Below are 144,179 nucleotides of genomic sequence, written 5' to 3' on the forward strand. Positions count from 1 at the left end.
CCCAAATACTGAAACAGTCCATATCCATATGCAGCAAGACCTGGACAACATTCAGGCTTGGGTTGGTAAATGGCAAGTAACATTCGTGCCACAGAAGTACCAGGCAATTACCATCTCCAACAAGAGAGAATCTAACAATCTCCCCTTAACATTCCGTCACCATTAACATTGCTGAATCTTTCAGTATTAAATTCTGGGGGTTACCATTGACCAGAAACTGAACTGGACTAGTCAAATAAATACTATGATTACAATAGCAGGTCATAATTCTGTGGAGGGTAACTCACATCCTGACTCCCCAAAGCCTGTCCACCATCTACAAGGTCCAAGTCAGGAGTGTGATGCAATGCTCTCCACTTGCCTGGATGAGTGCAGCTCCAATAACACTCAAGAAGCTCAACACTATCCAGGTCAAAGCAGCCCATTTGATTGGTATTTCATTGTGTGGTTGAGGTCTAAACAGGGGTTTTGGGGATTGTCTATTCTCCCAAAGTATGCTTCCCGAATCTGTAGCTTCTCAAAACCATTACTCTTTACTTACAGCAAGTATTTACACATTTGGACCTCTACATGAGGTTTGATGATCTTCTTCTTCCAGAATTTGCTTACTTCCTGGTCACGTGATCTGACAGCATTTTTCTATCAGCATCATTTATGATTCCGATGTTAACCCTTTACTCTACAATTGGAACTCCAATTCACTCTCTCCACCACCAATGCACAGTGGCAGCAGTGTACCATCTACAAGGTGCACTGAAGAAACTCACCAAGGCTCCTTTGTTAGCACCTTCCAAACCCGCAACCTCTACCACCTAGAACGACAACATCAGCAGATGTATAGGAACACCACCACCTACAAGTTTCCCTCTGAGCCACACTATTGTGGCTTGGAGCTATATCAACGTTCCTTCACTGTCGTTGGATCAAAATCATGGAACTCACTTCTTAACAGCACCGTGCATCACCTGCACTACATGGACTGCAGCGATTCAAGAAGGCAGCTCACCACCAGTTCCCAAGGGCAATTAGGGATGGGTAATAAATGCTAGCCTAGCCAGCAATTCTCACATCTCATGAACAAATAAATAAAATAAAAATAGGGCCTCAATTTCTATGGATACCTAAGGCTCCCATTTTATTCAGGAAATGCCTGGGCTGTTCTGCACCAGGCGGCAAGACACAAAATTGACCACCTCAATTTTCACTCCTAGTTTTCTTGGGCAAAGTAAGTTAAAAAAAACATTTTATTTCTTCCATTTGCCTAAAATTCTAAAGTAAATGCAATAATTGTTATTTGGCATTTTTGTGTATGTCTAGTCACAAAGAGTATCACCATTAAATTATTCCAATATTAGAAAGGAAACAGAGAGAGAGAGAGAGAGAACTTGCATTTATATGCTGCCATTCACAACCTCACAACCAATGAAGTACTTTAGCTTATAGTCACTGTTGTTATTTTGACTTTTAGAAAGGTCTGAGAGGTGCAAGGAGGGAATTCTAGACCTTAAGGCCTAGATGGCTGAAGGCAAAGCTGCCAATGGCAGGGTGCAGGGAGTAGGGGAGGATTCGTAAGTGGCTAGAATTCAAAACACACAGGGGTTTCAGAGGGCTATAGGACAGGTGGAGGTTACAGAGATAGGGTAGGTGAGGCCATGAGGGATATAAATACAAGGATGAGAATTGAAGTTTAAGGCACTGGTAATCAGGAGCCAATGCAGGTCAAGGGGTGATACATACGAGGGCTAATCCCTTAAATTTATGAGCAAGAAGCGCAATATAGACAATTGGCAGTGGAATCTTATGTCAATGTTTTTCAGAGCAGTAGTTCACCTTCGATTATTGAGTTGAAATCCTTGGACCTATTTTTCTGCATGAACCTCTTCAAGGCTCTAGGTTTCAATTAAAATAATTAAATGAACATCACTCATGATTCCCCAATATTTGTGTTGACTGACCACTTCCCCCACTAACCACCCGACCCTCCAACTGACTACCCCACCCCACCAACCATCCCCCACTGACCACGTGACCTCCCCCATGACCAGCTGACCTACCACACTGACCCCCTGACCACTGTCCAACCCCCCCTTCCACTGACCACCCTCACACCTCTAACACTGACCACCACATCCCTCCTCCACTGGCCAACCAACATCCCTCCCAACACATCCTAACCTGTTCCCCCCCACCATCCCCCAATGCTGCCTCTTACCTTATAAACTTACCTTCACCCTGACTGCTCAAAATGGCTGGACCTTTAAGCTTACCTGCTTTATGGCAGCTATCGCCATAAGAAAGGGGGCGTGTCCTCCTTCCCTCCGACACTGCAGACCTGGACAGAAGGCCATGGGAACCTGCTGCGCTACACGGATTATCACCTGGCCTGACTCAGAAGGTTGGGCGAGGTAGGAGCACCTGGATTTCCAGATAAGGAACTACGAGTGGAGTGGCATCCCACTCAATTACCACTCCACCGGAAGTTACAGCGCATGATCTTTGGTTGAAGAATGTGTGCCACAATCAGATCCAGACAGGAGTGGGGCCCACAATTACTTCAAATGCTGGTTTCCCAATCAATCGCAAAGCAGTCATTTGCTGTTGAGAAACAACAACTTAAATTGTTGACATTTTAAAAAATAATTCTGAGCATCTTTGGCCAGAAGGGCCAGTCCTCTTAATGCTGCAACATCAAAATTCCTAATATTCCCATTCCTCCTCTGCTTAAGCAAGCACTCCAAACGGAAATGCTACAGGTAACCACCCTCTCTCCAGATGACCATGACTGCAGGATTTAGGATGGGTTGAGGATTGTGGTAAATTGCCATTCTGAAATCTGAGCCACTGCACTTCCAGCAGAATATCTGGCCTCTTGGAAACACAAACTCAATAAAAGTTCCTAAATTAGCTCAAAATACAGCCTGTTAACAACACATCAAATGATTTATGATGTGGTTTTCAACCAAAAAATTATTTTTGACAAAACAATGGAGCAACCAATTATTGCACCACGAGAGAATATTAAAATGGGCGGAAGAAAGGGAACATGTAACATTCTCCTTGTTAGAACATGGCTCTGATAGCTCTCTCTCCAAGTGATTCTGTTCTATTACTTCATTGTCCAAATTGGTAGGGTTAAGCATTATATAAAATGCACAGCAATAATAAATACAAAAGTCATTTCAACCATTTGTAAGTGTTCTTGTTCATCGATCAATTTCTTCTGCATAACTCCTGTACAGTCATTGTTATCATGCTCAATTTTCTTGTAAAAAATATTGTAATGTTCTCAGTTTTTGTGTTGACTAAAATCAGAGAAATAAAACAAAACTAAAGTCTTTACATTTGACAGACCATTTTTCTATTTTAAAGTATTCACAGTCAGGACAACAGTGAATTGCAAAGAGTAATGTAGTGAAGAGGAGAGGTAGGTGTTTACTGCGCTAGGTAAGGTAGTGAGGAAGAGTTAAGTGTGTTGTCAGGAAAATATAATAATTTTCATAATGTTATTGGAATTTATTGTAAGGATAGAAATAATGTGTGCGTGACTTAGTTGAATTAAAGACAGTTGGTCTGAAGGCTCTGATGTATCAGAAGACAAGCTAGGTTTGAAATGTTAAATAGGTAAGCATGGTTGAAGTTGTAGAATGTGAGGTGTAAAAGGAAAATTTGCATTTTTAGATAGACCTCAGTGAATTTCAAAGAGGTGGTAAGGTGTTACACCTAGCCAACAGAGGCTAAGCCAAACAGTGTGTTTATTTTTCCCAGAGCTTACTGATAAAATTGGTATTATGAAAGAGTTTTATTATTAGAAAAATTGAGTTGAAAAGACATACTGGGATAATGGGATTCACATTAAAAAGGGAGAAATCTGTATATAGGAGATGGGGTTGTGTGTAGGAAAGAAGGCATTTTAAGATCTAGCATAAATGTGAAAAGCCACCAGCATCTAAGCCTGAAGCTGCTGTCTACAAGGAACTGAAGTTGAGAAAAACTCATTTTGAATTCAACTGTTTAGGGTATCGTGTTACTTTGCCTGGGTCTTTTAAAATCTGTGTGTTTCTACTGTTGCCTTAACAAAGGTGTAACTGGGAGTTAGATTAACTAGGTGAGCTAGGAGTTATCATAGTAGTAATTTGTAAACCTATGTATGTGCTTAAAATCAGTTTTTATTTAATAAATGTTTAATTTAGTTTTGCAAGAAACCTATAAGACTCGGTGGTCTTATTATTACTGAATACAAGGCACGCATCTCAAAATATATACAAATTGCAAAACAGTTGTGGCAGTTGTTTCAAGTTTCCCTTTGGGTTTTGAGCAGTTCAGCATTTACCATCGGCTGTGCCATAAAAGTGTATTGTACTGGGTAAGGTAGTGAGGGAAAGATAGATGTGTACTGCACTGAGTAAGATAGTGAGGCAGAGGTAGATGTGTATTGCACTGGATAAGATAGTGAGGGAGAGGTATTTTATCACATTTAAAGTTTCAGCTGACCTCCTTGGATTGTCCATATTCTAGCCTCAGTTAAAACCAGAAGTGGGGAGGTTAGAGTCGAGGTTAGATCAAGAAATAGATATTTCATGCTTTAATCCTACATTCATCCCAAACCCTTCCGTTTCTGAAAGTTAAAAGATCCTCTGCCTCTGATGATAAATTTCAGTAACTGGTTAAAATGTGGAATTTGGTACCAAAGGGGTTCGATGAGGCAAATTAAAGGTTTTCAAAAGGATGTTAGACAATAAAATGAGCAAAAACAAAGAAAGGTGTGCTGAAAGACTAAAATGAGATAGATGGAATCGAAGGGGATGTATGTGAACTATAAACACAAGCACACGCTTGTTGGACCTAATGGCTTGTTCCTATACTGTATATTCCACTTATATTCTGCGTATTCTATGTAATTTTCTGTAATTCAATTGTTGTTAGACTGATAGATCTGTAGTTATCTGGCTTCTCTCCCTTTTCTTTTTAAATAGTTGAGTGACATTTGCAATTTTCCAATCAAAAGACAAAATTGTTGCATTTAGAGAGCTTTAGAAATGATGGCTAATTCTTCTATAATTTCCTCATTTATTTCTTTTATACCCTGAGGCGAAAGCCAGCAGGTCCTGGAAATGTGTCTATTTTAAGCCCCATTAATTTCTCTATTATTTTGATTTTTATTTGTATTAAATTCATTAGCTTTCGCCCCTGAGTTTTTAGGTTCCCTTGTACCTCTGTTATTTTATGCTCCTACTTCATAGTAAAAATGGATACAAAGTACTCAGTTAATATTTACCTTTTAAATGGTCCACTATGCCAAACCTGCATTAATAGAGTCATTCATAATAGAGCAAAATTCTACTTTTCCACTTTCTCTTTCTTATTATATTTATAAAAACTTTGGCTGTTAGCTTTGTAAATTTTTTACAATTTCCTTTTTTGTACATCATACTTTTGATAGTGGTCCCAGGCCATTGGATATCCACTTTCCCTTGCATTTGTGTTAGCTTGATACTGTTTCTTGCCTTATTTGTTGAACCGCTCAGTGGATATGTCTTGGTTTTATATCATATCAACTACTTCCTTAAATTTGACTGTAGGCTTACCCATTAACAGTTCAGCTTAGTTCCCTTTGGCCAATTTAAGACATAAGAATAGGAGCAGGAGTAGGCCATTCGACCCATCAAGCCTGCTCAACCATTCGATAAGGTCACTGCTGACTTGACTGTGGCCTCAACTCCACTTTCCTGTCTGTCTCCCATAACCCTTAACACCATTGTCAATCAAAAATCTGTCTAACGCAGCCTTGAACATATTCAAGAACCCAGCCTGCACAAGAAATTCCTCCTTAACTCTGTCTTAAATAAGAGACTCCTTATTTTTGAGCTGTACCCCCTAATTCTAGATTCCCTCACGAGAGGAAACATCCTCCCAACATTTACTCTGTCAAGTCACCTCAGGATCGCATATGTTTCAACAAGAACAGCTCTCATTCTTCTAAGCCACAATGAGCAAACTCCCAACCTGCTCAACCTTTCCTCATAAGACTTCATCCCAAGAATCAGCCTAGTGAACCTTCTCTGAACTTTTTCCAATGCAAGTATTCCCTCCTTAAGTAAGACGACCAAAACTGTACACAGTACTCCAGATGCAGTCTCTCCAATGCCTTGAACAAGGAAATAGCAGAGACGTACATCTCCCTAATACGGATTTAAACTTCTGCCCATATTTTAGAGGAATAAAATCTTAAAAATCTCACCAGTCATCTACCTGCTTATCTAATTAAAGCCTTGAACACTCACTAGTTTCTGGAGGCTGAATAAAAGATATAAAAAGCAGCACCCCGATCCCCCTCTGCACCAAATTCCCACCTGCACCAAATTCCCAAGTTTGCACTTGTACCCTGTCGCACTCAGGCCTCATCACACTCTGTGCTCCCGCACTCTCAACCCTTATATTTATCCCAACCCTTCAAAGTCTACCTTACTTAAATTTAAAGCTTTGCTTTGTGATACTCCCTCTCAATCCGAATACCCAATTTAATCATGTTTTGGTCACCATTTGCAAGATGCTCCTTTGCTGTCAGGATATGTCACTTTGAGTTGGTAGTCATTGGTAAACCCAGCAAAAAGGAAAATACTGTTGATCCTAAAGAATCACCAAGTTGGAAATAAGGCTGTACGTCTTCATCTAATGAAAACTTGCTTTGAACACAGTCCATATTATTATTAGATGGAAAATTCCCTCTGCTAGTTGGAAGTGAACTATATGAAATGAATTTGGGTAGACAGCCTCGCGCACAACTAAAACTGGTCATTGGTTGGCAATCTTACTCAAAGAGCCTGAGAGTAGGTTGTTCTTAGGGGTAAAAATGTCATGCTGCTGCAGGAGAATGTAATTTCTGAGGTACAGCCAAGATATAACATCGGAGCAGGTTAAAGTGAAGGGTCTAGTCAAACTTGATCATTGGTGCTATTCTTTACTTCTTCATGAGGTTTAAAAAATTGTATTTTCAAACTTACTTTTATTGACTGTTTAAGTTATTTAACAAGGCCTCTTTTTTAAATTCATTTTTTTGTACCAGTCTGGATCAAAGGAAAGAATGTTATATTGGCAAGGCTGGGCCCTTTGTTAACAACTTCACCTCAAACTGGGCCACTGTATGGGCCTTATGCAAACATGGGATTCTGTTGGTTGTCAATCTCACGTAAAAAAGGATTCTATATAGACATATGGACCAGAATTGAAATATCACCATATTTTCTGTGCTTTTCTTGTTTTAACAGAGATAAAGATCAATTGGTCTTAATATATGGTGATATTTCAATTCTGGTAAATCTGCTAAGCCTTAACATGCCCACTCCTTGTGCTCTTGCTTCAGTTTATAATTATAACTTTCTAATAAATTGACTTATAGTTTTCAACCTGAATCATACTGTTTGTCAATACAGAGTTTACCATTACTTGTGTGTTAATATTCATTCAATGTCCACTACATCGATTATTGGTAAAAGGTGCTTTATTCACTCTGCAGCCCAATATTTTTTTTTATTCATTCATTTGATGTGGGCTTCACTGGCTGGGCCAGCTTTTATTGCCCATCCCTAGTTGCCCTTGAGAAGGTGGTGGTGAGCTGCCTCTTGAACTGCTGCAGTCCATGTGATGTCGGTATACCCACAGTGCTGTTAGGGAGGGAGCTCCAGGATTTTGACCCAGCGACAGTGAAGGAACGGAAATATATTTCTAAGTCAGGATGGTGAGTGACTTGGGGACCTTACAGATGGTGGTATTCCCATCTATCTGCTGCCCTTCTCCTTCTAGATGGTGGTGGTCATGGGTTTGGAAGGTGCTGTCAAAGAAGCCTTGGTGAATTCCCGCAGTGCATCTTGTAGATGGTACACACTGCTGCTACTGTGCGTCGGTGGTGGGGGGAATGAATGTTTGTGGATGGGGTGCCATCAAGCGGGCTACTTTGTCCTGGATGGTGTCAAGCTTCCTGAGTGTTGAGGGAGTTGCACTCATCCAAGTAAGTGAGGAGTATTCCATCACACTCCTGACTTGTGCCTTGTAGATGGCGGACAGGCGTTGGGGAGTCAGGGGGTGAGTTACTCGCCATGGGATTCCGAGCCTCTGACCTGCTCTTGTAGCCACAGTATTTATATGGCTAGTCCAGTTCAGTTTCTGGTCAATGGTAACCTCCAGGATGTTGATAGTGGGGGATTCAGTGATGGTAATGCCATTGAACATCAACTACCCAGAGATCAAGCTTCAGTTGACAGGGAATGGGGGCTTGATTAGGAAACAGAATTTTCAGTCAGGCACTGAACAAAAGTATCTGGAATGAGCTTCTAATTCAGGATCAGCCTATGTAATTACATTGTTACTCACTTCAATAGGTGCCTGCACACAGCAATTAGATATTGTACAATAGTGCAGTCACATAGTTATCCACCATAAAAGTAAAATAAGATATTATACATAACGCTCCTGTCCTTCCAAAAACACGGCCCAGACTTTGCAGTCAGTGCAGTTCTTTAAGCATCCTAATGGTCTGCGCAATTCCATTCCATGTGGTAGTATGGGTTTTGTTAAACGCATGCTGTCCATATGTGCATGGGTTGCGTTCCAGTGCCAAGAGCCGGGTGGTCAGTGGATAACCCTTGTAACCCTCGTTTTGGTGGCTTAAATGCTGGCGACAAAGCAGGATGCCACAGAATGAAGGCATCATAATTACTGCCAGGATACTTGGCATTGACCTGCATGAAGGGCTGAGTATGGTCACATGCCGGCTGGACATTGAAGGAATGGAATCCCTTCCATTTGTGGTACATTCCAAAATTGACATGTGATGTGTCAACATTTAGCAGCAGCAGCCTGGAAGGAGCTAGACGATCACCTCCAGTGACAATGCCATCCTGGCCCTGCTCTGAGAATACAGTTGATGCTGCAACAGGGGACAGATTTCAGTGAGCGCCTTCTCAGTGAAAGAGATGTCTGACATCTGTTCCTCACTGAGATTGAGGTACAAGAATTGATCTCTGAAGACCTTGGGAGGATATGGTCTCTCACTGAGACCCCTCCTCCCCTTCCAGCCATGTGTCCTCCTCTGTTGAGTCTTCCACTTATTCTCCCTGTCCTGCTGTAGGCCCAGATGATGCAAAATACTGCCCCCATATTAGGGGACAACTGGTCTGAACAGAATCCTTGAAGTCAGGACTAAGTCTTTCAGCACTTGCCACAGATTCTCTGTAGATTTCAGCAACCTTAAATAACAGTGCAAACAATAGCCTATAGAAATCAATCAGCAACTTATCTGAAAGTAGTTGATGATATCTTTAAATAGCATAGGTGGGTGATCCTTCAACTGCACGAGATTAAGAAAGCACATTAGCTGGAGTGTTGAGCTCCAAAATGGCAGCCCTGGTATCAAATTGGTGTTACATGCAGACTGAGGTCACAGTAATCTAATCAGCATAGGTTTTGGCTCACATTCCCAAACCTGTGCTAACCCTGTGCTAAGATGGTATCTGGCACATTTCACACCAGAAGTGAGCATGTGAGCCATGGATGCCATTTTGGAACCAAGATGGCATCTGCAGCATTAAAAGTGTAGACAATAGGCAACCAAATTTTGCAGCCGCAGAATGTAAACCATTGTGTGTAAGTTAAAACGGTTAATTTGATTCCAAACCTGAAAACAAAGTAGAGAAAAAGAAAAATGGGATTAAGAGAGAGCGAGAGAGAGCTAAAGGAGCCAAAAAGAAAAAGGAAAAATAAATTGATTTTTTAATTGTTTAAAATAATAATTCAAATCTGAAGGAATCAGAACTCCACAATTTTAAAAGTAAATTTTCAGTTCCAAAGAGGTTGTTTGGCAATAATTAAGACTTATCACACAATTAAAAAATCAATTATCATTGAATGGACCAGTATAAACTATTTTTTGGTATGTTTCGTGGTCATCAATTGGGTAAGTGTTACAACTTTGCACCCTTTGTCTGTTTGAATGTAAGGCTAGAATCTTTCGGTTGGAGTGCGGGGCCCGCCCCTGCACGCGATGCGTGGTGACATCAGGTGTGCATCCTGATGTCACCACGTGTCAATTCTATCTTCAGTTCGGTGGGTGTGCACCGGAATCGGCTATGCGCCCGCCGAACTGTCAAAGGCCTGTTAAGGCCATTAATTACCTAATTGAAGTGATTGTCAAGGCTGCCTGACCAACCTTAAGGTTGGTGGGCAGGCGAAGAGCCCAGGCGGCCTTAGCATTTCTCATGAAACCTCATCCACAGGCGGGATGAGGTTTCTTGAAGGGTTTATAAATTAAATAATTTTTTTAATTACAATTCATAAACATGTCCCAGCTCATGTGACACTGTCACATGAGGGGACATGTCTGAATAATTTTATTTTTTATTTTAAAAATCTTTTGAACTGAACTTAGTCTCCCTGAGGCAGCTCTGTGCCTTGGAGATTTCTGTGCTCTTTCGCGCGCATGCGCAGGCCCCGACTCTCCCTCCTCCCCCCATCCACACAGGTAGCGCTGAGCACTTCCGGGTGCGCGTCACTCTAGGCGGGCCTTAATTGGCCCGCCCATGTAAAATGGCGGTGCGCAGCCAATCGCGGGCGGTGATTGGCTCCGCACCTTCTCCCAACTGGCCGACCCAATGGGGAGAAAACTCTCCCCTAAGTGTCTTGCCGAGATATTGTTAGAGTAAAGCTACTGAAGGAGCAAGGCAACTCTGACAGAAGCTTTTCAATTTCCAATTTTAACTGCGCATGTGCTGACACCAGAAATTGTTGCCCAATTTACCCAAGTGACAGTGTGTGCTGTGAGCCTCAGTGTTAATCTCACGTAAAATCCAGGCCAATATCTTTACTTATCCATCATGATACCAAACCCACAAGAAATCAGCGAATGACATTGCTGGCTACAGATTTCAACTGTAATTGAAACTCAAGTTTTACACAGGAATGGCAACATGGAAACAGGTAATTTGGCCCAATAAGTCCACGTTGCTGTTTATTCTCAGTATAAGTATCAGACATAATCCTCCTGCCTGCTGCCATAATTCTTTATTTCCCTCTCCTTCCACCACGCATCTGACCTATTTTTAAATGCCATGGTCTAAGCTCCATTCATTAACTCTGGTAATGTACCCACAGCCACTCAAGTCTCTGTGTGAAAAATGCTTCTCCTGCTCTCTGTCCTAAAACTCTCCCTACCAGTGAGAGATGTGATAGCATGAATAAAGGACAGTCTAGGTTTGCAAGTGGTGGTGGCATTCAGAATCCCGTTGTTTTATGTAGCAGAGTTGGAATTGCTTGATTATGTTTTATGAAGGACTCAATTTTTGAACCACAAAGCTCTAAAATTAATCACCATAAATGACTGAAATTGTTGCAGGGAAGAAATTAAAATGATCCATTCCACAATGCTCAAGAAGAATTCAAGCTGCAATGTCTAATACATAAAAGCTCAGCAATTATTTCATGTTTAATTAAGAGGAAAGAGAAACATAAATTATGGGCTTACTTGATGACTTTAACTTGAGCTTTGTAAAGATGTTGATTGAGATTTTAGTGCTACTTGGCTTTATTTGTTTTGCACTCACACTGCGGCACTGGAAAATATAAACCAGCACAGTGGCAGTGTGAGACTCCCTTCAAATCCATGAAATCTTCAGCATCTAATAGTTAGATAAGTTAACAATTAAAAATTTAGTGGGAGATGGATTTAAATAACAATCTTCTTTGAGAAACATATTAAGCTGTAGTTGTTTCAAGAGGTCTTCCACTTGGAGTGTAGTTATCTATGTCAGCTGTGCCATTTTATGTTTATTTAGTTTTTGAAACATTGCCAATGAAACAGCTTTTGAAATCTGTCTGATTACTGCTTCAATTATTAACACCAATTATAAATAACTGCCTTATATCTTTCATCTTTATTTCAGCTCCTTTTCCCAGTGATTGTTGAAACAGCGCGCGCTGGCTTGAGTGTAGCTTCGTAAAATTTTAATCTGTTCAAGTTATTTTTAAATGGCAGGCAAGGTGCCCCATAAACATGCCATTATAAGAAGGAAACAAAATGGTTCCAGTTGTGATGTACTGTAACTGTATAAGAATAGGAGGAAAACAGATAATGATAATGATACACGGTAAGTTTTGGAGAAAGAAATATTGGAACTGGATGGCACAGTGAATTGACACACGGTGTAAAGAAAGGGTTACAAATGTACAAACAATGGACAGTTTCAGGATGAAGTAATAAGTGAACTAATAAAAGATCACATCCCTCCCTCACTGTATAAAAAAATTTCGCCTGCTCTTTTTCCATTAGAGACTGGTTTCTAAAATTTTCGAAGAAATTTAAGCATTTGATAAAATGAGAAAATGCTGGCAGTACTCAATAGGTCAGATGGCATCTGTGGGGAGAGAAATATACCCAACCTGTTATCAAGGGAAGGTAGTGGTGTAGTGGTATTGTCACTGGACTAGTAATCCAGAGACCCAGGGTAATGCTCGAGGAACTCGGGTTCGAATCTCACCATGGCAGGTGGTGGAATCTGAATTCAATCGAAGTCTAATGATGCCCATGAAACTATTGTCGACTGCTGTAAAAATCTGCCATCCTTACCCGATCTGGCCTACATGTGACTGTGGTTGACTTGCAAATGACCTAGCAAGCCACTCAGTCTAGAAATTCAATAGAAAGTTAAATTGCATAAGCAACAAGCAAGAGACAGAACTTGCCACACTCCCAGCCAAGCTCTTCAAGTACCTGGCAGTGTGGGAAATTGCTCAGGTATGTATTGTCCACAAAAGGTAGGGCATTTCCAATCTGGCCAATTATTGTCCCATCAGTCTACTCTCGATCATCATCAAAATGATGGAAGGGGCCATTGACAATGCTATCAAGCAGAACTTGTTCAGTTTGGGTTCCACCAGGGCCACTCAGTTCCTGACCCCTTTGTCCAAATATGGACAAAAATGAAATTAAGTTACTGACCTTGACATCAAGGCAGCATTTAACCAAGTGTGGCATCAAGGAACACTAGCAAATTTGAAGCCAATGGGAATCAGAGGAATAACTCTAACATAACATAAAGGAAGATGGTTGTGGCTGTTGGATGCCAATCATCTCAGGCAATGCTTCAGGAGTTCCTCAGGGTAGTGTTCTAGGCTTCAGCTGCTTCATCAATGACCTTCCTTCTGTCAGAAGTGGAGATGTTCGCTGATGAATGCACAATGTTGAGGTGTTCAGATACTGAAACAGTCCATGTCCAAATGCAGCATGACCTGGACAATATCCAGGCTTGGGCTGACAAGTGGCAAGAAACATTCGTATCACACAAGTGCCAGGCAATGACCATCTCTAACAAGGGAGAATCTAACCATCACCCCTTGACATTCAATAGCATTACCAGCAATGAATCCCCCACCATCAACATCCTGGGGGTTACCATTGACCAGGAAATGAACTGGACTAGCCATATAAATACTGTGGCGACAAGAACAGGTCAGAGGCAAGTAACTCACCTCCAACTTCCCAAAGCTTGTCCACCATCTACAAGGCACAAGTCAAGAGTGTGATGGAATACTCCCCACTTGCCTGGATGAGTGCAGCTCTAACAACACTCAAGAAGCTTGACGCCATCCAGGACAAAGCAGCCTGCTTGATTGACACCCCATCCACAAATATTCGCTCCCTCCACCACCAACGCACATTGGCAGCAGTGCGTACCATCTACAAGGTGCACTGCAGGAACTCAGCAAGCCTATTTAGACATCACCTTCCAAAACATGATCACTACCATCTAGAAGGACAACGGCAGCAGGCACACGGGAACACCATCACCTGGAAGTTCCCCTCCAAGTCACTCACCATCCTGACTTGGAAATGTATCGCCGTTCCTTCACTGTCACTGAGTCAAAATCCTGGAACTCCCTTCCTAATAGCACTGTGGGCGTACCTACACCACATGGACTGCTGCGGTTCAAGGCGGCAGCTCACCACCACCTCCTTAAGGGCAATTAAGGGTGGGCAATAAATACCGGCCTAGCCAGTAATGCCCACATCCCATGAACGAATTTTTTTAAAACTAGAAAAAGCTAGTAATGTAATAGATTTTAAGCAAGTGAAAGATGGACAGTTTTTTTCTCATTTATTTTTTCACAGGATGTGGGTGTCGCTGGATTGCCCAACATTTATTGCAAATTCCTAATTGCCTTTGAGAAGGTGGTGGCAAGCTACCTTCTTGAACTGCTGCAGTCCATCTGGTGTTGGTACATTCAGTGCTGTTAGGTAGGGAATACCTGCGACAGTGAAGGAATGATGATATAGTTCCAAGTCAGGATGGTGTGTGGCTTGGAGGGGAACTTGCAGGTGGTGATCTTCCCATGCATCTGCTGCCCTTGTCCTGCTAGGTGGTAGAGGTCATGGGTTTGGGAGATGTTGTCAATGGAACATTGGGTGTTGCTGCAGTGCATCTTGTATATAGTACACGCTGTTGCCATTAGTGGCGGAAGGAGTGAATTTTTAAAGTGGTGGATTGGGTGTCAATCAAGCAGGCTACTTTGTCCTGGATAGTGTTGAGCATCTTGAGTGTTGTTGGAGCTGCACTCACCCAGGCAAGAATATTCCATCACACTCCTGACTTGTGCCTTGCAGACAGTGAACAGGCTTTGGGGAGTCAGGAGGTGAGTTACTAACCGCAGAATTCCCTGCTTCTGACCTGCTCTTGTAGCCACAGTATTTATATGGCTAGTCCAGTTCAGTTTCTGGTCAATGGTAATCCGCAGGGCATTGATAGTGGGGGATTTACCACTGGTAATGCCATTGAATGACAAGGGTGATGGTTAGATTCTCTCTTAGATTTCATGGAGATGGTCATTGCCTGGCAGTTGTGTGGCGTTAATATTACTTGCCACTTATCAGTCCAAGCCTGGATGTTGTCCAGGTCTTGCTGCATTTGGACATGGACGTGAGGAGTCGCGAATAGTGCTGAACATTGTGTACTCATCAGCGAACATCCCCACTTCTGACCTTATGATGGAGGGAAGGTCATTGATGAAGCAGCTGAAGATGGTTGGGCCGAGGACACTACCCTGAAAAACTCCTGCAGTGATATCCTGGGATTGAGATGATTGACCTCCAACAACCACAACCATCTTCCTTTATGCTCGGTTTATTTCCAACCAGCTGAGAGTTTTCCCCCGATTCCCACTGACTCCAGTTTTGTTAGGGTTTCTTGATGCCACACTCAGACAAATACTGCCTTGATGTCAGGGGCAGTCACTCTCACCGCACCTCTGGTGTTCAGCTCTTTTGCCATGTTTGAACCAAGAATGTAATAAGGTCAGGAGCTGAGTGGCCCTGGCAGAACCCAAGCTGTGTGTCAGTGAGCAGATTATTGCTAAGCAAGTGCTAACATACTGGAAAGAAGCCCCTAACACAGCCATAACACACTGTCAGCAGGCTAAACAGGCTAAGAGTGATACCTGTGCCCCTCAATCAGGTGACTGGTGATAAGGTCAGATTGGCCGGCAGCTCTAGTAGTCGCTGCGGTACCAGACTGAGTAGTAGGTGCTTCTGGAACTGCAAGCAGGCCATGAAGAAGGCAGCCACGGCGTCCGGACCCAGGTAAGTTGGGATCTTAGACAGGGAGGGATCAGGCAGCCTAAGGAGAGGGGGGCAAAGGGGGTATTTTGGAGATCACGCAGAAGTGAACAAAGGGAAGGGCGTAACATATTGGGCGGGTGACCTCGATGTGCAAAGGACACCCCCAAACACTGTGCCTCCTTCCTTCCTGCCTATTTAATTTTCTTTTAAAAAACAGCCTGCACACTCCCACCCGCCAGCCCACACCAACTGTTTTATGGCATGGGCGTGTATTATCTGTGTCAATTGGCTTATCAACAAGCTCAGTTGACCCTTAATTATTTATTTTGGCAGGCTTCCAAATTTGGCATCCCCCCCACCCACTGTATTATGGGGGACAGCTCGGGGGCTAGAGGGCAGGTGGTGGACATGCCATTCATCATATTTTACATACCTTCCCTCACCACCCACTGCTGAAAACATGCCCGGCAGGGCAGGGGAGTCATAAAATCCAGCCCAAAATCACATTGCCAGGTCATCAGACAGCGACTTTTGAGCGAACCTCAGAAGATGTGTAAGAATGTGAAGGTACAGTATCACTGGGCAAGAATGAGTGGCCTCATTCCCCTCAGGTGACTTAGTCTAATCTTAACATTCCCACAGAACGATAGAAAAGTTACGGCACAGAAAGAGGCCATTCAGCCCATCCTGTCTGCGCTGGACAGAAAAAGAGGAAAAAGGAGCTAGCCGCTCATTTTTAGTCCCACTTTCCAGTACCTGGGGAGCCATGTTGGATTAGCTCCCTGACCATGTCCTGTCTTCAGGGAATTTTACCGATGGTGGGGCTGGAATCAGGCAGGCTGCCCACCCCAAGGAGATGGCTAGCCAATTTAAATATGCGGAAGCCCTATTAAGGGGCATTTTACTAGGCCGTCGGCATTTATCCAGTGGTTGATCGACCCCCTGCCATGTGGGGAAGACCCAGGGAGGGAAGGATCTTTTAATCAAATAGGAGACTGGAACAGGGGAGGCATTCCCCGTGATTTCCCTGTAGATGTTTCCCCTCCAGCAACCAGCCTCTCAAATTTTTAATTTTTTTTTTTACTTACCTGCTGAATGCAGATGGTCTCCAGTCTACCCTGAGCAGTGGCTATGGCTCATGGTGGTGCTGCTGAGCTGCCTGTCCTCTAATTGAGCCAGCAGATCTCGGGGGCTGTTGTCATCCTGAATACAGCAGCAAACCCGGCAACAGCCACTTAATTAGCTGCAGCCTGCAGATCAGGAAGGAAGGCCACCCACTCAATCATAAAATTCAGTCCTTAGTCACACTCAGAGAAACCAAATGGATATGGGAGGGGTCAAGGTTGGTGGTGGGCTCAGGGGGTGAGGTCAGTTAAGCCTATGGTTAAGAGTAGACTGCAGAAAAACTGAATAATGTAATTTGCTCTATTAGCCATACTGACACCCTTCATTCTCAGCATTGAAAACTCCCAAGCTAAGTGCTTGAACAAACTAGATTATTCTAACAAAGTACATTTAATACAAGTGCACAATTACATAGAATTTACAGCACTGAAACAGGCTACTCAGCCCTGTCTGTTTCGGTATTTATGCTCCACATGCTTGTCCCATTCTACTTCACCTTCTGACCCTATCAATATATCCTGCTGTTCCTTTCTCCCTCACGTACGTGCCTAACTTCCCCTTAATTGTATCTATACTATTTGCCTCAAGTACTACCTGTGGTAGCGAGTTCCAACTTCCACTGTATAAGCAAGTTTCTCCTGAATTCCTTATTGGATTTATAATTAGCCAGTGATGCACTGAGCCATACAGTCCACAATTCCCGGGTTTGATCCCTGGTTTATTAGCAATGGTCTGGACAGCTGGCCCTGTGTTAGTGTTGCTGATTGAAAAGAACCTTCTCCATACAATTGTTAGTAATGCTGTAGAGGATTGGGTAATGCTGCAGGAAGGGGGGTTGAGGCCAAGATGTCCAGTGACTTCTGCTGGGCATGTGGACATCACTGAGAATCAGATTCAACGCTGAATGTCTGATGGTCCAAGATGCTTATTAGCATCAATTTGAGTATAATTCAGTCTCTGAGTCAAAATGCATTGCTTTTTAATTTACTTAAAGTATTTAAAAATGTGAGCAATTGAAAAGGCTTTCCTTGGCAAAGTTTATATCAATTAATTATTTTATGCATGATGTAACACTCCAATAGAATGCAGTATCATGCATTGAGAAGACTGCAGTACAATTATGACGTGCGCTGCTCTAATTCACACTCCAATTATTGGGGCTCCCTGCAAACTCAGTCAAGCGATTCCAGTAATGGCCTGATGGAAATCTTGTGCACTAACGAGTTCACACGAATATGCTCTAACAAAGCAATTTTAACAGTTTACTCATTCACCTGTAAATGTTGCCAACATTGCTATAGTGTCATGAAGAGTCATACAGACTCGAAACGTTAACTCTTGTCTTTCTCTCCACAGATGCTGTCAGACCTGCTGAGTTTCTCCAGCTATTTTTGTTTTTGTTTCAGATTTCCAGCATCCACAGTATTTTGCTTTTATTTTATTGCTAGTGTTGCTCAGTAAGTAACACACAGAGAACTGCTGGCAGCTACTCCCAGGTATCATGGCAATTGCCTGCTCTGTTTGCTGCCTGGCTCTGCTCAATTCTACTGAGCCTTAAGTGTATAACATGATCAGTATGTTTCTCAAATTCTTTTTCCCTCTTTATAACATAACGCTTCCCTTTACTCTTCACCTTTTTTTTTTCAAAATCTCAGGCCGGAATTTTCCAGCTGCCACCCCACCCCCACCGCCCCCCCGCACACCCCCCGCACCCACCCCTCGCACCCCCCATCACCCCCCGCACCACCCCACGGGGTTGGCGAGCCATTGAAATCTCCCTTCACACCGGCGAGACCAAATGATCCTTGCCGGCGTAAGGGGCTGGAAAATTCCGGCCACTGTGTCCTGTGTCAGGATTTTATGGCCCCTCCTAACCGGTGGGATATTATGGCCCTGAATGGGTATTTAAACGGCTCGTCCCATCCGCCGGTTGGGGGGGGTGCGGAGACATGCTGTGGGTGAGGCAGTAAAATCCTGGCCACAGTCTCTTATTTTGTTTAACTTTGTTTTACAATTTTCAATCGACCAAGGTATAGAGATAACAAAGAGGGATGAAAGCAAGGAAAACTGAGAGAGGGAGAGAGGGAATAAAAGAGGGTTCAGAACAAAAAAAGATTGAGCTGTTGTCAAGAATGAAGATGACCATAGATCAGAGAGATTAGAAAATGAGGTAGAAGTTCCAAGATTAAAGAGCAGGAGATAGCGAGGAAGGATGCGGTAGCAAATAAGTGCAGGAAAGAGATAATGTCCCATAAACAGAGCTGAGTGGGAGGCAAGAAGAATACATATATTGAGCTTTCAGGGTGGAATTGATAGAGAACAGGGCACCCACCTAACTTCTTACCAAGACATGAGTTTAGAGTTGGGAGAAGAAAAATAGATAGCATCTGAAAGTAGCTATTTTAAGGAATACATTTGTGTGAAAATACCATGGGGAGGATAGAGGATCATCAGTGTGGCCTGTTCCTGTCAGGCTGTACAGAATGGGTCAGAGCAGAGGCCAGGTATTCCCTTGCAAGCAAAAGGAAACCGATCACATTTCTTCACTTGCCTCCTGGCAGTCCGTTTGAAGTTGGAATCAGGCCACCACCTGTCCTGCCGGCAGTGGGAACAGGTAGTGTGGAATGAGTGATGAAAGGAAGGGTAGAAGCAACACATGTACATGCTAGTCATTACTCTGACTCAGACTGAGGGTTCGGGGGTTGGGGGGACCAGCAGGGAGATCGGGAAGGAGTTGAATGCTGCAGATCTCAGTTTATTATGAGTGAAAACATTCTTCAGTGCCACTGAGCATCAAAGGGGAAGTAACTTATCCCTGCCACTTTAGAAAAACCATTCAGAATTTTACATTTCTTTGTAACATCTCTTCTTAGTCATTTTGCTTCAGAGGAAATAGCTCCAGTATGTCAAGCTTCTCCTTTTAACAACAGTTTTGCAACATCCTGGTTAATCTATTCTTTCTATAGTTTTAAGGTGCTTTTTATTGTGGGCTGCCTAAAATTGAAGAGAGTGCTGACGGTGTAGAGAAGTAAGGGACGTTGGAGTGAATGTCCACAGATCCCTGCAAGTAGTAGGCCACTTTGATAAAGGTGGTTAAGAAGGCAGATGGAGTTATTTTACTTACTTGCCAAGGCATAGAATGTAAGAGTAGGGAGGGCCAAGTGCAAGTGGCCTGTTTCTGTGCTGTAAACTTCCTATGATTCTATGAGTGCACCAAATGTAGCTTAACCATAGTTATGTATAAATTCATTACATATTTATTCTTGTACTCTATGGCATATTTATAAAATATTGGCCAGTTTACACCTGCATGTATACTTTCATGGAATTTATTGTTTGAACACTAATGACTATTTGTCCACTCTTTTACAGCATCTTTCCAGCCCTTTTTCTCATTCTCACATCTGATATCCCTTAACATGTTAAGCTTGTACCATGTAAAGAAATATATTTACTCTTCTACATTTCAAAGTGCTTTTCTGTTAAAGAACAAGGGGCAGAGGTTGGAAATCTCTCCTCTATAGTTGAAGCTGCTGGTAATGCTGAGTCTAATGGACCTTGAGATAACTGTTATTAATTGATCTTACACTCTGGTTCTGCTGCCAGCTTTAAATGCTGGCATTACATTCTTTTAAAATTATTTTAAGTATATTCATCTCCATTTTGTGCATGTGAAGATAACAAGGAATCTAAAATTAATATTGAGCATGGGATGACACCAAGTTGTCTTTCTTTTTGCCTGAAGTCCTGTTGAATTTTAAATTATATGGAATTTAAGAGTATTTAATGAAAGAGACTTAAAAGCTGGATTTTTTTTTTGCGAGAAATCTTTGAAGGGTTTACAGAAAAATGAAACATGGTGTGCGTGTAATCGGTGAAACAGTGGGAATATAAAGTTGAAGTTGTTGCTGGATGGAGATAACGTTGTATAAATAATAGGAGTGGAAGGGAAATTTGAAGGATCTGACTGATAATTCTCAAAGGAATAGTGTTAGTCAGCCTTTTCTCGTTAGTGTATGAGATTTCACACATGAACTGTTCAGTACAAGGTAGTGCCATTCTTCAGGTCTTTTACTTATTTTTGTTGATGATCTTGTCCATTTAAATTATTTGGTTGGTCAATCAGGAAAAGGAATGTTTCTCAGTAATGAAACTCTTAAGAGGAAGTAAACTGACATTGTGAGTCAAAAACTAACTTTCAAAGTAAAGATTTCTGCCCCGGAAAACCTCATTAGCCAAAACTCTCATATTTTTGAAACAAGGAAACATTTCAGTTCAATTGTTTATAATTCCAAATGCAGCTATAATTAGTAGATCAAAGAAATCAAGCTGAGAAAAGACCAGAATTATCTCAGAACAGCCAAGAGCCTGCAGGGACAAGGGATTAAAATGCTTTCTTAATACCTCCATCTGAAAATAAAATTGTCAAACTTCATAATTTTCAATGTGTAATTGACCAGATTTGTACCAATTCTATTTGTTTCTGGATTAAAATTGTAACCAGGTCCCATTCCAAATCTACAGAAAATAGTTTTGAATATTACGCATATACAAAAGAGCTTGATTCTTTTGGCAGGCATTAAATTGAGCCCCATCTGATCTCTCAAGTGGATACATAAGATCATTTTGCACATTTTGCAGAATACGGGAGACATCTTAATGTCCTGACTGATATTTATCCCTTAACCAACATCACAAGAACAGATTATTTGGCTATTTATCCCATTGTCATTTGTGGGACTTTGCTGTGTGAAAATTGCCTGCTGTGTTTCCCTACAATAGAATAATGTCTATGCTTGGACAAAGTGTTTGACTGTAAAGCATAATGGTATGTCCCTGGCTCATGAAAGGAGCTATTTAAATGCAAAAGCAAAATATTATAGATGTTGCAAATCTAAACTAAAACCAGGAAATGCTGGAAATACTCAGCAGGTCAGGCTGCATTTGTGGAGAGAAAAACAGAGTTAACATTTCAGGTCTGTGACATTTCATCAGATGAAAATGTTTTCTCTTCTTTCTTGAAAATTACACAATTAAAAATTTAAGACAAGAGTGCTACCTGCTAAAACCCATCTACCAGGCTATTCATATTCACTGAAGCAACAGGTTCCATCTTGCCAATGGGGAATACCAAAACACTGAAGAAATAATGTGTTCCAGAAATACAGGTCAATTGAGAACAAAACCTGCACTAAAACCACTTCAGGATAAATACATAGTTTCATCAAATTTCACCTTGCCCCGCTCATCATTTACACAAATGTAAGCTGGAGGAAAAGAGTTACAATTTGGACAGCTAGGAAGAGGATAAAGTCAGTCTCAGGAGACAGAATTAGGATGATTATTTACTCCAGACAGAATAAAATGGCTCAACTTTATAGGTCAGCCAGTAAAAGCATTACTTTGATTCTTGTTCATGAGAATTTTTAAATCAAAGCTTTGCCAGACTGAGTGGTAGGTCAGGGAGTATGGCAGTGATAGCTGAATGTGACTTAGTTTGCAAACAGCAGAGTCTGGATGAGTTCAGAGGATGAAAGGCAAATGCTGGTTCAGAGAGCTTTGGAACAGTCAAATCTGGAAATAACAAAGGCATGGATGAGGATTGCAGTAGCAGGTGAACTGAGGTAGGCTAGCGTGATCGGATCTATGGGCAAAACTTGTATTTTCTTAGGCAGATGCCGATTGAAAAAGGAAACTGACCCTCCCAGTTGCTAAGGAAACATACTGAAACTGAGATTGGAAACCAGAACTTCTGATTGAAACTATATAGGATACAGAACCACCAGAGCTCAGTAGATGATGAGTCCAGAGGTGCAGTACAGGCAGGTTAAAGAAGACAGAAGCTAGATCCAGAAGATGAGAACAAGCAAATTGTAATAACTGAAGGTATAGCCTCTCCTGCTGTCTATTAGGGGTCATGTGATCTTCTGGGAGGCTCCGACCAATGAGCCCTAAGCACGGGCAATCTGGGGTGTGGGACTTCCTGACAAGAGTCCTGATTGAGCATGTAAGCACCTGTAAAGCTCTCTATAATAAAGTTCATTTGTCTCTTGTTGAAGCCTGCCCGCTCCATCGAGTCATTACATTTAGTGAGAAGGGTAAAATAGCTCCGACGCTGCACCTTGCCTTCTTACCGTGAGTACATTGAATCTTAAGAAAAAGAAAAGAATACTCACCAGTCATGTCATTTTTCAGCAGAATCGATCCTTATGATGCGACTATGGAGTTAGTAGCAAACAAAATTACTGCGGAGGAAAATCAGAAAGCCATCCTTTTGAGTGCATGTGGCAGTAAGTCATACAATCTCATTACGGCCTCGAGTGTGCCCAATTCTAAGTCCTATAATGAATTAGTGGACCTTATGAAAACGCACTTCCAGCCGAGGCCATCTACAATAATGAAGCATTTTAAAGTTAACTCCAGAGTTAGGCCCCAGGAGAGTCCATGTAGCAAACCATAAGCAGTTGACAGAGCACTTTGACTTCGGGGACACGTTAAATTATTTGTTGCTGGACTGATTAGTTTATGGAGTTCAAGACGATGCCGTAAGCACCGTTGATCCGCTGGGGTCAACATTGACTTTAAGCGCACCCTTGAAATCTCCCTTGCCATGGAAAGTACTGCGAGAGACTCGCAGGCTTTGCAACACATACAACATGGTGCCGTTCTTCATGGGGGGCAGGAACCTTCCGCCAAGTGTGGCATTGAAAAAATGGTCAAGCACTGTCTCCATTGTCAGCGACAACAGAAATTGCCTGTTTCAGCTCCACTGCATCCGAGGGAGTGGCCTAGTTGACCTTGGGTTAGACTACATATCGATTATGTAGGACCATTCTTAGGTACTATATTTTTGTTGATTGTAGATGCACATTCCAAATGGGTGGATGTATAGGAAGTAAAATCTCCAACATTGAGTGCAATTATTGAGAAGCTGCATCATTGTTTTAGCACACATGGCTTACCTGAAATTGTCATTTCTGATAACAGTACAACCCTTACCAGCGCAGGGTTTCAGAAATTCATGAATCTGAATGGAATCAGACATATTAAAATGGCCCCTTTATGATCCCTTATTGAATGGTTTAGCGGAGAGAGCTGTACAAACTTTCAAGTCTGGTATGAAAAGTTTATCAGGAGGTACGCTCGACTTTCCCACTTTCTTCTCAGTTATTGTACAACCCTACATTCGACTACAGGTTCAACACTGTCTGAATTACTGATGAAATGCCCCGACATACATGGTTAAGCCTGGTGTTTCCAAATTTAGAGGGGAAGGTACAGCGTAATCAGAATAATCAAAAATTGAACCACGATATACACAGCAAAGCTCGCACGGTGTAGGTGACATGATTTTCATGCAAAATTTTGAAGTGAATCTTGTTGGGTTCCTGGAACCATTGTCTCAGAGACTAGTCCATTATCTTTCCAAGTACAAGTTGAAGATATAATGGCTCATAAACAAGTAGATCATATTCATGCTAGAGAGAATATCTCTCTACTCCAACAACCAACTATTTTGCCTGTGATTAATGTCGAATCATCAAGTCCTGAGGTGACAGATCGACCAAGAATAGACATTCCCCTTGTCTCTGCAGAGTTGCCAAGCCCAGAACTGCCACTTTCTAATTATGTGTCTCATGCTGCAGTTCCAGATCCTGTCGATCCTGTTGAGGAACCTCAAGTGGCAGAGCTATGCCGCTCTAGCCATGTAAGAAGGGTACCTCAGAGACTTGATCTTTCATCACCTGAAGTTGTATTTATGTATATGGTGTTGGATATTCAAATGTTTCCCTGTAAATAGATATTGTAAAGAACTAAAGGGGGAGGAAATGTAGTAACTGAAGGTATAGCCTCTCCTGCTGCCTATCAGCGGTCATGGGGTGGGGTGGGGGCTTCCTGACGAGTGTCCTGATTGAGCATGTAGCACCTGTAAAGGTCTCTGTAACAAAGTTTATCTGTTTCTTGTTGAAACCTGTCTGCCCCGTCGAGTCATTATGCAGCCTTTTCAGTTACTTGAAGGTAACATTGGTGGATCTACACCATCCAGATAATAGTAAGCAGAGTTGAGGTGGTCCTGCAGATGTGTGCCTTTATTGGTGAAGACCATGCCCATGGAATTAGGGTTGGTTATGTGATGCAGTTGGCTAAGAATCAAGTTAAATCCTAGAAGAGGAGCTGAAATTTTCTCTGAGGAACACAGAGCTGTGAAGGATGTTGTGACTGAGATTGATGACCTATATGCTAAGTGGGCTGCGGAGCCAGTTTGTAAGATCTGCCTTAGTTGTATCTGCAAATAATGTGCGTCCCGACGTCATCGCACATGAGCAATATTGAGGTGGGCGGGTGCGCGCGGGTGTCAGAGCTGCGCCTGCCAACAATTATAGGGGCAATTAAGGCGATTAAAAAGCCAATTGTACCCTATTTTACATTGCTCGTGTGGTTTTATGCTCATCACATGGGCAAAACGGGCAGACAGACAGCCCGTTTTTAATGAATCGTCATCCAAGAGCAGGATAAAAAAGGCCTGGAATATTGCCTTTGTGAGTAGTGAGGAGTTTAGGGGATAGTTTGCTGCGGGCTGCTTAGTGAAACTTGACAGCTTCATCTCTGTTTTGAGCTTCAGTCTTTGCATTGCTCGCCTTCATTTCAGGACTTATTGGTGTTTCCAAGGCCCCTGGAGGCTTTATACCGTGTGGAGCCTTCCAGTCACCAGGCAGCCTTCTGTTTCTCTGGTAATGGGGATTGTGTACCCCACTGGTGGCACCTTCTCGGAGGAGAAAGAGAGGGACAGAAGGGAGAGGAAGCCAGGTTCCGTAGGCAGCATTCAAGGGAGCAATTTGTGGGAGGACAGGTGTAGGCACATGCGGCACAGGGCCAGCAGGGAGTCAAAGGCGGAAGGGGCAGCAGAAGATGCCACTATCCTGCTGCCAGAGTTTACAGGCAGCGATGCAGCTATATCAACATGTCAGAGGTGCAGTGCCGAAGGAGGCTCCGCCTCTCCATGGAGACTGTGACCTCCATATATCAGATGATTGGGCTGGAGATCACATCCAAAGGTGTTGGTGGCCACCCTTGCCTGTGGCTCCAAAGGTCATAGTGGCCCTCAGCTTCTATGCCTCTGGCTCTTTCAAGGGATCAGTGGGGGGTCTGTGTGGAGTGTCCCAATCAGCTGTCCACAGTTGGGTGAAGCTGGTGACTGAAGCTCTGTTCAGGCAGCTCATGACATTTACTCATTTCTGGATGGACGAGATCAGCCAAGCTGAGCGAGCCAGAGGTTTCACTGCAATTGCTGTGTGCCCCCACTTCCAGAATGCCATCAACTGCACACATGGCCATCAAGAGGCCAGTGGGTGAGCCAGGTGCCTTCGTCAACAGGAAGGGATTCCACCCCATGAATATCTAGATAGTTTGTGACCACAAGATGCAGATTCTGCAAGTCTGTGCAAGTTACCCTGGCAGCTCCCATGATGCATACATGCTCTGACACTCACAGATGCCAAGGCTGTTAATGGTTCCAGCTCGACTGGATGGATGGCTGCTGGATGACAAGGGCTATCCATTAAAAAGGTGGTTTGTAACGCCTCTCTGGCACCCAAGAACCAGAGCAGAGGTATAATAGGAGTCATGCCTCCACAAGGGCAGTGATTGAGAGGACCGTAGGTCTGCTGAAGATGAGATTCAGGTGCCTAAACCATTCAGAGGGAGCACGACAATATCCTCCAGAGTGTATCTCTCTGATAGTCATTGCATGCTGCGCTCTCCATAATCTAGCTCTGGCAAGGGGATTGCAACTGGAGGAAGAGGATCTTGAGGCAGCTCCACAGGCCACAGGTGATGACTCTAGTGGTGGATTAGAAGAGGAGCCCAGGGAGGAACACGATGAAAGCATGGAAGCAGACCTCTAGAACGTTCAGGAAGGCAGGGACACGAGGGAGGTCTTGATTCAATGCTCCTTCAGCTAGGCTGCCAACGCACTGCTTCCAACTCAAGCCAGGGGTGCCACCTCCTTACCAGATATTTGAAATGACTCATTCCATTGAACCCAAAGTCTACTCAGTACCTGTGCAAGAAAGTTTAGAGCCACTCACGTCCAGTATGATATACTGGCGTGCCTGGCACCTACAAAACAAGTGAAGCATACTCAGGCCATTAACACAAAAACAAAATTTATATAATGATGACATTCACTGAAAATGAACATAATATAAGGTGTTAACCATCACACCAATAAACAAATTAACATAACATGGCAGAACAGAAGGTCACCCGCGAAAAGTCCCTCTTGTGCTCACCGTGCCTTAAACTTATGGTTGCAAGTGTTGAGTCTTGATTCCCCCGGTTGCTGGCAGCGGCATTGGAGGCAGCCTACTAACTGTGCTGTCCTGTTGGTCTTGACCTTGGTGGTCGTCCTCTGGCTAGTGGAGCCTTTGCAGGTCCCGCCTGGGAGGGAGAGTCCTGTGCCACAGCTGGGCAATCCTCAGTCATCGTGGCCTCATCAGATGCCACAGTCACTGGCAGAGGCGTGGAGGAGCTGCTGCTGTTATCCAGACCGCCCTGAGAGGAGCCCCCAGAGACGACAAGCAGCTCGTACACCAAAGTGAGGTCAGTCTGGGCCTCCCTGCTCGCCAATGATGGAATGGCACCTAGCATCATACGAGGTGCCTCATCCATCTCTCATACTGGCAGAGACCTTCTGAGATCATTACCTGTGTCAGGGCTTGCAGGTCCAAATGCAACCCCAGAAACCACTGATTCTATTCTTGGAGCTGCCTCTCCATGCGAATTGTCACTCTCTCAATGGAGGAGGCAGTGCTCTTGGTGCTGAGGGTCAACTCAGTACTCATGCTCCGCATGGACTCCTCCATGACATAGACCATGGCATACAGACCCTCAGGAATCTCTGCAGGTCCTCCTGCGCATCCCGTTGAACATCCAGCGTGTGCCGTCTAATGGACGACTCCAAAGGCTTGTCATCTGCCTTGGACTCAACATGGTCCTGGTCTCTAATAGTCCTCTAACTGCCAGCGCCCTGGGCGCACTCTGTCTCTACCTGCTACTCATGCGAGTGTGTCGTGCTCTCACCACTGTGCACTGACATTGTAGCCGATGATCTAATGCCCACCAAGGTGCTGGTATCTGCACTGGTGACTGGCATAGAGAGGGGGTGTGATGTAGGTGCATCTGATGGCCACTGGTCCTCAGGTGTCAAGGGTGGCTCATCGGGGTCCTGCATTTGCTGGCTGGCTGGAGATTCTAGGGAGAAAAATTATGGCTTTAGTATTAGTCATCACACTGCCATTGTGCATGCAGGCTGGTGAGACAATGGAGATCTACATCAGATCAGATCTTTCATTGAACAATGGGGGCTCCAGGTTGAGGTTTCCATTATAGATGAGACAACACAACAATGTTTACACACTCCAACACTCCGCACTCTTATCTTGGTCAGAGACCTCTGGCTTTCTACGGCCGGTGGACCGAGCTGGGTGCTGGCACTCCATCTCCATCTCGTACCTTGTCAATATGTGGTGGTTTGGGGGACCTCTGCCTGTCCTTGACCTCTCCATGTTTTTATGGCTTCTCTTCTGAAAGGACAGGGGAGCATTGATTAGTCCACTCTCTACCTGTAGAGCCATTGCAGCCTGGCCACCCTACCCAAGGAACACCTTGCAGGGCACATCAGAGTCATGGTCCTCAACCTGTAATCAGGCCAAACAGTCAGAGCTCACTGCCTTGGCCGGCACCGATGCCATTTACAATTGGCACTCAGACTGTTACATCCCTGAGCACCATGGGGGGACAGTGAGCTATTAACGCTTACCCACACAGATCCACGTCAACTCAATACTCACCCTTGCTGAGCACAGCAGATTGTTGAACCTTTTGCGGCACTGCACCCATGTACGCCGCACAACATCGTGGCTGCTGACCTGGGCTGCTGCCTCTGCCTATGCTGTCTTGGTCAGGTGCAGTGGCCTCCTCTTGCTATACCAGCCCACGGGACTTCCCCACCAGCCAGGCGTGCCCAGGTGCAGATGCCATTGCAGATCAAAAAAATGTTTTGTCAAACAACTCCAAAGCTACAACGTGTCCCCTGGCAGCCTTCAGGGAGCTGCCTCTGCTGCTTTTAAATCCCCCATTGGGTCACCATTGGACCCGGCACCTGAAAGCCTCCCGTCCCAGACCGGCCCTTCCAACCATTGAGCAGACGCGTTTCATGCTGGGCAGCCCTTACTTGGCCACTCAGCATGAAATCGTGTTGGAAACGCGATCTCGCCCAGGAGCGGGTTATACATCCGCTTCTGGGCCCACCCACTTGTTGCGCATGCCAAGCGTGAAGTTCAGGCCATGGTCTCAGCTGGGATTGTGACAGTGGAGTTAGGCAATATTACTGAGTGGGTGGCCTTAGTGACTGGAATAGATACAGGGTCAGAAGCTCAGCTAGGGGTCACATAGGGCACCAGGCATTGAACAATCCAGTTCAACCATACAGTGTGGCCAGGGAGAGGGGGTGAAGTCAGTGGCTAAGGAATCAGGGAATGTGGAGGGAAACAATGGCAATAGCTCAAGTCTCTCCAATATTTAATTGGAGGAAATTTCTGCTCATCCAATACTGGATGTCAGACAAATCAGATTCAATGTAGGGGATAAGAGAGGTGGTGGTGAGGTAGAGATTGGTGGTGTCTTCTTACATGTAGAATTTGATGTTGTTTTCGAATGGAAGGCCAAAATCATGAGAAATAGACTGGTGCGGAGGTTAGATCCTTGGAGGACTTCAGAGGTAACAATGTTTGGGAAAGGTACTGTTTACAGAACATCCTGCGTTTTTTATTAATATAGGGCCGATGGGGGTAGTGTGGTTGATGTATATATGGACTTCCAAATGCATTTGATAAAGTACCACATAATAGACTTGTTAGCAAAATTAAAGCTCAGGGAATTAAAGGGACAGTGACAACGTGGATCAAATTGACTAAGGGACAGAAAGAAGAGAGCAGTGGTGAATGGTGTTTTTTTGATTGGGAGGAGGTATACAGTGGTCTTCCCCTTGGTGTTCGCATTCGGATCACTTTTTATTATAGATTAATCACATGGACTAATGTATATAGGGTATAATTTAAAATTTTTAGCTGAAATAAAACAAACTTCAGGAAGTCATAGACAAGCTGGTGAAAGAGGCAGATACATTGCAAATGAAATTTGACACAAAGTGTGAAGTGAAACAATTGGAAGGAAGAATGAAAGGCAACATAAACTAAATGGAACAATTGTAAATGGAATAGGGAGACCAGTGCACATAAACAAACGTGTGAAGACAGCAGGGAAAGTTGAGAAGTCTGTTTAGAAAGGCCTAATATTGGCTTTATTAATAGAGGTACAGAGCACAAAAGTAAGAAGTTATGCTAAACCTTTATAAAGCACTTTAGACCTCAACTTGAGTATTGTGTCCCAATTCTGGGCACCACATTTTAGGATAGATGTCAACTCCTTGGAATGCATAGATTTACTAGCGTGGTTCAAGGGAGGAGGGACTTCATTACGTGGAGAGATTCGAGAAGTGGGGACTTATTACAGCAGAAGTGGTTAGGGAGAGTTTTAATAGAGGTGTTCAAAATCATGAGTTTTGATGGAATAAGCAAAAATAATAATAAAACTGTTTTCACTGGCAGAAGGGTCAGTAATCAGATTCAGAGATGAGATTAGGAGTTTTTTTTTACACAAATTACAATAATTTGGAATGCACTGCTGAGAAGGGTAGTGGAAGCAAATTCAATAGGAAATTTTCAAAATGGAAAAGGCTATGGGGAGAGAACAGCGGAGTGGAACTAATTGGAACATAGGAACTGGAGTACACCATTCAGTCCTTCTTCCACCAACGCGGTCACAGCTGATCTGTATCTCAATTCCTTCCATCTGCTTTGATGTCATAACCTTTACAACCCTTAGCTAGAGAAGAAAAAATCAGTCTCAGATTTATTATTAATTGATCTAGCATTTTCTGCTATTTGTGGGAGAGATCCACACTTCTACCACCTTGCGTGAAGTGTTTTCTAACTTCTCTCCTGAATATCGATTCCTTTCAACTCCAAAATATTACAAATCAACCCTTAACTTTCTATATTCCAGGGAATACAAATCTAGTTTATGCAAGTTCTCCTCATAATGCTCCTTGGGGCTCTGGTAACATTCTTGAGAATCTGCAGTGCGCTCCTTCCCAGGTCAATATATCTTTTCTTGTGGTCCCCAGACTGTACACAGTGGTCTAGGTGTGGTCTAACTAGGGCTTACTATAGTTGTGGCAAGGTTTTCTTCCCTTTATATTCTACCCCTCTAGTTGTAAAGGGTAATATTCCATTCGTCTTTTTGGTAATTTTTCTCTACGGCATTAGATTTACGTCTACATTGACTCTGGATTTCCACCGATCTTAGCTTTTCATCATTACAAAAATACTCAGATCTATCCATTTTTGCTACAATATGTATGTCCTTACACTTTATTGCATTGAAATCTACCTGCTACAGTTTTGCTCACTCCTTTAAGCCATCAATGTGCCTTTGTAACTTAATGCTCTCGTCTACATTACTTTCTATTCCTCCAATCATTGTGCCATCGGCAAATATGGTCTCTTTGTACTAAGCTATTAATAAATATGATGAATAATTCAGGCCGCACCACAGATGCATGTAGCATACTACTAGTCACTTCCTTCCAATTCGAGTATACACCCATTATCCCTACTTTCAACTTCTACCACTTAGCCAATTTCTTAGCCAGGTCAATAATTTGCCTTCAATTCCATGAGCTTTAATTTTAGTTAACTATCTCTTATGTGTAAGCCTTATTGGATACCTTATGGAAGCCCATATAAACTATATCCATAGCTGTTCCCACCTACTACTTTAGTTATTTCCTCAAAAATTCAATTAGACATGATCTACCCTTCTACAAATTTTTTAGTTGTTTAGTCACTCCCTAATTACAGATTCCAATAACATTCCCACAACAGATGTTAGACCCTGGTCTATAATTTCTTAGTTTTTCTCAGTAATCTTTCTTAAATTTGTAACTTTCCAATGTAAAGGAACAATTCCTGAATTGAAAGTGCTTTGGAAGATGGCTAAAGCGTCGGTAACTTCCTCACTGACATCCTTCAAAATCCTGGCATAAAAACCATCAGGTCCTGGGCATTGTGAATTTTTAGTGCCATTTTTTTTTCCTAATGCTGTTTTCTTTAGGTGAGTTCTAATCCTTGATTCATTAATTTTCCTGGTATGTCAGACGCATTATCCTTTTCCTCTGCTGGGAATACTGTAAGTAATTAGTAGTTTTTCAAAGAGCTGGCATTGGCACAATGGGCAGAATGGGCATGTGCTGTAAACTTCTATGGGCAGAGATACCAATAAACACAAATGCAGTCTGAAGTACTTAGTTCAATTTTAATTAGCATAAAAAGACAACAAATTTCAATTTGCACATTTATTATACATAAAAATCACAACGTGACAGTCACTTAGAATAAGACAAACCAATGGACTATTCAGTAGTTCCCTGAGGAAGCTGTAACAAACTTACACCATGAATTGCAGATCACAAATAATCCCCAGAATATACAAGCACATTTTAACCCTTAAATAATTAGTTTAAGTAATCAATTCATCTAATAGACTGGCAATGAAGGAGGGGATGAAGTGGGGGGGGGGTAGGATATTGATGAGGAAGGAGGAATGAAAGAATTCCCTACATTTTGCTGTACAGCAGTCTTCCTTCTCCCCTCCATCACAATTCGTGCAGTTATAAAAACAGGTTGATATTTGAATTCTAAAATAAATTCACTGGCATAAATACAATTATAAAGTAATGTTAATACTTTAATATTGTGCAAACCTGACCAGCAACTCTGTTCTGTCAAGGTATACATTCAGTATTGGCAGAAATAGTTATTCAACCGATGTAATCTGTACAGCACACAAATACACTGTACATATTTATACACATACACAGAAGGCTAGTATGCAGTAAGCTGCGGCTAAAACCATGATCTCTAGTAATGTACTTAGAACATGAAGCTATATAACTTTTGCATTATGCAATTGTAACAGTCCAGCAGGTAACTTCCTATAAAATCTACCACAGTATTTTAAAAACAAAGTTTGCACATATTAATGACAAACTAACTACAAAAGAAGATTGAACAGAACTATGCTGGTTGTACATAAAGGACACTTTTAGTGTGTGTAAAAATATATCCCAAAAAATCATAAGGGATACCCATGAATGACACCAAAGCCTTCAAGACCATTCTCTAAAGGCTAATCTTTAATCACTAATTGGCCTCAAGATCTGATCCCTTAAATGCAAACAGTTGGTGATTCACTTTTCTGGGAAACTAGTCAGACTGTTCGAAACACTAATTGCTGGGAGCACAAGGCTACGTTCACTTCTGCACGAACCAAAAAGAGGTGGATTTGGACCATTTGTAAGCTGCTCATCGCTCCTTGAACATTGGTGGTTATATCACTTTAATCTCCCCAAAGCCTCACAAGCCTTGTGCAGATCAAAATCTCCAACAATATAACTGAACTGTTTCTTTAAATCTAACTCTTTGACCAAATTTTTGGTGACCAGCTCCAATATCTCCTTGTTGTCAAATGTTGTCTGATAACACTCTTTGTAAAGTACTTTGGAACAATTTACATTAAAAAGGTGCTTTATAAATGTAAGTTATTGTTGCTCAGCTGTAACAATTGCTTTTGAAAAGGTTAACTTTAATGAAGTGTGAAAGTCATAAAATCCCAATACAGTATGTTTAAAAGTAGCCTGCGCCTCTCTCAACTGTCAGTCTGTCAGGGGAAACACCTTTCCAAGTGCAGGTAACATCCATTTATTTTCCCAATCTTCCCATTACTTTGGAAAAAAAAGGTTCCCCCAACTTTCTAAACATTGATATAGCACTAGTTACTCTAAAACAGTTAGAATTTTAGTGTTAGCTTAAAGCAAATTCCCATTTTATTTTAGTCCTCGCTCCAAATTATGTAACAAACGACTCTATATAACAAAACTGATCATGTTCAATGCATTATTTTATCTAGGCAGTCACTATCCAACATGGAGCTAAATGTAAATCATGCGCTCAATCTAAAACAGTTATATTACCCAATGGGCCCAGTCTTAACCAGAAAGAAGCCATCTGCAAAAGGAAGCACTGTAGCGTAATCCGTTCTAGATTAAATATGGCTATCCTGGATTTAAAGCCAGGTTTTGAAATGCTGAAAACTAACCATATTAATGAATTTTGGATATGACTTGTTCTGATATTGCTAAAACCCAATGTTTAACCTTATTCCTCAATATGATCCTTTTCTCAACTGTCCTTTTTGCTCCTCTTGCAGTTAAAATATTTTAGTTAAGTTTACAGTGCAAATAAAAAATTGCAGTACTATATGTACTATACATAGTTTACACTCATTTCCATAAACATTTATAGCATTGGTTAATGTAAAAGCCCTCCTACTGTACAATGGTGCTCAAGCATATATTGCAGTACACCAACTTTTGAGCCTCATGAGTAAAAATTACATATTAATGCTAGATTTGCTAAGAAGCACAAGAACTAGGAACTGAGTTGAATGTACTCAATATATCTCAAGCAACCTTACAACCAATAAACTGGCACACACATCAGTATGGTATAGATGTGCAGGACTCAGAAGGTTAACAACACGAGATCCTGATATTTTTAATCAAAAATTTTCCCTCTAAATTCTATATATCTAATTTCTCAAAAATAAAAAAACAAAATGAACATTACTCATTTTGATTACTATGTGGGAAAAGGGATGGATTCATGAGCTTCCTATAAATACATCACTACTCATCAAATTCAAAGAAAGCTTTTTATCAAAGCTTTCTATTTGCCATGATCTCTGTCAGCAGGAGGCGGGGGAAGGGGAAGGGCACAAATCATCTTGGATCTAATTTGGTATTGTGAATACAGTAACAAGATTTGGTCTGAATCAGTGAATGGGAAAACATTCCCATTATGGTCCGAATCTGATTCACCTCTGATCTAAAACAAAGCCAACAGGTACTTGAGCTCAACCATAAGTGCAAAGCAAGACAAAAGTGCCACATAAGCTAAGGAATAGCTACCTTCTGCACCCAATTTAGTTGACAAGCTCTATATACATCTCACCACATGGCACTTGATATTAATTAGATAAAAAAAAGGTTGCATTGGATATAAAACATCATTAAGGAAAAAAAGACTAACTCTTTACACCAAAAATGCAAAGTCACCACTGATAAGAGAATGTTGAGATATGTTGAAAGTAAATTTCTAGATTAAATCCAAGCATGCAATTAAATAGTTCTTTAAAAAAAAATCCTCCCACACAGCTGCCCCACAAAAACAGAAACTTAAGTACATAGGCATTTATAAATCAGAACTTGGGTACACCTTCATTGACTAGCACCAGTGATTTAACTCCCTGCTCTGTTGTGAACTTTAAAACACCACAGGTTCCACCCAGAATTCAATAACCATCATAGAAATTTCCCAATATAAAGCCATCCACAAAACAAAGTAGGAAAATAAAACTACATGCATTTCACCCGAAACAACCTCTGTCCCTGCAATGAAAACAATGTTTTGTGCAGACTGTTACTTATTAATCTGTACAGAACTCAAGACAGTAAAGTGCCTTGAGAAAAAGACAAAAATGGCAAACAAATCCAAATCACTTTGGACACTATACAACAGAAGCAAACCAAACTAACTGTCATTACTGACAGTAATATTGGTTACAGAGACTGTTTGAGAAACCAGTTCTTCAATGGACACATAGGTCCCAGCCACAAAACCCACAAAGCCCACCACGCTGATCGCGACGTTTTTGGCAATCCGCAATCGGCTCATCCCCTCACCATAGTAGGTAGTAATTTCTAGAAGCGGGGGGATAATTAACGCAAGAGTGCTGCTACTTATTGACCCAACTAGTGTGATCACAATTCCCAGACGTGGGATCAGGATAGCCAAGGCACCTGTAAAAACAAAAAAAAATAGCAATGAGAGAAAAAGGAAACAAAATGAATAAACATCATATAAAACTTCATTGTATTTAAATATTTATATTTAAAGTAATAGTTATGTGGGCAAATGAAGAGTGCAGGAGGGCATGCCAGAAGCAGGACCAAGCACACCTAAAAATGAGGTGTCAACCTGGTGAAGCTACAACAAAGGATTACTTGCAGGCAAATAAAATAAGCAGCAAGTGATAGACAGAGCTAAGTGATTCCACAACCAATGGATCAGATCTAAGATCTGCAGTCCTTCCACATCCAGTTGTGAATGGTAGTGGACAATTAAACAACTCACTGGAGAAGGCAGCTCCACAAATATCCCCATCCTCAATGATGGGGGATCCCAGCACATCAGTGCAAAACATAAAGCTGAAGCATTCGCAACAATCTTCAGCCAGAAGTGCTGAGATGGATGATCCGTCTTGGCCTGCTCTGGAGGTCCCCAGCATCACAGATTCAGCCAATTCGATTCATTTCACATGATGTCAAGAAATGGCTGAAGGTACTGGATACTGCAAAGGCTATGGGCCCTGAAAACATTCCATCAACAGCGTAGGATTGGAATCCACTCCAGCTGGGATATTTATGGAACATAATTTCAAATCCACAGACATGTTTTGACCTTATGATTGGAACTATAAATTACAAAAGCCAAATTGCAGTTAGCAGTTCAGGGCTGGGCAGCAAATGGTTAATTCAGACATTTAGTAAAAAAAAGTGACTCATCAAAAGGGCTTGGACGTTGACTGATTGCTGTCAAGGAACAATGGTACTAGGGAAATGTCATTACCTGCCATCAACTAATGCAATCAAGAAGTCTGGATGCCCAATACAATGGCACAAAGGACATATCATCAATACAGCACATTCAAGTAATTATGCAACTAAGGTCTGCACCACAGATAATAGTACTGGAAGAGGGTTATTCAAACCCTTATTAACTTTGGAGCCAGGTGCTGTTACTGTACCACCTCTAAAAGGAGAATCGCTCAGGCAATGAGAACTGTTAATATTCATCTGGATAAATCTTCCATGGAAAATCCCGTATTGTTTCAACCAGCAGGAGCTGATGACATTTGTCTGGACTTTGCGTGGAATCAATTTAATGGACAATGGAACAACAGGAAATATGTTTTGATGTGTCTGAGTTAAAGTATTATAAAAGAAGAGCAGATCCAAGTATCTGGGCTGCAGTTGGAAGGAGGTTTAGGGCTGATCACCTTGACTCAGGCCTACATTCTACACCAGACAGACCAGCCATGTTGGGGATTATAGGTGTTTTCAGTCATATCATGGTGATATTGGCCTGAAGGTTTCAGGCTGCAGTCGCAAAAAGGGTCAAGTTTGGTCACCTTGACTCAGGCCTACAGTCAACACTGGACAGACCAGCCATGTTGGGGATTGTATATTTCAGCCATATCTTGGTGATATTAGTCTGAGGGTTTTTTCATAAGGTTTCAGGACAAGAAGTGGTGTTTTGCCTGTGTTTTTGTAAGTTTAAACTGAGTCTTGGGGAGTTCATGCGGAGTTAGCATTTTTATAAGTTTAAGCCCGATTCGTAGTGACTTCGTGTCGGATACTGAGAACGGGTAGTTTTAAATTTTGGGCTTTTCTATTGTGGGGTTGTAGGTAATTCAATAATGTGATTATGAATTATCAGAAGAAACTTGTCTCGCTGGTTAGTCTGTTCAAGCCATACACTTGTGTATCTGGTGTCATGAACTTGAGTGCAGGGAGCATCTGAGGGAAAAGGGGAACCCCAAAAATAGTACTGAAGGCTTGTACTTCTGAACTTGCCGCACCCCTAGCCAAACTGATCCAGTACAGCTTCAAAGTTGCATCTACCTGGCAATATGGAAAATAGTCCAGGTACATAGAAAGCATGACTAATCTAACATGGGCAATTACTGCCCATTCAGTCTACTTTCCATCATCAGTCAAATGATGAAAGGGATAATCACCAATGCTATCAAGTGGCACTTGACAGTTTACTTTCCGCCAGGGCCACTTGGCTCCTAACCTCATTACAGCCTTGGTTCAAGCATGGACAAAAGAGCTGAACTTCAGCGGTGAAGTGGGAGTGACTGCCCTTGACATCAACTCAGCATTTGACCGAGTGTGACATCAAGGAGCACTAGCAGAACTGAAATCAATGGGAGTCAGGGGGAAAACTCTCCGCTGGTTGGAGTCATACTGGCACAAAGGAGGATGGTTGCTGTTGCTGGAGGTCAATCATCTCATTTCCAGGACATCCCTGCAGGAGTTCTTCAGGGTAGTGTCCTAGGCCCAACCATCTTCAGCTGCTTCATCAATGACCTTCCTTCCATCATAAGGTCAGAAGTGGGTATGTTCACTGATGATTGCATAATGTTAAGCACCATTTGTGGCTCCTCAGATACTGAAGCAGTCCACGTCCAAATGCAGCAAGACCTGGACAATATCCAGACTTGGGCTGACAAATGGCAAGTAACATTCGCACCACACAAGTGCCAGGCAATGACCATCTCCAACAAGAGAGAATCTGATCATCGCCCCTTGACATCCAATGGCATTTCCATTGCTGAATCCCCACTATCAACATCCTGGGGATTACCACTGACCAGAAACTGAACTGGGCTAGCCATATAAATACTGTGGTTACAAGAGCAGGTCAGAGGCTAGGAATCCTGCGCCAAGTAACTCAACTCCTGACTCCCCAATGCCTGTCCACCACCTACAAGGCACAAGTCAGGAGTCTGTTGGAATACTCCCCACTTGCCTGGGTGAGTGCAGCTCCAACAACACTCAAGAAGCTCGACACCATCAAGCTCAACACCAGGACAAAGCAGCCCGCTTGATGGCACTCCATCCACAAACATTCACTCCCTCCACCACTGATGCACAGTTGCAACAGTGTGTACCATCTACAAGATGCACTGCAGGAACTCACCAAGTCTCGTTACACAGCACCTTCCAAACCCACGACCACTACCATCTAGAAGGACAAGGGTTCCCCTCCAAGCCATTCATCTTCCTGACTTGGAAATATATCACCGTACTTTTGCTGGGTCAAAAACCTGGAACTCCCTCCCCAACAGCACTGTGGGTATACCTACATCACATGGACTGCAGCGGTTCAAAAAGGCTGCCTTCTTCTTCACCACCACCTTCTCAAGGGCAACTAGGGATGGGCAATAAATGCTGTCTTAGCCAGCGAAGTCCACATCCTGTAAATGAATAAAGAAAAACGTACCAGCCAATTTGGACACAGTGTGGTCCCACCTGAATAAATAACTAGTTAATCTGTTGGGAGTTAAATTGTGGCTAGGACACCAGGAGAACAATTCTGCTCTTCAGGCAGTTACAGAATTGTTTTTACAGGGAGATATGGCCTCAGTTTAACATCTCATCTGTAAGACTGAATCTCCAATAGTGCAGCTCTCCTTCAATACTGATTACCACCTAAGTTATGTCTCAAGTCTTAAGAATGGGGTTTGAGCTCATGACCAAAGACAAAAAGATTATAACTGCGCCAAGCTAACACCAGGTCCATAACATTTAGTAAAGAAACACAATTGAAACCATCAACTTAAATGACGACATTTAATTTAGAGACGCTACCGGGGTTTGCGTGACACGTTCGCCGACATAAATGACTACACTTTAAAAAATAATTAATTGGCTGTGAAGTGCTTTAAAATGTCCTGTGGATATAATGAGTCTAAATGTTTTATGTAACAAATAGTTGCATGGGAAACATGATGAAACATCTTCTGGGGGATGAAATGTTGCTTTTGGAAACCAAAAGCTTTTTTGTTGGCGGGTGCGGGGAGGAGGTACACTATCATGCTTTACATCTTCCACAACAAGGTAACTTAGTATCACCCTACTGAAATACTTTGACAATGTAAAGTATTAGTCCATAGCACAATGTGAATATACAGGCTCGAATGAGGTTCAAGACCATTGACTAAGTATCAAATAACCACAAGCATAGTCCAGTCTCAACTTGAAATTTTGAAGACTCAAGCTCACGCAAAAGCTCTGTGAGGTTTAATAATTGCTTAATGTTTTAATTATCAGACCTTACTAATGTTGAGCAGGATTGTGATAGCAGCTGGTGGGTAAGTCTCAATCTTAAGCACACAGTTGGAATAATTCCTCAACTAACAATTTAATCTATATTGCACTTCACACGAGGCAGAAATATGATTGAGGATTTTGATCAATGGAAGACATTAATTAGTGCTTCAATTATCATTGTTTGGAACTATAATGCATCACAGTACAAATTCTATTGTGTCCACATACATAACATCTTGTTGAAAACTTAATTTGGGAGCAATTAAAAAGACTGAAGAAAAGGTCTACATTATAGAAGTCATGAATAGATTTTTTAGGTAGATCTATGGTTGGCAGAATCCTGCTCAAGGAAATACTCAGCCCAAGTCTCTCCTTTGTCCATTTCCCAATAAACAGATCTGACGACCCATGCTATATTTAAAGTAGGGATGCTTCTTCGCATTTCCCATCACTTCGCATTAGCAAAGCTGAATCCCAGGGCTGCCCATTAACCACTAGTGTCTAATGAAGCCAGCAGCTGTGTTATGGCTCTCCAAGAGCTGCTAAACATGCCTGAGAATGCGGGAATATATTTAGCTTTTAAAACTAGCAGCCACACACACATCGCTTTCAACTTCTGCCCCAAAACTGGAAAGCTCTCTGTACTCTCATTAACAACTCCCCTTGGCTGAGATCACAGGGTTGCAGGGTCTATCTCTAGGGTTGGGAGCTCTGCTGGAGATGTCCAGTGTCAAAATCTAGACTCATATTAAGCAGCTTAGATATCACAAAATCATTTTGTATTCAGCTACTCAGGTGGACTCCAAGTACCTTGGTCTATTTATTTTACAGCAGCTTAGGTCTTGAGGTAGCTGATAGAGGTCTATAAAATAATCGAAGTGATGGAGAGAGTCCTTATTAATGTATCTCTAGGTCCCCATTCAATCCAAGTTTAAACTATGTAAGAGTAGGAACAGACTGGATGCTAGGTGTTTCATCCTTATCTAGGGAGTAATGAGCCTCTGAAATATATTGCCAGCTGGAGTAGTGGATGTTGCTTCTCTGTACAGCTTCAAAAGGAAGCTGGATCAGTTCTTGACTGGGGCGGAGATCATAGCACATCAAAGATATGTCTTTTCAGATAGTAGTTGATCCATGTGGTCTTCTGGTTAATCGTGTGAGGTGGTTGCAGAGGTTCTAAGCTTTTCTTTTTTTTGCAACCCTGTGAAGATGGATGTGATTGTCTTTAATATTTTGGGAATATGGTGGTAATCTGTAAAGACTGTGTGCACGTCCATGATTAATTAAACTGGGGGGAAGGTTAGTAAAGACAGCTTGTCTGTGGGAACCGAGAGATGAAAGGTAAAGGTGTTAGGTTTATGCATTCGTAATGAGGTTGGATTTACAAGTAAATAGGTTGGATACCAGCAGGACAGACCCATCAAAGTTGGCGTGGCACAGAGGTACATATCACAGAGGGGCTTTGGGAGCCTTTTTTTTTTTATTCATTCATGGGACGTGGGCATCACTGGCTAGGCTAGCATTTATAGTCCATCCCTAAGATGGTGGTGTGCTGCCTTCTTGAACCGTTGCAGTCCTTGTAGTGTAGGTACACCAACAATGTGGTTAGGGGAGTTTCAGGGTTTTGACCCAGCAACTGTGAAGGAATGGTGATATATTTCCAAGTCAAGATGGCGAGTGGTTTGGCGAGAAACTTCCAGGTGGTGGTGCACCCACATGTCAGTCTTCTAGGTGGTAGCAGGCATGGGCTTGGAAGGTGCTGTTTAAGGAGCGTTGGTGAGTGCTCAACATAGGGGTCAGAGTCAATGAAGTCTCATGGTATCAGGTCAAAAATGGGCAAGGAAACCTCCTGCTGCTTACCACCTACTTCCCTCACTCAGCTGAGGAATCAGTACTCCTTCATGTTGATCATCATTTGGAAGAAGCAATAATAGTGGCATGGGCACACATTGAAGTCCCCTACACAGAGTACAATGTCCATCACCAAGAGCGGCTTGGTAGCACTACTATTGACCGAGCTGGCTGAGCCCTGAAGGAAATAACTGCCAGTCTGGACTTGTAGCAGCTGGTAAGAGAACCAAAAGGGAAAAACTGACTTGACTACATTCTCACCAATCTTCCTGTCAGAGGTGCATCTGTCCACAACAGTTTTGGTAAGAGTGACCACTGGAGAGTCCTTGTGGAGACAAAAGGCTCATTTAAGGTTACCCTCCATCGTGTACCATTGTGCAAAATGGGACAGATTCAGAATAGATCTAGCAGTTCAAAACTGGGCATCCATGGAGGTGCTGTGGGCCATATGCAGCAGAAATGTATTCAACCAAAATTCGTACCTTCATGGCCCTGTAACATTACCATCAAGCCAGGGGACTAACCCTGTTTCAATAAGGGCTGTTGGACAGCATGCAAGGAGCAGCACCAGGCATACTTAAAAATGAGCTGCCAACCCAGTGAAGGTACTACACAGGACTATATGCATGAGAAACAGCAGAAGGAGCATGTTATAGACAAAGCTAAGCGATTCCAAAACCAACTGGAAGAAGTTCCACAAACATCTTCATCCTCAAATGAAAGCAAAATGCTGCTGGAGATCTGAAATAAAATCAGAGCGCTAGAAAAGTCAGCAGGTCTGGCTGCATCTGTTGGGAGAGAAACAGAACCTGAAGAGGAGCCATATTGGACTCAAAACATTAACTCTGTTCCTCTCTCCACAGATGGTGCCAGACCTGCTGAATTTTTCCAACAATTTGTTTTTATTTCTCCATCCTCCATGATAGGGGAGCCTAGCACCTCAGTATAAAAGACAAGGGTGAAGCATTTACATGCATTTTCAGCCAGAAGTGTCGAATAGATGATCCATCCGAGATGCCAGCTTTGAAATAATTCGATTCACAGCATACGGTATCAAAAAACAGCTGAAGGCACTGGATACAGGGGAATATGGGAACTGATAAAATCCCGACAGTGGTGCTGAAGAATTGTGGTATAAAACTGGCCACGCCCCTAACCAACCTGTTCCAGTACAGCTGCAACACTGACATTAACCTGGAAACAGAAAATTAACCAGTTAGTTTTGTCCACAAAAGCAGGACAAATCCAATTCAGCAGTTACCACCCCATCACCATCAGCAAAGTGATGGAAGGTGTCGCCAACAGTGCTACCAAGCAGCACGTATTCAGCAATAGCCTGCTCACTGATCCTCAGATTGGGTTCAGCCAAGGCCATTCAGCTCCAGCCTTTATAACAGCCTTAGTCCAAACATGGACAAAAGAGCCGAATTACAGAGGTGAGGAGAGAGAAAGACTGCACTTGACACACAGCATGTGACTGAGGAGCTCTAACAAAATTGAAGTCAATGCGAATCAAGGGAATACTCTCCACAGGCCGAATTCATATGTAGCACAAAGGAAGGTGGAGGTTAATCATCTCAGCCCCAGGACATTGATATGCAGGAGTTCCTCAGGTTAGTGTCCTAGGCCCAATCATTTTCAACTGCTTCACCAATGACCTTCTCTCCATCAAAAGGTCACAAGTGGGTATGTTCACTGATGATTGCACAATGTTGAGTACCATTCGAGGCTCCTCAGATACTGAAGCTGTCCATGTATGCTTGCAGCAAGGCCTGGGCAACATTCAGGCTTGTGCTGATAAGTGGCAAGTAAAATCTGCACCACACAAGTATCAGACAATGACCGTCTCCCTTGCCATTCAATGGTATTACCATCATTGAAACACCCACCAACAATATTCTCAGGGTTACCACTGACCAGACACCAAATGGGCAGGTTGTCTTATGAGGAAAGGTTGGACAGGCTAGGCTTGTATCTGGAGGTCAGAAGAGTAAGAGGTGACTTGATTGAAACATAAGGTCCTGAGTGGTCTTGACAGGGCGGATGTGGAAAGGATGCTTCCTCTTGTGGGAGAATCTAGAACTAGAAGTCACTGTTTAAAAATAAGGGATTGCCTATTTAAGATAGAGATGATGAGAATTTTTTTCTTTCAGTGGGTCATTGAGTCTTTGGAACTCTCTTCCTCAAAAGGTGGTGGAAGTAGAGTCTTTGAATATTTTTAAGGCAGAGCTAGATAGATTCTTGATAAGCAAGGTGGTGAAAGATTATTAGGGGTAGAGAGAAATGTGGGGTTGAGGTTACAATCAGATCAGCAATGATCTTATCGAACAGCAGAGAAGGCTCGAGGGGCCAAGTGGCTTATTCCTGCTCTTAATTTGTATGTTCGTATGTATGTTAACTGGACCAGGCATGTAAATACTGTGGTTGTAAGAGCAGGTCAGAGGCTGCAAATTCTCCGGTGAATAACCCACCCCCAACTTCCCAAAGCCTGTCCACCATCTACAAGGCACAAGTCAGGAATGTGATGGAATACTTTCCAATTGACTGGGTGAGTGCGGATCCAACAAGATTCAAGCATACCATCCTGGGCAAAGCAGCCTGCTTGATCAGCACCCACCCACCTTAAACATTCATTCCCTCTGGTGCAGAGTGGCAAGTGTGTATCCTCTGCACCAACGCTCCTTCAAAAGCACCTCACACCTTCCTCTCCCTCCCAGAACCATGATAGGGTCCCCCTTGTCCTCACTTATCACCCCACCAGCCTCCACATTCAAAGGATCATCCTCCGCCATTTCTGCCAACTCCAGCATGATGCCACCAACAAACACATCTTCCCTTCACCACCCCCCGGTGGCATTCCGCAGGGATCGTTTCCTCCGGGACACCCTGGTCTACTCCTCCATCACTCCCTACACCTCAACCCCCTCTCACGGCACCTTACCATGCAACCACAGAAGGTGCAACACCTGCCCCTTTACTTCCCCCCTCTTCACCGTCCAAGGGCCCAAACACTCCTTTCAAGTGAAGCAGCATTTCACTTGCACTTCCCTCAATTTAGTCTATTGCATTCGCTGCTCCCGATGCAGTTTCCTCTACATTGGAGAGACCAAAGGCAGACTGGGTGACCGCTTTGCAGAACACCTTCAATCTGTCCGCAAGCATGACCCAGACCTCCCTGTCACTTGCCATTTCAACACTCCACCCTGCTCTCATGCCCACATGTCCATCTTTGGCCTTCTGCAATGTTCCAGCGAAGCTCAACTCAAACTGGAGGAACAGCACCTCATCTTCTGACTAGGTACTTTACAGCCTTCCAGACTGAATATTGAGTTCAACAACTTTAGATCATGAACTCTCTCCCCCATCCCCACCCCCTTTCCGATCCCCCTTTTTTCCAATAATTTATACAGATTTTTCTTTTCCCACCTATTTCCATTATTTTTAAATGTATTTCCATCCATTGTTTTATCTCTACCTTTTAGCCTATTTCGATCCCTTCCCCCACCCCACCAGGGCTATCTGCACCTTGCTCGTCCTGCTTTCTACCCTTAATGTCACTTCTTAGCACATTTCTTAGCTAATATCACCACTGTCAACACCTCTTTATCCTTTTGTCTATGACATCTTTTGGCAAACTCCACCCATCACTGGCCCTCTATCCAGCTCTACCTGTCCCGCCCCGCTTTAAACCAGCTTATATTTCACCTCTCTTCTATTTTTCCTTAGTTCCGTTGAAGAGTCATACAGACTCGAAACTTTAACTGTGTTCCTCTCTGCAGATGCTGTCAGACCTGGTGAGTTTTTCCAGGTATTTTTATTTTTGTTTTGGATTTCCAACATCCGCAGTTTTTTGCTTTTATCTTAGCAACCTTCAATTCACTTAACTTAATCAGTTGCCAATTGTCTCTACTGCAGGGCTTTGACTTATTTGACTTAAACACGATAACTATAATCCAGCATATTCGCTTCATCTTTCTTCACCTCAACTTGCCCTCAACAAACCTGGCTGTCAATGTGTGACTTTGTTCAACTGAAAATCAAGTTTTGCTCCTCAGCCCTTCCCCTGTCCAGAGGTCGGTCAGAGATCTAACAATCAAACTAGGTTTTGCATCCTCCCTTCAACCTGAAGTAGAATTTGGAATGAAACATTTGAGATTGCCGGTGAAATGTGGTTTGGCTGCTGGGCAAAACCGACTGGCCTTTGTGCACATTATGCAACTGTCTGAAAATCCATCATATTAAAATCCAATTTAAAAGTAGATTACCAAATAATTTATTGGGCAAATGTGTGCTCAAAATTCCAAAACATGGGTTCATGTTTTCCTTCCTTGTAAGGCCATAAGACGTAGGAGCAGAAGTAGGCCATTCGGCCCATCGAGTCTGCTCCACCATTCAATGCGATCATGGCTGATCTCATGATCCTGAATTTCAATTTCCTGTCTTTTCCCCATAATCTTTGATTCCCTTACTGATTAAAAATCTCTCAGCCTTGGATATGCTTAACGATCCAGCCTCTACAGCCCTCTGTGGTAAAGAATTGCACAGTTTGACTAACCTGAGAGAAGAAATTCCTCCCCAACTCTGTCTTAAATGGGCAACCCCTTACTGTGAGATTATGCCCTCTGGTCCTAGACTCTCCCACAGGGGAAAACAAGCTCTCAGCATCTACCCTGTCAAACCCCCTAAAATTCTTATATGTTTAAATAAGGTCACCTCTCATTCTTCTATGCTCCAATGAGTACAGGCCCAACCTACTCAACCTCTCCTCATAAGAAAATCCCTCCATACCCGGGATCAACCTAGTGAGCCTTCTCTGGACTGCCTCCAATGCCAGTATATCTTTCCTTAGATAAGGGGACCAAAACTGTTCACAGTATTCTAGGTGTGGTCTAACTAGTGCCTTGTATAGTTTTAGCAAGACTTCCCTATGTTTATATTTCATTCCCTTTGAAATAAAGGCTAACATTCCATTTGCCTTCCTTATTACCACCTGAACCTGTATGCTAGCTTTTTGGGATTCATGCGAGGGCCCCCAAATCCCTGTGCTGCAGCTTTCTGCAATCTTTCTCCATTTAGATAATATTCAGCTCTTCTATTCTTCCTGCCAAAGTGCATAACCTCACATTTTCCCACATTATATTCCATCTGACAAGTTTTTGCCCACTCAATTAACCTGTCCAAATCCCTCTGTAGACTACTTGTGTCATCCTCACCACTTGCCTTCCCATCTATTTTTGTGTCATCTGCAAACTTGGCGATTCATTTCCCTCATCCAAGTCATTAATATATATTGTAAATAATTGTGGCCCCAGCACTGATCCCTGTGGCACTCCACTATTTACAGGTTGCCATCCTGAAAATGCCCCCCTTATCCCAACTCTGTCTTCTATTAGTTAGCCAATCCTCTATCCATGCCAATATACTACCCCCAACACCATGGGCTCTTAATGAGATAAGTCGCCTGATGTGTGGTATCTTATCGAACACCTTTTGGAGTCCAAATATATTACATCTGCTGGTTCCCTTTTATCTATCGTGCTCGTTACCTCCTCAAAGAATTCTCATGAATTTGTCAGCTAGATTTCACCTTCATGAAGCCATGCTGACTCTGCTTGATTATATTATGCATTTCTAAATGTTCTGCTATTACATCCTTTATAATAAGCTCCAACATTTTCCCAATGACAGATGTTAAGCTAACTGGCCTATAGTTACCTGTTTTTTGTTTCCCTTTTTGAATAAGGGTGTTACAATGGCAGTTTTCCAATCCTCTGGGGCTTTTCCAGAGTCTAAGGATTTTTGGAAGATTACTACCAGTGTATCGACTACCCCTGCAGCCGTTTCCTTCAATATCCTAGGATGCAACCCATCAGGTCCAGTGGACTTATTAGCCTTTAGCCCCGTTAGTTTCCCTAGTGCTTTTTCTCTAGTGATAGTTATTGTATTTATTTCCTCTCCCATTTTTGCCCCTTGATTTAGTATTTTTTGTACGTTATTACTGTCTTCTACAAATGATGTAAAGTATTTATTCAACTCCTCTGCCATTTCCTGGTTCCCCATTATTATTTCCCCAGTCTCATTCTCTAAGGGGCTTACGTTCACTTTGGCCTCTCTTTCTTTTCATATATTTAAAGAAGCTCTTCCTGCCCGTTTTATATTACTTGCTAGTTTACCTTCAAAATTTATTTTCTCCCTCATTATTTTTTTGGTTATCTTCTGTTGGCTTTTAAAACTTTCCCAATCTTCTGGCTTACCACTAATTTTTGCCACATTGGATGTTTTTTCTTTCAATTTGATACACTCCTTAACTTCCTTGGTTAACCATGGTTGGTTTATCCCCTTCCTAGAGTCCTTCTTCCTCACTGGGATATATCTTTGTTGTGAGTCATGAACTATTTTCTTAAATGTCTGTCATCAACCATATTTTCTGCTAGACTATTTCCCAATCCACTTCAGCTAATTCTGCCCTCATTCCTTTGTAATTACCCTTATTTAAGTTTAGCACAGTTATTTCCAACCCAAGTTTCTCACTCTCAAACTGAATGCTAAATTCTGCCATGTTATGGTCACTGTTTTCTAGGGGATCTTTTACTCAGATCCTTTATTAAACCTGCCTCTTTACACATTAGCAAACCCAAAATAACCTGACCCCTAGTTGGATCCACAACATATTGTTCTAGAAAACTGTCCCGAGTACACAATGAATTCTTGCTCGTGGCTACTGCCAATTTGATTTTCCCAATCTACAAGAAGATTAAAGTCACCCATGATTAACTGCCTTTTTTACATGCCTTTTCATTATCTCCTGATTTATTCTCCGTCCTACAGCATAGCTAATGTTAGACTATAGACTACTACCACCAGTGCCTTCTTCCCCTCATTATTTTTTACCTCCACCCATATGGATTCCACACCTTCCGATCCAAGATCATTTCTTGCTGTCGTACTTATTCTATCTCGTACTAACAAGGCTACCCCACCACCCTTTCCTTCCTGCCTATTCTTTCGAAAAGTCACACACTCCTAAATATTTAGTGCCCAGCTTGGATCTTCTTGTAACCGTGTCTCCGTAATTGCTAGATGATCATACCCAGTAATCTCCATTTGTGCTGTTAATTCATTTATTTTGTTCCGAATACTATGTACATTTAAGTAAAGAGCCATTAATTTTGTCGTTCTATCATTTTTTTTCCCCCCTTTGACCCTGTTTGCTGCTGTTTGGACACACTGTCGCATCCTGTCACACTCTAGGTATCATTGCCTAAATAGCTGCCCTGCAATGTTGCCATGTTCTTTTGCTTTGTAAGCCTACATATCCCCTCCCCAGAACTCTCCCCCCCTCTATTTAGTTTAAAGCCCTCTCTACAGCCCTAGTTGTTCAATTCACCAGGAAACTGGTCCCAGCACGGTTCAAGTGAAGCCCGTCCCATCGGGATGGGTCCCTTCTACCCCAGTACTGGTGCCAGTGCCCCATGAAATGAAACTCATTCCTCCCACACCAATCTTTGAGCCATGCATTTAATTCCTTGACTTTATTTACCCTATGCCAGTTTGCCCTTGGCTCAGGTAGTAATCCTGAGATTATTACCTTACAGGATCTGCTTTTTAATTTAGTTCCTAACTGTTCAAATTCTTTCAGCAGACCTCTTTTCTAGTCCTATGAATGTCGTTGGTAACAACGTGGATGACAACATCCTGGATCCCTCCCCTCCCACTTCAAGTTCCTCTCCAGCCCTGAGGAGATGTCCTTAGCCCTGGCATCGGGCAGGCAACACAGCCTTCAGGACTTACGTTCACAGCTGCAGAGAACAGTATCTATTCCCCTAATTATGCCGTCCCTTACCACTACCACATTCCTATTTCCTTCCCCCGCTTGAATGGCTTCTTATACCATGGTGCCGTGGTCAGTTCGCTCATCCTCCCTACAGTGCCTGTTCTCAACCACATAGCTTGCAAGAACCTTGTAACTGTTGGACAATTGCAGGGGCTGAGGCTCCTTGAACACTAACCCCTAGGCCCCTAAGCCTGCCTCACCTGCAGTCACATCCTCCTGTCCCTGATCACAGACCAAATTTGAATTTCTTAATCTGAGGGGTGCGACCAGCTCCTGGAGCAAATTGTCCAGATAACTCTCCCCTTCCCCAATGTGGTGCCACGTCTGCAGCTCGGATTCCAGCTACTCAACTTGGATAGGAAGTTTCTCGAACTGCAAAAACTTATTACAGATGTGTTCGCTCTGGATCACCTTGGTGTCCAGCAGATCCCACATGCTGCAGCAGCAACACATCCAGTCCTGCCATCGCTAACTTATTTTATTTAATTTATTAATTACTCTGGTATCTGCACTCTTTACACTTTATTGTAATTATTTTTTTTCCACCACCGATATTGAATTCCACCTGGCATAATTCAGCCCCCTTGGAATTCAGTCTTAAGCTTGAGGCAATTGGGAATTACAGCAGGTCCAGCTATCTTTTTCTAGTAACTCTTGATTAATTTACACCAAGCTTTTGAAATTACTTTGTTTTTGATCAGAAACAGCAGATGCCCCTGATTCTCTCTCATTGATTCCCCAGAAATCTCAAGGTGCATTTCTTTACCTCATTAGTTCCTTAAGTATTATCTGTTACTTCCTTGGCTAAAACTTGGATAAGGAACTTGCTAAGATATCCACTGCTTTACATTTATGTAGCAGTATTTCCCATTTCCTGGAAACATCCAAATGATGTGAAACTTCAATGGTTTCCAAGAAATGGGAGAAATATTGGCTTGCATTTAGCTAATTTTCATAATTAAAGTTTCTCAATGATCAACTGTTTTGCCAGGTACTGATGCAAAATCTGCACCATTTTTGGGGGTTTGTTCAATCATTTGGCAAGTACAACACTGGTTTATTGTCAGTTGCTTGCAATATCCCTGTACTGACCGCGGTTTCCACACAACAATTGTTAGTACTTTTTGGACCTGATGTAGTTTCACTTAATCTCAGGTTACTTAGAGGTCAACTGAGCACAGCCACATAACACATTCCTGGTACTTCTTATATCAGGAGTTCCCAAACCATGAGTTGAGTTGAAACCCCCCAATGGGGTCACAGGACATGCAAGTGCAGTCACAGCCAAGATTGGCTCTAAGGCCCCATCACACACGTGTGCCCGATTCTTTTCTCGAGCCTTCGTTCGCTGAGGAGTAGAGAATGAGCACAGAGGCAGCAAGAGTGCCTCTCATGAGCATACCCAATTATTCCTCTGTCCCCGACTTGCTGGGAGGAGGGGCAAGTACTTTAAAGTAACCCCAAGTATAACGGGGTCACATCAAATCAACAGGAACCCAATTAGAAGATTAGTGAGTGGATGAGGGAGGTCATGCTGCAGTTGGACGATTGGGTGAGGAGTGAGGCTAGGAAGGAGCCCCCATGCAGAAAGTTCCAGAACTCCTCATTAGCATGGTGCTTCTCTAATCTGTACAGTTGGGCTCAGTGAGTACGTAAGATAACATTTTCACAAAATAGGTTAAAACACACATATCCACATGTGTGATGCATTGTATGTTTACCTTTAATGTGCAAACTTTATTAAGTACTGAATGTTGCTACGCTGTTTTGTTTTTGTTGGCACCTGGGGTCACATCAATTTTGAAGTATCAAAACGAGATCATAATTGGAAAAAGGTTAGGAAGCACCACCCTGTATTTAATACTTACAACAAGTAGTCATTTAGTGTGTTAACTATGTAGCTATTGTTTGAACTCTGAATCTTTATGTAATCTCCAATCTTTAATAAAGCAGAAATCACTAGCTATACTCAGCAGTTCTAGCTGCATCTGTGGAAAGAAAAACAGAATTAACTTTTCAAGTTGGTGGAGTTCTGACGAAGGGTCGCTGATCTGAAATGTTAACTGGTTCTCTCTCCACAGATGCTGCCAGACCTGCTGCATATTTCCAGTATTTTCTGTTTTTGTCAGTTTTCCAGCACCCACAGCACACTCCTCAGCCATTTTTCTTAATATTCTTGTTAGAATGGTAGAACTTATTACTATTGCATTGGGTCTCCATACTTATGGTTACCTCTACTTCCCTTTCCTGAATACCTTCCACACAATTGTATCAAGAATGTACATTCAGATTTTATGAAGCTATTTACAAATAAGGGTACATTCAGATTGAAATAAAAACAGAAAATACTGGAACTACTCAGCAGGACAGACAACATCTGTGGTGAGGGGAACAGTTAACATTTTGGGTTGATGACAGTTCTTCAGATCTGGGAAAAGTTAGAAATGTCATAGGTTTTGAGCAAGGGATGGGTGGGATAGGAACAAAAGGAAGGTCTGTGGTAGGGGGGGAGGGAGGGCGGATGGGGGTGTGAGGTGGGAGGGAGGGGGAGGGAGGGAGCGGGGGGAGGAGGAGGAGTTAATTTCCTTTCCTATCTTTCTGGCCCTGTAGGAATTGGTTCTTGTTCTACTAAGAATGGGAAAGGAGCTAGCTCTTTGGTGGGTATCTGGTGAGTGGTTAAGGTCTATTCTATTCCCAAGGTTTAAAGTAGCATACAAATTGGTGGTAAAGTTACTATAATATATAAAAAAACAACATAAATAATTGAATAATATAATTAAGTAATTATTTAAAACACATTAAGGATGGCAGGACAGGTGACAGCATCTGGCAGTTCTTGGATAACATTGTGATCCAGGGCAAACACATCTGCAGTAAGTGTTTGCAGCTCGAGGAAGTTCAGCTCAGAGTCATTGAGCTGGAGGCTGAGCTGCAGACTCTATGACACATCAGGGAGGGGAAAGTTACCTGGATGCTTTGTACCAGGAGGCAGTCACACCACATAGGACAGAGTCTTCTGATTTGGTCACTGGTCAGGGATAGCAGGATGAGACTGAGAATGAGGCAAGTAAAGGGACCCAGGGTGCAGGTGTACAGGTGTGAGCACCTCTGCAATTGTCCAATAGGTTTCAGGTTCTCTCAGCTTGTTTGGATGAGAGTGGGGGCTGCAGGCTAGATGAGCAAACTGATCATGGCGCCATGGTACAGGAAGCCATCCAAGGTGGGAGAGCAAAAAGGAATGCAGTGGTAGTAGGGGACAGTATAGTGAGGGAGATTGACACTGTTCTCTGCAGCAAAGTGTGAGATTCCAGAGGGTGTCATTGCCTGCCTGGTGCCAGAGTTTGGGACATCTGTTCAGAGCTGGAGAGAAACTTGCAGTGGGAGGGGGAGGATCCAGTTGTCGTGGTCCATCTAGGTACCAAAGACATAGGTAGAGCTAGGAAAGAGGTTCTGCATCGCGAGTATGAGGAACCAGATACTAAATTGGAAAGCAGAGCCTCATAGGTTAGAATCTCTGGATTATCTGAGCCGCGTGCTAATTGGCATGGGGTACATAAAATTAGAGAGATGAACACGTGACTCAAAGGCTGGTGTGGGAGAAGTGGGTTCCAGTTTTCCAGTTTGTGGGGCACTGGCACCAGTACTGGGGAAAGTAGGGGCTATACTATTGGGGTGGTCTATGCCTGAACCATGCTGTGAACAATGTTCTTGTGATCCACATAACTAGGGAAATAGAGAGGGTTATAAACTAAATAGTGGGGACAAGGGATCAAATGTGGAAGATGTGGTATATCAAAGAGTAGAGACAAGGTAGGAGTGGAAAATAGTATGCAATTCTCCGACCCTCATGGGAATGAGGATTGGAGAATTGCAGGAAAGGACAGGAAGAAAAAAAACCTAAGAATGCACCAAGAATCAAGACTAGATGCTACAAAGATAACAAAATGACAAAACTAAAGGCTTCACACTTGAATGCACATAGCATTCATAAGAAAGTAAAAAATTTGATAGTGCACATTGAAATAAATAAATATGTTCAGATAGCCATTACGGAGGCGAGGTTGTAGGATGACAAAGATTGGGTCCTGAATATTGAGGAGTATATAACCTTCAAGAAGAATAGGAAGCTAGGTAAGTACGGAGGGGTAACAGAGTTAATCAAGGATAACATTTGTGCAATAGTTAGAAATGACCTTGGTTCAGAAGATCAGGATGCAGAATCGGTTTGTGTGGAGATGAAGAATAGTAGAGGAAAGGAGTCACTAGAGGGAGTGATCTACAGGCCGCCTAACAGTAACCACAATGTAGTTCAAAGTACACAAGAAATATTGGGCACTTGTGATAAATGGACGGCAATAATCATGGGTGACTTTAATCTACTTATAAACTGGTAGCAGTGACCGCATTATGATTGAATTTTATATTCAGTATGAAAGGGAGAAGAGTGGGTCTAAGACTAGTATTTTCAACTTAAATAAGGGCAACTATGTGGGTATGAAAACTGAGCTAGCTGAAGTTAACTGGGATATTAGGCTAGGGGATAGGTCAATAGAGAAGCAATGGAAGACATTTAAGGGGTGTTTCAGAATGCTTAGAATAAGTATATTCCTACCATAAAGAAAAATTCTAAAGGGAGGACCCGCCATCCGTGGTTAACTAGAGAAGTTAGGGAAAGCATCAAACTTCAGGAAAAAGCATAACTGCACAAAGATGAGTGACAGGTCAGATGACTTGTTAGAATATAAAGAATGACGGAATGACTAAAAGGTTCATTAGGAGAAAGAAGTTAGAGTACAAGGGGAAGCTAGCTAGGAATGTAAAAATGGATAGCAAGCATTTCTACAAGTATTTAAACAGGAAAGGAGTAGGTAAAGTGAGTGTTGGTCCTCTAGAGAGTGAGAATGGGGAATTAATAGATAATAAGGAAATGGTGGGGCAGATGATATGAACAAATATTTTGCTTCTGTCTTCTAGAGAGGATATAAAAAAAAAATTCCAGTAATAGCTGTAGATTGGAAGTGGAGCAGAGAGAGGAACTTGGTGAAATTATAATCACTAGGGAAGCGGTACTGAGCAAACTGATGGAGCTGCAGGCTGGCAAGTCTCATGGCCCAGATGAACTACACACTACGGTCTTAAAAGAGTGGCTACTGAGGTAGTTGATGCGTTAGTGTTAATTTTCCAAAATTCCCTAGATTCTGGAAAGGTTTCATCAGACTAGAAAGTAGCAAATATAACCCCTCCATTAAAGCATGAGGGGAGGCAGAAAACAGGAAACTATAGGTTAGTTAGCTTGACATCTGTAGTGGGGAAGGTGTTAGAGTTGATCATTAAAGAGATTATAGCTGGGCACTTAGGAAAACACAAGGTAATCAGGAAGAGTCAACACTTTTGTGAAATGGAAATCATGTTTTACCAATTTATTAGTGTTCTTTGAAGGAGTAACATGCTGTGGATAAAGGGGGTAGACATACTGTACTGGGATTTCCAGAAGGCATTTGATAAGGTCCACATCAGAGGTCATTGCAGAAAGTAAAAGCTCAAGGTGTAGGGGGAAGCATATTAACCCGGATAGAGGATTGCCTGGCTGACAGAAAACATGCATAAATGATTGGCAGGATGTGGCTAGTAGAGTCCAGTTGGGCTCTGTGCTGGGGCCTCAACTTTTTGCAATTTCTATCAATGACTTAGATGAGGGGAGCGAAGGCATGATAGCTTAATTTGCAGACAACATAAAAGGTAGGTAGGAAAGTATGTTGTGAAGACATAAGGAGCTTGCAGACAGATATAGATAAGTGAGTGGACAAAAATCTGTCAGGTTTAGTGTAATGTGGCAAAATGTGAAGTTGTTTACCTTGGCAAGAAGGATAAAAAAAGCAGAGTATTACTTAAATGGAGAATGACTGCAGAATTCAGAGGTGCAGAGGGATCTAGGTGTTCTCGTGTATGAGTCACAAAAAGTTAGTACACAGGTACAGCACGTAATCAAGGTGGCTAATGGAATATATGAGAGGATTGAACATAAAAGTAAGGATGTTATGCTTCAGTTATACAGGGCATTGGTAAGGCCACATCTCGAAAACGTGCGCCGTTTTGGTCCCCTTATTTATGGAAGGATGAAGGATTGGAGGCGGTTCAGGGGTAGTTTACTGGATTGATAGCTGGAATGAACAGGTTTTCCTATGAGGATAGGTTGGACAGGCTGCGCTTGTTTCCATTGGGTGAGGGGTGACTCGACTGAAGTATGGGAGATCTTGAATGGCCTTGACAAGGTGGACATAGAAAGGATGTTTCCTCTTGTGGGCAAGTCCAGAACTAGGGGGCACAGTTTTAAAATTAGGGGTCACCCTTAAAGGGCGGAGATGAGGAGAAATTTTCTGAGGGTTGTGCAACTTTGGAACTCTGCCTCAGAAGGCAGTGGAAGCGGGGTCACTGAATATTTTTAAGACAGAAGTAGATTGATTCCCTTGCCTGACAAGAATCTAAGGTTATCGGGAGAAGATGGGAATGTAGAACTCAAAGCACAAACAGGTCAGCCGTGATCTTATTGAACGGCAGACCAGGCTTGAGGAGCCAAATGGCCTACTTCTGCTCCTAATTCGTATATTATTAATAAGGAAAGGATGGGCAAAAATAAACATGGTCCCTTAAAGGTTAGAAAGGAGATATTATAATGCAGAGTATGGAAAAAGAGGCATTAAACAAATACATTGTTTTCTACCGTGATGACAGATGCAAAAACAATTTCAAAAATAGTGATGAGGCAAGTATCTACTGAAAATAAGGAGCGTGAGGACATTGTTAAATAAATAGTGGTGGAGAAATTAGTGGGACTAAAAGTCAACAAATGGATTGAGGATTGGTTAACGGCTAGAAAACAGTAGGAATAAATGGCTTGGGAGTGCAGAACTAGGGATCATAGTTTCAAATAAGGTGTTGGCCATTTGGGGGAGATGAGAGATTTCTGCACTCATGAGTTATGGATCTTTGGTATTCTGTACCCTGGCCATGGATGCTCAGTTGTTAAACATATTCAAGACAGAGATTGGTAGATGTTTGGATACTAAAAAGAGTATGGAGATAGTGTGGGAAGGTGGAGTTGAGGTTGAAGATCAGCCATGATTTTATTGAATGACATGGTCAACTTGAAGGGTTGAATGGCCTACTCCGGGCTCCCATTTCTTATGTTATAACTGCTGCCTAGTTGAATACTTCACCCTGTTTTTGGCCCAAATGCCACATGCTTCTTCATTGCCAAATGCCAATTTGCTTAGACAGCTGTTTTTTTTCTTAACTCTACCACGCTTATAAGGAGGGGAACAGAACTACACACAGACACACACAATCAATCCCAGTTCCAAATAGTCAACTCCCTCAGCAGGGCGGTCACAGGATCAACTGCTTTTGCTGACTATGTTCCATACTTTCACCTCACTACAAGTGAAAAGTTAGGGAAAGCCAACAGTTTGCTTCTGACTTCTTAGTTTCAAATTTGGGGTCTCTAAACTACACAGCCCCAAGGTATCCTGTCTTTTGAGTCATGCTCCAAATTTTTCCTCCTTAATTGAGGACTAAAAATTTCTTTCCCAAAACTCAAATCCCAGAATCATCCTGGACATTCACTGAATCCTCTCCAATGCATTAATAACCTTTTAAATGCAGAGTGCTTAAAAGCACATAAAAATAAAAGGCACAATGATCCAAAGGATTGTTTTTGATGGGGCTTGAACCCTTTGTGGTTCAAATCTAGCTCAGACTAATGAGTTAAAAATCTCCACTCTGGTGCATGGGTCTTAAATGAGATCCTAGTTCAGTGGGTGCCAGCCAGGAGGCCGAAACAACCTAGTATCCAGCAATTCATTCATTAACAAACGCAGGAAACAAAACATTGAAAACGTCACTTTAAGGACTGTAGGCAAGTCAAGAATATTTTGTAAACCTGCGACGTCGAATTGCCAACCCCCCATTAAGGCACAAATGAGTGCAGCGAAAATGAAGCATTTAATTCTAACAGTCTCACTGACATTGATGAGAACAATAAATAATCTATTCCATTATAAATACGTATGTAGCAGGAAAATCATGTCCAAAGAGATTTGAAGCTCTGCTAATGTTGACATGAAGCTCAATCCAGTGTATTGCTGGTCACATCTGAAATTTAAAATATGGCTCATTACAGATAACCTGCAACTGCTGTGTAGCAGTACAAGAGAACTTTCATGACGGTCTCACAACAATGCCAAACAACAACATTGGCTACCTTCATGCTGCATGTTTTTTGGCATCAATGTACAAAATGGAACAACTGTTATATCTAACAAGTGTTTACTACCAGGATGTTATACCTCCAATTAAAACTTTCTACACAGGTCCATTTTTCTTACCTCCAATCTAAGTATCTCATCTTAATAGCCTCAACGTAACTTAGAAACTAGTACATAATCTTCAATGCTCATTTTTCTATTAGCTTGGATTGATTTGCTGCCTGCCCTAGATATTAAACTAAAATGCAAAACCTTCGCAGGTGTTCCACACATGATGCAAATCACTTCCACAGAAGAACCATAAATCATAAATACTACTTCTTTAAATAATTACATCAGAATGCTATTTTGAACCATTACTGAGATAGTTCAAGTAATGGCGTCACTCTCCATTTATATTTCAGCCATTGAAAGAATTGGGCCCTAGATTATTCTAAAAACACTTTTGTGCAGCTATTCAAATTACAGAAAAGCTAAAGAGTTAATTTGAAGTATGTTGCCATTGTCATAAGAAACTAACATTTCACTGTCTTGATGTCAAAATAGCAAATAAGCTTACAAATTAATTAGCATTCAGTCATACTATCCTGAAAGTGAATTCATGAATTTTTTAAACGGTGACCCAATCACAGAAAGGGACATTAACATCAAGTAAATCAATCTTAAAAGCACCAAGAAAGTAAGTACTCCGAGTTACTTCCAAATGACACAAATGATCAAAATATGACATCTGGACATCCACTGCGAATAACTCCATTCTTTGCTTTAATCAGGAATTGAAAAAAATTGCCCCACTTTAGGTAGCACTACACTGATTTTGCTTTGATTACTGCTAGTCAATATAATTAAGTAAAAGAGCTAATTTGCTGAATGGTGCCAGTCATGGGAAAATACTGAAATAAGTTAGGAAGGCAACATTCAACACCAATGTCAACTCTAGTGAGCGTGCTCTGGTTCAAATAGCTGGCTGAACAAAACAAGAAGTTACAAGCCTCAAGAAAGCAGTTCTAGATTTAACATTTAAAACTTAATTTAAAAATGAACAATTCCAGGTAACATGGCTGCAGCTGATAGCCATTGCTTAATTACAGAATGGTAGAGCACAGAAACAGGCCTTTCAAAACTGTGCGCCAGTGTTTATGCTCCAATATGAGCCTCCTCCCATTTTACTTCATCTCACCCCAACATATCCTTCTAGTCCTTTCTCCCTCAGGTACTTATTTGGCCTTCCCTTAAATGTATACATGCCATTCTCCTCAACTACAAGCTCCACATTCTCATTACTGTGTAAAGCTGAACTATAATTGATATAATTAAAAAGAACAGAGGAAAAGAGATGCCTTCCTTTAAACAAACAAACATTTAACTTTGTATTGAGATAGGGAAAAGTTTCCAAATGGATGTTTTCCACTTGGTGAAAATGTTAAATAGCATTTTGCTGTCTACTGTCTCCACAAATTAAATACCATGGCTACTGAATAGAATGACTTAGTGGCTCAACTCCTGGCAAGTTTGAGTCCTCAATGCAAATTTACCCAATTACCACAAGACTGGCAAAACATACACACTAGAAAATAGAAACATATACTTGTTTTGCATGCATAAATATCAAAAGCATATTTATAGATATTAGATACCAGAGCTCTTGTGCAGTTTTGGAGTCAATCTTTCTTATGTTTTTAGCTAAAACCTATATGATTTATCATCCACCCAACCTTCTTAAATGGCTGCCCCTCATGGTAGACTCTTTGTTTTCAAGTATGTCCAAGCTATAAGTGATTTCATTATCATCTTTGGGTTCTCTCATGACTCAAGAACCCAATGTGTGATCAGCATGGACATCCTCAGAAGTAATGGCTCATGCTATTGGTGTTTGGAGGAACCTTCGCAAATGTGCCACTTCTGGACTCCCTCCTTGTATCATTTATGCTGACCATCTTGATGTTGTTTGCTCTGAGGCAGTTCCCCATAGAAGATCTGCTTGGGGATTATGTAGTCACCCATGTGGGAGACATGGCCTATCCATTTAAGTGAATTTTCTGGAAGGTAGTCTCCATCCTGTTGCGCCCAGCATGAAGAGGGACATCTGTCTGCGGTTTTGTCTTGCCAGCAAATTCTCATGATGGAGCTCAGGTGTCTTTGGTGGAAACTTTCCAGAGCTTGATAGCAGACCCAGAATTCTACACCATACAGCAGGGTGGTAAGGACAATGACCTGACAGAGTTTGATTTTAGTTGCTAGCTCAATGCCATGTTGCTGCCAGATACAATTGTGGAGTCGACTGTAGACGGAACTTGCTTTCTGGATGCATACGCAGGTATCTTCTTCATTCCTGTCATCCCACAGCATCATTTACTACCTGCTCTACCTTTTATATATACACGGCCAGGGAAAACAGCTACGCCAATATGCTTTACACTGTATGGTCATCATTGAACGTAGAATCATTGGTGGACTGCAGTATGGAAGAAATCTATTTAGCCCATTGTGCGCCAGATCAAACCAAATACTACCCAGCTGTTACTCACAGCACTGTATCATGTTTTATCCTCTTTTGAAAATATATAGATGGATAAATATTTGAAGAAATGGTTTCCACCTCAATTACTGCACCAATGCATTTCATGCTCCAATAAATCTTTGCATTAAGAAACTTCGAAATTCCACAGACACTCTGGAGGAAAGCCTTTCCTTATTCACCTCAAAGCCATTCATAATTCTTTTTAAACTCAATCTCCCATTGTCTTCTGCACTAGAAATAGTCATGGAGCCTCAACTATAGTCTCAACTATAGTTTCTCATCCCAATTATCTTGATGAATCTATGTGCTACATTGTCCTATATCCTTTCCATAAGGGGCACCCAAAACTGCAGTGCTGTGGTCCAGCCACCGTTCTGTACAAATTCATCTTTGCACTTACGACCCAAGTTCCTGCTTGTGCAAGTTAAAATACTGTTGGTTTGACCTATCTGCCCTCAAAATGCCACATGTCCGCTCACCCTTTAGCATCATTCCATTTGAGTGCACAGACTCATTTTTTTCCCTTCCCAATAACCTCTGCATTAAATGTATCTGTCACCTGTCTGCGCAGTTCATTAGTCTTTTGATGTCTTCCCGCTGTTTGCTGAAATCTTCATGCCACAAAATTATCAATATCATGCTCTCTGTGCTCATGCATAAGCACGCTTATTAGGAACAGAAGTGAACCTAGCATTGAACCCTTTGGTATGGCATTTCTCATCCTTCTATCAGATCAACACCCATTACTTCCTGTCCAATCAAATCTGTGTCTATACAGCCACCTTGACATACTATATGCCTGAACTTTTGTAACCAGCCTTAGGAGGCATTTCAAACTTCCTGGGACAAAAGAAAAGTACATCATACATGCTTCAATGTTTACCCAATTGGTCACTTCAAAGAAAAATACAAAAACCAACTTATCTTTAATAAACCTGTGTTAACGGTCCGATTCACATCCATTTTTCCGTTCTCACTGATTTCATTTTCTCTAGTAAATTGGCAGGTCTATACAGTGCCTGATTTATGTTTCAAGGTGCTATATTTCTATCCTCCAACCCAAATTTTACATATCCAAACATTGTGGTTGGAACCAATCCTCATCTGATCACCCTGACATCAGATGCAGATCATTTGAGGTGGATAAATTGTCATACCTAATGACATTTTTAAGCTTTGAAGTTATAGCATCTTCCTCCATTACAACCACGTTCCATTATTTGTAAAACCAATTAAAATTCTATCCTATTTCCATATGAGCAGTCCATCCTCAAGTCTTAAAAGTCCTTACTATTTCCTTTGATCTATTTTATATCCCATTTGTCCCTTCTAATCTCCCCCCATTACATTTTCAACATAGTGATTTTTTAGTACTAGCTAGAGTTGAAAGCTGAGTTTTTAAATTTTAACCTTAATTTATCCATGGAGCTCCGATGCTTTTTAAAAAAAACTTTAATATATCTACTGTGTGCTCTCAATTTCATTTGAAGATTTCCCATTGTTGATCTGATATCCCAGTTCCTAACTGTTTTGGCCAGTTAATTTGAACTAGCCCATTATTTCACCAAAATTTTCTTTTTCTGGACTAGCCTTAACCCAATTTAATTTTTCTATTTTAGATTCCTTTAAACGCTGGAATAGTCACTGCAACTGAGCTTGCCTTTCGCTGGTGTTTTTGGTGGTCCTTGTACACCAATGGCTGATACCCAATATGCTCCTATTCAACGTTCATTGAGACAGCACATCCATACAGCAAAGAAGGGACTACAACTTCAGCTAAGATACAATGTTATTTTTTCAAATTAAAAGCTGCAACTTTTTGCAGGAAGTCCAAATTACTTTACACAATAGAATTTGTTCAAAAAAGTTGATGTAAAAGTTGAAAACTGACCTTATTTGCTTTTCTTTTTGAAAAAAAAAACAGCAGCTCAAAGAAGGTTATCAAGCACAACTGTGCCTTATAATTATATCGACAGCAACACAGCAGGGACAGTATGCATATGTTTGGACAGAGTATAGCAGAGACATCTTAAGTAGAAAAAACAATTTAGAAGAGTTACAAGCTATGTACCAACTCCCTCTGCACCACAATCTGAATCCCTCATCAGACTACATTATACAACTCCATAATAATCTGAACAAACATTCCACAGGAATCTTGTATGAAAACTGCTACCCTTTCAGGGCTAAGGGATAAACTAAGCATACCCTATTAAGAAGCTCAATGCATTACATCTCATTGCTGTACCTTACTTTCATGGCATACAGTTAAAGTAGATACATAAAGTGCTTCATTTATTCTCAGCTTGCCCCCACCTAAACATTTACCAACAGTTACAAGCAACATCTTGCCAGCAATGTAAATATGCATACAAACTTGAAGTAGTAAACTTTGTTCATATTTTCCCTACAGCCAGCCTAAATGTATCAGGACAGGAAGACTTTCTAAAAACCTCTCAAGAAATGGGTAATGCTGAGCTCTATTAACTGTGAAAGCAATGATGTGCTAGGCAAGATTTGGTGCACAGCTGAATGGCTTGCTGGAACATTAAAAGTCTATTCAGTGTGCTTGACAAGACTTAGTCAGAATTAGTTAACAAAGTAGCCATTTATGACAATGATTTCCAAAAGCTATAGCATGGATTAAGGGTATCCAAAAGAAGCTTATAAAAAAGTTGTACTGTGGTACCCAGGATGATTCAAACTTTCTATAGCCTCATGTTGAATTGAAGTGTTTGAGAGTATAAGTGGTTCAACTTTGTGTTCAAACTTCTGCATGAGACACTAAAATTCCAGCCAGTCACACAACAACTTGCATTCACATAGTTTCCTTAATGTAGTAAAACATCCCAAGGCGTTTCGTAGGAGCTTTATCAAACAAAATTTGACACTCAACCATTTAAGGAGACAATAGGGCAAAGTAATTAGGCTTTAAGGGACATTTTCTTTTAAGAGGACATGCCAAAGAGAACATTGGAACAGAGGGTAAACCTGATCAGCCGCTATTTAATGAGATCATAGCTGATCTGTGACTTGACTCCATATACTCACCTTTTCCCATATCTCTTAACACTTTCAATGGCAGTTCTGAAATTTACTATTCATCTAGCATCAATTGCCATATGTGGAAGAGCTCTAGACTTCTACCACTGTATCTAGAAGTGTTTCTAATTTCATTCCTGAAAGGTCTGGCTCTAAACTTTAGATTATGGCACCTCCTGCATGTCAGACCTCCCCCCAATACCCCATCAATCCCAGACTCCCCAACCAGCAGAAATAGTTTCTCTCCATCTACCCTAAATGTACCACATAATACCTTGAAAGCTCACCAAATCGCCCCTTAATCTTTTAAATTCCATATAAGTCATTCCTCATTTGCATAATCTTTCCTTGCAATTTAGCTCAAGTATCATTCTGGTAAACCTACACTGCGCTCCCTCAAAGGCTAATATATCCCCCAAATGTGCGATGCCCTGGATAGCTGAAGTATGACTTTTATTCCCCTATATTGTACCCCTATAGATATAAAGGTCCTAACAGCTGGCACATCTAGGTTCTAATGTATAGAATGTATGGCGAAAACTTACAGAAAGAAAATGAATGTAAAAAAAGTGAAGGGCTGAATTATACACAATACTGGATTCTCTGCACTCAGCCGCAACCATATTATTGGGGGAGCACCAGCTGCCGGTCAAATGGCCCTTAATTGACTTGAGACAGGACTTCCGCCCTTCTGGATCAGGAAGTCCTGCCTCAGAGAGCTGTTGACCAATCAGCAGCTCACCACCACCTTCTCAAGGGCAATAAATGCTGGCCCAGCCAGCGAAGCCCACATCCTGTGGATGAATTTTTAAAAAAAAAAATCAGAGGCTCGCAGCTCTCCAGCACTTCAGGTCAGTGTTTGGGGGTCTTGCCGTGTGCCAAATTGGTAGGCCCCAGCAAATGGGCAGGAAAACACCTTGTGGGGGCCCTCCGATGGACCCAGAGGGCCTGTTAAAGGAAAACAACAAGTCTCCTGCACAACCCCCATCCCGCAACAGCCTGCAGAGGGAAACTTGCCAGACTGTGCACTTAGCATGGGCCTCTCACGTCAGTGAATCCCAGCAGTAGAGGGAAGAGGCCCTGTAATGGACATTAATTGTCCACTGGTGGGTAAGCCGTCTGATGCCATCCCTGGCACTAGTATAACTGCAGTGAGGGTAGAGGTGGACAGCATGCAGGCTGCCCGCTGGATTTAATGAGCCCCCTCGCCTTGAAATCCGTCAGCAGGGGGAGCATAAAATTCAACCATCAAGTTATGAAGGTTGGCAGAAATAACGGTAGGAAAGCAGAGGTCAAGATAAATAGTCAACAGCTGGAACAGGTTTCACAATTAGCTTTTTGTTTTTATTTCACAATTTAAGTACCTGGGAAGCATCTTGTCAGAAAATGAGTTACTGCCATAAAGAAACCAGTACTAGAATATCAATGGTAAAGAATGCATTCTCCAAAAATTCTTATCTGCACGGGCACTTTGACCGCTCCCCGTTCCACCTCAGTTGCTCCTGTTCCCGCCCCTCCCAGCAAAGGATGTGTTCAGCAGGAACTATGGTGCCTTGCCATGCCTCTATTTATTAAACAACAATCAAAATGACCATAAATGTTCTCAAGACTTAATTATTTTACCTAGTTTAAGTTATAGGTAGGTTAATTTAAATATTCATTTGGAACTTACCCAAGCTTCCATGCTTTGTGATGTGGCAGCCCTCTCCTCCACATATTTATGATGTCACTTTTTCACATTCCTTCAGGAGTTTGTTTTATGCACTCTTTATTCTGTGATTACTCCATTTAAATTTCAGGCCACTCCTACAGCACTCTGCCATTTCATAGTAACATAGACTTAAAAGGAGCAGGCCATTCGGCCTTTCGAGCCTGCTCTGCCATTCAAGATTATGGCTGATCTGAATGTGGTCTCAACTCCACTTTGTCTGCTGCCCATAACCCTCGACTCCCTTGTTATTTAAAAATTTATCTAACTCAGCCTTGAATAAATTCAATGACCCAACCACCACTGCTTTCTAAGAAGAGAATTCCACAGACTAACTGCCCTCAAAGAAAAAAATTCTCATCTCCACGTTAAGGGGAACCCCTTATTCTTAAACTGTGTTCTTTAGTTCTAGCCTCTCCAACAAGTGAAAACATCCTCTCAGTATCCACCCTATCAAGTCCTCTTGGGTCTTATATGTTTGAATAAGATTACCTCTCATTCTTCTAAACTCTAGTGGGCATAGGCTCAACCTGCTCAAACTTACTTCATGAAATAAGCCCAAGAATGAATCGTGTGAACATTCTCCAAACTACTACTAACACATTTATATCCTTTTTCAAAAAAGGAGACCAAAACTGTACACAATACTCCAGATGTTTTGTGAAGGTGAAATCATATTTACCAACTTATTGGAGTTCTTTGAGGAAGTAACATGTACTGTGGATGAAAGGGAACCAGGAGGTGTACTGTATTTAGGTTTCCAGAAGGCATTTGATAAAGTGCCACATCAAAGGTTATTGCGGAAAATAAAAGCTCAAGTTTTAGGGGCTAATATATTGGCATGGGCAGAAGATTGGCTGGCTAACAGGAAGCAGAGAGTAGGCGTAAATGGGTCTTTTTCAGGTTGGCAAGACATAAAAAAGTGGTGTGCCACAGGGATCAGTGCTGGGGCCTCAACTGTTTACAATTTATTTAAATGACTTGGATGAAGGGATGGTTGCCAAATTTGCTGATGACACAAAGATATATAGGAAAGAAGAGGACATAAGGAGGCTACAAAAAAATATAGATAGGTTAAGTGAGTGGGCAAAGATCTGGCAATTGAGTATAATGTGGGAAATGTGAAATTGTCCATTTTGGCAGGAAGAATAAAAGAGAAGCATATTATCTAAATGGTGAGAGATTCCAGAGCTTCACGGTGCAGACGGATCTGGGTGTCCTCGTGCATGAATCACAAATGGGTAGCATGCAAGTACAGCAAGTAATTAGGAATGCTAACAGAATGTTATCATTTATTGAGGGGGGAATTGAATACAAGAGTAGGGAAGTTATGCTTCAGTTGTACAGGGCAGCTAGTGAGACTACATCTGGTGTACTGTGTACAGTATTGGGTCACCTTAGTAAAGGAAGGATGTAAATGCATTGGAAGCAGTTCAGAAGCTTGTATCTGCTGGAGTTTAGAAGACTAAGAGGCGACTTGATTGAAGCACATAAGATCGTGAGGGGTCTTGACAGGATGGATGTGGAGAGGATGTTTTCTCTTGTGGAAGAATCTAGAACTAGGTATCACTGTTTAAAAAAAAGGATTGCTCATTTAAAACAGAGATGAGGCAAAATGCTTTCACTCAGAGGGTCATGAGTCTTTGGAACTCTCTTCCTGAAAAGGTGGTGGAAACAGAGTCTTTGAATATTTTTTTAAGGCAGAGGTGGATAGATTCTTGGTAAGCAGGGTGGTGACAGGTTATCAGGGGTACGTGGGATGCAGATTTCAGGTTACTATCAAATCAGCCATGATCTTATTAAAATGGCGGAGCAGGCTCGAGGTGCTGAATGGCCTACTCCTCCACCTTGATCGTATGTGGTCTCACCAATGCCCTGTAAAGCTGCAGTAAAACTTCTCTGCTTTTATATTCCATTCCCGTTGCAATAAACGTCAACCTTCCATTTGCCTTCCTAATCACTTGCATACCAACTTTTTGTGATTCAGATACCAGGACACCCAGATCGCTTTGTACCTCCGAGTTCTGCAATCTCTCTCCATTTAAAATAGCAAACTGCTTTTCTATTCTTCCTGCCAAAGCAAACAAATCTATTTTCTCCCACATTATGCTCCATCTGCCAAATTGCTGCCCAATCACTTAACCTATCCATATCCCTTTGTTGGCCCTTTACCTCCTCTTGACAACTTACTTTCCTACCCAACTTGATGTCATCTGAGTCATTGATATAGATTATAAATAGTTGAGGCCCCAGCACTGATCCCGGTGGCCCTCCTCTAGCTACAGCCTGCCAACCTGGAAAAAAGCTATTTGTCCCTTCTCTCTGCTTCCTGTTAGCTAACAAATCCTCTATCCATTCTAATATATTACCCCCTACAAGATGAGCTCTTATTGTGCTTAGTGACCTTTGATGTTGTACCTTATCAAAGGCCTTTTGGAAATCCAAGTATTCCACATCTTCCCCTTTATCACACCTTGCTTGTTACTTCCTCAAAAATCTCTAATAAATTAGTTAAGCACAATTTCCCTTTGACAAAATCACGTCGACTCTGCCTGGTCCCACTATGATTTTCTAAGTATCCTGATATAACCACCTTCATAATGGATTCCAGCAATTTTCCCATGTCAGATGTTGGGCTAACTGGCCTATAGCTTCCCATTTTCTGTCTCTCCCTTTTCATGAATAAAGGTTCCACATTTGCTATTTTCCAATCCATTGGGACCCTTCCAAAATCTAAGGAATTTTGGAAGGTTATAACCAATGTCTCTTTCTCTGCAGCCAATTCTTTTAAGACTCTAGGATACAGGCCAACAGGTCCTGGGGACTTGTCAGCCTTTAGGTCTAAAACTTTTCCCAATACCTTTACGCCAGTGGTGGCATTTGTTTTGTGTTCTTCTCTCCTTTTCACCCCTTGATTTTCAAGTATCTTTGGGAAGTTTTCTAAGTCTTCTGCAGTGAAGACAGACAAAATACCTGTTCCACGCTTCTGCCATTTCAATGTTTCCCATTATTAATTTCCCAGTCTCACACTTTAGTGGACCAATGCTTGCTTTAGTTACTCTTTTCCTATTTAAATGCTTGTAGAAAATCTTATTATCTGTTTTTATATTTCTAGCTAGCTTTCTCTATTACTCTACTTTGTCCCCCTTTAAGTCATTCTTTGCTGGTTCTTAAAATTTGTCAATTCTTCTTGACCTCCCACTAATCTTCACTGATTTGTACAGTGTTTCGTTCAATTTGATAATATCCTTAACACCTTTATTTAGCTATGGATGATGTATCCTTCTCAAAGAGTCTTTCGCTCTCATGAGGATAAAATCTTTTAAGGAGACATTTAATAACTCTCAGCAAAGTCTGCCACTGCATCGCTATTATCCTAGCTTTTAACCTAGTTTCCCAGTTCACTTTTGCCAGCACTGTCTTCATGCCCTTCTAATTACCTTTATTTAGATTTAAAATACTAGCCCTGGACCTGCACTTCTCACCATCAAACTGAACTAGAAATTTTATCATGTTACGATCGCTGTTGCCTTGGCGGCTTATTTACTATGAGGTTATTGATTAAATCAGTCTCATTGCACATTACCAGATCTAGAAAAGCCTGTTCCTGGTTGGTGCTAAAACGTAGTGCTCTAAGAAATTGTCCCAAATACATTTTATGAACTAATTTTACAGATTATTTTTGAATCTACATGAGGATTAAAGTCACCCATGATTGCTGTGATACCTTTTTTACATGCACCATTTATTTCTCTTTCTTACCATTTATTTCTTTCTGTATTCTCTGCCATACAACTAACTACTGTTGGGGGCCTATAAACTATTCCCACAAGTGACCTCTTACTTTTCCCTACCCAAACTAACTCTATACCTTGCTTGTTCAAGCTAAGGTCATCTCTCACTACTGTACGAATTACAACCTTAATTAACTGGGCTACCCCACCACCTTTTCCTAGCTTCCTGTCTTTTCGACATGTCAAACACCCTTCAATATTCAGGTCTCAGCCTTGGTCATTTTGCAGCCAAGTCTCTGCGATGGCTATCAGGGCATATTTATTTATTGCTATTATGCTAACAATTCATCCATTTTGTTACAAATGCTATGCACTTTCAAGTACAGTGGCTTTAATTCTGTCTTTTTACCATTTTTGCAATCTCTGGCCTCATCTCCTGGTGCACTCCTAAGCTTGTACATTCTGTCCCTTCCTGCCACACTCTGGTTATCATGACCCAAATTGTTACCCTGCTTTATTACCTCATTGCTTCCCTTTGATTTACCACATCTCCTCTCACAAGATCCCTTGCTCCACTATTTAGTTTAAAGCCCTTTCTACCACCCTAGTTGCACAACTCACCAGAACACTGGTCCTAGCATGGTTCAGGTGAAGATCATCCCAAAAGTATAGCTCCCACTTTTCCCAGTGCTGGTACCAGTGTTCCAGGAATCAAAACTCATTTCTCCCACACCAGTCTCTGAGCGACATAGTCATCACTCTAATCTTATTTACCCTAAGCCAATTTGCTCATGGCTTAGGTAATAATCCAGAGATCACCATCTTTGAGGTTCTTCTTTTCAATTTAGCCCCTAACTGCTCATAATCCCTAGGCAGAACACCTTTCCTAGTCCTATCTATATCGTTGGTACCCACATGGACCACGACTACTAGAGCCTCTCCCTCCCACTGCAAATATCTCTCCAGCCCCGAGCAAATGTCCTAAACTCTGACACCAGGCAGACAACATTGCCTTCTGGACCTTTGCTCTCGGCTGCAGGAGAACTGTGTGTATTCCCTTGAATATAATGTCCCCGATTACCGCAACATGCTTAATTACTCCGCCCACCAGAATGGCTTCCTCTATCACAGTGCTAGTCAGTTCCTTTATCGACCTTGCAGCCCTTGGTCTCATTCATACAAGCTGGAAGAACCTTGAGCCTGTTGGGACAATTACAAGGGCTGAGGTACCTCTATTTCTTCCCTCTCGATCCCCTTACCTGCAACACACGCAGTCGTATCCTTCTGTCCCTGACCACTAAATTAGATGACTCTAATGGGTGTGACTGCCTCTTGGAACAAAGTGTTGAGATAACTTCCCCCTCCTTGATGTATTGCAGGGCCTCCAGCTCACTGACTCTGAGCTGAAACTCCTTAAAAAAATGCAAACGCCTTGGATTGCACCGGTGTCCACCAGCTCCCAGGTATTGCAGCTGCAACACATCATATGCCCAACCACCTCTATTGTGTGTAAATTAATTTATTTTTCTTAATTTATATTTAACAAAGCTTACTACTCTTAAGCCTTACAACTGCAAGTAAAGCTTACCACTGCTAATAAAACCTTACAATTACTAATACATTATCACAGGATCACACAGTGCAGAAGAGGCCCTTTGGCCCATCGAGTCTGCACCGACACATGAGAAACACCTGACCTACCTACCTAATCCCATTTACCAGCACTTGGCCCGAGCCTTGAATGCTATGACATGCCAGGTGCTCATCCAGGTACTTTTTAAAGGATGTGAGGCAACCCGCCTCCACTACCCTCCCAGGCAGTGCATTCCAGACCATCACCACCCTCTGTGTAAAAAGGTTTATCCTCACATCCCCCCTAAACCTCCTGCCCCTCACCTTGAACTTGTGTCCCCTCATGACTGACCCTTCAACTAAGGGGAACAGCTGCTTCCTATCCAACCTGTCCATGCCCCTCATAATCTTGTACACCTCGATCAGGTCGCCCCTCAGTTTTCTCTGCTCCAACGAAAATGACCCAAGTCTATCCAACCTCTCTTCATAACTTAAATGTTCATCTCAGGCAACATCCTGGTCAATCTCCTCTGCACCCACTCCAGTGCAATCACATCCTTCCTATAATGTGGCAACCAGAACTGCACACAGTACTCCAGCTGTGGCCTCACTAAGGTTCTATACAACTCCAACATGACCTCCCTACTTCTGTAATCTATGCCTCGATTGATAAAGGCAAGTGTCCCATATGCCTTTTTCACCACCCCACTAACATGCCCTTCTGCCTTCAGAGATTTATGGACACACACGCCAAGGTCCCTTTGTTCCTCAGAACTTCCTAGTGTCCTGCCATTCATTGAATATTTCCTTGTCAAATTACTCCTTCCAAAGTGTATCACCTCACACTTTTCAGAGTTAAATTCCATCTGCCACTTATCTGCCCATTTGACCATCTCGTCTATATCTTCCTGGAGCCCAAGACACTCAACCTCACTGTTAACCACCCGGCCAATCTTTGTGTCATCCGCAAACTTACTAATCCTACCCTCCACATAGTCATCTATGTCGTTTATATAAATGACAAATAATAGGAGACCCAGCACAGATCCCTGTGGTACGCCACTGGACACGGGCTTCCAATCACTAAAGCAGCCTTCTGTCATCACCCTGTCTCCTGCAACTAAGCCAATTTTGAATTCACCTTATCAAATTACCCTGTATCCCATGTGCATTTGCCTTCTTTATAAGTCTCCCATGTGGGACCTTGTCAAAGGCTTTGCTGAAATCCGTATGAACTACATCAACTGCACTAGCCTCATCTACACACCTGGTTACCTCTTCAAAAAATTCAATCAAATTTGTTAGGCATGACCTCCCTCTGACAAAGCCATACTGACTATCCCTGATCAAACCTTGCCTCTCCAAGTGGAGATAAATTCTCTCCTTCAGAATTTTCTCCAATAGCTTCCCTACCACTGACTTGAGACTCACTGGTCTGTATTTCCCTGGCTTATCTCTACAACCCTTCTTCAATAGCGGAACCACATTAGCTGTTCTCCAGTCCTCTGGCACCTCCCCCGTGGCCAGAGAAGAATTAAGAATTTGGGTCAGAGCCTCTGCAATCTCCTCCCTTGCCTCCCTCAGCAGTCTGGGACACAAATCATCCGGATCAGGGGATTTGTCCACTTGTAAGCCTGCCAACACCTCCAATACCTTGTCACTCCCTATATCAATTTGCTCAAGAACCTCGCAGTCTCTCTCCCCGAGTTCCATACCTGCATCCTCATTCTCTTGGGTGAAGACGGATGTGAAGTATTCGTTCGACACTCTACTGATGTCCTCTGACTTCACCCACAGATTTCCCCCTTGCTCCCTAATGGGCCCTACTCTTTCCCTGGTTATCCTCTTCCCATTGATATACTTATAGAATATCTTGGGATTTTCCCTACTTTTACCAGCCAGAGCTTTCTCATGTCCCCTCTTTGCTCTCCTAATTGCTTTCTTAAGCTCCACCCTGCACTTTCTGTACTCCACTAATGCTTCCACTGATTTCCTCCCCTTGTACCTGCTAAAAACCTCTCTTTGCCTTCTCATCGTATCCTGAATATCTCTAGGCATCCATGGTTCTCTGGGCTTGTTACTCCTTCCTATCACCCTAGAGGGTACATGTTGATCCTGTACCCTCCCCATTTCCTTTTGAACGCCCCCCCCACTGCTCTTCTGTAGATTTCCCCACAAGTAGCTCTTCCCAGTCTACCTTGGCCAGATCCTGCCTTATTTTACTAAAATCCACTCTTCCTCAATCTAAAACATTTTTTTGCAACTTGTCTATTTGTTTGTTCATAACAAGCTTAAATTGTACCATGTCGTGGTCGCTATCACTAAAATGCTCCCCCACCACCACCTCAGCCATTTGTCCGGCTTCATTCCTCAGAATTAGGTCTAGCACTGCACCGTCCCTTGTTGGATCCTCTACATATTGACCTAAAAAGTTCTCCTGTACACATTTCAAGAAATCCACTCCATCCAAGCTCTTAACATTATGTCTATCTCAATTAATGTTGGGGAAGTTGAAATCACCCAATTGTTATTGTTTTTACACACCTCCCCAAATTGTGCACATATTTGCTCCTCAATTTCCCGCTGACTATCTGGGGGTCTATAATAAACACCTAACAATGTGGCTGCCTCTTTTTTATTCCTAAGCTCTACCCACAAAGCTTCACTCGATGCCCCCTCCAAGATATCATCTCTCCTTTCTGCAGTAACTGACTCCTTAACTATAAATGCAATGCCTCCTCCTCTTTTACCCCCTCCCGTCTCACCTGAAGATTCTATATCCCGGAATGTTGAGCTGCCAATCCTGCCCCTCCCTCAACCACGTCTCTGTGATGGCTATGGCTATTATAATCACAATTCCATGTGTCAATCCTCATCCTTAACTCATCCGTTTTACCTATAATACTTCTGGCATTAAAGTAGTGGCCATCCAGCTTTGCCTTACTCCCTTGAAACTTAATGCAGCTGTATTCCCTCTGACTTGATTGTTTTACTGTATTATGATGTGACCCTATTCTGCTAATATTCCGTGACACCTCCCCCTGCCGAATTAGTTTAAACTCCTCCCAACAGCACTAGCAAACCAGCTCTCCAAACCTCTCAGGCTCGCTGATGCTCCAGTGTCCCCAGCTGCCATTCTAGCTCTGAAACCCGAGTTACCAGGAGCTACAGCTGGACACACTTCCTGCACACATGCTGGTCCTGGGCATTGGAAATGTTCCCAGCTTCCCACATGGAGCACGAGGAGTGCACCATGGCTTTGAGCTCTCCTGCCATGACTTATCCCTTTAAATTAAACCTTTTAAATCAATTACTCTAGGGCCCTTCTTTCCTGATCCTCGTTACTACAGAATATACAAACTACAAACCACAAAAATACCTTAACTATAAGCGATAAAACTTACCTGACCTTACCCACTACTTACCAGTCATTCCTCTCCCTTGTAGCCTGTACTGCTACAGCAGGGCAAGACCATTCTCTGAAGATTTAAGAAGTTGGGATAGCAAAGAAAAAATGCAAATAGCACCTCTTCCCCTCTGCATTGAATTCCCACTGTGCACCAAATTGCCAATACCCACACCCACTCTGGTTGTGTCTCACTCAGGATGAAGTCTCTCCCTTGCTCGTGTGCAAGCATACTGATACCGGAGTTTCAGAAGATAAACGAGAAAAATACACACTAGCCAATCTTTTACCTGTTTTGCAGTGAAGTCACACTTTTAGATTTTCCCAGCAGGCGGTCGGTCTGCTCTGAAACCACAGACTGGTCCAGCTGTTTTATGGTGCCTCACTGCTCTCTCTCCCCTCACAGTTTTATGATGTATCCTGCTGCTGCCCCTGTATTAAAATCTCAGGCCTCACCTGAGGTATTCTGTGCTCAGGGTTCAAATTCCAGAGTTCAAGGAATGGGTAGCTGAGCACAGCTGCCAATGGTAGAGCTAGAGGTAGTTACAGCCATAGGAAAGGGTGAGGTCATGGAGGGATTTGAGAACAAGGATGGAAATTTTAAAATTTCAGGTGTTGCTGGTGCCAGAGCCAAGGTAGGGAAGCAAGAAGACAGACGTTTGCTGAACGGGTCTTGGTGCAAGTTAGGTTAAGGGCAGTAGAATTTTACACCCAGAGCAGCTTTGGAATAGTCAAGTTCAGAGGTAACAAGGGAATAGAAGAGGCCTTCACCAGTAAGCAATCTGTGGTAGGGGCAACAACAGACAAAGCTACAAAAAGTGGAAAAAGGTGTTCATGGCTCCATATACCTGCCATTGTCTAAAATCTCATATTGGGCAACAAAAAAAAAGGTTGTGGTCGAATCAGTTCATCTCAGGGTCAAGGGTGCCAAGGTTGCAACTGGCCTTGTTCAGTCTCTGACAGCAGCCATGGAACCAGTGGTAGGGTGTCAGTATTCAGTTGGAGGAATTTTCTGCTCATCCACTACAGGATGATTGATGAGCTGGGTGTCATCAAGGTACGTGTGGGAAATGCTGCTGAGTTTTCAGATAATATCACCAAGGGGCAGCATATAAATGATAAACAGGAGCAACCAAGGATAGACTCTTGGGGGATGGAGGTAACAGTGTAGAAGCAAGAAGAGAAACAATTGTAGGTGACTCGCTGGCCATGATTGCATATATAAGAATAGAACCAGGCAAGAACAGTCACACACAGCTGGGAAGACAGAGAGAAGTTTGAGGAGGATGGTGAGGTCAGTTGTGTTGAATGCTGCACACAGCCTTCTTGGGATAAACTATCACATTTTAATACTGTGGCAGGGGTAGAAACTCAAATACAGAGTTGAAGAAAGATGGGCATGGATCTAGGAAGTGACAACATGTTCAAGGACTTGAGAGGAAAGGTAGGTTTCAGACATGGTAGAAGTTTGTAAGGATAGAGTGAACCACTAACAATAGTAACTAACATGGGAGTCAGTAAAGGATGTTGGACAGTCAGCAGTTTAGTGGGTTTAGGATGTAGGAAATGTATCTCAAGACAAAATAAGATGGGAGTTAGCTTGAGGGGAGATAAGATTCGAAAGAGATAAAGATGTGTTCATGGCTAAGACACCAGTAGGAGGAGGGGAACAAACAGGCACAGGTAGAAAAGCAATCCGAAACATGCCAATATTAATAGTATAGGAAGCTCGAGGAACAGCACCTCATCTTTCAATTAGGCACTTTATAGACTTCCAGATCATAAGATCGTAAGAAATAGGAGGATTAGGCCATTCAACCCATCATGCTTGCTTTGTTATTTGATAAGATCATGGCTGATCTAATTGTGGCCTTAACTCTACTTTCCTGCCTATCCCCCATAACCATCGACTCCCTTGTCAAAAATTTGTCTAACTCAGCCTTGAATACGTTCAATGACCCAGCTTCCATTGGAATTCTTTTCCACAGAGAGCAAAGTCTAATCACCATCATAGATGAAATTTCTCATCTCAGTCTTAAATGGGAAACCCTTTTTTTGAAATGGTGTCCCTTAGTTCTAGATTCTCCCACATGGGAAACATCCTCCCAGCATCCACCTTGTCAAGCCTCCTCAGCATCTTATATGTTTCATTAAGATCATCTATCGTTCTTCAAAACTCCAATGGGTATAGGCCAAACCTTTTCAACCTCATAAGAATAAGCCGAGTGAACCTTCTCACAACCGATTCCAATGCAAGTTTTTCTTTTATTCTGTCACAAGATGTGAGGCTTGCTGGCTAGGCCAGCATTTATTTCCCATCATTAACTGCCCTTGAGAGGGTGGTGGTGAGCCACCTTTTTGCTCAAGTATATCCCTCCTTAAGTAAGGAGACTAAAAGTATGCACATTACTCCAGGTGCAGTCTCATCATTGCCCTGTACAGCTGTAGCAAGACTTTGCTACTTTTACACTCCATCCCCCTTGCAATAAATGGATGCCTAACTTTGAGATTCATGTACAAGGACACCCAAATCCACCTGTACTGTAGAGTTCTACAGTCTCTCTCCATGTAAATTATATTCTGCTTTTCTATTCTTCCTACCAAAGTGGACATATTCCCATATTCTACTCCATTAGCCAATTTTCTGCCCACTCATTTAACCTATCTATATTCCTTTGTAGACTTTGTATCCTCCTCACAATTTGCTTTCCTACCTACTTTCTGTATCAGCAGCAAGTTTGGCTACAATACAGACTGTCTCTTCATCCAAGATTTTATTTAGATTGTAAACAGTTTGAGGCCCAACACCGATCCCTGCAGCACTCCACCAGTTACAGTCTGCTAACTTGAAAATGACCCATTTATCCCGACTCTGTTTCCTGTTAGTCAATCCTCTATCCATGCTAATATATCACCCCCAACACCATGAGCTATCTTGTGTAGTAACCTTTCATGTGATACTTACTGAATGCCTTTTAGAAATCCAAGTACACTACAACTACCGATTCCACATGTACTGCAACAATTCAAGAAGGCAGCTCACCACCACCTTCTCGAGGGAAATTATGGATGGTAATAAATGCTGGCCTAGCCAACCTAGCCCACATCCCATGAATGAATAAAAAAAGCATCCTATTTGCCTTGCATTATCATTCCTTTTGTCATTAAATCTCTAATTTTCCACCCTATCACTAACCTTTGCTTTTGTTCTATTGCCCTTTTCTCTCCATCTGTACTTTTGAAAAATCTGTTATATCTCTAACTTTTCCCAGTTCTCAGAAAAGATCATTGACCCAAAACATTCATTTTGTTTCCCTCGCCATAGATGCTGCCAGGCCTGCTGAGTACTTCCAATATTTTCTGCTTTGATTTCAGATTTCCAGCAGCTGTAGTATTTTGTGGGTGTTCTACTATGCTGTCATCTTTTGGGTACTCGATCCTAAAGCTTGCCTCAAGGTTTGGAATCAAGGGCCGAAGGCTGCTTCTTAGTTTTATTGCCATGGATTTCACAAACAAAAACTGGAAAGAACAGCTGAAATGCCTTGGAAACCCAGTCCTCAAAAAAGGGGTTTACTTACAGGTGATTATGACTAGAAGAGTTCGAACAGCCAGGTTAACCCACAACTCCCAGCGTTCAGAGACCTTGGCTACTGCAACTGGGACAATTATCTCTGCTGCAACGAAGAACTGGACAGCATAGGTTATGAAGATTCCCAAAGAATACAAAATCTTCACTGACTGGTACAACCTGGAAGAAAAAATTTTACACAGTTTCAAGTCTGGAGAGCTTCAAAATACTCAGTGTTAACATATTTTATTTCCATTTTCTCCATTTTCTTCCCCGCCCTCCCCCAATACAATGCAGCATGAATACGTACTCATCAACTGAGTGCCACATAAGAGGTACAGGAAAGCAGCCAGGGCAATCCTTTTTCATTTCTGATTAACTTTGCTGGTTTCCACATCAGCTCACTCATGCAGAAGTGCAACAGACTTCTACATATGTCTTCATACTTCATTCAATGATGCTGGCGTGGCACACACTAAAGTATCCTACTGCTGACCTGTTCTACAAGAAGTTCAATGGTGGGGAAGAGTGTAGTGCAGTTACAATGCCCTCCCTGAAGTACATCCATTTCAATGATACCTTCTGCCCTTGTTCTATTTAAACCTGATGAAAGAGCAACACACAACAGGAGAATCACTTGTATTCTAGCCAGAATAGAGACAGCATGCATTCAATGACTGTAATAATTTGCTCTCATCAATACAGATTAGGAATATACCACTGATTGAGCAAAATACCATTTGGTTAATTAGGCCTCCAGGTGAGGAAGCAGGCCTAATGGACCAATTGGCTAACAAGCAATGCAGGTAATGGCTCAGCAAGTCCACTGCCAAATGGTAAATTAAGTGGGATTGTCAATTGTATGAAGTAGATATTGCCATCAATTGGCAAAGATTCATAGCTGCCATTGTTGGATGCTGGCAACCGAAGTTTAACATTCAGGCCCATTCACTAAAATGACTAATTCAAGATGTTGCCTGCAAGTTAACTGCTTAGCTTTCAATCATTGCTGTGATTGAAGGCTCACATCAATTGAATGACATTTAGTTTATGTCTATATAATGTCATAGAGGATAGTTACTAGCAAATAAAGTGTATTAAACACCCTTTCCATTGCCTTGATCCTATCTCATGCTTTTGCTCTTTAGCAGCTAACTGGGGTGATTAATACAATCAAAAGTGCTTTATATCCATTTGACCCTAATCCTTCACCCATTCTACTATCTTCAAAGTCAGGAGGCACTACTTTCCTCCTACTCTCCTAGCCTATCCATTCTTCTCAAGGAGGCTGTTTAGTTCTTTTTAATCAAAGTGCAAAGATTCCCTCTCTTCCCATTTATTTTGTGACAGCAATTAAAACCTTACACAAGTAGAGGTAATTAGTGGTCTTTAAATCAGCTTGCCATGCTGTTTTCAAACAGTTAACTCCACGTTTTGTTTTAAACACTCCAATTTTACATTAAAAAGCCTCAAATTTTGACTTATAGAATGTGGTCAGTTTAAGTCTTCAATACATAAGACACACCACAATTCCACAATAGAAGTTCAGCTCTCAGCTCCATGCAAAAATATTAACTTCAAGCCCAGAGTTTTGGAACAGGCCAAGAAAATTTAAGAAAAATGTGAATGAAGGTACTCAAACATAGGACAATTCAATGGGTAAATACAATGTTATTGAGAGATGTGTCCTTGGTTATTTTGCATAAACCTTAATTTACAAATATTTCAGCTGAGGAAAAAGTGGCAGCATATTCAAAGCAGAACAATTTGTGGAAAAATATAGCACCACGTGGTGGCCAAATTCTGCAGTTGCCATCATAGATTATATACAGTATAATAGAAGAATGCTAACTGTTTGGCCGCAAGATTTAAAAAAATCAGTCTACAAAAATAAGGGTAGAGTGAATGAATAAAATTGGAAGTGATTAGGTCTGCACATTGGTTCAATTACTCAATGCCCTATGATCCCATTTCACATGCAGACTAATCTCCTATCTATGCTCCCTAGAGCATTTAAGAATGAAATGTGATCTCATTGAAATGTAAGATTTTGAGTGGGCTTGACAAGGTGAAGGCTAAGAAGCTGATTCCCATGACTGGAGAGTCAATGACTTTGCAGCATAGTCCCAGGATAAGGGAGAGCCATTTCAGACTGAGATAAGTAAAAATTTCTTCACAGGTCTGAATCTTTGGAATTCTCTACTCTAGAAGGCCGTGAATGCCCAATCATATATGTTCTTAGTATACCCAAGGTTGAGTGAGATGAGATTTTTGGGCTGCAAGGGAATCAAGAATATGGCTATTGGGCAGAAAGCAAGATGAAGTCAAAGATCAGCTATAGTCGGATAGAATGGAGCAGGCCCAAGAGACTGCATGGTCTACTGCCGCTCCTATTAATTATATTTTTACTGCACTGCATCTCAACTCAAATAACATTGATAGCTGGTAGGACAACATCAAGTGGAAAAATACCGTCCTAATCTTAAAGATTACTTAAATACACTTAACTTGAAATTCCAATCTGCCACAGGTTTCTTTTTCTGCAATGATCTTGCAATTCAGTTGTGATTTCTGAAGAATGGTTTTTGACTGCCTTTTGTAATTCAAAATAACTGAGGCAGCCTACAGTTTAGGTCACTGACTTCACATGCAAAAAACCTGCTAAATACAATCCAAATCCTCCGGCTCAGTTTGAAAATTATTAGCTTAGTTTTGGGATAGAGAAGGTGAACGCTTTGCCTGCTAAAATATCTGTACAATAAATTTACAAAAAGGGTAGCTATCACAATATGGAACAGAAATATATAATGTGCTACAGACTGAAAGCAGTGGTCAAAATAATTAATAATTGAATGCAAGATTGGCAACATTTTCTAAAAAAAAACTTACCAGCAGGCTGGCAAATTGAGTGTTATACTTCCTTCAATTTCATCCCCAAAGCGAATGTATCCCATAACTCCTAGAGTCAAGTACAACATTGTGACGATTGCCATGCCCGAATACAGAATTACTGGAAATTTCTGTGGTTTCGCCATATGGTTTTCTAATGGAAGCACCTGATAATTACAACACATTAGGCATATTTTTCTTTATTTATTCATTCACACGATGTGGGCATTGCTGGAAAGGCCCACATTTATTATCTGCCCTTAATTTCCTTCGAATACAGTCGAGTGGCTTACTATTTTACAGGTGAATTAAGAATCCACCACACTGCTTTGGGTCTGGAGTCATATATAGGCAGACCAGGGCAACAGGTTTCCTTCCCTAGAGGGCATTAGGTGGGCTTTCATGAAAATCTAGTAATTTCATGGTCTCCATTACTGATACTACCTTTTTACTCCAGATTTTAATTGATTAAATTTTAATTTTACAGTTGCCCTGGTGTGATTCAAATATATGTCTCCAGATCAATAGTCCAGCCCTCTGGTTACTAGTCCAGTAATATAATCCATTATGCTACTATACCCCTAAGCTAACTTGAATTTTGTTATTCTCTTGTCTAAAGAGATATGGAGCAAAGCCAGGAAAATGGTAAGGTGCAGGTCAGCCATGATCTAATTGAATGGCCCTACAGCCATGGAGGAACTGAACGGCTTACTCTTCTTCCTGATGTTACTATGTTATGAAGTCCGAAAACATTTTTGGGTTAAATTGAATATTTCCGAAAACGAACACAGATTAACCAGTATCTTTTGATTACAACACAGACATGATGCCAACTTTGTGTAGCCTGCTCATTTTCATGATTTCCTGTGAGCAGCCAACGCTTGCAGGATTGTCCGTTAACTGCACGTATCAGCAGGGGGCCCAGTATCATTAGTGTTTAGTACTACTAAATACTATCCCGTACTTCTTGAATGGAAGACATATCGTAGCTGTTAGTGATACTGAGATCATTTTGATGACTGTGCTCTGAAAGAATGAACACTGGGTGGTCATGGAGAGAACACACAGCAAGGCTCTGTACCTGAATACACGTAGCATTTGAAACAACAGATGAACTGAGAGCACAAATAGAAATAAATAGGCACAATCTGATAGCCATTACAGAGGCAGGATGACATAGATTGGGACCTCAGTATTGAAGGGTATGTGACATTTAAGAAGGACAGGAAGCTAGGAAAAAGGTGGATGGTGGCTCTGTTAATTAATAATAGTATTAGCACAATAGAAAGGGATGACCTAAGTTCAGGAAACCAGGATGTAGAAACGGTTTGGGTAAAATGAGAAATGATAAAGGCAAGAAGCCACTTGTGGGAATGGCGTACAGGCTCCCTAACTGTAGCCATACAGTAGGACGGGGTATAAAGGAAGAAATAATGGTAGCTTATTAGAAAGGTACGACAATAATCATGGGGGAATTTAATCTGCATAGAGACTGGGAAAATCAGATGGACAAAGGGAGCCTAGATGAGAAACTCAGAATGTTTTCAGGATAGTTTCTTAGAGTAGCAAGTTCTGGCACCAACCAGAGAGCAGGCTATACCAGGCCTGGTATTGTGTAATGGGATAGGATTAATTAATAGTGAAGGCACCCCAAGGTAGCAGCAATCATATGATTGAATTTGACATTCAGTTTGAGGGAGAGAAGGGTGGGTCTAAAACTAGTATTTTAAACTTAAATAAGGGCAGTTAGGAGGGCATGGAAGCACAGCTAGCTAAAGTGAACTGGCAAATTAGGTTAAAGGATATGTCAATAGAGATGCAGTGGTGGACATTTATGGGGATATTTCAGAATACACAGAACAGATACATTTCAACAAGAAAGAAAAATTTCAAGGGGAGGACCCACCATCCATGTTTAACTAAAAAACTTAAAGGTGTATCAAACTTAAAGAAAAAGCATATAATTGCACAAAGGTGGCAGGCAGGTCGGAAGATAAAAAAAGCAAAGAATAACCAAAAGATTGATAAGGAAGGAAAAATTACAGTACAAAAGAAAGCTAGCTAGAAATGTAAAGACAGAGTTAAGAGTTTCTATAGATATTCAAAAAGAGTTAAAGTGAGCACTGGTCCTATTGAAAGTGAGTCTGGGGAATTAACAATGGTAAATAAGGAGATAGCAGATGAATTGAACCAGTATCTTGTATCCTCTATGGTGAAGAATTATGCAAGTTACATCCCAGAAATAGGAAGGGAGGGAAGAAACTCCAGAAAATTACAACCACCAGAGAAGTGGTACTGAGAAAATCATTGGAGCTGCAGGCTGGCAAGTCTCCAGACCCTAACAGACTTCCATCCTCTAGTTGTTTAAAAAAAAAGTGGCTCGTGAGAAGGCTGATGCATTGGGTTTAATTTTTCAAAATTCCCTAAATGTGGAGAAAGTTCCATTAGCTATTCTCCAATCTAATGTAACTCCTTTATTCAATAAGGGAGGAAGACAGAAAGCAGGAAACTACTGCCCAGTTAGCTTAACATCTGTCATAGGGAAAATGTTAGAAGCCATTGTTAAAGATGTTATAGCAGGACACTTCGATAAATTCAGGATAATCAGGCAGAGTCAACACGGTTTTGTGAAGGGAAAATCATATTTAACCAATTTATTGGAGTTCTTTGAAGAAGTAACATATGCTGTGGATAAATGGGAACTGGTGGATGTACAGTATTTAGATATCCAGAAGGCATTTGATTAAGGTGCCACAAAGGTAATTGTGAAAAATAAAAGCTCATGGTGTAGGGGGTAACATATTGGCATGAATAGGAGACTGGCTAGCTACCAGGAAACAGAGAGTAGGCATAAATAGATATTTTTATGGTCAGCAAGATGTATTGAGTGGTGTGCTAGAGGAATCAGTGCTGGGGCCTCAACTTTTTACAATTTATGTACATGAATTGGATGAAGGGACCGAAGGTATAGATGCTAACTTTGCTGATGACACAAAGATAGGTAGGATGGCAAGATGTGAAGAGGACATAAGAAGGCTACAAAGGGATCTAGACAGGTTAAGTGAGCGGTCACAGACCTGGCAAATGGAGTATAATGTGGGAATATGTGAAATTGTCCATTTTTCAGGAAAAATATAAAAGAAGCACATTATCTAAATGGTGAGAGCTCCGAGATGCAGAGGGATCTAGGGGCCCTACTGCATGAATTGCAAAAGGCTAGTATGCAGGTACAGCAAGTAATTAGGAAAGCTAATACAATGTTATCATTTATTGCAAGGGAAATTTAATACAAGAGTAGGGAGGTTATGCTTCAGTTATACAGGGCGTTAGTGAGACCACATGTGGAGTACTATGTACAATACTTGTCTCTTTATTTAAGGAAATATACAAATGCTTTGGAGACAGTTCAGAGGTTTACTGACTAATACCTAGAATGGGCAGGCTTTCTTATGAGGAAAGGTTGGACAGGCTAGGCTTGCATCCACTGGAGTTTAGAACAGTAAGATGCAACTTGGTTGAATCATATAAGATCCTGAAGGGTCTTGACAGGGTCGATGTGGAGGGGATGTTTCCTCTTGTGAAAGAATCCAGCACTAGGGGTCACTGTTTAAAAATAAGGGGTCGCCAAGATGAGGAGACATTTTTTCTGAAGGTTAAGTGTCTTTGCTTCCACTGCCTTTTGAAGAAGAGTTCCAGAGTCTTTGAATTTATTTAAGGCAGAAGTAGATAGATAATTGATAACGGGGTGAAATGTTATCAGGGGTAGGTGGGAGAGTGAAGTTGAGATGACAATCTGATCAGCCAAGAGCTTATTGAATGGCATAGGAGGCTTGAGGGTCGAGTGGCCTACGCCTGCTCTTAATTCATATGTTCTTGGGTGCTGCACTGGAGTCTTGGTGGAGGAGATGGAGAGAAATCCTGTATCCTCAGCACTGGAGCTAGAAACCCTCCTGACATGCTCAGAAGACAGTGGCAAGAGGTGGCAGCGGAGGTCAGTGCCAGGAGGATAGCCCTAAGGGTCTGGATGCAATGCAAGAAGAAGTTTAATGATCTCATGAGTGGTCAAGGTCAATGAATGCATTGTCAGCTACTATGTCTCATCAAATGCACCACCAGCCTCACCCACAAATCAATTCACTGCAACCCCATTCCCCTGCCAACAATCTTTTTGGGATGCGTACCCAACATTGCTAAATTTCTTCTCGTTCTCATACATTTAGCATTGTTACAAGCTTTGCACCCATACCTCTCGGCTTCCACACACTGGCAGTCATTTAACAATGAGAGCCACTTCACTCAAACACATTGAATACTCATTGACACACCTCTTTTTCTTCCAGGAGTAGGTGGCGCACGAAAGGAGACAGCAGGAATTAATAGGAAGGGGAGAGGTATGCTGACACATTTTAACCTGCACAGAGAAGGCGGTGCTGGACTTATGGGAAGGGGCATTGTCAAGAGCCCACCTCTTATTGTAGTTTGTCCTCTGTGTGGCCTCTAATCATTCTTCCAGTCATGTGCAATATCAAGAAGCTTTACTAAGTCTCTCGTCAAGAAGCAACTGATTTGTGCTCGAGCTTTCTAGTCACGCAGAACATAACAGGAGTAAGCCTGTTAACTCCACGATCCTGTCCAGCCATTAAATGAGATCATGGCAGATCTGTCCCAACTCAATGTGTCTTTACCTCAAGAATGCCTCAAATTCCTATTATCTTTGGATAACAAGTCTATCTATCGCAGCTATAATATTTACAAAATCTAGCATCAAAAGCCATTTGCAGAAGACAGCTTCAAACTTCTACCACCCAATGTACAAGTGTTTCCTAATTTCACTCCTGAAAGGTCTGGCTCTAATTGTTAAACTATGTCCTCAGTCCTTGACACCCCAACCAGCAGAAATACTTTCACTACCGACTATCTGTTCCCCTTAATTCCTTGAAAACTTGAGTTACCCTTGACCTTCTAAGTTCCAGGGAATACAACCTTAGTTTAATTTTTCTTTTTAATTTAATCCTTGGAGTCCAGGTAACAATCTAGTAAACCTAAGCAGCACTCCCTCCAAGGTCAATATATCCTCCCCAAGGTGTCATGCCCAGAACTGCTCAAAGTACTCAAAGTGGTCTAACCGGGACCTCGTATTGCTGAAGCACGTATCCTAGTTCTCTTGATATAAGGCTAATGCTATGTTAGTCTGTACTTTCTGTACTCTTTGAACCTCCATTGTGATTAGCTCATGCTTACTGCTATCCACTACTTTACAAATTAGTGGATGATATTAGGACAGAGCTTAAATTTATTTGCGTGAAGAATAATTCTAATTGTTTATGAAACAATAAAGAGAATTTTTAGTGCACTGCTAAAACAGATTATCTGATCATTATCTCATTGCTGTTTCTGGGACTTCGCTAAGTTCAAATTGGCTGTTGCACTGCCTACCTTACAGTGACTAGACTTCAAAAGTGGTTTGTAAAGCATCCGCAGATGTGAAAGGTGCAACATAAGATGCCTGCATCCCATGCAAGAATAAAAAAACGTAAGTGCAAAACACTGCCAGTACAGTTATGTAAGTTCAGGCAAATAGGAGAACAGGTTATCAGCGCTCATCTAAAACATGCAAAGCTTTGCAAATATAGAAAAGGTTATACAAAAGTGAAAAGCAAAGCTAAGGTTTCTCTTGCAGTGGTAGTTTCTATGACAGTTTTCAGTTAACAAAGTAAATTAATTGCCAATTACTATACAGGAGTCAGGTGTGTTTTCAGATTTACACATCACTGTCCAACAGGCTGCCAATATCATCTTTGATATAATAAACATGTTTTCACTTACCACACCAATGCCTTCAAATGAAAATATGGCTGTTCCGAAAAACATTGCGTAAGATTTCCACCCAGCCACTGGTGGTAGATCATTGGTATATGTTGCACTCTGCAAAAGAAAGAATGATGATTAGATTATTTAGAAATTATATAATTTCCACAACACCCTCCCTGCTAGGCCATTCATATTCAAAATGTTAACATCTAATTCCAGAATGAGAATGGTCAGATATTTTGTCGGGAAAAATTATAAAAGAAAAAAGTGCGAGACTAAACTTGAGACCAAAAACTCATTATAAAAGCTGCTATAGGTATTGTTATGAGGCTATGCCCCTTTATTTTTGAAAATAGGAGTTAAGCTTTCAACTGACTGGAAATTCTGCAATTTGAAATGAAACAGAACTACTTAAAAATACAAGGCCACCTTACGCTGAAAGTGAAAAAAAATAAACAAGTCACCCTCAGGGGAGGGTGAAGGGGGCGAAATTTCCTTTCATTCAGAGACCCATTGAAACTATCTAAGGAAGAGACATTAAAACGCAAAATGCTGGATATTGAAACAATGGCTATTACAGACAGACCCACCCAAAACCCCTTGGAAATACACAATGGGTGAACAGCCCAAGCTGCAGCCACTGCAGAGATTGCAAGAAAGTCTTCAGCAGAGGAACAGGCTAAAAACTGGGCTCGCTGGCTCTCTCTTTTGGAGCAAGCGTATTACCCAGTTCAGGAGCCGCAATCTCGTAATAATCACAGCATCTTCTACATCTGACCGCATCCACAAAACCAGCTAATCCAAATTAGCCTCAACGTTTAACTGTCTACGCCTGAAGGACAATTAACCATATATTCTTTTAACTTATTTCCAGTGGACTCTTAACTTCCCTTATTTTTGATACCTATGTGGGTGACGTCACGTTTTTATGATTTTTTTCCCTCAGGTTTAGTGGTTAATAAGTTTGCTCTTTAACTCAAGAAAATCTAATGGCCTATATCATAGGATTTAAAAAGAGGTAGCAATAGAGGTAGTGGATGCATTGGTTTTGATCTTCCAGAAACCCTTATATTCTTGAACAGTCCCCATGGATTGGAAGGTAGCAGACATAACCCTGCTGTTCAAGGAGAGGGAGAGGGAGAGGGAGAGAGAGAGAACGAACACAAGGAAACAAGTCAACAGCCTGATATTAGTGAGGAAAATGCTAGAATCTATTAATGACGTGGTAATAGGACATTTAGAAATATATGAAGAATTTTAGAATCACATAATTTGGAAGAGTCACAGACTTATAAATGGGAAGCAGTGTTTAACAAACTTGTTAGAGCTTTTTGAGGATTTAACTAGTAATGTAGATAAGGGAAGAGAAGGTCGTGCATTTGGATTTTCAAAAGACATTCAGTAAGGTGCCACACAAAGTTATGATGCAAAAAAGTTCATTGAATGGTGGTAATACTTCAGCATGGTTCAAGGGTTGGTTCAAGGTCAGAAAACAGTAGGAATGAAAAGGGTCATTTTCAGGCTGGCAGGCTGTAATTAGCAGGGTGTCAGAAGATCAGTTAGGTCTCAGCAGAGCTACTTACAATTTTCATGTATTTAAAGTAAAAACAAAATACTGAAAATACTCAACAGGTCAGGCAAGATGAAGACAGAGGTTATGATCTAAAGTTGTTGAACTCAATATTCAGTCCAGAAATCCGTAGAGTCTTAAGTTGAACGATAAAATGCTGTTCCTTGAGCTTGCATTAAGCTTTGTGGAACACTGTAGCAAGCCATGGACAGAAAGGTAAGAATGGGAGCAAGGTGGAGAATTAAAATAACAAGTAACTAGAATCTTGGGATCATGTCTGCAGACATGATTGGAGCTGTTCCACAAAGCGGTCATCCAGTTTGTGTTTAGTCTCCCCAGTGTAGAGGGGACCACAGTGAACAGCGACTTCACCTTGTTCTATGTGTTTTTTTTCTCTTTTGTGTTAGAGTCGATCATTAAAGAGGTTATAACTGGGCACTTAGGAAAACACAAGGTAATCTGGAAGAGTCAGCATTATTTTGTGAAAGGGAAATCATGTTTAGCCAATTTATTAGAGTTCTTTGAAGGAGTAACATGCACTATGGATAAAAGGGAGCCTGTAGACATTCGGTACTTGGATTTCCAGAAAGCATTTGATAAGGTGCCACATCAAAGGTTATTGTGGAAAATAAAAGCTCATGGTGTAGGGGGTAACATATTAGCTTGGACAGAGGATTGGCTGGCTGGCAGAAAACAGTATGAATAAATGAGTCTTTTTCTGATTGGCAGGATGTGACGAATAGAGTCCCGCAGGGTTCTGTGCTGGGGCCTCAACTTTTTGCAATTTATATCAATAACTTAGATGAGGGGAGCGAACGCATGATAGCTAAATTTGCAGACAACACAGATAGGTAGGAAAGTATGCTGTGAAGACAACATAAGGAGTTTGCAGACAGACATAGATAAGTTGAGTGAGTGGGCAAAAATCTGTCAGATTTAGTATAATGCGGGAAAATGTGAAGTTGTTTACTTTGGCAGAAAGAATAAAAAAGCAGAGTATTACTTAAATGGAGAATGATTGCACAATTCAGAGGTGCAGAGGGATCTAGGTGTTCTTGTGCATGAGTAACAAAAAGTTAGTAAGCAGGTACAGCAAGTAATTAAGAAGGCTAATGGAATGCTATCCTTTATTACGAGGGGAATTGAACATAAAAGTAAGGATCTTATGCTTCAGTTTTGCATTGGTGATACCATATCTCAAATACTGCAGTTTGGTCTCCTTATTTAAGGAAGGATGTAAGTGCGTTGGAGGCGGTTCAGAGGAGGTTTACTAGATTGATATCTGCATTGAGCAGTTTGTCCTATAAGGATAGGTTTGACAGGATGGGCTTGTTTCCACTGGAGTTTAGAAGAGTGAGAAGCCTTGACTGAAGTAAACAAGATCCTGAATGGTCTTGACAAGGTGGATGTGGAAAGGATGTTTCCTCTTGTGGACGAGTCCAGAACAAGGGGACACTGCTTTAAAATTAGGGGTCGCCCTTATAGGACAGAGATTAGGAGAATTTATTTTCTCTGAGGGTTGAGAAACTTTGGAATCTCTGCCTCAGAAGGCAGTGGAAACAGGGTCACTAATATTTTTAAGTCAGAAGTAAATTGATTCCCTAGTTATCAGGGGCACATGGGAATGTAGAACTCAAAGCACAAACCGATCAGCTAAGATCTTATTGAATGACAGAGCAGGCTCGAGGGGCGAATGGCCTACTTCTGACGTATGTTTGTATGTTTTGCTGGGTTGATCTTGTTTCCTTCTCTATCCCTTCATGTTGCATTCAGATGGTTACTGTGTAGCCATTCACACCTCCTTTGGACACAATTGTTTTTCTGAATTATATCCATTACCACTCTCTTTGGTGTTTACATCATGAAATATTTTGTTATTTAACCTCCCCCGCCCTCCAACCTATCACAGAGCTTTTCTTTTGTTCTTCATGCCCCCTCCCCCTTCCACTGGCTTAAAAATTCTTACATTTCTTTCTTCAGTTCTGACACAAGGTCATCTTGGCCTAAAATGTTAACTCTTTCACTCCACAGATGCTACCTGACCTGCTGAATGTTTTCAGCACTTTTTGTCATTTCAGATTTCCAGCATCTGCAGTATTTTGCTTTTGTGTTGCAATGTATCCAAGGTTGCTGATGATTAAAGTTAGGTGGGAAAGTAAGCTGTCATGAGGATGAAGAGAGGTTGCAAAGGGATATTGACAGGTTGAGTAAATGGGCAAAAACATGAATGAAGGAATATAACGTGGAAGGAAAAGTGGTAAAGAGAATTTTTTTTAAACTGGCGAAAGACTGTGAAATGTTGGTATTTCGGAGAGATCTAATTGCCCTAGTACATGAATCAGAGGTTAACATGCAGGTGCAGCAAGCAATTAGGAAAGCAAATGGTGTGTTAGTCTTTATTACAGTGGGACTGGAGTGTAAGAGTAAAGAAGTTTTACTAAATTATATTAAGCCTTGGTGAGACCACATGTGGAGTGCCATGTACAGATTTCTTCACCTTACCAAAGGAAGGATATACTTGCCTTAAAGAGAGTGCAACAAAGATTCACCAGACTGATTCCTATGAGAAGGGGATTATCCTATGAGGAGAGATCAAATAGACTGGGCCTGGATTGAGTGTAGTGGAATGAAAGATAAGCTCGTTGCAATATATAAAATTCTTATGGGACAGGGTACATTCTGGGAGGATATTTCCTCAAGTTGGAGGCTCTCATGGGTCACAGTCTCAAAATAAGGACTTGGCCATTTAGGATTGAGTCAGAGAAATGTCTTCACTCAGAGGGCTATGAATCTTTAGAATTCTTTATTACAGAGAGCTGTCGATGCTCAGTCGTTGAGTATGTTCAAGACAGATATTGTTAGATTATTTGAGGAATTAAGGTATATGGGGATAGCATGGGAAGGCAGAATTGTGGTAGATGATCAATTGTGATCCTATTAAATGGCAGAGCAGGCTCAAAGGGCCAAGTGGCTATTCATTCATGTTATGTGCTTATTTATAGCTAATCTCAATGGGTCAAAATTCATCTAAATTTGAGCCATATACTGTAGTTTATTCAGATAATCTACTCAACCAAAAGTATGTAGCTGCATCAAGTGTAAATTGTACAGGAGGTGAACTTTGACCCTTTTACACATCTGGACTGACTGATTTACAAACCAAGTATCAAGCTAGAGGTTTGGCAGTTAACTGTCAGCCACCAACTGGTGCATTCACTATATCACTGCTTCTATCAGAGTCCACTTGCCAGCCAATCAGCACTCTCTTTTCAAGTTGTATAAACTGTTGTTCTCTTTGCATTTAGTATTCTTACACATTGTCCTGATGAGTGCAAGACGAAAAGTTTTGACAAAAAAAGTCTCTTTTTTTAGCAATACTCAAAATAAAACTCCTCGTTCTTTATAATAACTGCAAAATGTGGACACACAAAGCTGAATACTAGTTACTAGCTTCAAGCTGCAGTCCTTTTAATTATTGCATTTGGTCTACGGCTCTCCTTGTAGTCTGCTACAGCAAGAAAAAACAAATACAATACTGTTCTTTTTCCCTACAGTATTTTCCAGCTTAGAACTAATATTTTTTCTTTTAAAATCAGATATCGTAAATTTTAAATACACAAGATATTTTTGGTGCTCAGATCCAGATTCTAACAGGGTAGCGTTAACAATCATCCTACCAAGGTCCTTGGCAATTATTCGCCAAATCACAACAAAGTGCTGTGATTTTTTTTAACGACAGGTAGGGAGAGGAGCCAGGCCCCATCTACTTCAGCCAGTACAGGAACTGAACCCTGTGCTGTTGGCATTAATCCGATCCACATGCTAGCAGTCTAGCCAACGGAGCTAACCGCCCCTGCTGCCTATGGTAGGGTTATACACTGTAAAATTTCAAACAAGGTCCAGTGTTCATAAGTTTGTGGTCTTTTTAATGATTCATTGTGCAAAACAGTACTTTTAGAGCATCAAGGAAACCACAGATTATCTTAGAATCTCCATAGAATGAATGCTTAAAAAAATTACATCACTGAAAGCTTAAGAAGAAACAAATTCAGTTACTCACAGTGAAGATGTACCAGTAGATCAAAACAAGGCTCACACACATGGCTAGGTTGGCTAGCAAAGATAAAGGAGCCAGGCATTTCCAGTTACGGATGTATACCAACAGAATAATGAATGGCAGAAAAATAAGCATGTACAGACGGCTGTCCATACTTCCAGGTTCCAATATTGTGATGTTTTGATAGCAGTTATTACTTGTAACATTTGCTGCATCCACAATCTTAAAAGAAAAGTAATCATGCAAAGATTTAATTAAACATATGTTGCACAGAAATGCACCTTCGTCTTTTGTTCTCTTACTGCTAAAACGTGGCAATAGGAATGTAACCGTTGCCTGTTCCTCACATTAATTGGGTTCTGCACCATTCCGCAAATTCCATTTTAAAACGTGCAGGCAACTGACCGAGGACAAGATATGCAGATGGATGATTTTTTTAAATTCATAGTGAAATCGTATACTCAAAATTAGAATAGATTCAAAGAGGAACAACATTCCAAACTTAGCAACAAAAAAAAGTATAGCTATCTTACAAACTAGACAGCTGCAAAATTGGAGTGAACAATATAAAATACTGTATAATTTTAAGTTTTTATCAATACTTATTGAACTTCCCTTATCCTCCCTCCTACAGCTCCCCACCTCCAATTTATTTTTAAATATACAAAATCAATAGAACCTCTAACATCAACGCTTGCTGGCTTGACTCAAAAGTAGTACACTCAGCTCAATAGATTTTGGGTTCAAACTCCATTTCCAGACTTGAACACCGAGGTTAAAGAATGAATGCAATTAAAACTGCCCGTTTCTTCAGGAGGGTGCAAAAAATTCCATAATATCTTTTGTTGGACATGGAACTCTTAGTTACCTCAAACAATTAGCTGATAATTCATCTAAATTACTTGGTCAGCCTACAAATAGTGGCTTACTGTAGGAGTATTTCATGGGCTGCCAAATGCTGAGGGTGTGAAAAACATTAGGCAGAGGGCATAGCTTGGGTGCTAAATAAGTACTTTGCATCTGCCTTCACTAGAGAAGAGGATGCTGCAAGTCTAACAGTAAATGAGAGATAGTAGCTATTTTTGATAGGGTAAAAATAGAAAAAAGTTTGGCAACTATCAAAAGTGGAAAGTCACCTCGACAGGATGGGATCCATTCCAAGTTGCTGTGAAAAGGGGGAAATTGCAGAGGGCCTGGCCACAATCTTCCAATCCTCTTTAGAAATGGCAGCAAGGCCAGAGGACTGAAGGATTACAATTGTTATACCCGTTTAAAAAAAGGGCTAAACATGCCCAATGTGAGGGATGAGGAAATAAAAACAGAAAATGCCGGAAAAACTCAGCAGGCCTAGCAGCATCTGTGGAGAGAGAAACAGAGTTAACGTTGAGTCTGTATGACCCTTCTTCAGAGCTGAAAGAAGGGTCATACAGACTCAAAACGTTAACTGTTTCTCTCTCCACAAGTGCTGCTGGACCTGAGTTTTTCCAGCATTAATCTGTTTTTGTTTCAGATTTCCAGCATCCGCAGTATTTTGGTTTTATCTAAGGGATGAGGAAGCTGTTAGAGGCAATAATCTGGAAAAAAATTAATTGGCACTTGCAAAAGTATGGATGAGTGAATAATAATCAGCATGGATTTGTTAAAAGGAAATCACTTTAACTAACTTGATTCAGTTTTTCGATGAAGTAAATTAGAAGATTAATCTGGATAGTCTGGCTGATCTGTATCTAGGCTTTTAAATGGATTTGATATAAAATACCATGCCTTGTCTTAGAATGGGATTTAAAAGGACAGCAGTTGTATGGATACAAAATTAGCAAGGGATAGAAGTAAAGAATAGGGGCACAAAGCTATTGTTCCTGACTGGAAGGAATTGTGCAATCCTGTTCCCTAGCAGGTGGTATCAGGCAGGGCCCGGGAAAGGGGAGTGCACCTGCTACAAAACACCAGGGCCTGGGGGGCTATGGAGGGGTGGAGGGGGCTCGATGTTGAGTTCATCCATACTGAGCAGCCAAAGTCAGAACTGCAAACCTGAAAGACCAGTTTTAAAAAAAATTAAGAACCATCAGGCAAAGAGTGCTGCTCCTCCAATCACAGATCCCTCTTCCACTTGCGCACTGACCTCCAAAATTCTTCTAAACCTTCAATAAATATAAATTTTTGCTTTTTTATCGACGCATGGGGAAAAAAGGGAAAGGGGGATCAGAGAAGATGTGGAGAGGGGTGTGGGCATGAAGAGAGATAGACAGAAAGGAGGATAAAAGCAAAAAACTGCAGATGCTGGAAATCCAAAACAAAAATAAAAATACCTGGAAAAACTCAGCAGGTCTGACAGCATCTGCGGAGAGGAACACAGTTAACGTTTCGAGTCCGTATGACTCTTCAACAGAACTAAGGAAAAATAGAAAAGAGGTGAAATATAAGCTGGTTTAAGGGGGAGTGGGACAGGTAGAGCTGGATAGAGGGCTGGTGATAGGTGGAGATAGCCAAAAGATGTCATAGACAAAAGGACAAAGAGGTGTTGAAGGTGATGATATTAACTAAGGAATGTGATAATAGGTGACATTAAGGGTAGAAAGCAGGACGAGCAAAGTACAGATAGCCCTAGTGGGGGTGGGGTGGGGGGGAAGGGATCAAAATAGGCTAAAAGGTAGAGATAAAACAATGGATGGAAATACATTTAAAAATAATGGAAATAGGTGGGAAAAGAAAAATCTATATAAATTATTGGAAAAGAGGGTGGGGGGGGTGGTGAGATTGGAAAGGGGGTGGGGATGGAGGAGAGAGTTCATGATCTAAAATTGTTGAACTCAATATTCAGTCCAGAAGGCTGTAAAGTGCCTAGTCGGAAGATGAGGTGCTGTTCCTCCAGTTTGTGTTGAGCTTCACTGGAACAATGCAGCAGGCCAAGGACGGACATGTGGGCATGAGAGCAGGGTGGAGTGTGAAATGGCAAGCGACAGGGAAATCTGGGTCATGCTTGCGGACTGTACTTGCTCGTCCTGCTTTCTACCCTTAATGTCACCTATTAGCACATTCCTTAGATAATATTACCACCTTCAACACCTCTTTGTCCTTTTGTCTATGACATCTTTTGGCTATCTCCACCTTTTTGTCTATGACATCTTTTGGCTATCTCCACCTATCACTGGCCCTCTATCCAGCTCTACCCTCCTTCCCCCCGCCCTTAAACCAGCTTATATTTCACCTCTTTTCTATTTTTCCTTAGTTCTGTTGAAGAGTCATACGGACTCGAAACGTTAACTGTGTTCCTCTCCGCAAATGCTGTCAGACCTGCTGAGTTTTTCCAGGTATTTTTTTTGTTAGAGGGAAAGGAGGGATGCTTGGAAACGTCCGCAGGTACAAGAGGGAAAGCAGCAATGATTTCTTGGGCTCTCAGGTCTGCTGGTATCCTTTGAGGGAGGGTAGTTAAACAGCTGGAACCAAAACCAGCCTGTTTAAGGCTTCAATGGAAGCAGAAAATCAAATAAATGAATCGAGTTTTTGAATTTAAAAATACATTAAAATAGCACAAATTCTTGAGGGGCCAGTGCCAGAGGAAATCCGTAGAATGGCAATTCTATTGGCATAAGTAATTGTTTGTACATTTACTATAAATCATTAGGGTTTTCAGCAACATCAAATTCACAGGGCAATAAGAAATTTTACTCGCTCTTTTTAGCTAAGATTTATGCAGCAAAACAGAGGCGCTTTCCATCTGCACACAATAGGTATATTAAATTTAACAACTCTGTGTCATTCCTAATGGCCTCGAGTTGCATAATTTTAATCTAGCCATTTTTGCAGCTTCTAGCATTTACAAAAGCTTCTGTGCTACAATATTTGAATATTAATTTCTTTGGGAAAGTTCAAACAATGCATTCTGCAACAGCAAAAAACAATGTTGCTGTATTAATAATGGCATTCATTAAAAAGCACCAATGCTTTTAATTGTTGTATATTTAATCCTTTTGGCTTTTCTGACAAGTCATTTCTAACATTATTGAAAAAGGGATATACTTGTTTCGCAGAACTTTGAATCTACAGAAAACCCACACATTATGACACAAAATTAGAAGCTCCGCAGTTCCGAAGAATCATATTGGACTCAAAACATTAACTCTGTTTCTCTCTCCACAGGTGCTGCCAGACCTACTAAGCTTTTCCAACACTTTTTTTTATTTCACCCCTGCTGCTTCCTGGCCTTTCCTCCCCCATTTCAAGTCTGAAGATGCTTGCTTTACAGGAAGGGTGTTTCATCACCTGTTTAAAAAGCTGCGTGAGAGAAGAAGTTATAATGTATGAACAGATCTGCAGGTGATTGTACTGCTAAGGGCTTTCTTTTGAAGCTCTTGTGTTATCTTCCTTTGAAGGTGCTAAGAGCTGTTGAACGCAATCTATTGGTGAACTCAATGAAACAAGAGAAAACTGTGCATTCAACGCTCAAGTTAATCATTGCTCCAGCTCCTCTAATCACAGGTTCCTTCTCTCCCAATCTTGCTGCTCCTGCAGAACAGGATTTATATTTGGAGCTGTTATTCTGGCAATTCTCACTGGCCACCACACAGGAGTCTTTCAGCTGCATTGAATGATTTGTGACAACATATTCTGGAGGCCAACAAGCAGAAAAAGACAGAACAGCAGGGAGTCTCGGCCAGTAACAAGGCCAGAGCTGGCACTCAGCCTCATGCCAGGCTGGGCCCAGCTGTCACCCTCATCCGCAGCACGAGCCACTCCTAGGGAACTGGAACTTCAATTCTTGTGATACTGAGTTACCTTGAGTGAGGTGAGAGAGTGCTGTGTTAATGTGTCCAGGGAGGCAGGGGGGAGCTTAGGCAGCAGGTGAATGCAACCACTCCCTCTCCTCCACCCCTCCCTCCTTCCCTCTTTTCCTTCTACACCTCTCCAACAATGAAATAATGCCAGCTGCAGCATCTTTCATTTTTCTAAACTGTACAGAACAGGTAGTCAAAATATATAAAACAAAAGCTGAAAGGTTTTCTTGCAACCGGTGTAGCAAGTATTGATTCTATTCCCAGATTTGAATTTACTGTCATCGTGTACATGTTTTGCATATTGCGCTACATTTAAATAAGGCAGTCACCAGAAGTGTTATTGTCTGCAGTGTTACAACTAATGGGATACTTCTCTGTCAAATTAACGATATTGCTCAAATTAAAATTTGTACTCTCTGGTTTATTTAACAGTCATGGTGGGATCACCAATAGGGTGCACATAAACTGACACTGCATTATATCATTGCTGCTCTTAATATTAATGACATATACTGCCTATATAATCAGACAATATTTGTAAACAGATGCCAACAATGGGTGTTATCAATTTTATTAGGATCTTTTGGCGATTATTTGGTGAATTGATTGGTGAATCTTGAAAGGGGGGAAAAAAATAGCATGCACAAATGAAGGCAAGGGTTAAAGGGTGGGGAGGGGATAAGTGGCCCAAAAACAGAGGAAGCACCGAGGCTCATAATTTCTCTCCCTGGTCCTGGTATCAGGACCATTACTCTTTTTGATAAACATCAATGACCTGGGCTTGGGTATACAGAGCATAATTTCAAAGTTTACAAATGCAAAAAACTTGGAAACTTCACTAACAGCGAGGAGAACAAACTCCAGGGGAACAAAAGACAGACTGGCAAAATGGTCAACACGTGTTAAATTTAATCTGCACGAAGAAGTGTGAAGTGGTAACAGGAACGAGGAGACTCAATATAAATGCTACAATTTTAAAGGGGTGCAGGAACAGAGATCTGGGAATGTATGCATGCAAATCTTTGAAAGTGGCAGAACGAGTTGAGAAGGTTATTAAAAAGGCATCTGGGATCCTTGGCTTTATTAGAGGAATACAGCACAAAAGCAAAGAAGTTATGTTAATCTTTATAAAACTTTGTATAGGTCTCAGCTGGAGTAGTGTTCAATTCAGAGCTCCATACTAAGATGGATCGCAAGGATTTAAAGAGGGTGTGAAAGAAATTTATTAGAATGGATGAGGGATTTTTGTTACACGGGCATACTGGAGAAGTTGTTACCCTTAGGGCAGAAATGGTTAAAAAGAGATTTGATAGAAGTGTTCAAAATCACAACTGGTTTTAATGAAGATAAACTGGGGGAGGCAGTGGCGTAGTGGTATTGTCACTGGGTTGGAGACCTTGGTTCAAATCCCACCACGGTGGAATTTGAATTCAATAAAAATTTGGAATTAAAAGTCTGATGATGACCATGAAACCATTGCCAATTGCCGTAAAAACCCATCTGGTTCACTAATGTCCTTTAGGGGAGGAAATCTGCCATCCTTACCTGGTCTGGCCTGGTCAACCAATGTGGTTGACTCTTAAATGCCCTCTAAGTAAGGGAAATTAAGGATGGGCAATAAATGCTGGCCTAGCCAGCGATGCCCACATCCCAAGAACGAATATAAAAAAAACAGTACCAGTTTGCAGTGGTAGTAACCAGAAAACACTGATTTAATATGATTGGCAAAAGAATCAGGGGCAACATAAGGAAAAAAAGCTTTTGCAGCACATTGTTAGGATGTGGAGTGAACTGCCCGAGAGGTTAGTGGAATCCGATTCAGTATTTTCAGTAAAGATTGATGTAATACTTGGAGGGAAAAAATGTACTGGTCACGGGGAAGAGCAGGAAAGTGGGACTAACTGGATAGCTCTACAAAGAACCTGCACAGGTCTGAATAACCTCTTGTTCATGGTACATAATTCTATGATAAATATTTATTTTATTCAACATTCCACACTTACATTATAGCATCAATGTTATCAGATATGTTATTTCATGAAGCCAGGAATTTCTTCTATATAAGTACAGAGTGGGTAGAGATGTATGGTTATGGTTTTACCAGTGTGGTAGCTACAATCCAGTGTCCAATGAAGGTGTTTCACTAAGAGTGCTACTAACCTACCTGCTTAGTGTTGTCAGCCAGAAATACGAAGTAAACACAGCAAAACCCCAGTTGGGTTAGAATCAAAAAGAACTCCACCAAAAGCCTGCAAGAGAATAGTAACAGCAATCACAGACTAGAGTTAACTGTCTTGGCCTAATATGCTCAAAAAACAAACTACAGGGTTTAGCATTATAATAAAAGCAGCATAGGACTGACAGCCCTGTAGCAAGTAGAAGGAAGCATTCGCAATGCAGTCCCAATTGTGGTCGTATGGGGAGTTGGAAGGAGGAAACAATGGAGATGTACCCTGGGATATGGGTGGCAGTGGAAGGAGTTTGTAATGCAGAGAGTAGGGGAAAGGGATAAGCAATGGTGTCCAAGGAATGGAGGGGGAAATAGGAACAGAAAGAGGGAAGAGCAAAACAGACAATTCAAACAGGAAGTAGAAATTTAATGTTTTCACTTGCATACTGCCATCCATTACTTTCTAGCACAATTAATACACTCTGATCTTGCCAAAGATTCAAATACCTTCCAATAAATGAATGTCTTTGCAGCCACAGATTGGGGCACTCTTCCAAACTGTACATCACCACATTTCCATAATCCAGAAATGGCTTCTGTAACCTAAGTTTATACAGGCATATAAAAAAGAGATTCTTAAAAATTCAGCATTCCAAACATTCTTCCCCACGAGACAACAATTTCAATAGTATGCATTTTTCTCACCTAAGACCTAGAAATCTGACACCCCCAGTAACTGTCTTTTCCTCATAGACAAACAGACAGCAAGTGCACGCCAGCAACACAAAACAACGGATCCAAAAAAATTCACCCAGCTTTACTGCAACTATTATTTTACAAAACAACTACTCAATGCCTCAAAAGAACAAAGTTAATTCCGATTCAATTGTTCAGATAAAGCAACCAAGTGGAACAGGAAATAGCTTACAGTATTGCAGATTGATTAGCCCAGTGAAAGAGTGACATCTACCTGAATTTTGAAAAACTACACAGAATTTAGAATGAAGTCCAAACGGAAACAATGACATTTATTACCAGTGTTTGATTGTTAATAATGACTATTGGGAAATTCTACATTATTAGCTTTAAACCAGAATCTAGTCAAGAGAACCAAAAGCTTAATTGAATAATTAGAAACCAAAAATTGGTATTACATGTTAGAGTTCTAAGGATCTATTCACATTGTATTTTCACACCATTATCACTGAAGAATCTAATGTTTTAAGTGAGAGATTACCAAACAGTTCATTATACAGACACCAATATCACAGCATCTCTGAACAATTTCAGTTCTTTTTTTAAAAAACTGCACACCCTTCATGGCATATGCAAGTATCCAAACCCTAATGTTTGCTTCCTTTGGACTTTTGAGATTCTAACAGATAAAAAAGAGAGAAAAAAAAGAGAAAAAAGTTGATCATGTTCTTTCACTTTAGATACAGGTAGGTTTGATTTATGATGTTGTTCAAAACAACCTCGTGCTTCTTACCACAACATTCTGGAATCATATCAGCTGGCCTTTAGTGATCACAGAAGTAAGGATCCTGACCCTGTATGCAAACTTCAAGGCTGTGCATTAAGTGCCACAGAACCAATTTTCAATGCCCATTTTGGGTTCCAAAAGACAGGTATTCCTCAGCTAAGGCAAGGTCATCTTCACATTAAGGTAGCATTTTAACTATGTAACACCAAGGTGACCTAGGAAATCTGAAGTCAGTTGGGATTGAGAAAGAACTCATACCTAGCACAAAGGGAGGGAAAGGTTGTTAGCCCTAAGCCCTATCTTCAGCTGTTTCATCAAAAACCTTGGCTTCATCAGGATTGAGGTTGTTTGCTGATGACTGCAGTGTTTAAGCTTCATTCTCAATTCCTCAGATAATGAAGCAGGCCACTCCTGCATGCAACAAGGTCTGGGCAATACAAAAACATAAAGGGAAACTCAATTGGACTGCCACAAAATGCCATTGCTATTACTGGCCAGAGGCTATGTATTCTGTGTCAAATGGCTCACCCCCTGATTTGTGAAAGGTTCCTCAGAACCTACAAGTCAAACGCCTAATGGAATACTTTCCCCTTGCCAGGATAGGCACAGCTACAACAACGCACAAGAAACTTGACACCATCCAGGGGGAAAAAAAAGTCCACTTGACTGGCACCTTATTGTTAGTCTAAAACATTTATTCAATCCACCACTGGCTTATGTGAGTGCCACTGTGTACTATCTACAGGATTCACTGCTGCACCTCCCAAATGCATGACCTCATCCACCTAGGACTAGGGCAAAAGGTATAAGGGAACATTGCCTCCAAGTTCCCCTCCTAGTCACACATCATCTTGACTTGGACATACATAATTGTTCCCTTATCTTCACTGTTGAACTCACAGAAATCTCCATCCAACATTATGAGAATATCTTCAATGCATGGAAAACAGCTATTTCAGAACGCCCACCACTGCCTTCTTGGGACAACTAGAGATAGCAATAAATGCAAGGATGGTCACTGATACCCACATCCAGAGAGTTATTTCCACAACTTGCATTTATACAATGGGCCATAACTTCTGTGGAGTGGCAATCACAGTTAAGATTGTTACCCAGCTCCCAGTTACTTACACTGAAATGTAGCTGCATCTTTCTCACCTGACCTTGCGACTCAGTTAGGGTGAGAATAGTGCAATGCAGCAGGTTCCCAAGGACTTCAGTCGAGTGCAGGAGAGTTAATGGTGAGGGAGCCATAGCCCCTTTTTCATTGCACTAGTTGCCATAAAGCAAATAGGTTTAAAGGTGAAGCCAATTTGAGAAGCGAGGGAGAAGATAAGCATGTAAGGTCAGTGGGCAGAATGGAGCGGGTGGGTGCAGGGGCCACCCTTAGTCAGGGAGGTTGCGGGGGCGCTCGGGGTGCGTCAGTACTATAGTACTCAGGATTTAGAAGAGGTTTTAATTCTTCTAACTTTTCCTGGATAACCATTTCTGTAAGAGTCTCCAAACCATTTGAAGAGTGAAATTTAAATTGGAGTATCAGATGGTTTCCAGTGCAGGATAATTGCCTACTGGAAGTTTGAACTTTGAGCAATTGCCATGCAATCCCTATTTAGGGACTTCTAGGGATTCCCCCAGCCCCTCAGGTGCAATGCCCTGGAGATCAGGAGTTATGGGCTATTGCCTTTAATGGAATAAAACACCCTTAGGTGTTTCACAAGAGCATTATTAAACGAAAGCTGACACCAAGCCACATTGGTCAAAGTGGTAGGCTTAATGGAGCATTTTAAAGGAAGAGAGGTTTCGAGACAGAGGTTAAGAGAGGGAATTCCAGAGCTCACCTTGAAGAACTGATTAAAATAGTGGGCAGAGGTACGGCTATGCATATTATTTATATGGACTCCCAGAAGGCATTTGATAAATGCCCTCATAAGAGACTATTAGTTAAAATTTAATTCCATAGACTTCAACGCAAATTAGAAAACTGGCTGATTGGCATAAGACAGTAGAGTAACGGGGAAATTACGATAATTTGCAAAATTTGCAAAATGTGCCCATGTGTCCTTAAGGATCAGTGTTGGGGCCTCAGCTACTCACCGTATTTATTAAAAACTTAGATGCTGGAATAGAAAGTCACGTATACAACTTTGCTGATGACAGAAAGATAGGTGGCATTATAAGCAACGTAGATGGAAGCTTAAATACAGAGATATTGATAGTTTAAGTGAATGGGCAAAACTGTGGCAAGTGGATTTCAGCGCAAGTAGATGCAAGGTCATCCACTTTGGACCTAAAAAGGTTAGAAAAGGTCCTTCCCTGAACAGCGAAAAGCTAGAAACAATGGAGATCTGAAGACACTTGCGGGTCCAGGTACGTAGAACATTAAAAGGTCATGGGCAGGTGCAGAAAATAATCAAAAATGCTAATGGAACATCCTCTCTATATCTAGAGGACTAGAATACAAGGGGTTATAATCATGTTGCAGCCATACAAAGCCCGAGTTAGACCACACCTAGAGTACTGTGAGCAGTTCTGGCCAGCACACCTTAGGAAAGATATAAGCAAAAATACTGTGGCTGCTGGAGATCTGAAATAAAACAAAGTGCTGGAAAATCTCAGGGGGTCTGGCAGCATCCGTGGAGAGAGACAAACTGTTCCGATGAAGAGTAATATTGGACTCAAAATGTTAATTTTGTTTCTCTCTCCACAGAAATAGGGGCAAAGTCTAAGTCTCTTCCGCAAACAATAATTGATGCTAGATCAATTGTAAATTTGAAATCTGAAATTCATAGATTTTTGTCATCTAAAGGTATGGGATATGCAGCAATGGCAGGTGTTTGGGGTTAGGTCACAGATCAGCCATAATCTCACCAAATGGCAGAAGGCAGGCTAGATGGCCTACTCCTGTTGCTATAGTTTAGGGTCCAGGCAGCTGAAGGTACAGGCGGCAGAGGTAGAGAGGTAAAATCTGATATGTTAAAAGGCGCTAGATAAATGGAAGTTATTTTTTAGTTCCATCTAGAATTTGAAGGAGAAAATGTACAAGAGCCACAGTAAAAAGGGATATAAGAAATGGGGTTGTGCTCTTATTGGAAAAAACATTATAAACTCTTGACGGAATATAAATCTAAAATTGACTAACCATTCACTCACCAACTAAAAATCATTTATTTTAATCCCCCGTAAGTTAAAAGTTATTTAGTACTGTATCAACAAGTCTGAAGCATTACAGATGTACAAATGCTGACTACCTGGAGAATATTAGCAAAATCACAACTCACTTAGCACATAGATAGTGACTGCATTTGACCAGCAAATGCATGCAGTGTACAGCTACCACTCCCATGATAATTAAGCTGATTGGACCGAGCTGTGGATAAATGGAAAACAGAATTAGACTAGACTAGAATTACATTAGACTAGCCTCAGTCTGCATGCAAAAGTCATGAGATTTCCAATTGATTCATGTATATCCCAAATATTTAATACATACAACCTTTTTGAAAAGTCTACTTGATCAGGCATTTTAGGACCCACACAATGGGAGGACCAACAGAACTAGAGTAGAAAGATGTAAAGTTAAACCCAATGGTGCACAATGCCAGTTCTAAATTTGACCAATTACAAACTACAATGGTTGAAGGGGAAAAAAGGGATGATCTCTCATCGGTTCCACATTCCTATGATACCCCACCATTTACCTTCTCTGTGGCAGTTCAACAGTTTCCATAAACAGGCCATAGACATTACAAAGGCCATTCAGTCTAACAAATCCATGTTAGCATTTCACACCAGCAAATAGTTCCAAGGCCAAGTATCCTAGAAATTGAAATTTGCATTTTAATTTACTGCCAGAGTTTGTGTAGCCTTAATTGTTTGTTGTAGTAGTAGCAGCAGCTATTATACTTGGACAAACAGGCTTAGACTGACAAGTAGGAGGTAACGGGAGCACAAAATGCCACCAAATAACCACCTTCAATGTTTGGCTGTCATCTACCCTAGGTTTGAATAACAGATGACAACTGTCTTGCCACCATTTACAAGACTCAAGTAAAGTTGCGGTGGATTTTTCACTCACCTGGATGGGTACAATTGCAATATCTGAAGCTCAATGCAAGACTAAGATCAAAGTAGTGCTTTGGAAAGCAAAAGCTAATTTTTGGGGTTAGAGAATGGAATTAGAGAAGATAGAGGACAATAGTGAGAAATATTTAAAATGGTGATCAAGAACGTTCAGAGAAACATATTCAGCTAAAAATCAGGAACAAACTACCAAATAATTAAACACAATGGAATAATAATGGAACACCATGGATGAATAAAGACATCATTTGTTGGAAGAGATAGAAGCACTATTACACATAAAAATTAATTAGAAAATTTAATAATGCCAAAACATTGGCAAACAGCAAATGAAATATAACAAATATTCAGAGCTACAGGCCAGTTAGCTTAACAGTGGTGGTTGGAAAAATAACAGAATCTTCACTACGATGTGATTGAAAAACTATCTAGAAGTAAAAAATATAATAAGAACAGTTAGCAGTTTTCAAAAGGGGAAGTCACATTTGACCAAGCTTATTGAATTATTTGTTTACACTTTATCATTTCTTCAAAGGTAATGCCGATGTAATATATTTGAATTTTCAAAAGCTTTCTGATAAGATACTGCATTGTAGACTTGAGTATGTGGAATTAGGAACCGATAGCAGAATTGATAGCAAGCTTGCTGCAAAACAGAAAAGGGGTTAAACTACTCAGACTGGTAAAAGATGGGACATGGTGTTCCATAGGGATTGGTTCTGGGGCCACTGTTGTACACAATTTACATCAACAATTTATTTACCAAATTTGAAGATGAGACCAAACTGAGGGTTGAAGTTGATACAAAGGAAGAATGTGACAAAATAGAAGAGGACATTTTATAAACTTACAGAATGGGCATGCAATTGATAAAATAATTTCAATATTTCAAACTGATGTGATGCATTTTAGTAGCAAGAATAAAAAGGCTGCATACTGCTTGGATAGTAAAAGTTTAAATGGGGTAAAGGTGCAAAGGGATCTAGGGGTACAGATTCACAGGACACAAAGGGATATAGGTTAATAAGACCACAAAAAAAATGCATTGGGGCTCATTTCTAGAGGAATAGAGCTGAAAAGCATAGAAGTTATGCTAACCTTGCATTGAACCTTGGTTTAGACCACACTTGAGTACTGTGCAAGTTTGGGTGTTCATATGATAGAAAGAATATAGTGGCACCAATAGCAAGATCATGTCAACACCATCACATTCCCCTTAACGTAATCACTGTTGGGTCAAAATGCCAGAAATCCCTCCTTAATGCCAAAAGCAGAAGGACGGCAGCAGTTCAGGGGTCACCTCCTCTCATTCCCAAGGGCTACTAAAGAATATACAATGAATGCTGTCATACCAGCCTCACCCACAACAAAAAAAAACTAGAGGAGTTGGCAGTGTAAAGGATTAGGATAGGAGGTTGGAAGAGAAGAATGTTAGCAGTTTGAAATACGTATAGAGAGAGTAGTAGAACAGGCTGGAAATAAATGGTTGTGGAAATAAAATCAGGCCGCCTAGAAGGCCGAGCTTTGTTATTTATAAATCTGGGACACCGTATTGCAAGGGTGGAATTGATGTTTCCACCAATCCTGCCTCCCACTTTGTTTCTAAATTATGGTGTGCCAGCAGCAATAAGGTTGGATGACAGCAGGGCAAGTGGTGGTGGCCCTCAAGACTGCAGGAATGAGGGAGAGTCAGAAAAAGGCCAGGACATTTCTCAAGATTATGGGGTGACAGAAGCCAGGGAACAGAGGCTGTGATGGATGAGGTACCAAAGCCAGGCAGGGGTAGACCAGGAAAGCCGAGTGAGATCAAGGGCATCAGAAATTCTAATACAAGTTAAACCCTTTCCCTTCTCTTACCAAACAGCTAGAGCTTAAATAGAATGGGTAAGAATTTCCACAGGGGACCTCCTGAAGTTACACCAGGATGTCAGGAAAACCCCAGCAGAGGTTCTAGCCAAGCACTGACAGCATGCAAATTGACAGTTGCTCAATATGAAGAGGCCATAAATTTGTCATCTGGTTGAGCAGCAATTATATAGAACGAACACTCTTACTCCTTGCAAATGAAATTAGATTGTACTGTTTTCTCTCTTTCAAAAATGTTTGAAGTGTGTGTTCTCCCTTTCTACTTTCTTGCTGGCTCAATTTGTTAAAGAATCTTATTTCACCATTTCCTTACAATATCACATGGTTAATCATTCCCATTTCCCAGCATTCAAATGTTAAAATTACATTTTTAAACAGTTCAAGGAATTGTTATTGCTTCCGAATAATGCAAACAGCCTTCCTATAGCTGAAATCAGGTACACATGAGCATAAAGAACAGGGCAATTCAGCCTCTGATCAGATGATAATTTAATTCTTGCCAGGACATTGCTTACAGCCCCAATACATCCACGAATCAGCATCCAAACACTTTTCAGCATCAAGTCTGTACTTGACATGCAAAGATGATGTAGTTACAAAATACTATACAGAAAATACAATAGTTTTACATAGAAACATAATAAAATTGAAAACATCTCACCACAATACCCGCATTCTTCACTGCCAGTGGAAGGCTAAGAAGCCCTGTTCCTATGTTGCCTTTCAACAAGTGAATTAATGTCTCAAGAGGCCTGAAATGTAAACAAAAATTAACACCGTCATCATATTGTTTACATGATCCTACAGCCCAGTCCTAACCATAGGCCTGAGCTACAAACTGAATCTAGAATTCAAGAGAAAACTGCAATTGTGTGGCCCTTCACCAATTTCATCAACACTCCAGATCATACAGTACAACGGAATAGAATTCAAGCTACACAAACTCATTCTGTTAACTACTTCGAAACATAACCTTCAAAGCAATAACATTCATAGGCCAGTATGAATCCAAGAGACTTGATTGCACTGTCAAAGATTTTATACTCATGACCTGCAACAAATTTATGGAACACCATCCCAATTTCTAAACAGTTAACAATGCCCTTCTCTCAACCTAGCCCTGAAAATAATCTGCTGTATTTTAAAGTTTCTTAATGAAGTCTGAGATTCTGCAGTGCCAAACAAAACAAGACAAAAAGGAAAACGCTCCTATCTCAAACAATTAATATTCTGAAGACACATCAACAACAAAAGCTCCATTTCAAAACTTTACAGCACTTACGTTGTGCCAGTTCTTTCATTTAGACGCTGATAATTTCCAAAATTATTAGATGATCTTGAAGAAATATCTGGTGAAGAGCTCAAGCTGTCATGGTCTGGGCTATTTTCTGTGGAGCTATAATCATTGTAATCTTCACTTGTCAGCTTTTTAGTCGACATGGTGGCAGCTTCTCAACAGCTGTGTAAAAACGTAGAAATTGAAGTAATTTTCCCACAGAGAAAAAGCAAGAGATATTGTTCTCCAAACAAGCTATACTTTAAAAATGAAATTATATTTTGATTCATTGTTAAAAATGCAGTGTACAATGCCATTTCATGATATGATAGCATCAATATTCCATTTCAGATCATCTTTTCACGGCTAGATGAATTTTCAAATACTGGCCAGTTCCAAGAGAACCAATCACAATGAAAATTCTCCAGCAGACATGGTCAGCTGAAACTGCATTCCTTTACAACATTCCTGCTGTTCAATGAGGCTCTATATTGACTCCAGTTTCCCCTCAATTTTAAGGCGAGCCATTGCCTCCACAGTCACAATGCTGGTCACCCAAATCTTCATAACTGGAATATCTTATCGATATATAGAATCAAAGAATGAGGCAGCACTCCCCACATAACTGAAGTGTCTCACCTCAGGTATCATTCACTTAAATCACTTGTGCAGCTTTTGCAAGGACTTGACATCCTTCCTAAAGTGTGGTACCCAAAATTGAACACAATCTGCAGAATTTTCTCGTTGGCGATTTGGGGGCAGGGCCCGCTCGCCGACGGGAAAATGACGCGGGATGACATCGGGAGGAACCCCCAACGTCATCCCTGTCCATTTAAATCTTTAGGAAGGCGGGCGGACAGCGAAATCAGCTGTCCGCCCGCCGGCCTGTCAATGGCCAATTGAGGCCATTGACAGAGTAATTAAGATAATTAAAGACCCTGCCCATCCAACCTTAAGGCTGGCAGGCAGGCCAGGAGCCCCAGCGGGCTTCTGATAATACATGAAAACTCATCCACTGGCAGGATGAGGTATCATGTCCGTTTTTAAAAACTTTAATAAATTTTATGTGATATTTATTAACATGTCCCATCTCGTGTGACACTGTCACATGAGGGGGACATGTTAATAATTTTTTAATTTTTCTATTTTTTAAACTTTGTAACACTTTCGCTGATCTCCCTGAGACAGCACTTAGTCTCAGGGAGCAGTGCGCTCTTTTGCGCGCATGCGCGAAAGAGCGCATTTTGACAGATGGGGAATCCCTCCCCCCGCACAGGAAGCAGGCTGTTGGGCGGGCCTTAATTGGCCCTCCCACTTAAAATGGTGGTGGGGCCCGCTTCGGCAGCGGAGTTCGGCTGCCCGCCTGCTGCCGAGCCGGTGGGGCCTACCCGCCAACCAAGGGCAAAATTCTGGTCATCCCACCACCACCTCTCCCAACCGTAAAAAGGATTGACTTTTAAAGGGGTTCAGAGTGATCAAGAATTCAGGCTGAAATCAGCAAACCCTTTGGCAATTAGCATACAATTGGAGGAAAAATACAGACCTCACAAACCTCCAGGTTATGTGGACTTCCAGAGAAGGTTGGCAATTTTGGGTCAACTGACACTTTAAAATGGAACCACTGTTGGAAAGGGGAAAATTTATATAAATGTTAACAGTACTGATCAATAACCCACATTACCAAAGGAGAAGCTTATGGAATAATCTTTTCACACCAGACTTAAATAAAAAAAACACAGAAGTTAGTCATCCCACGTATAAAAGAATACAAAATGGTTAATGCACGACAATTGCATGTTTTGAACCTTCAGATATAGTGAGTGATGCAGACAGAGGACAAACTTCCAGGCAGCTTGTCATTTGGCACAGGCACAACACTGGCTGCCCAAGTTGAGAGAAGTTGCTCAGACAACAACTGCATTATAAAAACAGGAAAAACTATAATTGTTAGAAATCTGATTTTCTTTAAATGAAAACAAAACAGCTCCCTATGTGCAAAAACCAAAAATAGGCAATTTTTCAGGGGTGAACCCATTTGTGCAGAACAGCACTTCTGAACTGTCTTTCCCCTTACAGATAAAAAATGGCATAGCATTTCTGGCAACTTCAGCTTTTAGTTGCAGAATTGCAACAGTTTGGTACAACTTAAAGATAAGCCTTTGGTTCACACGATGTGAGTGTCACTGCTAACTGCCTCGAGAAGGTCGTAGTGAGCCGCTTTATTGAATCACTGCAGGCCTTGTGGTGAAGGTGCATCCACAGTGCCTTTTTAAAATTCTTTCATGGGACGTGGGCATCAATGGCTAGGCTTGTATTTTTATTGCCCATCCCTAATTGCCCTTGAGAAGGTGGTGGTGATCTGCCTTCTTGAACCGCTGCAGTCCATGTGGTGTAGGTACACCTACTGTTAAGGAGGGAGTTCCAGGATTTTAACCCAGCAATTAAGGGAACAGGGATATAGTTCCAAATCAGGATGGTGTGTGGCTTTGAGGGGAACTTTCAGGTGGTGATGTCCCCACGCACCTGCTGCCCTTGTAATTCTAGGCGGTAGAGGTCGAAGGTTTGGAAGGTGCTGCCGAATGAGCCTTGGTGAGTTGCTGCAGTGCATCTTGTAGATGGTACACACTGCTGCCATTGTGCATCAATGGTGGAGGGGAATAGATGTTGAAGATGGTGGATGGGATGCCAATCAAACAGGCTGCTTTGTCATGGATGGTGTCAAGTTTCTTGACTGTTGTTGGACACGCACTCATCCAGGCAAGTGGACAGTATTCCATCACACCCCTCACTTGTGCCTTGCAGATGGCAGACAGGCTTTGGGGAATCAGGAGGTGAGTTACTTGCCGCAGGATTCCTAGCCTCTGCAATGCTCTTGCAGCCGCAGTATTTATATGGCTGGTCCTGTTCAGTTTCTGGTCACTGATAATCACTGATAATGAGGGATTCAGCATAGATAATGCCATTGAATATGAAGACGATATAGGTGGATTCTCTCTTGTTGGAGATGGTAATTACCTGGCACTTGTGTGGCACAAATGTCACTTGCCACTTATCAACCCAAGCCTGAATATTGTCCAGGTTTTGCTGCGTATGGGCACGGACTACTTCATTATCTGAGGAGTCATGAATGATGAACACTTGTGTAATCATCAGCAAACATCCCCACTTCTGACCTTATGATGGAGGGAAGGTCACTTATGAAACAGCTGAAGATGGTTGGCTGAAGACACTACTCTGAGGAACTCCTGCAGCGATGTCCTGGGATTGAGATGATTGATTTCCAACAACGTTTTCTCCCAATCCCATTGACTTCAGTTTTGCTAGGGATCCTTGATGCCACATTCAGTCAGGTGCTGTCTTCATGTCAAGGGCAGTCACTCTCACCTCGCTTCTTGAATTCAGCTCTTTTGTCCATGTTTGGACCAAGACTGTAATGGGGTCAGGAGCTGAGTGGTTCTGGCAGAACAAAAGCTAAACATCAGTGAGCAGGTTATTGCTGAGTAAGTGTTGCTTCTTAGCAACCTCAACAACACCTTCCATCATTTTGCTGATGATCAAGATTAGACTGATGGGGCAGTATTGACAGGGTTGGATTTGTCCTGCTGTGTGTGTACAGGACATACCTGAGCAGTTTTCCATATTGCTGGGTAGTTGCCAGTGTTGTAGCTGTACTGGAACAGCTTAGCTAAGAGTGCAGCTTGTTCTGGAGCACAAGTCATAAGTACTATTGCTGGAATGTTGGCAGAGCCCACAGCCTTTGCAGCGTAAGTTCCTTCAGCCATTTCTTGATGTCACATCGAGTGAATCAAATTGGCTGAAGGTTGGCATCTGTGATACTGGGGACATCTAGGGAGGGAGCTCCAAAACCCCAGCAACAGCAAAGGTGTGGTGATATTAGTTCCAAGTCTGGATAGTGTGTAGCTTAGAGAGGAACTTGCAGGTGCCCCTCAACTGTTAAAAATACTGTGCCAATATCTCAAAGGCCTGCAGTTGTGTGTAGTATACTCTATCAAGCAAAATCCTCATACCATAAAATTAATTCTGACAAGAAATAGGTCCCCTTCTCTTAATGGATTAATCCAGTTATGTTACAATGTCTTTGACAACGCAATTCAATAAAATATTGCCCACCATAATGGATGATAACTGATGATGCCCAGAAAAAATGGACCTGCACTACAAGTCATATCGTGGCTTTGTGCTGCCAGATGCAAGATGATTTAATGTTAACACTTCCTGAGGAATACTACTTTGTCCTCTATGTATCTTTAGTTACATATGAACTCGAATTTCTCTACTGAAATAGTGACATCTTACAATCCACTCAAGAAACTCTATTTATCTAGATCAGAAAATAGAAATCCAGCTTTGTTAGGAATTATATATTCTCCTTCGGGGTTTAATTTTGTTACCTCATGCCAGCAAAGTCAAGAATCAGCAGGTCAGCAAAATGGAAGGTGCTGTCAAGATATCATTGTTACATGCTGATGGAGTGATTTAAAAATTTTGCTCTAGGTTTAAAATGCACAATGCAACTGATGTAAATAATCCAGCCCTAACTAATTACCAAACTGAAATCTGCAAGTTTCACCCATGCACAAAAATCACTGCATGTCCCACCAGAAAAAGGATTTCCTCCAGCGTATTTCAATTATTTTCCAAATTTGGGGAAAAGAAAATAATTGAAATTTATTAACAAGCAAAGCAGCATTCTATAATAACAGCTTTGGTGTTAGCTGAAAGCCATCCCTGAACCACACAATAGGATCTCTAACTCAATATCAACCTCTATTTCACCTTAGAATTTTGCTCCTGTAGAAGAGATTTGAACAAAGTGTTCAGACGAGATCCACTATGGATTAGAAATTCAGAAAAAGGGCCAAGCTACAAATTTGAAATGAGTTTTAAAAAATTGAAGTTTGATGAAAGATGCACCTCCAAAAAGCTCTGAGCACAAATGAATAGCACTTTTAGACTTGCACTTACCCATAGGCTGACAGTAACTTTTACACAAGTTATTGCCTGCCAAACAGTGCAACACTCTTCAGTGTATCGAGGATCTAAGTAAACACCGCAACAACTGTGCACCTCCTTAACTAATCATATTAACATCCAATGAGCTGCACAGTCTGATCTAGGAAGCGTTAGAATGATATGGTCAGTGTCAAATCAGATGCACAAAGCAAAATAAAGTGAAAGGTTGATTGGGTTAAGAAAGTTAAGGCAAAGAAAAAGTTAAACACATTTAAAATCTCCAATAATTAAAAGCTGAAGAAATGAGACAACTTTTACAAATGTGTTTTCAGTGTCAAAGTTGTTTGACAGTAAATATAAAGTTAGCTCATAGATCAGTCATGATCTCGTTGCATTCAGAACAGGCCTGAGGGCTGAATGGTCTACTCCTGCTCCAATGTTCCCAGTAACTAAGACTGATCATGTCGTTAAAAAGGTGCGTACATCGGAATGGACAAATCCTAATGTTTTCTGGCGAGTTTAGTCTGCAACGTCAATACAGGAACTTTACATTGCCTCACCTTTCAAAATACTTCAAACAAAGGTGGGATTCCATTTTCAGGAAGTTTATGCAGAAATGTTGTGGTACATCAGACAGCAATCACTGGATTTCAACATTCAACTGCGCATAATCACTGGAAGTTGCTGCCCGATTTGCAAGCACACAACAGCGAACACTTAGCCTCAGTTTCTTTTACCAGAAATTCAAGCCACATAATTGACCCTCTTATTTTCTGCAATAAAAATGGACACCTTACGAAACATGGAGCCCACACTCCCTGCTAACTTTCTGAAGCAAGCTTAATGGATAAATCTAGCCAGGTTTTAGAAATAATGGAGACGAAGGAAGAAAGAGATACCACTTGCATAAAGCAAGCAACTGTGTAAAATTGACTAGTGTCATGAAGCTGTTAATGTATATATTTTGGAAAACATTTTTCTTTTAAAATAGAGGTTTAGACTGTAGGTGTGTCTTCACAGAATCTCACAGAATCACAGTGCAGAAGAGGCCCTTCGGCCCATCAAGTCTGCACCGACACGTGAGAAACACCTGACCTACCTACCTAATCCCATTTACCAGCACTTGACCCATAGCCTTGAATGCTATTACATACCAGGTGCTCATCCAGGTACTTTTTAAAGGATGTGAGGCAACCCGCCTCCACCACCCTCCCTGACAATGCATTCCAGACCGTCACCATCCTCTGGGTAAAAAAGTTTTTCCTCACATCCCCCCTAAACCTCCTGCCCCTCACCTTGAACTTATGCCCCCTTGTGACTGACCCTTCAACTAAGGGGAACAGCTGCTTCCTATCCACCCTGTCCACGCCCCTCATAATCTTGTACACCTCGATCAGGTCGCCCCTCAGTCTTCTCTGCTCCAACGAAAACAACCCAAGTCTATCCAACCTCTCCTCATAACTTAAACGTTTCATCCCAGGCAACATCCTGGTGAATCTCCTCTGCACCCCCTCCAGTGCAATCACATCCTTCCTATAATGTGGCGACCAGAACTGCACACAGTACTCCAGCTGTGGCCTCACCAAGGTTCTATACAACTCCAACATGACCTCCTTACTTTTGTAATCTATGTCTCGATTGATATAGGCAAGTGTCCCATATGCCTTTTTCACCACCCAACTAACATGGCCCTCTGCCTTCAGAGATCTATGGACACACACGCCAAGGTCCCTTTGTTCCTCAGAACTTCCTAGTACCATGCCGTTCACTGAATACTTCCTTGTCAAATTACTCCTTCCAAAGCATATCACCTCACACTTTTCAGGGTTAAATTCCATCTGCCACTTATCTGCCCATTTGACCATCCCATCTCTATCTTCCTGTAGCCTAAGACACTCAACCTCACTGTTAACCACCCGGCCAATCTTTGTGTCATCTGCAAACTTACTAATCCTACCCCCCACATAGTCAACTATGTTGTTTATATAAATGACAAATAATAGGGGGCCGAGCACAGATCCCTGTGGTATGCCACTGGGCACTGGCTTCCAGTCACTAAAGCATCCTTTTGTCATCACCCTCTGCCTTCTACAACTAAGCCAATTTTGAATCCACCTTATCAAATTACCCTGCATCCCATGTGCCTTTGCCTTCTTTATAAGTCTCCCATGTGGGACCTTGTCAAAGGCTTTGCTGAAATCCATATAAACTACATCAACTACACTACCCTCATCTACACACCTGGTCACCTCCTCAAAAAATTCAATCAAATTTGTTAGGCATGACCTCCCTCTGACAAAGCAATGCTGACTATCCCTGATCAAACCTTGCCTCTCCAAGTGGAGATAGATACTCTCCTTCAGAAATTTCTCCAATAGTCTTAATTGGATTAAAGCCAGTTAGTCTGGGTGCTTTTATGTGTACTAGTTTTGACATGCAAGAGAGATAGCATGCATTTGCATTTTTTGAATAGAGCATTCAAGAAGCAGGGTGAAAACTGACGCCTATCTAGCAGCTACCAAGCAATATGTTTATTAATATATTACTAATAAAATTGGTACTATGAAAGGGGTTTTATTGTTAGAGAGGTTTAGTTCAGATACAATGCGAATTAACATTCAGTGGGACTGGTAGGTATAAGTTCAGCAGTTTTGGATGTGCAGGACAGAGGCAACATGAGATCAAAAGGCAGTTGTAAGCCTCCAACTGGCTCCACAGGAACCAAAGTGAAAAGAACCTCATTTTGAATTCGTACGGTGAAAATGCTTTGCCTAGTGCCTGGATAAGTCTATGGGTTGCTGTTACCTTAATGGAGATATGATAGTAGTAATTTGTAGCCATGTGTATATACATTTTAACATGTGTAACTTAATAAAATGTTTCATTTAGTCTAATATAAAACCTCGATGGTCTGATTCCTGAATTTGGAGTCGCATCTCAAACATAACCTATAATTTTAAACGTTAAGACAGTTGTTTAAGGTTTCCCTCTGGGAATTTTAAATAACTCTGCTTTACCAACTGCATCAGTCATAACACTATCAGATTCTGGAAATTGGTGACCCATGGTGTATCTCATACTGCTGAATTTACTATCTGATTTGCACGCTAAGGACACTACAAATTAAGACTTGGCTCTTTTTTATTTCCATCAGGGAATTAAAAAATTCCCCTGGCAAAACATTATATCTGTTTCTCTCTTCACAGATGCTGGCAGGCCTGCCAGCATTTTGTTTGCATTTCCTTGACAACAGCTTGCATTTATATGGCACTTTTAATAGAGCAAAACATCCCATACGCTTCACAAGAGCATTATCAAACAAAACTTGACACCGAGCCCCATAAGCGAATATTAGGACAGGTAATCAAAAGCTTGACCAGAGAGCTTAGTTTTAAGGATCATCTTGAAAGAGTAAAAGAGAGTCAGGGAGGTGTGGCAAGGAATTCAAGAGCTTGGGTTCTTAGCAGCGAATGGCACAGCCACTGACAGTGGAGCAATGAATATCAGGAATACTCAAGGAGCCAGAATTAGAGAAGTACAAATATCTCAAGAGGGCTGTAGTCTGGAGGAGATTACAGAGATTGTGTCAGCTGTGGCTCAGTTCATAGCACCCTCGCCTTTGAATCAGAGGGTTGTGGGTTCATGTCCCACTCCTGGAAACCAAGAGATTACAGAGATTGGAAGAAATTAGGGCATTAGGGGGATTTGAAAACAAGGAAAGGTTTTAAATTCAAAGCATTGCCAAACCAGAAGCCAATGTAGGTCAGTAACTACTGTACTTACAGGGGTGAGGTGAACTACAGGGCCTACCGGTAAAACCCAGGCAGACTCAGTAAGCCTGGTTTTTCCAGCCCAGCCTCACAATAGGAAGAAGGGATAGAGGAATGGGTATGTATTAGACAGGATGCTCTGGCTGCGGATTGTGATCCCGGACCGCTGTCGCCCAGTCCCGGGCAAGCAGCCAGGCCTAGTATTACTTTCTAACTCTAATGTAAAACGTTTAAGTTTGTGCCAGAGGCTGCAGGCGCTGTTTCCTTACCTGGATCCCCCCGGCTGGAGAGAGGCTCGGATCCCCCCCGGCTGGAGAGAGGCTCGGATCCCCCCCGGCTGGAGAGAGGCTCGGATCCCCCCCCGGCTGGAGAGAGGCTCGGATCCCCCCCCGGCTGGAGAGGTGGAGAGAGGCTCGGATCCCCCCGGCTGGAGAGGTGGAGAGAGGCTCGGATCCCCCCGGCTGGAGAGGTGGAGAGAGGCTCGGTTCCCCCCCGGCTGGAGAGGTGGAGAGAAGCTCGGATTCCCCCCGGCTGGAGAGGTGGAGAGAGGCTCGGATCCCCCCCGGCTGGAGAGAGGCTCGGATCCCCCCGGCTGGAGAGAGGCTCGGATCCCCCCGGCTGGAGAGGTGGAGAGAGGCTCGGATCCCCCCCGGCTGGAGAGGTGGAGAGAAGCTCGGATTCCCCCCGGCTGGAGTGGTGGAGAGAGGCTCGGATCCCCCCCGGCTGGAGAGGTGGACTGTTCTATCACAGTCTTGATGGGAACTGAGTCGGTCTCACCGGTTCTCGCTCGGGGACGCGCCCTCTCTTTCTCTCTCTCTCTGGTTGACACCCGGGCTCGGGAACGCGCCCTCTCTTTCTCTCTCTCTCTGGTTGACACCCGATCTCGGGGACGCGCTCTCTCTCCAGCTGACACTTGGGCTCGGGGACGCGCGTTCTCACTCTCTCGCTACCCCCTTGCGGAGCTGGCAGGGGTCACGTGCTGATCATTGTCACGTGCTGGTCAGCTGACCGGCCGCTGTCCGCTCGAGCTGGAGAGGGGAGCGCGCGGGTAGGAGGCGGTTTAACTGTTAGCTCCGACACCCCCACCTAATCCTCCTTTTCCTTCCCCCTCATCTCTCTCCCTTCCCCTCCTTTAAATGAATCAGGAGCTGCAGGTTAATAAGGTTATGGCTGATCTAATTTTAACCTCAACTCCTGCCTACCCCAGATAACCTTTCACCACCATGATATCCAAGAACCTTATCTCGCTCTGCCTTAAAAATATTTTCAGACTCTGCTTCCTCTGCCTTTTGAGGAAGAGAGTTCCAAAGACTCACGACCCACTGAGAGAAAAAACTTTTCAACTCCATCTAACTGGGCGACCCTTTATTTTTAAACAGTGACCTCTAGTTCTAGATTCTCCCACAAGAGGAAACACCCTCTCCACATCCACTTGGTCAAGACCCTTCAGGATCTTTCAATCAAGTTGCCTCTTACTCTTCTAAACACCAGCTGATACAAACCTAGCTTGTCCAACCTTTCCTCATAAGACATCCCGCACATTCTTGGTATTAGCCAGGTAAACCTTCCCTGAACTGCTTCCAACGCATTTACATGCTTCCTTAGATAAGGGGACCAATACTGTACTCAGTATTCCAGAGGCGGTCTCATCAATGCCCTGTATAACTGAAGCATAACCTCCCCAATTTTATATTCAATTCCCCTCGTGATAAACAGTAACAATCTATTAGCTTTCCTGATTATTTGTGTACCTGCATATTAGCCTTTTTACGATTCATGCAATAGGACACCCAGATCCCTCTGCATCTCAGAACTCTGCAATCTCTCAATTTAGATAATATGCTTTTTTTTTATCTTTCCTGCCAAAATGGACAATTTCACAATTCCCCACATTATATTCTATTTGCCAGATCTTTGCCTACTCACTTTATCTATATACTTTTGTGACCTCCTTAAATCCTCTTCACAACTTACTTTCCTACCTATCTTTGTGTCATCAGCAAATTTAGCAACCGTACCTTTGGTCCCTTCATCCAAGTCATTTATAAAAATTGTAACAAGTAAATTTGGGGAGTCAGGAGGTGGGTTACTTGTCGCACGATTCCTAGCCTCTGACCTGCTCTTATAGCCACAGTATTTATATGGCTAGTCCAGTTCAGTTTCTGGTCAATGGTAACCCCCAGGATGTTGATAGTGGGGGATTCAGTTTATATAAATTGAATTTATATTCATTGCAGTTCTTTGAAGAAGTAACATATGCTGTGGATAAAGAAACCTTTGACATGGCACCTTATCAAATGCCTTCTGGAAATTGAAGTACAGTACATCCAATGGTTTCCCTTTATCCACAGCACGTTACTTTTTCAAAGAACTCCAATAAGGGTTAAACACACATCCGGACATAAGAATAAGGAGTAGGCCATTCAGCCCCTTGAGCTTGCTCCACCATTTAATAAGATCATGGCTGATCTGATAATAACCTCAAACCTGCATCCCGCCTACCCCCGATATCCTATCACCCCCTTGCTTACCAAGAATCTATCCGCCTCTGCCTTAAAAATATGCAAAGACTCTGATTCCACCACCTTTTCAGGAAGAGAGTTCCAAAGGCTCATACCCTCTAAGAGAAAGATTTTCGCCTCATCTCCATTTCAAATGGGCACCTCCTTATTTTTAAACAGTGCCCCCTAGTTCTAAATTCTCCCACAAGAGGAAACATCCTCTCCACATCCACCTGTTAAAACCCCTCAGGATATTGTATGTCTCAATCAAGTCGCCTCTTAATCTTCTAAACTCCAGCGGATACAAGCCTAGTCTGTCCAACCTTTCCTCATAAGCCCATTGTAGGTATTAGTCTGGTAGACACTCTCTGAACTGCTTCCAATGCATTTACATCCATACTTAAATAAGGTGAACAATACTGTACACAGTACTCCAGATGTGGCCTGTATAACTGAAGCATAACCTCGCTACTTTTGTATTCAATTCCCCTTGCAAGAAATGATAAACATAGAAACATAGAAAATAGGAGCAGGAGTAGGCCATTCGGCCCTTCGAGACTGCTCCGCTATTCATCATGATCATAGCTGATCATCCAACTCAATAGCCTGCTCCGGCTTTCCCCCATATCCTTTGATCCCTTTCGCCCCAAGAGCTATACCTAACTCCTTGAAAACATACAATGTTTTGGCCTCAACTACTTTCTGTGGTAGCGAATTCTACAGGCTCACCACTCTCTGGGTGAAGAAATTTCTCCTCATCTCAGTAACATTCTATTAGCTTTCCTAATTATTTGCTCTTCCTGCATACCAGCCTTTTGCGATTCATGCACTAAGACACCCAGATCCCTATGCATCTCAGAGGTCTGCAATCTCTCACCATTTAGGTTACATCCTTATTTCCTCTTCACAACTTACATTCCTATCTTCGTGTCATCAGCAAATTTGGCAACCATCCCATTCACCCCTTCATCCAAGTCATTTATATGAATTGTAAACAGTTAAGTTCCCAGCACTGATCCCTGTAGCGCATCATTCGTTACATCTTGCTAACCTGAAAAAGATCCAATTTATGCCTACTCTCTGCTTCCTGTCAGCCAGCCAATCTTCTATCCATGTCAATATGTTACCCACTAAACCATGAGCTTTTATTTTCCGCAATAACCTTTGATGTGGCACTTTATCAAATGTCTTTTGGAAATCTAAGTACAGTACATCCACCAGTTCCCCTCTATCCACAGCACACGTTACTTCATCAAAGAACTCCTATAAGTTGGTTAAGCATGATTCCCCTTTCACAAAACCATGTTGGCTCTGTCTGATTACCTTGAACTTATCCAAGTGGCCTGCTATAGCTTTTCTAATAATAGCTTCTAACATTTTCCCTATGACAGATGTTAAGCTAACTGGCCTGTAGTTTCTTGTTTTCTGTTTCCCTCCCTTTCTGAATCATGGAGTTACATTTGCTATCTTCCAATCTAATGGGACCTTCCCCTAACCTAGGGAATTTCGAAAAGCTAAAACCAATGCATCAACTGTCTCATTAGCCACTTCTTTTAAGACCCTAGGATGAAGTCCATCAGGACCCAGGCACTTGTCAGCCCACAGCTCCAACAATTTACTCAGTGCCACTTCTCTGGTGATTGTAATTTTCCTGAGTTCCTCCCTCCCTTCCATTTCCTTATTTTCTAGCTGCTGGGATGTTACTTGTATCATCTATAGTGAAGACTGATGCAAAGTACCTGTTCAAATCATCTGCCATTTCCTTGTTTTCCATTATCAATTCTCTAGACTCACTTTCTATAGGACAAATGCTCACTTTGTTAACTCATTTCTCTTTTAAATATATATAGAAACTCCTACTATCTGTTTTTATATTTCTGGATAGCTTTCTCTCGTACTGTAATTTTTCCCTTCATATTAATCTTTTAGTCATCTTTTGATGTTGCTTATAGTCTGTCCAATCTTCTGACCTTCCACCTATCTTTGCACAATTATATGCTTTTTCTTTAAGGTCAATACTATCTTTAATCTTTCTAGTTAACCATGGATGATCAGTTCATCCCTTGGAGTTTTTCTTACTCATTAGAATGTAAGTATTCTGTGTATTCTAAAATATCCCCTTAAATGTTTGCCACTGCATCTCTATTGACCTATACCTTAACCTAATTTGCCAATTCACTTTAGCCAGCTCTGCTTTCATGCCCTCATAACTGCCCTTTTTTAAGTTTAAAAACAGTCTCAGACCCACTCTTCTTTCCCTCAAACTGAATGTAAAATTCAATCATATTATGGTCGCTGCTACCTAGGGGCACCTTCACTATGAGATCATTAATTAATCCCACCTCATTACACAATGCCAGATCTAGTATAGCCTGCTCTCTGGTTGGCTCCAGAACATACTGTTCTACGGAACTATCCTGGGAACATTCTATGAACTCATCATCTAGTGTACCTTTGCTCATCTGACTTTTCCAGTCCATATATAGATTAAAATCTTTCATGATTATCGCCATGCTATTCTGATAAACTCCCATTATTTCTTCCTTTATGCTTCACCCTACTGTTAGAGGGCCCGTACATGACTCCCACAAGTTACTTCTTGCCTTTACCATTTCGCATCTCTACCCAAGCGATTTCCACCTCCTGCTTTCCTGAACTTGGGTCATCCCTCTCTATTGTGCTAATACCATCATTAACTAACAGAGCCACCCCTCCACCTATTCATTGCTTCCTGTCCTTCCTAAATATCCTAAATACCCTTTGATATTCAGGTCCCAATCCATGTCCTCCTGCAGCCATGTCTCTGTAATGGCTATCAAATCATACTTATTTATTTCTATGTGCTCTCTCAGTTCATGTCTTTTGTCTCAAATGCTTCATTCATTCAGATACAGGCCCTTTAGTTTTATCCTTTTATTCTTTTTGTAACCCCTAGTCTCATCTGTTGATTTACAGTTAGATTTGTATTCTCTACCCCTTCCTCTAAAGGTCTGTTTTTCATTTCCCGCAATAATACCTTTCTCTTTTGCCATGTCTCTACTCATTGATTTACCACATCTTCCCAAATTTGATCCCTTCCCCCCACTACTTAGTTTAAAACCCTCTCTACTTCCCTTCCCTCGCAAGAACACTGGACCCAGCACGGTTCAGGTGTAGACCGTCCCAAAGTTACAAATCCCACTTTCTTCAGTATTGGTACCAGTGCCCCATGAACTGGGACCCACTTCTCCCACACCAATCTTTGAGCCATGCATTCATCTCCCTAATCTGATTTATTCTACGCCAATTTACATGTGGCTCAAGTAATAATCCAGAGATTATGACCTTTGAGGTTCTGCTCCTTAATGTGGTGTGGGGAGGTGGTGGCGTAGTGGTATTGCCACTAGGTTGGTAATCCACAGACCCAGGGCAATGCTCTGGGGACCTGGGTTCAAATCCCGCCATGGTAGAATTTGGATTCAATAAAAGTCTGGAATCAAAAGTCTAATGGTGACCACAAATCACTGTCAATTGTTGTAAAAACCCATCTGGTTCACTAATGCCCTTTTGGGAAGGAAATCTGCTGTCCTTACCTGGTCTGGCCTACATGTGACTCCAAACCCACACCAATGTGTGTGGCTGACTCTTAAATGCCCTCAAGGACAATGGGATGGGCAAAAAATGCTGGACTAGCCGGTGACACCCACATCCCAAGAATGAATAAATTTAAAAATAGCTCCTCATACTGACTATGCAGAACCTCCTTCTTAGTCCTGCCTATGTCGTTGGTACCAACACAGACCATGACAACTGGGTTCTCCCCCTTTCACTGCAAGTTCCTCTCCAGCCTCGAGCAGATGTCCTGAACTCTCGCACCAGGCAGGCAACACAGCTGTCTGGACTCATGCTCTTTGCTGCACAGAACGGTGTCAATCCCCCTGACTATACTGTCCCCTATTATTACTATATTCCTTGTTACTCCCTCCACTTGACTGCCTTCCTGTACCATGGTGTCATGGCCAGTTAGCACATCCAACCTGCAGCCCCCACTCTCATCCAAACAAGCTGAAAAAACCTCAAACCTGTTGGACAATTACAAGGGCTGAGGCTCCTGCAAACCTGCCCTATGGGTCCCCTTACCTGCCTTGCTTACAGTTACACCCTCCTGTCCCTGACCACTGACCAAATCAGAAGACCCTATCCTAAAGGGTGTGACCGGATTCTGGAATAAAGTGTCCAGGTAACTTCCCCTCTCCCTGATATGCAGCAGTGTCTGCAGCTCAGCCTTCAGCTCAATAAACTACAGCAAAAATTCCTCTAGCTGAAAACACTTACTACAGGCGTGTTTGCCCTGCATCACACCGGTATCCAGAAGCACCCACATCCTGCAATCGCAACACATCACCTGCCCTGCCATCACCAATATGTGTCAATTAATTAATAATTGCTAATTAATTATAATTAATAAAACCTACACAGCCCAATAGGTTTTGGCACAGTCAGTAAACTTAGCATACTGATAAAACTAATATACCAGTTACTGATGTACCTGCTCCTTCTGCTACACCAAAGTGGAAATCAAATACAGTAGGCTGAAAAACAGTTGAAGCAAAAAGCACCTCCTCCCCGCCCTTCACCAAACTCCCCACTCAGCACACTTTCTTCTTCCAGTAAGCCTTAACTAAAGCACCCCTTTCTCCCTATGCACCTAATTCTCACTTTGAACCAAATTCCCAAATGTACTCACTCAGCCTCTGTCTCACTCAGGCCGAAGCCTGCCCTCACTGACCGTGCGCCTTTTCCCACTCACAAAACCATGCTGACCCTGCCTGATTTCCTTGAATTTTTTGAAGTTCCCTACTATAACGTCTTTAATAATAGCTTCTAACATTTTCCCTGTGACGGATGTTAAGCTAATTGGCCTGTAGTTTCCGACTTTCTGTCTCCCTTCATTTTTGAATAAAGGAGTTATATTCACTATTTTCTAATCTAATGGAACCTTCCCTGAATCTAGTGAATTTTGGGAAATTAAAACCAATTATCTCACTAACCACTTCTTTTAAGAACCTAGGATGAAGTCCATCAGGCCCCAGGGACTTATCAGCCCGCAGCCCCAACAATTTGCTCAGTACCACTTCTCTGGTGATTGTCATTTTCTTGAGTTCCCCTCTCCCTCCTATTTCCTAATTTGCAGCTATTTCTGGGATGTTACTTGTATCTTCTATAGTAAAGGCCAATGCAAAATACCTGTTCAATTCATCTGCCATCTCCTTATTTTTGATTATTAATTCCCCAGACTCACTTTCCATAGGACCAATGCTCACTTTGCTAACTCTTTTCTTTTTTAAGTATCTATAGAAACTCTTACTATCTGTCTTTATATTTCTAGCTTTCTCTCATATTCTAATTTTTCCCTACTTATCATTCTTCTAGTCACTCTTTGCTGTTTTTTATATTCTGTTCAATCTTCTGACTTGGCACCAATCTTTGCACAATTTTATGATTTCTCTTTAAGTTTGATACTATCTTTAAGTTTTTTTAGTTAACCATGGTGATGGGTCATTGCCTTGGAATTTTTCTTTCTCGTTGAAATTCTATATCTATTCCGTGTATTCCGAAATATTCCCCTAAATGTCTGCCACTGCATCTCTATGGACTGATCCCTCAACCTAATTTGCCAGTTCACTTTAGCTAGCTCTAATTTAATGCCCTCATAATAGCTCTTATTTAAGTTTAAAATACTAGTCTTGGACTCACTTTTCTCTCCCTCAAACTGTATGTAAACTTCAATCATATTGTGATCGCTGCTACCTAGGTGCACCTTCGCTATGAGGTCATCAATTAATCCTATCTCATTGTACAATACCTGGTCTTGTATAGCCTGCTCTTTTGTTGGCTCCAGAACATGTTGTTCTAAGAAACTAACCCAAAACATTCCAGGAACTCCTCATCTAGGCTTCCTTTGCCCATCTGATTTTCCCTGTCTATGTATAGATTAAAAGCACCCATGATTACCGTTGTACCTCCCTGACAAGTTCCCAATATCTCTTCTTTTATACCCTGCCCTACCATGTGGTTACTTTTAGGGCGCCTGTACACCACTCCCACAAGCAACTTTTTGCATTTATCATTTCTCATCTCTACCCAAATCGCTCCTACATCCTGGTTTCCTGAACATAGGTCATCCCTCTCTAAGGTGCTTATACCATCATTAATTAACAGAGCCACACAATGGTACAACCCCCACTTTCCCAGTATTAGTGCCAGTGCCCCACAAACCAGAACCCACTTCTCCCACACCAGTCTTTGAAAAATGCATTCATTTTTCTAATCCTGTTTGCCCTATGCAAATTTGCACATGGCTCAGGTAATAAACTAGAGATTATTACCTTTGGGGTTCTGCTTCCTAATTTGGTGCCTAGCTCCTCATACTAACTATGCAGAACTTCCTTCTTCATCCCGCCTATGTTGTTGGCACGTACATGGAACACTACCACTGGATCCTTTCCCTCTCATCATAAGTTCCTCTCCAGCCTGAGCAAATGTCCCAAACCCTGGCAACGGGCAGGCAACACAGCTGTCCGGGCTCTCGCTCTCGCCTGCAAAGAACTTTGTCAATCCCCCTCACTATACTGTCCCCTACCACCACTACATTCCTTTTTGCTCCCCCTACCTGAATGGCTTCCTGTACCATGGTGCCATGATCAGTCAGCTCATCTACTCTGCAGCCCCCACTCTCATCCAAACAAGCTAAAAATACCCCAAACCTGTTAGATAATTTTTTTTCTAATCATTCATGTGATGTGGGCATCACTAGCTAGGCCAGCATTTATTACCCATCCCTAATTTTTTTTTATTCATTGGATGTGGCGTCGCTGGCTAGGCCAGCATTTATTACCCATCCCTAATTGCCCTTGTTCAGAGGGCAGTTAAGAGTCAACCACATTGCTGTGGGTCTAGAGTCACATGGAGGCTAGACCAGGTAAGGACAGCAGATTTCCTTCCCTAAAGGACATTAGTGAATCAGATGGAAGTTGGAAGACAAGACTGTGCAAGATTTTGGGGAAAACCGGCTGTCTACCAAAGCTTCTCAGTCTCATTCACTTCTTCCATGACACATTATACTGTACTGTACAGTTTGACAGCACTATTTCTGACACTTCCATGGTGTATAATTTAGTGAAACAGGGCTGTGTCCTAGCCTCCACTTAGTTTGGTATCTTCTTCTCCATGCACCTTTATTTTGACTTCCTTGCAGATATGGAAGGAGTTTACCTGCATTCTAGGTTAGAAGGCAAGCTCTGCAATCTATCCAAACTGAAAGCAAAGGCAAACATGCAGCACGTCTTGATCAGGGCACTCCTTTACCCTGATGATGCTGTGCTTGTCCAAACATAGAAACTCAGTAACAAAGACTCATGGATTGTCTCTCCCATCCCTGTAACTTGTCATCCCTTACCATAAGCATCAAGACAAGACTTTGGACAGGGTGTCATATCTCTGTCCCTGATCACATTAAATAATACCTGGTGGAAGTGGTTAGCAAATTCTGCCACCTTAGGTCAACGGAAACAGTCAATCTGTCTCTTGATACAGCTCTCAGTGCATGCATAGGGAAAGCAGCTGTTGGCTGACTCACAATACGTGCATGGAATAACATCAAGCTGACTCTTAGGACCAAATTGAAGTTTTAAGAGGTATGTGTTCTCAGCACCTCATTGTATGGCTGTGAAACATGGAGGACTTACAGCTATCAAGGAAGGAAGCTCAACAACTTTCATCTTTGTGGTTTGCGATACATTCTGGGCATCTCATGGAATGACAAAATCATGAATGCAGCGGCAGTCCTCTCAAAGGCAAATCTCCCGAATATGTTGACACTGATCGCGCAAGGGTAATTTCACTGGCTCGGGTACATTCTGAGTTCCAAAGAAGAGTCATATTGGACGCAGTGTAACTCCATTTCTCTCTCCGTGGATGCTGCCAGACCTACAGAGATTTTCCAGCACTTTCTGTTTTTAACTCTAGACCTTATTGCATTCCCCCTTATTCTGACCCCACTTTAGTATTTCTTAATCTAGTGCTATCTGCCTATCTCCCAATTCATTGTTCATCTTGTTTTACCTCTTAGATGTTATCTTGTGGTTCCCATCCCCCCTCCAAATTACTTTAAACTGTCCCCAATAGCACTAGCAAACCGCCCTGCAAAGACATTGTTCCCGCTCTGCTCAGATGCAACCTGTCTAGTCTGTACTAATCCGATCTCCTCCAGAACCAGTCCCAATGTCCCAGGAATCTAAGGCCTTCCTCCTTGCACCATCACTCCAGCCACACATTCATCTGCTCCATTGACCTATTTCCACACTCACTAGCATGTGACTCTGGGAGTAATCTGGAAATGACTACCATTAAGGTTCTGCTTGTTAGTTTCTTTCCTAGCTCCCTGATTACTGCCTGTATGACCACATCCCTTTTTCTATCTAAGTCATTGGTACTGATAGGGACCACAATCCATGGCTGTTTGCCATCCACCCCGCCAAACCCTCAGAGTGTTCTGCTGCTACTCAGTAACATTCTTGGCCCTAGCAACAGGGAGGCAGCATATCATCCTGAATTCATTTCTGTGGCCACAGAAAAGCCTGTTCCTTAACTATTGCATAGCATATCACTGTTGTTTTCCCAATTTTCTACCTGCCTCCAGCTGCCCTGCCTTTCCCTGTGCAGTTGAGCCAGCTGTGGTGCTGTGGACTTGGCTCTGGCTGCAATCCCCCAAGGAACCATCACTCTCACCAATAATCAGAACAGAATACTGGTTGGAGATGCACTCCCGGGACTCCTGCACTACCAGCCTGGTCTTTCTTGACTGCCTGGCAGTCACCCCTTCCCTCTCTGCCTACGGACACTTAGGGCAGAAATTTCCCCCCATCGGGGGGTGCTGTGCGGGGGCGGGCATGAACTCAATCGGCGCCCCCGATCGGAGCTGCGCCGCCATTTTACGTGGGCGGGCCAATTAAGGCCCACCCAGCATGACGCTTGCCCGGAAGCGCTGAGCACTCCCTGTGCAGGCAGGAGGGGGGATTCCCTGAGTCGGGGCCTGCGCTCTTTTGCGAGCGTGCGCAGAGATGCCTCGGAGATTTGTTTAAATTTTAACCATCTAAATAAATTAATAAAAAACTTTTAAACATGTCAATTATTTTTTTGAAAATTTTTATTGAATTTTTAAACATTTCATGAAACCTCATCCCGCCATGGATGAGGTTCCATGAAAAATGCGAAGGCCACCTGGGCAGCTTATTTAATTATTTCAATTCATTTTTAATAGGCCTTAATAGGCCTTTGACAGTTCAGCGGGCAGGCAGCCAAGTTGGCTACGCGCCCGCCGAACTGAAAATCTAAATGACGCGCGGTGACGAGTTCCACCCTTAAACTGCAAGATGACCACATCTGGAACTGTGCTTTCCACAGAACTCTCAACCTTGCAAATGCACCACAATGACACTAGCTGCAGTTCAAGTTCCAAAATCCACAGCTTGAGCTACTCCAGCTGACAACACTTCCTGCAAATGTCATTTTACAGGACATGAAAGGCATCCTGGAGTTCCCACATGGAACAGAATGCATGTTCCATGGGTCTGAGTTGCCTTGCCATGTATCAATTTATTAAACTATTAAACTGGTTTAATAGGAAAACATTTAAAGAAAGACTTAACTGCTCACGAATCAACTACTTTCCTTGTGCTGACATTACTTTATTTTTTGGGAAGTTAACTTAAATGTTTTACTTAACACTTATTAGATAGAGCTCAGATTTTAATTTGCTGAAAAATTCAGGATACTTTAGCTTTACTATCCCTTTGATTTTAACTTTATTCTTCGATTTAATTAATAAATCTAATTGTATGATAAATAGCCTTTACTTTTCTGCTAATTAATTAATCAAGTCTTAGTTAATTTAGTTTAATTAATGATTTCATTAATTTAATTAAATTGAAATTAATATTAAATGCATACCAGTGTACTAAGCCCACATGACACCTTGTTCTGTGATGTCACTTTGTGATATTTCCCTGTCTCTTGCTGCTGCTCCTCTCTCCCATTGTTCTTTGCTGCTCTACTTTTGCTGTTGTTTCCTGCATTATTTATTAAGGTTCCTCTCTCCTGCTGCGTTTGCTGCTCTGCCGGTAGTTTCTGTGCTGTCTGTGATCAACAATACTGTTCTTGTGTTGGTTCAGTGTCACGTAGGACAGAGATTATCATCCACTTCAACTTGACAATAACCATGCACTGTTCAAAACCGCTGAGAACTAATTTGCTGACAGATAGTGTTATGTAACAGGCATTGTTAGAGAACCAAAAGCAAAAGGAAAAACTTTTCTTTCCCCTTTCAGAATACAATCTTATAATAATACTAATGCAAAATAGCTCTGTAATTTAAATTAATGTATAAACCTGCACACAATGAAATAACTTTGCATACATTTTATAAAACCTTGCAGCTTGCAAACAGTACACAAGCCATTGCAAAGGGAATTGAAACAGTTGCACTGCTAAAATGTCACTCAAACAGCAGAGAGTTGGGTGCATTTGCAAAATTTTGCTTGAGGATTAGTCATTGCAACAGCAGGATTTTGCAACTGGCTGTCTTTTTTCCAGTAAACGACTTGTACAATCCAAATGTATTTACTTTTTTAATAAGAAGCCAATCAAACCAGGTTTTCTTGAGTCAAAGAAATAGTAAGTTTATTAATTACTAATCCCGAGAAAAAATAATAAAAGATTCGACGACACACACACAGATCTCAGAAGTAAGAAAAGTTAGACTCCAAATAAGTTAAAAGAATATACGATTAAGCCTTTTGCTTGTTCTTGAGGGATAGATTGTTAAGCATTGCAACTATTTGAAGTTAACTGGTTTCCTTTGAAATCCTGGAGTTGAATTGAAGTTCAGGCAACTGCACCTTGCTAGAGTCAATCTTAGCTTCAGAGAGAGAGATTCCTCACTGCTCCCTTCAGCTGTGTTTCCAGATCACTTTGATTTTTTTTCTCTGTTCCTGGCTTGGCAAAACCAATTCTTAAACCTCCTGTCTATATAATTCCAAGAAGGAATTTGATTAATATGCCTTGCAGTCATTTTTGTTGAACAAGTAATCACATTTTTGATCTTTCATCTCAGAAACCTTTGACACATATCAAGGTAATAGAATCCAACAGGAGATGGGGTTATTTCATCCTCCATAGGGTTTTGAATGTCTGTTGGGTATTTAGTTAGCTGTTCACAATGTCTTGACAGAATTACAGTTGATTAACATCCAGGACTTTGCATTTTTATTCCCTTCCGTTGAAGAGTTCCCCTTTGAAGTAGACCTTGACACCGCCAGGTGTGAAATTCCATGAGCAACATATCAGCAGTGCAATCCATACAGTAACTTTCCAGAAAAGGGCAATTTATAATTCCAGACATCATGTGACTCATGGCAGCCATTTTTGTCAGTATCTCTTATTTTTTTTTAAAACTGGTCTGTTTTAAACAGTTAAATATGTTTTTTGGTTAGCTGGTAAAGTTATAGGTAGATCTCACTCAGTCATAATTTCCCACCATCACAAAAGCAATATCATGACAACCCCTTTTCCTTAAATAGCAAGAATTACACAAGTTAAATAAGCTGAGGTGAGGAGAAATTTCTTCAGCCAGAGAGTGGTGAGCCTGTGGAATTTGTTACCACAGAAAGTAGTTGAGACCAAAACATTATATGCTTTCAAGAAGGAGTTAGATGTAGCTCTTGGGGTGAAAGGGATCAAAGGATATGGGGAGAAAGCAGGAGCAGGCTAATGAGTTGGATGATCAGCCATGATCATAATGAATGGTGGAACAGGCTCGAAGGGCCGAATGGCCTATTCCTGCTCCTAGTCTCTATGTTCCATGTTCTATGTAAGCTATGTACATGATAGAATAGGATTACTGTTAACAGTATTTACACATGTATTGACCTTCACATTAATTGTTCAAGTGTCTCTGAAATGTGTAGATGGTTTGCTGATTCGATGTGATCTGGTAACAGTGAAGATTTACTGAAATCTGAAATTGACAACTTTTTTTCTTTTGATGCATAGATATGGACTGACAATCATCTTGCACTTGAGTGTTGCGCCTGTCATCTTCCTTAACTCCACTCTCATTACTTGAACGTGCATTCATTCATGATGCTACAGGAGTATTAGGTATGATGCTGTTGGATAACTCTCTGAACTGACATTTATTCCTCCTCAATATTGCTCCATTTGGGATGGTCATCTCATATTACCATGGCTCATTACAGATCTTTGATACCTCCTCAGGGAATCATGTCCTCTCTTGCAGATGGATCACTCTGACCTTCTGCCCTACATGCAAAGGAGGCAATTCCACACCTGCATATTTGTCATGTGTGATTTTTATTTTCTTTTGTCTTTCTAATAATTTTTTCTGGACTGATGATAATCTGATCAGATGATGACTCGGAAGTTGTCCTGACTTTCCTTCTGAACGTAATTGATGCTGGGAATGGTAATCCTGTATCTAGAAATGCTAGTTTCATCACGGCCAAAAGGTCCTGAGATCTGTGGGATCTCTTGCACCATATCTGGTGATCCACTGACAATAACCTATCATAATGCCCTGAGGACAGGATCTCTGCAAGTCTCTGTATAGAGCTTCTCACATTTATCTTGTCCAAATCACATTAGATCAATGTTGTATATATCTTCTATTTCTGCATTTGAAGTATCTACTTGGGCACCCAATGGTATACCTTCTGTCTTCTTGGGTTTGGGTAGCCTGCTCAATATTTGAGACATAACCATGTATTTCGATTGCAGATCTTGAATACACTCAAAAGGATCATGCGTGCCATGACCATCTAGCATTTACTGGTCTCATGAATCATCACACTTCGGAGTTCATTGTATGCTGACAGTCCTACTACCTCTTGTCTATTGGTGTCAACAACGTGTAAAACTTGTGATGACCATACAGAACTTTCATTTCTGCACTTCAATGTCAATATTCCCAAACAGTAGTTTGGTGAACTGCAATAAATGGTGAGTCTGGCTCTTGTTGGCTGTAACATAGACTCCCACTTCACCAGGCACATGTCTAAGTTTTCGCAGTGGTGAAATATTGGCCTGTGCCCCAGTATCTATCTTCAGTCATAACCTGTGCTTGCCACTTCTATTGGGACATATGATCTCAACTGTGGGGAAAGCTTCCATTGGGTGATTGCATCCATATGCTGTGCGATTGTCACCGTATGAAAAGTCTGTTCACTCTTGAACATGTGTTGGGCTTTCTCAGTGGCTTTTTTGTTGTCCAGGTCTTTGCCTCGCTCGTGGACATACCTGTGCTTGAACTGGTATTTGGTGACTTCTTTCTTATTCTTGTCTGCTTTTTTGCTGAGTTGTAGCTTGCTGTGACTTCTGAGTGTGTTTTTGCTTTCACACTTTCTCTCAATCTTGCCTAGTGTCCATTTAGACCACAAGCCTTGCTGATGGACCACCCAGCATCGACCTATGGACCAGAAACGACAGCGGCAAACCCTGACCCTGCCAAGTCCTCCATATTAACTGCTGGGGCCTTGTGCCAAAATTGGGACTGCTGTCTCATTGACTAGTCAAGCAATAGCCTGACATAGTCATACTCGTGGAATCATAACTTACAGATCATGTCCCAGCCACCACCATCACCATTTCTGGGTATATTCTGTCCCATCGGCAGAACAAACCCAGTAAAGGTGGCGGCACAGTGGTATAATTTCGGGAGGAAGTTGCTCTGGGAGTCCTCAACATTGAGTCCAGCCCCCATGAAGTCTCATGGCATCAGGTCAAACATGTGCAAGGAAACTTCCTGCTGATTACCACATACCACAGAACTCCCGCCCACCACCGCCCCCCCCCCACCCCCACCACCCCCCAACCCACCACCCCTTCAGCTGCTAAATAGTACTCCTCCATGTTGAACCCACTTGGAGCAAGTACTGAGGGTGGAAAGGGTACAGAATGTACTCTTGGTCCATCACCAAGAGTTGCTTGGTAGCACCAGCACAGACTGAACTGGCCGAGTACTAAAGGACATAGCTACTAGATTGGGTCTGTGGCAAGTGGTGAGGGAACCAACAAGAGGGAAAAAAGTACTTGACCTCATCCTCACCAACCTGCTTGCTGCAGATGCATCTGTGCATGACAGTATCGGTAGGAGTGACCACTGCACAGTCGTCGTGGAGAGGAAGTCCTGCCTTCACATTGAGGATATCCTCCATCGTGTTGTGTGGCACTACCACCCTGCTAAATGGGATAGATTTCAAACAGATCTAGCAACTCAAGGCTGGGCTGGGCATCCATGAGGCGCTGTGGGCATCAGCAGCAGCACAACTGTACTCAACCACTACCTGTAACCTCATGGCCCGGCATATCCCCACTCTACCATTACCACCAAGCCAGGTGATCAACCCTGGTTCAATGAAGAGTGCAGGAGGGCATGCCTGGAACAGCACCAGGCATAACTAAAAATGAGGTGTCAACCTGGTGAAGCTACAACACAGGACTACTTGCATGCCAAACAGCATAAGCAGCAAGTGATAGACAGAGCTAAGTGATTTCACAACCAATGGATCAGGTTTAAGCTCTGTAGTCCTGCCACATCCAGTCGTGAATGGTGGTGGACAATTAAACAACTCACTGGAGGAGGAGGATCCATAAATATCCCCATCCTCAATGGTGGGGGAGTTCAGCACATCAGTGCAAAAGATAAGGCTGAAGCATTCGCAACAATCTTCAGCCAGAAGGGCTAAGCAGATGATCCCCAGCATCACAGATGCCAGTCTTCAGCCAATTCGATTCACGCCACATGATATCAACAAACGGCTGAAGACACTGGACACTGCAAAGAATATGGGCCCTGACAATATTCTGGCAATAGTATTGAAGATTTGTGCTCCAGAACGTGCCATGCCTGTCACGAAATATAATTATTTTCATAATATTATTGTGGTTTATTGTAAAGTAAGTTTATGGGTGTGTGTAGATTTGTCTATGTGATTTAATTACATGAAAGTCAGATAGACTGCAAGTTTGAAATTATCAAAGGAAGTTGGGGTAAAAGGCATTTGAAATGCTAATGAGTAAACATGGATGAGGGCTTAGCATGTAGGGTTTGAAGGAAATTTGCATTTTTAGATAAGTGAATGAGTTGTTTGGATTTCAAATGGATGGTAGAATGTTTACAATGAACAAAATAAATAGGGCAAGGTTATTATGTTTATTTTTCCCAAAAGGTACTAACCATAGTGGCTACATGAAAGATTTTTATATTATGGGAAAAGTAAATTTCCATAGATATATAGAACGATGGAAGTTACAGATTAAAGAGAGAGAGAAACATATATAAAGAAGGAACGTGATGTTGTGGGGCCATATTACAACTAAAAGGAGTGTGTAAAACAGCCTCAGGGAAGCCTCCAGCCAATTTTGCAAAAGTTTGCTGTGTCCAGTAACTAAAGTTGGAGAAAAACCTTTGGAATTCCATTGTCAAGTGGGTACTATGGTAAACCTGCTGGCCTGTTATTTTGGATTGTTGCCTTAAAGGGGGTGTGTAGTCGGGAGTCGGTTTAATTAGGAAATTTGGGACTTGTTATAGTATTAAGTAACTGTAATATTATATATGTGCTTGAACTCTTTTCTTTCGTTAATAATTTTAAAAATTTAGTTTTTAAAATCACTAAAGGTGTTAGTGGACTCGTTACTTCTGAATTCAGTGCCCAAATCTGCTCGTAATAAATACAAATTGCGAAACGGCTGTGATAGCATGGCCAAGTTTCCCTTATTGATTTGGTCCGCTTGGCACACATCACCTGCCACGTCATAACACAGCCCTAGCCAAGCTGCTCCAGTACATCTACGACACTTGCATTTACCCGGCAATGTAGAAAATTGCCCAGGTATTCCCATACACAAAAAAGCAGGACAGCTCCAGCCTAGCCAATTACCACCACATCATCCTACTCACAATCATCAGTAAAGTGATGGAAGGGGTCATCAACAGTGCTATAAAGCGGCACTTGCTTAGCAATAACCTGCTAATTGATGCTCAGTTTGGGTTCTGCCAGGGTCACTCAGCTTCTGACCTCATTACAGCCTTGGTTCAAACATGGACAAAAGAGCTGAACTGAGAATCAGGTGAGAGTGACTGCCCTTGACATCAAGGCAGCATTTGATTGAGCCCTAGCAAAACAGGGTTCAATGGAAATCAGGGGGAAAGCTCTCCACTGGTTGGAGTCATACCTAGCACAAAGGAAGATGGTTGTGGTTGCTGGAGGTCAATCATCTCATTTCCAGGACATCACTGCAGTAATTCCTCAGGAGAGTGTCCTAGGCCCAACCATCTTCAGCTGCTTCATCAATGATGTCCCTTCCATCTTAAGGTTAGAAGTGGGGATGTTCGCTGATGATTGCACAATGTTCAGCACCATTCGCAACTCCTCAGACACTGAAGCAGTCCATGTCCAAATGCAACAAGACCTGGACATATCCAGGCTTGGACTGACAAGTGGCAAGTAACATTCATGACACACAAGTGCTAGGCAATGATCATCTCCAACAAGAGAGAATCTAACTATTCCCCTTTGACATTCAACAGTATTACCATTTCTGAATCCCCCACTATCAAAATTCAGGGGATTACCATTGACCAGAAACTGAACTAGACTAGCTATATAAATACTGTAGCTACAAGAGCAGGTCAGAGGCTAGGAATCCTGCGGCGAGTAACTCACCTCCTGACTCCCCAAAGCCTGTCCACCACCTACAAGTCACAAATCAAGAGTGCAATGGAATATGCTCCACTTGCCTGGATGAGTGCAGTTCCAAAAACACTCAAGAAGCTTGACACCATCCAGGACAAAGCAGCTCGCTTGGTTGGCACCCTTTCCACAAACATTCACTCCCTCCACCACCGCTGAACAGTGGCAGCAGTGTGTACCAACTCCAATATGCACTGCAGAAACTCAACAAGGCCCCTTAGGCAGCACCTTCCAAACCCACGGCTGCTATCTCCTAGAAGGACAAAGGCAGCAGACACATGGGAACACTACCACCTGGTAGTTCCCCTTCAAGCCACTCACCATCCTGACTTGGAAATATATCGTCGTTCCTTCATTGTCGCTGGGTCAAAATCCTGGAGCTCCCTCCCTAACAGCACTATGGGTGTATCTACACCACATAGTCTGCAGAAGTCCGCGAAGGCAGCTCACCACGACCTTCTCAAGGGCAATTAGGGATGGGCATTAAATGCTGGCCTAGCCAGCGACAGCGACATACCATAAGTGAATAAAAACAATAGGTATTGTGGCTGATGCATTAGACTGCACTTGCCGCATGGTTTGCCCTGCCTGGATGCCTTGACGATCTCTCCTACAGTTTTTTCTGCTCGAAGCATTTGCGGACACAGCCTGCCACAATTATAGCTTCATATTTTCTTCCATCTTTAAGGAGAATGTTGATGTGATATCCCTTTTCATACCAAACTGAACTTTTTGGAATGCCTCTGTTGGGATTGATACAATTACCAACTCCATTATTCTTTCAGAGAGTTGTGTGTCTGAAAAATCGCAATCTCTGCTCTGTCCTGACATCTATAACAAACTGGTCAATAGTTTCTTTGGGCTGTTGTCTATAGGCCATCAGTTCAAGTCGATGGATTCTAAAGTTGATCTTGACTCTTAACTGATCCCCCAGGATTGTCCAAGGTTTAGACAGGCCTTTCTGGTCTGCTTCTGACTATCCAGAAGTGTTGATGCGATGAAGACTGTCATTGCCAATCATCATCTTTATCTTTATTGCCTGCTTGTCTGTCTCTGCAACTGCAGGATCCAAAAAGCACAACTCCACTGTCGTCTCATTAATTTGAATTCGTGGAGGACATCTGGAGCTTTCCAATTCAGAACTTAACATTTCGTGTCTTGGCATCAAAATTTCTTGCTTCTCATGGTTTCTCTTTCCTAAGATTTTCCCTTTAAATGACTTTTCCTCAATGAAAAAAAAGGAAAAGAGTGCAGGCCTACCCAGCCAGCAGCTCTGCACCTCTGTCACACGCCCGAACTCCTGTAGTGCAGGCTTTCAGCCTTAGCACGGGATGACTCTGCCCATGCAGCTCTTGTTGGCAAAAAAAACTCATGGTGATCAATGGCTCTGCCATCTCATAGCCCCAGTTCAGATCAACTTTTCCAGCACAACTCTGTCAGAACACTTTCTAGTTGACTCCCATTCCAATACATCTCCCCCTTCAATCACTCACATTCCCTGTGTACCAATTCTCAAGGGTGATTTTTGGACCAGGTCTTAAACTTCGCTGTTGCTTCTTCCAGCTGTTTGCCTGTATCATCGCAGGCCTACTGATCAATACTGCTCCAACTATTATATCACATGTTAACTTGCATCACTTCCCCCGATGCTGCACACCAAACTATATATTCAGCATAATGTCAATCAGTATGTTAAACTACATGCACTACAAAGTAATATCACAACATTTTAAATAGGCTTTTTAAAAAGTTTTTTAATATTGAATACCTGTTGGCAGTTCAGCCGTGACCTCAAGCTTTCCCGCTCTACAGACCATCATCTGGCATTTTCTATTTTAACTGAGAAATTGCAGGAACAGAGTGAAATGGGTCTGCTTGTGTTTCTGGATTCGGTGCACGCTGCAGAAAAATGAGTATCATTTATAATTGGATCAGCAGGAGTGCATATGATGAATACGATTATATAGGAATTGCAAGTGAACCCCTTCACTATTGTGGGGTATGTCCTGTTGAGAACAGCTTTCAGCTTTATTCTTAAGTAAGGTTTAAACGCGACATACATTCACACGCAGGGACCCGTTCTCTGCAAAAAAAGGATTATGTTCAAGCCTTGTGCCTTTTTTGAATTACCTGGGAGCTTGGAGAGTCTCTCGTTCCCCGTTGCTTTCTCCGTGACAATGTCCCAGCCAATCAGAGTCAACTTGCCACCCTTTTCTCCTCTAGTATAAATTGTTGTGATCATTTGAAATTTGGCATTCTTACCTAGTCCTGATGACTGCAAGACAAAAAGCTTCAGCAACATGTCTTTCTTTTTAGCAGTGTTCAAGTTCTATACTACAAAGTAACTGCTTGTAATCACTTTTGTAATGTAAGGAGAAATGCAGCCACTATATGCACAGCAAGTTTCCCACAAACAGCAGTGAAATAATCTGTTTGTTTAGTGGTTTTGATTGAGGAATAAGCATTGGCCAGGAGACTGGGGAGAATTCGCTGCTGACATAGTGGCAAGGGATCGTTTACATCCACCTGACAAGATATGATCTTACAAAGGTCACCATAGTAATAATGGCCCTGAAACTGCACCATTAACTTTGTCATATCTTTGACTGAAGAAACAGCATAAATGGATATTTTAAGCCTTTTATTGCATTTTCCACAAACTCTGCTGATCTCCTGACACGGTTACAAACTGATGCCGGGACAACCCATGCAGAATTTTTAGGCCAGCATGTCCTATCACAGTATGTTTGCTGGTAAAAATAAAATTGCAGATTACTTTAATATTTTCTTAAGTTTAGGGATTTGGTTGTTATTATAAACCTGATTAAAAACCTTATGAAAAAGTCTGCTTATTTAATTGCCGTAAGGCTGATTTACTCCCTAATATGTGTTATCATTTGTATTAGTTTTGTTCATTGCATTGCAGTGTAGCTGAGTCAATGCCAATAATTTGAGGGTGGGATCATGATTATCTTTAACCACATGGCACATTCCATTGCCTAATTGAGATAAAGCGATCAAGTGAGACACAGCATTGAAAGGAATGAAGCTTGCAATTTATGGTACCTTTCACATTCTCCGCCATTGAAACAGTTTAGACGTGCAGTAACTACCATAATGTAGTAAAAAGAATGTTGACAGTTCACATTTAGAATGGTCCCACAAATACCATTGAGGTAAAAAAAAACAGATAATGGTCAAAGTCATTGGGAATTAGGGGGAGAACGATCCACTGCCTTTAGTGTCATGAAATGTCCCCAGGTACTTCACAGGAGCATTATAAAACAAAGTATGACACTGAACCATGCGAGGTGATATTAGGCCAGATGACCAAAAGCTTGCTCAAAGATGTAGGTTTTAAGAATTGTCTCAAATGAGGAAAGTGAGACAGAGAGATGTAGGAAGGGACTTTCAGAGCTTGGGGGCCTAGGCAACTGAAGACACAGCCACCAAAGGTGGATCAATTACAATTGCGAATCCACAAGATACCAGAATTAGAGGGGCACAGATATCTCGAATGGTTGTGGGACTGGGGGAGATTACAGAGATAGGGAGGGGCAAGGCCATGGAGGGAATTGAAGGCAAGGGCTGGGATTTTCCAGTCCCAGCAGCAGCGGTGTAATGGCAGATGGTGGGGGGTGGGGTGGGGTGGGGTGGAGGCAATGTGGCAGGAGCTTAAAAATCGGTTTCCTGCCAGTGTGAAATGAAAGTGGGAACGTACACTCCAGGAGGTGGATCCTCCAGCCGTAGCAGCTTCCAGCATATGGATCCTTTTGCTACAGGATCTTCCAGGACGTGGATCTTCCAGGACGTGGATCTTTGCACTGCAGCAGCTTTCAGGAGGTGGATCTTGTAGCCTCAGGAGCTTCCACGACGTGGATCTTTTTGCTTGAGGAGCTTGCAAGGCCTGGATCTTCTCACCGCTGGAGCTTCCAGGAGATGGATCTCCATGCTGCAGGTGGTCAGCTACGTGAGGGACTGCTGGGTGGTGATGGTCTGTTGTCAGAGGTGGGGGTGTATGGGATTAGATGGCGAGGAGAAGATTGAAGCATAGGGGAGGGTGTGAAGGCCAAGAGGGTGCCGGGGAAGGTTGGGAGTGGTAGGGGAAAGAGAGAGATGCTGCAGGGGTCGTGGAATGGGTGAGGTGACTTATGGAGCGGAAGGGTGGGAAGGGCCGTGGTGGAAAGCGGGCGGGGGGGAAGGTGGTGTGTGCAGATGTGAACAGGCATGGTGGGTGTGCAGTTGTGTTTGTGTCTAGGGAGAAAGAGGGGAAAGGAGTTCAGAGGGAATGCTCCATGCTGTCAACTTTGAGTCCTGGGGGAGCATACTGAGGGAATTGTTCATAGGAAGGGATGGTGAGGGTTAAAGGGGTAGTGTGATCTGGTAGGGTGGGAGGGTGAGGGTCCTACGATGATGAGTGAAGGGATGCTAAGGGTTGTTGGAGGGAACGTAGAAGTAAAACCGGATTTGGGGGTCAGCTGGATGAAGGGTTGGGCTCCTCGGGAAGGTAGGAGGCATGGACATTCAATTGCATGGGACAGAGGGTGATGGGGGAGGTTTGTAGGATGACAGTGGGGTGGTCAAAGGTCACACTGGGACAGTCAATGTTTATGAGAGGGGAGAGTGTGGGTCACAGTGGGGGTTTGGAAGGTGTTGGACTCTGCCTGAAAAGTCACACGCACCATGGCCGCTTGCAAATATCTAGAGCCTTGAGGCGAAGATCTTGAGATGCTGCATAGGAGTTTGGTCCTTGGGGGTGGGGGGAGTGACAGATCAGCTCAACTGGACAACTGAAGGGGAACCCCAGCATGAGGTGCTGACAATGTTAAGGCGTTTCAGCAGATGAGCGTGTGACAAGCAAAGGGTCAGCGTGCATGGGAGGCTTCTTGCACTTGGCTTGCAAGGGCCCTGGCAAAGATCCTTGCCCCCTTGCACATGATTCCAGGAGACATAGGCCCAGCCTGGGGTATCCCCCTGAAGATGGCAGGGTAGGGGCTGTGGTTTAATGGCTATGAGGCATCACCTTATCACATTGAGTAGCTCTTTTATGCATGGGCTGCCTGGATGGTGCCCTTGCCACTGAGACCCATGTCCCCTCTACCATTCAGTGAGGTGAGTGTGAGCAGTTGAGGGTTCACTTACCCTGGCGGTGCGGATGAGGTCTGTTTCCATGCAGAGCAGTCTTCCAATGGAGGTCCTGGGCACTAATCACCCTGGTGACTTCCTCCCATGCAGAGTTAGCCAATGGCTCAGCCTTTTCTTTCCATCTTCAGGGTACAAGACAGCTCACCTGGCCTCCACTGCATTGAGCAGCACATTGAGGGAAATGACACTGAATCTGGCGCCCGGAGCTCCCTGGGATTGCAGGCCCATCTCCTCCTTCCATGTGGGTTTGCAACAAGAAATTGATGTCTGGGGACCTTTTAAATATGGTACCTCGATATGACGGCAGGGCACGTGTCATCTGGCTCACCCCACCGCGCAATATGCTGGGAAACCCCCAACTGCATGATTAATGACCCCAGCATTGCGTGAACCAACGTGAATTTCCCATTGGGCCCTTTGGCAGGAAACAGTCCTGGTTCCTGCCCCCACCATGGGACTTAGGCCTGGAATGGAAAATCCTGGCCAAGGATGGGAATTTCAAAATCATGGTGTTGTAGGCCAGAGGCAGGCAGCCACTAATTTTTGCAATTTTCTGCTTTGCTTGTGATTTTAAAAGCACCTCTCTTAAACTTGCATTGAATATTTGAAATGACTTTGTAGGCCTTAATTTAAAACGAAATGTGATTGTGCTTTGATTAAATCACGTAATTAATCAATAGTAATCAGTAGTGATACTATTAACTGTAGACTTGTTTTCCCAGACTTTGTTTTTCATACAGGCCACTCACAGCTGGTATCTTATCTACATCATTGTTTTTCCTTTTCAATTTAATAAAAGTTATTTATGTTTAGCAGGAGTCATTCATCTTATTGCATTTGTCAAGAAGATATAATAATGTTATTGGAAATTATTTTAAGCAAGAGTTTAGTGGTGTTTGTGTCTATGTGTGTGTATATGTGTATGTGTGCCTTAATTGGATTAAAGCCAGCTGCTCTAGAGGCTTTGATGTGTGGAAGAGAAGTAGGTTTGAAATGGTAATTAGATGAACATAGGGAATAGAAGGTGAGGTGTAAAAGGGGCAGTATGCATTTGTAAATAGATCGTTCAAAGAAGCAGGCGAAATATCACACCTAACCAGGTGAAGCTCAGAAACAATGTGTTTATTTTGTTTAAACCTTACTAGTAAAGTGGGTATTATAAAAGGGATTTATTGTTCAAAGATTTAAAGTTTTAAAAAAACATAGTGACAATGAGAATTTGCATTCAAAGAGGAAAATATGTACAAAGGAAGAGAAGGCTGTTGATAAAAGGAGGAGGGATTCTAAAATCTAAAGCATCCAGCCTGTAAGACTTAAGTCTGTCTGCAAGGATCCAGGACTGAAAGAAACTCATTTTGAATGTTTCTGTCCAGGGTGTGCTTTGCCAGGGGTCTGTTTAAATCTATGTTTTTTAATGTTGCCTTACCGGGGGTCTAACTGAGAGTCGGATTAATTAGGGGATTTTTGTAGTTATCATAGTAGTAATTTTGTAGACATATATATGTGCTTACAATCTTTCTTGTATTAATAAATGTTAAATTTAGTTTTATAAAAAAAAACCTCTTGAGAATTGGTAGTCTTATTGCCATTGAATTGGAAGCCTGCATCTCGAAACATACAAATTGCAAAAATGGGTTATGACAGTTGTTTCAAATTTCCCTCTGGGGTTTAAACAACTCAGACTTGATCATCGACTGTGTCATAATACATTCGATGACCCTTGAACTATAAGCCAGAACAATGCATAACTTTGCATGTGGGGTGGTCAACCATGGTGTGGAATCAGGAGATGGAATTTGACTTATAGACATATAACCTGATTGATAGGAGGTGGGAGACACCATCAAAAGCTGCGCAAACAATTGAAATATTGCGAAGCTTGTAATCCTTGCAACGCCTGTGAAGAGAATCGATAAGGACTTATGTTTACCAGACCCTTGGAAAAGTCTGAGTAGAGACCTCAAAAGGCTGGAACGGAGCTAGAAATTAGACTTTTAAGGAGGACAGCCTTCAACCTTTAGGGCTGCAGCCCGAATGGATTTGTCCACCACTCAAAACTATGGGAGGAAGGACTGTCAACAGAGCGATTGACCGCAGTGTCTACCCTCATGCAGGGTTATCCAAAGATTTGGGATGGAATTTTACGACCGCGTGATTTTACTGTCCCGCCGAAGTCATTGGACTTTAGAATGGTTCGCCGCATTTTACGCCCCAATTCACGCCACGAAGGGGCTGTAACATTTCGGCCTTGGTGATGTATGAACCAAGGAGAATTTTACCATCCTGGGGAGCTGTCTTGAACAGACCAATTTGATGTTACGATTTATAATATAGTATATACCTGTATGTATTTGTAATATACTATGTATACTATGCATGTAAAGTTGTCTTTCTTCCTTACTTTAAATATATATGTATATATACAAGGTACTTTTTTCTTCCTTCCTTTCTCTTTAATAAAATTATCTTTCTTTCATTTTCTTTTAATCATTAATAATTATTTAATAGTTGTTTAATAACATTTGTTGTTTTCACATATTATCAGGTATTGAGTCACTCATTCCTGTTCACTCAGAGTATGGCTCTGAACCTAAGTGAGATTCTGCAAGGTACTCTCAAGCCCTTACACTGTTGCTTGACTGAGCGCCAGTGAAGGTCAGCGAGCACTGAGGTGATATGGGGAATTGGATTTGCTGTTATTTATGATATGGGCAGCAGTGTTTTAGATTACCTTAAGTTTACAGAATATAGAATGTGGGAGACCAGCCAGGAGTGTGTTGGAATAGCCAAGTCTAGAGTTAATGAATAAATGGATGAAGGTTTTGGCAGCAGATCAGCTGAGAAAGGGGCAAAGTCAAGCGATTTTATGGAGGTTTAAAAAAGGCAGTCTTAGAGGTACCTGGCGATACAGAACAATGATTTTAAAAGAGGGGTGGAAGTAGGTGAGATGCTCAAAGAAGAAGAAAATGCCGGAGGAAAAGTTGGGGGTGGGGTGGGGGGGGGACGCGTCAGGCAAAGGTGTGATCTTGTGATAAGTGTCACACCACCACCGCGACAGTCTTGACAGGGCCATAGTCTTGACCAAAACCTCCAGTGCTGCATCTGAAAACCTGGGCGACTTCTCTGTGCCCTGTCTCTCCGTTTGCGGCCCTGTACCTCCCAGCCAAGCCTACGTGAGATAGTTGCAGCAGCTTCTATTGCATGAGGGGGAGGCAATGGTGCAATGATGTTGTCGCTGGACTAGTGATCCAGAGACCCAAGGTAATGCTCTGAGGACCTGGGGTTCAAATCCCACCACGGCAGATGATGGAATTCGAATTCAATAAAAACCTGGAATTAAAAGTCTAATGCTGACCATGAAACCATTGTTGTAAAAACCTATCTGGTTCACTAATGTCCTTTAGAGAAGAAAATCTTACCTGGTCTCGCCTACATATGACTCCAGACCCAATGTGGTTGACTTTTAAAATGCCCTCTGAACAAGGACAGTTAGGGATAGGGAATAGCCAGTGATGCCACATCCCGTGAATGAATAAAAACACAAGAGTGCAGCTCTCCTTTAAGAGGTCCAGGCTAGCTGTATGGTATGCCAGCCATGCATGCATTTGAGTCCCCTGCTGAGCATGCAGCCAATCAAC

General features: G+C 42.0%; 1 protein-coding gene and 1 long non-coding RNA gene across 2 annotated transcripts; one reads left to right on the forward strand and one right to left on the reverse strand.

The window, feature by feature from the left end:
• Positions 1–32,147: 32,147 nt before the first annotated feature.
• slc36a1 (solute carrier family 36 member 1) lies at positions 32,148–107,523 on the reverse strand. Its single transcript, XM_078551084.1, has 10 exons — positions 107,350–107,523; positions 106,729–106,819; positions 103,400–103,488; positions 99,146–99,241; positions 98,633–98,717; positions 91,697–91,915; positions 86,082–86,180; positions 80,256–80,422; positions 77,377–77,546; positions 32,148–35,765 (listed from the first exon to the last, which is right to left on the reverse strand). The coding sequence occupies exons 1-10, from the start codon at positions 107,505–107,507 to the stop codon at positions 35,497–35,499; spliced, it is 1,443 nt and encodes a 480-aa protein (XP_078407210.1). The 5' UTR covers positions 107,508–107,523; the 3' UTR covers positions 32,148–35,496.
• Positions 107,524–130,677: 23,154 nt separating this feature from the next.
• LOC144685302 (uncharacterized) lies at positions 130,678–143,017 on the forward strand. The gene is made up of 2 exons (XR_013577703.1): positions 130,678–130,786; positions 142,475–143,017. It is a non-coding gene; the product is annotated as an uncharacterized LOC144685302 (long non-coding RNA).
• Positions 143,018–144,179: the final 1,162 nt, after the last annotated feature.

This window comes from Cetorhinus maximus, chromosome 10 (genome assembly GCF_964194155.1).
Source record: "Cetorhinus maximus chromosome 10, sCetMax3.hap1.1, whole genome shotgun sequence".
Classification (NCBI taxonomy): Eukaryota; Metazoa; Chordata; class Chondrichthyes; order Lamniformes; family Cetorhinidae; genus Cetorhinus; species Cetorhinus maximus.

Bases quoted from the DNA above. Each gene is read 5' to 3' on its own strand.
- slc36a1 (XM_078551084.1), bottom strand. From the start codon at position 107,507: ATGTCGACTAAAAAGCTGACAAGTGAAGATTACAATGATTATAGCTCC. The intron at 106,820-107,349 runs GTAAGTGCTGTA...TTTACATTTCAG, and splicing joins AATGAAAGAACTGGCACAAC to GCCTCTTGAGACATTAATTC. The intron at 103,489-106,728 runs GTGAGATGTTTT...ATTTATCCACAG, and splicing joins TGAAGAATGCGGGTATTGTG to CTCGGTCCAATCAGCTTAAT.